Genomic DNA, 126537 nt, shown 5'->3' on the forward strand with positions numbered 1-126537 from the left:
AGGACTAAAACAGGACTCACTGTAGGGACGGGCTCGAAGGTGACCGCAGGAGAAAGGACCGGCTTTGCTCCGCACCTCACGGAGGTAAGAGCGGCTGTCGCCCGATCGCTCTTTATGGACCCTGCTGCGCGGGCTCACGGTCCTGATTTCAGCAACTATTTGCGGGTACAAGACCCGGTGCAAAACTCTGCTACAGCACGTAACTTCTACCTTCCTTCAACGTGTCCAGAAGTCCAACTTTTTGTGCGATGGTTTGCATCTTCCTCTGTCTTTTGGGTGTGAGCGCAGGAGACTTTGTCGGTGCAGAACGTTTCGTCGACGTTGTGGATTTTGTCGGAGAGAAAACTTGCAGACATACAGCACTTCAGAAGCACACTGCTACAGATTGAACATTTATTTAAATTTGGCAGCTGAACATATTCTGTACTGTACTGTACAGGAGACAGGAGTCCCTTAGCCGATCAGGACACAGCGGGAGGAACGCAATACGTGTTCATACACTAAAAACAAAAGGCATGCAAAATTGCACACAAAAAAAATTCTAAAAATCAGCGAAACAGCGAGACCGCGAAAAGTGAATCGCGTTAGAGCGAGGGACGACTGTAAGCCAGGTCTAAACCAGAAGTGACCCAGGTCTAAACCAGGTCTAAACAGCGTAGAGTTCTGGGTCGGTCCTTTCACCCGCGGTTAACTGAAGGTCTGTCCGGCCGCGTCTGCGGCCTTTCACCGCTGCTGATTTCACGGTGATTTTAGCGAATTTCTATGAAGAAAAACCCACCACTTCAATCCAGGTTAAAAAAGCATTGTAATGCGCGTTACTCACATTTGTACCGAGTAAATATTACAATTTTCCCCCCTGTAATGCCTTACATTACTGCCTTACAGCAAAAATCAACGCATTACTGTAATACATTACTTTTATAATACATTACTCCCAACACTGATTAGGAGGCCCTAGTTACAGAATGATAATTCTCAAGGGGAAGGGGAAACAGTAAAGACATAATAAGAAACTGATGAAGCTATGCATAGTATAAACACATAAAACACGATTAACAATCAGGAGGTGCCTTAGGTCAGACACCATCATAACTCTTGCATGTGTGACAGTGGGAGTTGGCTTCATGTGAGGAATCATCTCGAGGTTCACTAGAGTGATAGGTCACTGCACACAGTTGTCAAACACAAAGAGGTTATTCATTTTCATACAAGTGATTGGTACATTATAAATCAAAGAATTGTAGTACATAAATGGTTAACTCATAGGCATAGAATATCACACAAGTATTTAGCAAATATGGGATAATAAGATCATCAAAAACCTGCCTGGAGTTTTGTTTAGTTTCATTCATAGTGAGTTGAGTTCTCATCTCAAGCAGAAAGCACTGTACTTGAGACACACACCTTGTGGTGCGATGTGGTAATACAGGAAGCGCTCCACTTTGTTTTTAAACTCCACACACCTTCACTAGAATCATTTGGATGATTTCAGCTCTAGAATTGCCAGTCTCTGAACTACTGAACTAAAGGTAACATGAAAACTACTGCGTCATGACATACATGCAAATGCACATTTCTGGACATTCTGCCACCTTTTGGTCTTCATGGAGATGTTATTTCTTTGGCAGGAATGTTCCAGATTATAGCATTAAACTTACCGGTTTACATGGAGACCAAGTTTCATGCCAGAGGCCAAGCTACAGGTTAGATCTGTGGAGCGGTCACCCTCTTCACAGTAACATTGTTTGTAATGGTATTTCTGAACAATAAAAACCCTTAATGAAATAAATGTAAGATGGATAAAGTTCATTCCAGGCAAAGCAATAACATCTCCATGGAGACAAGCAGATGATGAACCTCTGGAAAAGTTACTTAATGCACCTCTAACTAAAAAAAATAGGTAAACAGAAATCAAGTTAAATGTCTTAAAAACCAAATGGTGTACCTAACCATTTTGTCTCACCTCAGTGCACAATTCTAACAAATATTAACCAGCTGTTTGCTGGCTATGAGTGGAATGTGTCTGAATGTCTTTGAGGGACTGCCCTTACCTGCGGGGCGTGTCTCACTTTTCTCCTACCAGCACCTGTATAAGAACATACAGAGCCATATATTACATTCAAACATAATTTACCTGAAAAACATCTGCTTTCCAATATGGAGCTTATATAGGCTTACCACAACTTCTAGTAAACACTGGCCTTTCTAAGCAGCTTATCCCATAATGATAACTACACTATAAATACTCCAATGGCCAGTACTGGGTAGACTTTAAATATCCAACAGATTTTGAAGGGATTACATGTCTAGGAATGAGTGGTATGTCTCACAATGACAGACAGCTCCAACCCACTCCCAAAGAAAACCCTCTGGTCATGAAAAAAATAAAGGGAAAAAAATCATTATAGGAACAGGAGTCATACACAAGTCCGGAAAAGAGCATTATAAAAGTCCAACAGGAAATTTGTCCCCACAGAAATGAAATATTGAGGGTGGAGTCGTGCCAGGATGGTTTCAAAGTTATTATTTTGACTGGCTGTGACTAGAATTGGAATATGAAACTGAATGTTTATTTGCATATTTTAAAAGATAGCAACCGAGTCAATTTTTCAAAATTCACAGCTCACGGTGGTCTAGTAATTTTGTTATTTATTTGCAATCATTATGCTTGGCTCTTACTTGGTCACTACCACAGTTTATTATTTGGAGTCATGTGTTTGTGCCACGTTATTTCTATCTCAGCTAGTCACAAGGTATTTTGCCCAAAGACACAACTACAATATTAGGCATCATGCATCACCGCATATTACATAAAATTTTATCTCTTATTTGAATCTGTGCAATTATCAATGTTGATTTATGATTTAGAGAATGTTATTATCTATTTGGAACCCAGGAAGAACAGCCTTTAATAGAGATCCAATAAATAAATAACAATTATTATACAGTATAATCTACAAACATGCTCTGAAATGCATGGGGAATCACAATTTGATTGATTGATTTATTTCATTATATGCAGAGGTTTGTGGTAATCTGACTACTGCCCCCAGAGAGAAAGGAAAAGTTCAAGATTAGATTATATCATAGCTGAATGTGTACTGGCAGCAAGGATTGGATTCACAGACTGTAGCTATTAAGAAGTGGACTAAGGGAGTGTGACGTCACCCATAGCCAGTCAAATGAAGCTCACTGAGGGTGGCAGTTATGGGGTGAATTTAGAGTTCCATATTAGGAATAGGAATTTATTTGCTGAGAAAATAGCAAACTAAAAACACCAGGACAGTACAGAGGGATTAATACGAACATTTTAAAACTAAATTGACGGAGCTCTCAGCAGCAGCTACAGAGAGAGGGGCAACGTTTTTTTTCAATAAAGTGAACTGGAGCTGGAGTTGATGGAGCCGAAAATGCCACCATGCTCACTTCCTACTTGGAAAGCGGCAGCTACTGGGTTAGCTATGCCCATTTATATATACAGTCTATGGTTGGATTACAGTTTTGGAGCTAACATGCAGAATTATGCCACAGTTATAATTTTTCTGTCAAACTATTCTCTTTACTCATTTACATATGTTGCTGGAAAATACTACGTAATTTAATAGGCTATTTGGAACCTACTTTTGATATTCTTTCATAGATTTGGGAAGTGACTCACTAAACATAGCCTTAAGTCTGCCATGAAGTACTTTCCATAACAACTTTTATTTCATCACTAATTTGTTCAAAGGGTTTAATCTATTGCTGCAATTTGACATTAATCCTCGCTTTTCGCTGCTGGCTTATCTTCACTTTTTGGTGCATATTCCTCCCTGCTAATAAATATTTCAGTTATTTTGACTACGGGCGAGTATATTGGGGCTCTTACTACAGTGTGATTCAGGGAGGCTCATGATAAAATCACTTTTAACTTCCTTGGAGGAAATCCTGCGGGGGCCACGGGCGCGCGCACTGAAGCAAGTCTTTGAATGAGAGAGAGAAAGAGAAAGAGAGAGAGAAAGAGAGAGAGAGAGAGAGAGAGAGAGAGAGAGAGAGGAGGGGCTGTACCGTGAAGGGAGGGGGGGTCACCTTTGTGCAAATATATCAAACCAAGAGGAGGACTTGCCACTAGCGTCAGATTTCTAGTGTGTGTGTGCGTGAGTGCAGAGACGGAGCTAGAGGGGGAGAGGTTCGCGCAGGTTTAGGAGCTTTGAAAAGAAGAAAGACATAAACCTGCTACTACCGCTGCTGCTGCTGCTGCTGCTACTACCACCCGACCGCATTTCACTTTCTCCCAGCACTCTCACTTGTTCTGCGGGTAAAAAAAAGTTGGGAACGAAGCCATGGACGCCGGGATAACATTCGGACGCGCGGTTCTCTCGTGCACCTTGCTGCTTTTGGCACTGCAAGGTAAGTCACCGCTTTTCATTCTTGCAAAGACGCCACACATCGCCTTGGTTACTCTTCACTGTGGTTAAACGCTTTTGGACCGGGTTTGGGGTAGTTTTATATGGCTCCGGGCTACAGTTTTTGCACTTTAAGAGGTCCCGCTACTTACACGGACCTGTTCAAACTCGTCGCACAACCTCCAGCGACCGACTTCACGCACGCACTTTACCTTACGTTCCTCGCTGCCTTTTTTGCCTGCACGGTCCTGCTGCTCTGAGCAACCTGTTAGTTTCCCATTCAAAGCAATACTTACTCGGGAAAAGTTATCAATTTTAGTTTAAATCTTCACGTGTCAAGTGACAGTAAGTTAGATCTGCGTGTTTCATTTTTCAGTGAACGTGTTTGTATGGCACGGAAGTTCCCAATTTTATTTTTGCCCGCGAATGACTCAAAACTCCGCTTAATATGAATCCAAATACTGTTCATATGCACATGTTTCAATAATTGGGCTACTTCTTCATGTACCAAGTTGCTCATTAGACAGAACTGCACTATAGGCATCTTTGAAGTCTACCCCTAACCAACCAAGCCAGAAGTGTTTGTCAGATTTTTTTTTTTTTTTTCCATTTTGCTATAATTTTATGTTTTACTTTTTAAGATGACCTGTTCACATATCCACTATACTCTAACAGCTTAATTAACATTCAGTAATTTTGCTCACAACCCCTCCTTTTTTCAATCCCAAAAGTCCCATCTTACTTACACAAATATAAGTCACAGATCCATGCCTCGCCTACAGCGAATTCTATTATTTGTGTGGAATATTTGATTTAGTGTATCACAGCTCCCTGTTAAGTGTGCCTGTGTGTGACTGAGGCAGCAGGAGCCTCGGGGTGGGGTTGGGTCCCGGGCTACACCCTCATATCCCCCTCTGCTTTTTCAGTCCCCATCCACTGGCTACAGCACTACTCTTCTTTGTACCAGTGACTCTGGGGCAGTTGTTGTGATGTCTGCCCTTATGAAGCTGTCCAACAGGTGCCAAAATACTGATGTGTAATTGATATAGATGAGTCGGAACTTGGACGCCACACATTGCTTTGTACAGACAGCTGTGGGGTGCTGCATTCTCAACTAGAGTGTTAGAAAGTATTGGAAGTGGTATGGGCATTCTCGAAGCACTGCACTCTGTTTTAACTACACTTAATTAGGCTTAAAGGTGCACTGTGTTACTTGTCCGGTGGAGGGTCCGTCACCTACTTGTCTCCAGGAGATGTGCCTAGAATTTTCCACAGTATAGCCATAAACTTAAGAGTCTCCATGGAGACTTACAAATAAACAAATTACAAGTTAGATTTGCTAGTTAGACAGATTAGGTTAATACCATACTGTGGACACTTGAAACCAAAGCATTACCATCTCCATGGAGACGAGCAGACGACAGACCCTCCACCAGAAATGTTACGCAATGCACCTTTAAAGCATGAACAAAGACTTAATACATAACAGAAAATAGTTTATTAAGAATGATTGAGGCTTGTTAATTATTAGGTTCAGGAGTTAGTGTGTAGGTGTTAATTAAGTAGTCTAGTTACTAAGCCTGGAACATTCTTAATAAAAATATTTGTGGATTACAGATTAAGTCTTTCTTCCTGCTTTATTAAGACCAATTAGTTACTTGGCATGTAACGATATCCAAGTTTCACAATACGATATCGTCATGGTATGAGCCTCACGGTGCAATATTTATTGTGATGTCATGGAAAACTCATGATATGGTGGGAGGGCTCACATTTTGGGATGTAACAATATCCAAATCTCTTGGTATGATATTTTCACGATATACATATCACAGTACGATATTTATTGCAATATTTTGTGGAGGCTAACAAAACTGTGAATATGCTACTTTTTCCTCTTAAAATTAGATTTAATCCAAAGAACTAAGACTTAAAAGTACTTAGAACTGTTATTTCTACATTGAAACGGAGCAAAGGATCATGGTCTATGTAGTTCCCTTTGTCTTTTTTTAGCTGTTGCTGCACCATAACTCTTAATTTAAGCTAAGAGACTTGTAATTCTTTATATTGTGATGGTCCACGATATTATTGTGAGAAGTTTGACGATACGATATCCCGATATTTTGTTTATTGTTACATCACCATTAATTACCATTAATAAAAGTTACAGAAAATTCTCAGGCATGTGTTGAGCAGTGAGTTAAGAGCCAATTCATTTGTATGGTGGCCAAAATAAATAATGAGTTTCAGCTTTGCATTTTGTTCCGCCATAGAAATAAATTGCACTTGTGGGAGTTGCAAGTGGGGACAAGTCAAGGAGCTTCCTCAGACTTAAGGTTGCAAGAAAGGACCAGTGCCTTTGCAGAGTTTTATGCCACTAGTTCTTGAAAACCTGTTATCTTTTAATTTAAATTTTTAATACACATTTCACTCATGCTTTCTTAAAAAAACTCAACCCTTCATATGGTAAAACTATAGCTACCCTTATCAGCTGGGAATTACTTGCACTTAGAATACTTCCATCCAAAATCTTAGGGAAGGAATTTTCTTTTCTCCTGGGACAATAAACATAAAAGTCACTCTATTCCCCAGTGTTTAAGAGTTGGAATCTTCTTGCTCTTAAGCATTCTTGAGCCTAAGAATAGCCATCTCAGCGGGATTTCTTTGACGCAGGTCCACATACTCATATAACTGGCTGCATGCTTGTAACTTGCATCTCTGTCAACATGGCCCTAAAGACTACATGTGTTAATGCGCTTCATCCTTCTCAATTCACTGTATATTAGTCAAGTGTTTTGACATGTAGCACCATAGCAACCAATCCCAACGGCCGGAGGGGACTTGGCCTGCCAGTGCCCGCTGACCTGTTGACCCACTCACCCAGACATGTGGGTTAATGTTTCTAGTAGTACACTCCTGGGATGCCATTGCTGCTTTGTCTAATCAAGAGAGGAAGCAAATTATGAGCTTGGTTTTATGGCTGTTTGCAAAAGAAGGACTAGGTGGAGACAGGTAGTAAATCTAAAATTGTCAATTAAAAGTCCTAAATGACACAAACTTGATTCTTGTGAGCTTTAAGTTATGTTTTCATGTTGTTTCTTTTTCAGAAACATAAATGGAGTTGTGTTTTTTTCATTCATAGATGCTTGTTTGAGTAATTCTTTAGTTTGTCTTATCAAAATTCTTTAAAGTTAACAGCTACCTTTTACATTTTGTTCAGTAATGATTGAATATTGCAGGGCTGAATTCATCCAAATGATTCTAGTGAAGGTGTATGGAGTTTAAAAAACAATGGAGCACTTCCTGTATTACCATAACATCACAAGGTGGGACAGTGTTTTCTGTTTGAGAGTGAAATTTGCCTAAATATGCAGGATTTATTCTTGAGCTTATGTAAATGAAACAAAACACAACTCCAGGTATGTTTTTGACAAGGAAACATCATTATAACAGATAGATCAGAAAATATCGTAATACAGGCCCTTTTAAAGTACTGGAGACGTTTATCTTGACTCTACGACCAACTAGCCATTGCCCAAGGCGTGTCCCACCCCAGGCCCATAGTTCAGATTAGCATCAGCCCCTAAAGCACAAGTGTTAGAAAGTGAATGTAAGTTTATTGTACTCAAAGAATGCTCGCTATTTACATCACTGACAGGACATCATCAAAACATCGTAAAGCAATCTTGTTGTATTTATGTCGGACTGAGGGTGAATTAATGCTGCTGTTGCTCTTGACTCCATCTAGTGGTTAAATGTGATACAGCAGTTTGACATAGTGTTTGCTTTGAAAGTTGGCACATCTTAATTAAACCAGATGCATAAAAAACATGACACCATTTATCCAGGCTTGGGTCTTACAAACTGGGTCATGTATTTGAATTAGAACAGTACAACTACAATCTAAATGCTAAATCATAATTAAAGATGGACTATGTAACTTTTGAGATAGGGAGTCTGCTGCCTGCTTGTCTGACTGTATGGAGATGTATTGCTTTCTTTGTTATGTTATCAGTATGGCATTAAACATGTCTAGTTTCAGCTTATTCAATTACAGGTTTTTTGGGGGGGGTAAAAAAAAAAAACATCTGGAAAACATACATTCTTACTGTACCTCACCACAGATCTGACCTGGAACTTGATCTGGTAATGTCTCCGCGGAGAGTGATGAGAGATAACTTTCTGTGGAACATTTAAGGCAAATCAATAACATCTTCATAGAGATAAGCAGGTAACAGATTCACCAGAAACTCTGCGTAATGCATCTTTGAGGTTACTCTGACCGTCGCTGACAGCTTTGCAAAATCAACCATGAAATTTAACCGTAACATGAAGACTTGCCAACAATCAAAGTATTCTAAATGAACTAAACAGAATCACAGTGACAAGCATTAGCTGAGTTCAAGGTGCCGTCTCCTAACACACACTGTCAGCTTCATTGTCTACCTTCACCTTAATTCCCATGGCCATTTCCTTATTTTTAATTTCTGTTCCTGTTGCTCTAGCATCAAAAGTTGCCCCCTGTGGTTCTGTGCAATTATTCTGGTATTAGGCGGCGAAAAACCCTAGTAAGCCACAAGAAGATAAAAGTCCATGGAGATTTGAAAGCAATGTTAGGGTAGCGTTGCCTTACTTGTCCCCACTTGAGTTAATAGATGTAAGTTAATATATAGACTGGCGTGTTAGTACAAGTCGAAGTTACTACTATACTTAAATGTTACAACACAGCGGAAACCTACGGAACAGTGCAGTATCGGTGATGGCGCTGGCTCCTTGTCATTTACGCCTTCAGGTTACTAGTTTTTGTCCCCCTTTGGCTATAATTACTGATGGTGGCAATTCATTCTGTTTGTTTGCCAACACACTAACTAGGAATGAGTGGTATTTTCAGGGACACGTTTTAGCCTGCTCCGAAATGTCTGTTTGTCATCACTTGAAATTCCGTGGAAAAAAAGGACCTTTCTTTTCCAGCTTTTTTTACAATCCGCCCATCACCACAAGTCACAGTTCGTAATCCCCATATAAACAAGCAGCGACAAAGAGACTGCCATCGCGCTATTAGAGGTGGCAAGTCAGGAGTGTTTTCACAGCCAAAGAGCATTCCTGTGGAGTGAGTTGGTTTCGCTCAGCTGTGTCCCCGAACGCACCAGTTAAATATTAATTGTGACGTAGTTTAATGTCATTGATTAGTGGTGGTGAAACAACTATTTAAATGTTTTGTAACTTTATAATTATAATTGTATGCCTAAAGAAATATGAAACAGAAATTGTGTAACAGTCATAAAAATGTTGGAATGATGTTGGAAGTAACAGCAGTGTAGATTAGTGATTTAATGATTGCATTTTTAACTCTTGAATTTTGAGGTTTGGAGTTCAATTCCACCACGTAGTATCTGTAAATTTAGTTATATATTGTAAGCCTCCTAGCATTATTTGCAATATAATTTTTATGTTTTTGGGAAAATGTGTATAGTCAATAAGATACCTTTGGCTGATAGGTCTAGATCATAGCCAATGAAATGTACAGTAGCAACAGAGTCTATATAGAATAAGACAAAATTGATATATTGGCGATATACTGAACAATATGTTGGATTGGGAAATCAGTTTCCAAATGTTGTTTCAGCTGATATCCTAGTTTGATATATACATTGATGTAATAAGACAATTTACTGGTTGTAGTTGGCCCAGAAAGTCTCATAATGTTTGAAGGCGAGGAGAAAATTCAGTTTGTCGACTGGACAAAAGTTAGTTTGTTTGAAGCTGTTTAGTTTCTCCAGCTACTTCACAAGAGGATGTACCAACACAGACGAGAGAGCAGCAGTGGACCTCAGTCTGCTGTACATCTCCTCTTAAAAGCCATGGGCCACTCATTTGAGGACAGCGAGGTACAGATTTTAGCCAGAGAAAAGAATTGGTTTGAGAGGGGAGTGAAAGAAACCATTTTTGTTAAGAAAGAGAATCCTTCTCTAAACAGAAATGGAAGCCTCAGACACCATCTATCTCCTATTTACAACTCCATCCTCAAACCTAAATCAAAACAAACAAGAGAACAACAGGTGTAGCCAGGTCAGGTTCAGAGGTGTGGAAGCTCCATTATGGCCATTAATTGTTATGCTAATTAGACCCCACACCCTGTACAGGTCAATAGGCCGAACTAACTACACACAGAAACTGTAAACAAGTGTGTGTTAGTTTCAGTTAGTTAGCTCCTCCCTACAGATATAAGGAAGTGTCCACCAGCATTCTGACCAGAACTGAAGAAGCAGCTTGGATGAGCTGTGGAATGTCTTCAAACAAACTAACTTTTGTCCAGTCGACAAACTGAATTTTCTCCTTGCCATGGATTCTACCTGGACGACTGAGGGATTCTTCACTCATAATGTTTGAACTTAAGTTTTTCTGTTGTTACTTCAAGGAAAAATAACAGCCACACAGGACATTTGGATCACTTGTGTCTAATTTTATTTTTGTTTCAAAAAAATAAATGCTGGTTTAGTCTCTGCACTGGTATCTGTTGATGTCAGGTACTGGCAGATCCTTAAAGACGTAATGTCAGAATCAGTATCGGAACTGAAAAAGCTGGACCTGTGCATCTTAATTCATATCTTTCCCCCAAGATCTCGACTTCAGCTTTGAAACAGCTTAGCTCTGGCTGCACGCTACCTTTCACACTGCATACAAAATGTGTGACTGCGGATTACCTTGTCTAACCTCACCTGTCAGTGTTTATCCGTATACCTCTCCGTTTTTTGTTTTTTGGGGGGAGGGGAAATTCACATTTAGACCTGCTTTACCTTAGCTACAAAGCACTATAGTAGGGGTACAAAATAAAAAAAAAAAATAAAAAAACTGGGTCATCCCTGTTTTTTTTCTTGGTGGCTGGTAATAATAAAATTGTGAAACGAGTGCACAATTAAGGAAAACTGTTATGCAGAGACCATTCATGACGAACATGTGATATAATATAGACACATTATCTTTGTGTTTTGGTCATTTCAAGCAGCTTTTCTGTATTTTACCTAAACCAATGACAGTTTATGCCTCTCTTTACTGTATCAAACTGGTCAAAAATAGGGATACCTGGGACATTTCTTGTATAAAACTGGGACAAATCACTAGTTTTGTATAAATCTGCTGAGACAGGGGACACAGGGCTCAAAACTGAGACTGTCCCAGGTAAATAGGGACATCTGGTCACCCCACACTATAGGAAAGATATAGGAAGAATGCCAGCTGTTTACTTTTACCCCATCCTTGAGTTAGCGCAAAGACGATTTACGGCCACAATTGGGGTTTTAAATATGAATGCCTGTCCTCCTCACATGATGCAGAGCTTAAATGCAAATAGCGCAACTAGGCTATTCTCTTTTGAGCCAGCATGTACTGCACTATTGAGCTTGCTCTGTTGTATTTAGCCTTTGTTAAGATGAGAAAAGAAGCTACATGTAATTTAGCTTGTTTTGTTATGCTAAATGCTAATAGAATCAAGCCAATAAATGTTTTGAAACCGTAATTTCTTATTGAACAAATGCAGGATTTGCAAAAAGTGAAATTTATTTGCAATTTTACCTCTTTATTAGGGGATGTAGTGATACCCGTATTTCTTGGTTCGATATTTTCATTATATGCATCTCACATTGCGATATTTTGTGGAGGCTAACCAAATTGTGATTTTTTTTTTTTTTCTTTTAAAATGCCTTTACAAGCCTTAGGTTCTGTCATCATCCAAAGAATTAAGATTTGAAATGCCTATACAACATTATTTATTCATGTTGTCTGCACTGAAATGGAGCAAAGGATCATGGTTTATGTAGTTTCCTTACCATGATAATGAATTTAAGACTTAAGACTTAGAGACCTGTAATTCGATATTGTGACAGACCATAACTTTGATGATAGATTATCACCATGTTACTGTTATCGTTACATCCCTGGAAAGTGTATAGTATTTTCAGATATTAACATGACTTTGAATATCAATGTTAGAAAAGTTATTGTTACTTTATTGTAAATTTTTTGACTAAATTCAGTACTTGTGGTCTGAGACCAAACCATATTATATTTCATGCATTCAAAGTTACAAAGTTACTAGAGGAAAAAAGCAGCATTGTCAGTCTTTTGTTGACAGTTCTTTACAAGTAACTGCATTTGTCCTTTGAAAATCCACAGTGCAAATTAGTAACACTGTGCATAACTAGTATGGAGTCTTAGGTTTGGAGCTAAGGGGTGTCTTTGCTGTCTTGTCATTAGTGGGTGTTGTAAGGAGGGAAGGAAGGAAGCTGAGTAAAAAGAACAGACCAGCAGATCAAGGGCTGGGATAAGACATGATTACAGCTAACTATTGTATTGCCTTGATGCCTTCTAGTCTCCAGAGAGGACATATAACCAAGGGGTAATTTCATATTTGGCCTTGAAATTAGCTTCTCCCTCTTCTCTTCCGTATGTACAATATGTCCTTGTGTGTATTAGTGCAGTTTACGGCGGACGAAGAGATGGGGGTCGGAAAATTGAAAAATTCACAAAGCACTTTTACTAAGCGGGGTTAAGTGCGGCCAGTCCATTTTGTTGAATTAAAGAGCTGAAGCGAGAGACAGCCAGAGAGCGGTCACTTCATTTCATTCTATTTTATTTATATAGATTTTTCCTCATGTGATCTATTGAAGTTGTGTATGCAGTTTCCAGACTTGATTATATAATTCATTCTCATTCATTTTTGAAGAAACTTATGCTAATTGATAAGTATGTAAAATAAAAATAAAAATACATGTTTTCTGAAAATGGTTTTGACATGGCGTAACAGTTACCAAATCAATGTTATGATTAATAATTTGCATTGTTATGGTTAATTCCAGTTGCGCTAATGTCTGTGTGTATGATGTGTGCATAAGTGTGTAATGTCTAAGGCTCACTTTGTTAGTTTGTCCTATTCTAAATTCTGTTGCAAGAATACATTGACACCCATAGTCAAACACAGGACTGTCAACAGTTTTAAAACTAGATTCTCATTTGAACAAGTATCAAAATCTAAAAGAATACATAAATAGGACAAAACAGATCCTTTTCCTAATAGTTGTAGATTTGTATTCATCTGTATCAGAACTAGCGCAACACCACATTGGGATATTAGATTGCCAGGTTGGCGCCACCTAGTGCCTCCACTCAATTACATTTCTCTCCAGCAACTAGGTCAGGAATCAGAATACACTAGACGGTTCGCAAAAACCCCGGAAGTGCAAGTTCAGGCACCAGCCAATCAGCGAAGAGCCATACATTCTGTGTTGGCAATGATTCCTGAGATCGAGGATTTAAAGCCGGAATAAAGAGAATGTTTGGTGAATTTTATCAAGGGGAAAGACCTTATTGCCCTTGCTATGGGATTTGGGAAAAGTTTAATATACCAGTTCACCCCGTTAGCGGCGGATTCCCTACGTCACGACCAAATAGCAGCGATTAGTTAAATAAAAAAAGTACCTGCCTACCGTCAAGCGAACAAATTCCAACACTGCGATGTCAGACAGTTCCTACGAAGTGAAACGAAGTGAAACCGGCTGATGAGTCGGGCTAGATATTAGAGGTCTTGTACAAGATTTTGTTTTCATATATTTGAACAAAATTTGTCTTGCCCCATTACAGATATATTCTATAAGCAGCTCTTAGGAAGCATTTTATTGTCCAATAATCAGGAAGTGTGTTAGCAAACAAAACCATTTTCATCACGGTATTAAAAATGTGTATATATTATTGAGTCTTTCCCTTAGAATCAAAGTCAAATATGAAATTTTAGGATTGTGGCCACACTATAACCAATAGAGCTTTACACACCAGTATGCCCAATCCTCCCTCCTTCTGTCTTCACCAGTTGGCTTGATCAATCAGAACGCATGCAAAACAAAAAAGAGACCACAGCCTATTACAAACTGGGAATCTCAGAGAAATCCCTACATCTGTGGCCAAGGAGATTATATTCCTGACAGTGGAGAAGAAATCCTAACCCCACACCCACTCGAACCCTAAACCCTCCCATCTGACAGGCAGGCGGTCGGAGGGTCCTGGGGGAGCGAACAAGCTGTTGCCCCAAAGACGTGAACAGTTGCCCCATGAGCAGTTGTTGGAGGCAAGTCTTTCAGAAATCTCCACACATAAGGGTTTGTGTTCGTACAACCGCGGGGTGCTTCCACTGGACTGGCGGGCTGTGGTGGGGAAGGGCGAGGAGTTGTAGTGTAGTTCTTCTCATTCACTGAGGAAGTTGTGCAGTGTTTAGAGATAGATTTTGATTATTGTGGTTTAAGTGGCAGTTTTGCATCAACTTGATTTTGATTATTTTCTCAGACATGAATGAAAAAATATGTATAAACTCAATTCCAGAATAGTAAAGTAGTGTTTGCATTATTTAAGTGTCATCAGAAAATATGATCTAATAAAACTGGTCACTATACTAGAGGAAAGGTGGTCTATTTAACATGAAAGAAATTAAGTTTTTTTTTTTTTTACTGTTATTGTTCCTGTTATCAGTAATTGAATGATTGTAAAATTTATTATTTATTTATTATTTATTTGATATTGAGATGTATATCAGCAAGAGAAACTCACTGCACTTTAAAATTTTGCAGACGCAGTGTTGGGAAGTAACTGAATACATGTCCTGAGAAAACGTATTTTGATTACTAATTTTGATTACCTATACTTTCACAGCTGTTCTTTCATTTGGTTGTATTGAGATTACAGTTACTTTCTTTAATTAAAAGTAATACATGGCAGTACTTCATCATGTAATTCTGACTTTGAACTCTGAAAAAGAAAACAGCTCTTGCATGTGTGATATTTCATTCAAATAATGCAACAAAAATAAACCTGTTTGTAATTGCAGATCATGTTTTTAACTCAGTCAACTCAGTGTAAAAGTATTCAGAGTATTCAGAATACAGTACTCTGACTGGCCCGTGTACCATTACAAAATACATTTTAATTTAGATATTCAGTATTTTGTAACTAGGTACATTTTCAAAGTATTCTTCCCATTACTGGCCACATGCTAAGCTATACTGTATTATAACTTAAAGATGAAGACTTATGTGGCAATAAATGTAAAAAAGAATAAAATGTATAAATGATGTCACAGTACAACAAAGAAAAAAGCATGTTATTGCATTAAATTTTTCTTTATATTGCACAAGTTGGCATCCTCTGCTCCTATATTTTCCCCAAACGCTTACAGCACACCATATTGTCCTAGTTGTTTATCCAAGCACCGCTCATAAAACAGCTTAAATACTCCTCTGACAATAAAAAGCTGGTGTGTTCCAATTGGGTCACCTCCAAACAGCGCACTTGAACCTAGACTTCCTCAGATGTGCCACAGTGGTCCTGGGACATTCCTCCTCTTTATCGCTCTCCCATCACAATAACATGAGGGGAGAGGGTGACTTGGAGTTCACTAGGCTACAGAATTTGTTTACATCCAGGCCGGTGAGCAAATTTACCCAACCCCGACTGCCGCTAAAGTCTATACCCACAGCGTTTAGTTATTTGGTTTTCAAAATGCAGTCTCCGTGTCCACAGAGCCATTCCATCTGTCAGGAGACATTCCAGCATGCGCCCTCCTGACTTTAATCTAGTTAATGGTTAAGCAGCGGTGGTTAACCTCCCCGGGGATTCTGGTCACTGTTTGACAATGAGATCTTATTGCTTAAAATGGTCCGCTGGGAGTTGGTGTAAGAGAATTAATCTTACAGTGAAGAGTGATAGACCCTCATATGCATTTTAGTTAGGTTAGGTGTATTTCTTTGATGTTTGTAGATAAAAATGCAAGAGAAAACACGCAAAGAGATCAAAGGTCTGACATTGCTATTGCACTTGAGCCTGTAACCCTGCAGTATATTAGCCACTGTTTTTCTTGAAATGCATTTTATGATCTTGTTGAACTGATTTCTGATCTATGTTAATGTCTAATGTTGTTTCCTCATCAAAATCATACATAGAGTTTTGTTTCATTTCATTGACATGTTTGACAGAAAACACTGTTCAACTTTGTCATGTGGTATTACAGGAGGTGCTCCTCTGTGTTTTTAAACTCCATAGACTCCTCTAGAATCAATTTGATCATTTCAGCCCTGCATTTCTCCACTGAACTGAAAGTAAACTTGTAAACTTCATGACACTTTGGAGATATAGACAGCCTAATAATCCAGGAATGAAACAAAACACAACTCCAGGTATGTTTTTGAGGAGGTAACAGCATTATAATATGGTTTAAAGCTCACAGGAATCAATGTTGGGTAATATAGGACCTTTAAATCTGCTCAGTATGGTGACTTGAGGACATTGAAAGGTGCCTGGAAATAAAATGTACTAGAAAACATATTAAAGTGGACCATAAAACAGAAACCAACCACATAAACAAAGGGCACACAAGGACACTAAAGTATCAAACATATTAACACTGTAAAATAAAACTGAGTTGTTAAAAATACTTATGATAAGGCGCTAGATCAAAGTTCAAAGTACAGATGAACCTGTGGGAAAAAAGGGAGCCATGCTGTTATATCCACAACTAAGAATGTTTTTGCCAGCATTGTTTTTTTCATTTATGTTATGTCTATTAGCAATATAACTCATAAAGTAATGTATGAGCTTTATCTACAGAAACGATTAGAAGTGGACCAAATAAGGACACGTTTCACTGTGTATGATTGACTGCAAGATATGACCCATTCCCTCCATTCCATACTCTGTAGTTTTTGTGAATTCCATACAAATGTTTTATGAATCAGAGGTTAATCATTGTTGTTGTGCTATGGATCCTTTTTAACATTGCAGGTTAGGGTGAATGTTTGAATTATTTTTATTAAGTTTGTTAGAATTTAACTTTATATTGCATTAACTTCATGTGATCATCAACCTGTATTGTATGGTAGTAGTAGTACGAGTAGTAGTAGGAGTAGTATTAATAGGAGTAATAAGAATAGTAGGAGTAGTAGTACTAGTAGGAGTAGTAGTAGTAGTTGTAAGAGTAGTAGGAATAGGAATTGTATAGCAGTAGTAGGAGTAGTAGTAGTAGGAGTAGTAGTAGTAGTAGGAGGAGGAGTATTAGTAGCAGTAATAGGAATAATAGGAGTAGTAGTAGGAGGAGTAGTAGGAGTAGTAGTAGTAGTAATAGTAGTAAGAGTAGTAGTAGTAGTAGTAGTAGTAGTAGTAGTAGTAGTAGTAAGAGTAGTAGTAGTAGGAATAGGAATTGTGTAGTAGTAGTAGTAGTAGTACCAGTACCAGTAGGAGTAGTAGGAATAGGAATAGTAGCAGTTGTAGGAGTTGTAGTAGGAGTAGGAGTAGGAGTAGTAGGAGTAGTATTAGTAGAAGTAATAGGAATAGTAGGAGTAGTAGGAATAGGAATAGTAGCAGTAGTAGGAGTAGTAGGAGTAGGAGTAGTAGTAGTAGTAGTAGTAGTAGTAGTAGTAGTAGTAGTAGTAGTAGTAGTAGTAGTAAGAGTAGTAGGAATAGGAATTGTATAGCAGTAGTAGGAGTAGTAGTACCATTAGGAGTAGTAGGAATAGGAATAGTAGGAGTTGTAGTAGTAGTAGTAGTAGCAGGCATAGCAGTAGTAGTAGGAGTAGTATTAGTAGGAGTAATTGGAGTAGTAGGAATAGGAATAGTAGGAGTAGTAGGAGTAGTAGGAATAAGAATAGCAGTAGTAGGAGTAGGAGTAGGAATAGTAATAGTAGTAGGAGTAGTAATAGGAGTAGTAGTAGGAATAATAGTAATAGGTATCTGTTACCATTCCCAAACTATTGTTTTCAAGATAATAAAATTTCAGCCTCGATTTTGATTTTAAGGAGTTCACTCGGTATGGATTACAATACCATTATGTTCAAAAAAGTATTTCAGTATTAGTTGTAGTATCAATTAATATCAGGTTAGCGATACTTTTGACAACCTTACTATAAACTATAACATCATTTACTGTTGCAAGATAAGTTCATGGTGTTTGCTTGGAGGTCTGTGATACAACTTCGTCTTGTTTACAGTACATTCAACAATTGCAGTTAAGCCATGTTCAAAGTTTGTGATCTCATAACAAAGACTCCACACTGCCTGGATCTTGTGCGGTGCTTTGACTGTATGACTTCACGTCTGTGGGAAAAGGGGGCTCCCCGTGTCACCTGAGCAGGAGGAAGGGGCTGCATCACAGGGAAAATGCCAGGGTCACATTTCAGGATTTTCTGCACCAGGTAACCGCCCAAAGCACCTTTCTGGCCTTTGTTTTATCACGGTTTCACTTACAAGAGCTCTCATGAAACAACAACTACAGCCTTACAGTCCCTTCCCGCTTGAGAGAGCTTGACTTCGAAAATGCTCACTGATAAAGTTTATATCTGTTTATATCTGCGCAAGTCATATCCTGTTTAAATATTTGCTTACCAGTGGTTTAAAGCTTAAAGCATGAGTGGATGTAGCTACACTGGCATCGTGGGTTTTCCGGATGTTTCTTCCCTCTCTTACCCCCATTTCGCACAATAGCTGGCCTGTGCAATAAAGCCTCAGAGTCAGAAAACCCAGATAATTAGAATATCTTGACTAGGGATGGGTATTATTAAGAATTTGCCAATACGATACATATCTCGATACAGTGTACTTTGTTTTCGATATGATATATTTCAAATCGATTTGTTACGGTTCAATAAAAAATAATGGCTAAATGATGGCTGTGATGCGAAAAGTCTTTGATAAACTTCTTCTTGTGCAAATTGAATATGAAACACGCCCATTTTTCTCATAAAACAGTGAAAATATCAATCCCAATATCAATACTATATCATCACATTAAACAATACGATAAATCGATATTTTGATATTTTTGCACACACCTAATCCTGACAATCACAGCTAAATTGGTTTTATATCTATCATGGCATTGCTTTTCACTGAATAACTCAATGATTATTATTTCTTTGTAAATTAATCCAGAATATGTTGATTTCTGTGTGGTTTGATGACTTTTAAATTGCATTAAAGGTGCACATTCTAGTGGAGGGTTTGCCACGTGCTTGTTTCTGTAGAAATGTTATTGCTTTGTCTGGAGTGTTCAGCAATATGGCATTAAACTTAGAGACTACGGAGACAAGCAGATGATACCACGAGGCAAAGTTACAGATCAGATCTATGGAGAGGCGACCCCACTCAAATCCATGTGTTTCAAAGTATTTTTATCAGTTAAAAAGCATCTATAATTGAATAAATGCATAATAGGTAGTTTAATGCCATACTGTGAAACATTCAAGGCAAGTTTGACACTCCACCAGAAGAGTTACATAATGCAGCATTAAATAGTTCATTGGCTTTATCCTATGGAAAACTCAAATCAAAGGGGCTATGGTCTTTCTTGTAACATAAAAAGGAATATACAGTATAGATTGCCAATCCAAACAGCCTCTTGGAATGTCTCCTATGCTGATGAATGATGACATACTGACGATACATTTGCAATATACACACAGCGCAATCCGCATCTATCAGTATAGGAAGTGCTGGGCCAAATGTTGCCGTTATGAAAATACTGGAAATTATTGCTAGTGCAGATAGAGCTTGGGATGGGAGTTACTGAACCCTGGTGATCCCCGAATAAAATGGTCGATATTTTTCACGCTAACATGCGCAATTACTCCGTGCAAGTATATTTATGAAGTTGCATCAGGGTGGCGCTGCAAAAGTAGAAAGCTCTTAAGGCTAGCTCATTTCTCAAACCTGTTTTGCTCTGCTGGATCACGTCACTTCCCATATTATGCAAAAATGCCTCTTGTGAACTTGAACCGGCACCTAATCAAATTGATACCTGGAGTTGTGTTTTGTTTCATTCATACATGTTTGAGTAATCCTTATTATTTGTCTGTCTGTATCTGAAAAGCTCCAAATGCTGTGTTCCACCTTGTGATGTCATGTAGTGGTAGTTTTCAAGTTAACAGCTAACTTTTACTTTTAGTTTGGTAGAGATTGGCAAATCCAGAACTGAAATCGTCCAAATGATTCTGGTGTATGTGTATGGAGTTTAAAAACACAGTGGAGCACTTCCTGTATTACCACATGACATCACAAGGTGGAACAGAGTGTTTTTTATTTGAGAGAACTCAGCCGAAACAAAACACAACCCCAGGTATGTTTGTAATGAGGAAACAAAAACATTGATCAGAAAATAGCGTAAAATGGGCCCTTTAATATTGCGTCCATATTCCAGTAACTCTAAAAGTCTCCAGTTTCATAGTTTTGTTTTGAGTAACTGGAAAAAAACCTCCCAGTGAGTATGAATATTTAATCCCAAATCAATACTGCTCCATTGGGTTATGACTCCATATGGCTAGAAGATAAATTTCCTTCAAGCGACATGTCTCTTCATTTAGCTAAACGGCGGCCATGATGGATAGTTATTGTAGCGTAATGTTTGAATTACAAAGTGGGGTAACCGATTTAGCTTCTTGTTATCTGGAGCTAAAGTGATTATAGGGTCCAGTGTTGTGCCTGAAGAGCATCCTGCACTCTGGTCTTCTGTATTTAGTTTCTTGGTTCACCAGGATCATTGCAGAGAATTCAGTTTTTTGAGAACAGTAAAGGTGCATTGTGTAACTTTTCTGGTGGGGGGTTCGTCAAATGCTTTTCTTCATGGAGATGTTATTGCATTGTTGCGTTGGAACATTTCACAGTATGGCATTAGACCTTTCCACCTTCATTGAGACAAAACCAGACCAAGTTCCAGGTCAGGTCTGTGGAGAGGCGACCCCGCTCACAGTCAGAATGCCTGTTTTTCTGGGTATTTTTGAGCAGTAAAACCACCTGTAATTGAATACATGTTACCTAGAGCTGTTTAAAGTCATACAGTGGAACATTCCAGGCAGAGTAATGACATATCCAAAGAAACAAGCAGGTGACGGACCCCTAACCAAAAAGTTACATAGTGCACTTTTAAGTAGAGTGTGGAATTTTCACTAGTTAATGCATAGGCAATTTTAGGGTTTTTAATCATAATTGTGTTCATATTGTTAAAAATCCAAAACAATATGTAGGCCTCTAGTGTCATAGATTTACCAGATGCGCTTTTATACGTGACGCTTTTTAAAAACGTTTATTTCATGTACCTGTTTCATATTTGAAGGTCCTATATAACGCAAAATGGACTCTTGTGAGCTTTAAGCCATGTTATAATGTTGTTACTTCCTAAAAAACATACTTAGAATAGTGTTTTCAACTTTTTTTTCATTCACACATGTTTGAGTAGTAACCCTTTATTATTTGTCTGTCTACATCTCCAAAGCTCAAAATGCTCTGTTCCACCTTGTGATGTCAAGAAACGGTAGTTTTCAAGTACAGACTGGCAAAACACAACTTCAGGTATGTTTGTGATTAGAAAACATTTCAACAGATCAGAATAAAGCATAAATATAAAAAGGCAGATTAGCATTTTTCCTCATAAACAATATTTATAGCTTCAAACAACAGTACATCTTTTGGCAATGCAAATCACTATAGCTATTTCACCAGATCAAACAGAAAGCGTCAAGTTCATCCTGTAAAAAAGTGTTGAACGTACATTTTCAACAGGCCCATTGGCCAAAATGACCCCTCGGTATTAGTCTTATTTAGTAAATGATAAAAGATGGGCCCTACTCTCAAAGTAATTTAGCTGCTCCATTTGGGGTCTAAAAGGGTGGGCTGGGTAATGATGAGAGGACAGAGGACACATGTTCAATAATAAGAGCTGGCAGAGGAGGAGGGGCGGATTAAAGGAGACGTACTGCTGATTTTCATTATCTTTGCCGATGAATTATGACTGGAAATCAATACTGCATTATGGGAAAGTTTTATCCCAATTTCGTTCCAATATGGCAAGTGAATAAAAATAATCTAAATGCACCCATGCGTAAAACCCCCACTAGTGTTTTTCAATATGTGGGACTTTCATTTAGAGCAAGTGAATGAATCTAAAATATCCATTATTCACAGCTTCAGAAATATTGTTTTGTGGAGTGTTGTTAATTTACTCAGTTTAGGATACCTTGTATAAGTTTATAGGCTATCCAAGGGTCTATTTCTTAAAAAAAAAAATGCTTTAAATTATATGTCATACATCTTTTTATGAATTAAGTTAAAGTTAGTTAATGATTTAGTGTTTTATTTTGTTCTGTATTTTTTTGTTTGTTTCTTTTTTTTTAATCTTTTTTGCCTTGATTATCAAACACTAATTTCAATGGCCCAAATCAGTTACTCTAAAAAAAATTCTGCCACCTGGTTATCTCAGTTGTGTTGCTTTTTTTAGAATGTTCCACAGTATGGCATTAAACTCCCTCCTATACATGGAGACAAGTAGGTGATATGCCATCAAGCCAAGTTACAGATAAGATCTGTGAAGAGGCAAGCCCAGTCACAGGAAGACTGCATGTTTTTGAGGTATTTTTAGCTATTTAATATAGTATAATGTATAATCCAAGTTAATGCATTTCTTGCTATACTGTGGAATATTTCAGGTAAAGCAATAACATCTCCATGGAAACAAACAAGACTTTCCACAACAAAAGTTAGACAGTGTAGCTTTAATGCGATCCAATGAGTGTGTTCTATGTGGAACTGCCATCTTCAAAAATATAGGTGCATCTCTGCCATTTTTGTAGTGTTCACTGAGGAGTTAAGTGGTATACTCTCAGTCTAAGTGTGGCTCTTACAGATTGGCCCCAAGTGTTAAGAGCTGCTGTCAAAAACGCACGTAGCATCTTACATGTATCACATTCACATGATACATTCAGCAGTATAAGTCTTATCAGTGCGTTCGTATTGTGGGGGTGTTTTTCAGTCTGATCTCTCCCTACTCTTTACCTGAACAAGGCCACATTGTTAAGAACATTCCTGGAGGCTGTTGGAATGCAGGTATTAATACTAGCCTGATTACACTCGGGCTGGGGTCGGAGTAGACGAGAGAGGGAGGAGAGGAGGTGTGGAGTGAACGGAATGGTGGAAATATGGTAGGACATAAACATATGCCTGTCCATCTGGTATTGTAATAATTGAATTTGTTGAAAAATAGTGTCGCTACAAAATCCGAAAAAAACTATGAATACAAATGACCAAAAGCATACAAATATCAGATTTTGTGAGATTTTAATATGTATAGCACTATTTATTATTTATTTGTAGCACTAGGGATGCACAGATCCATCTTTTTCAGTTACAATACCGATTCCGATACTATGGCTTCAAGTATCTGCCGATATAAACCGATATCAGCACAGAGACTGAAAACAGCATTTATTTCCTTGAAACAAAAATAAAATAAGACAGAATTAATCCAAAAATGTTATGTCACTGTTATGTATCCCACAAGTGATGACAAAACAACTTTGTACAAATTAAAATTCAAACATTATGAGACTTTCTTGCCCCATTTTGACTATATAATTAGTCTTGTACATCAATCCATATGTCCACCCAGGACATCGACTGAACCGATATTTGGGAGCCGATATCTGGCCCATCTTATTTTTCAGTATCAGCGCCAGAATCAGATTAGTACATTTATATAGCACAATTCATACTAATTCAAAGTTAATAATACCTTACATTACTAAATACGTGAAGACATCAACACAGTACGAATGAAAATAAGCTTTAAAGGTACACTGTGTAACTTGTCTGGTGGCAGGTCAGTCGCCTGCTTGTCGCCATGGGGATGTTATTGTTTTGTCTGGAATGTCCCACTAGGGCAATAAACATATCCATCTTGCATTTACTTAATAACATGGGTTGTTATTGACCTAAAAACTTGTATTCTTACTATGATTGGTCTCGCCTCTTCAGATATGACATGTAACTTGGCCCTGCTGTCACTATAGAGATACCAGAAAAAATACACAGTGCACCTTTAACTTGACTAATGAATTGAGGTTATAGTGAAATAGTCTATAATCTCCCTGTGTGGGCATGGCGAGCCTGTGTGTGGGCATGTGTCTGAGCAGTGAGGCCTGGAGAACATGTGAACTTTACCGCAGCCTCGGCGTGAACTGGACTTAAGCATGAGTATAAATAGGTCTCCATGAGTGTGTCCAGACTACAATGGCCGTACCAGGCTGAGATCAGCCCTCATGCAGACAGGTTAAGAACACTGTGTGATAAGGCGCTTACATGGCAACTATTCTCAGGCCTTGTGTTGTTCAGATTTCATTTGTGTGTGAAATGATCCTAGGCTAGTGCAGCATTGATTTAGGGCAATTTGGATACAATTCTACATATCTCCAAGTAGAAGTTAGTTTGGTAGTTTGAGTATTTCACATACATCACCAATGAATCAAAAGTACTAATTAAAAAAAAAGAAGAAAGAACTTATGATCTATCAAACAATACAATAGAAAGATAGAACTAAAAGTGTATATTGTGACTTTTCTGATGGAAAGTAGCCTATGCCTTGCCTGATTCATCAGCCGGTTTCACTTCGTAGAAACCATCTGACCTTGCAACATTAGAATTCGTTCGCTTGACGGTAGGTGGATACTTTTTTTCATTTAACCAGTCACTGCTATTTAGTCATGACATATGTAATGCACCGCTAATGGGGCTAACTGGTATATTAAGCTTTTCCCAAATCCCGTAGGAAGAAGGACAATAACGTCTTTCCCCTTGATAAAATTCACCAAACATTCTCTTTGTTCCAGTCGTTGCCAACTCAGAATGTATGGCTCGTCACTGATTGGATGGTGCCCTGACTCACACTTCCGGGGTTCTTGTAGACTGTCTAGTGTATTCTGATTCCTGACCTAGTCGCTGGAGAGAAATGAAATTGAGTGGAGGCACTAGGTGGTGCCAGCCTGGCTCAGCCTAGGTCACCTGCTAGCCCAAATAGATTACTTTGCTTGAAATGTTCTATAGTTAAATTTATCCATCTCCCATTTTGAATTTATTCAATTACAGATGATTGTGAGGCTAAACTACTGTATTCTTAGGGTCAGTGTTGTCACCTCTCCACAGATCTGACCTGTAACTTGTATCCATGGATATAGATAAGATGAATGCCATGCTGCGGGACATTTCAGTTAAAACCATAACATCTCCATGGAACCTATACCAGAAAAGTGACATAGTGAATCTTTAACATAACAAAAGCCTTTTAGCATGTTAATGATTGCAAATACATTTCTCTTTACTATAACAGCCCAAATTATACTCTGTTTTGACAGTATTGCTTACTCTTCATACATAAATCCAGCCACAATTCAATCATAAAAACACTTGCAGTATTAGTTTAGTGTTGTCTATCTTCTACCACACAATATTTTACCTCATCTTCCCCCATTTTGCTTTATGTCATATGGCTCTGCACCATGCTTGGACCTCCTGAACGCCAGCTGGTGACACTTGATCCAAGCCGCCATCGTAAGAGCCTGCTCCCTTTTGGCGAGGAAGTCGGTACAGAGCTCGCCAAAAACCTGAGCACCCCACCTCCATCTCCTCCGCAGTCCCTCGTCCACCCACACATATGTCCCATCTGTTTGTAAAGGCGGTTATTGGCACTGGTTTTGGGGGGGGACAGTTGGAGCAGTTCACCAGAGCAAAGCCAGCCCCCACCATCGGTATGACAGAGGAGACAGTCTGAAGAGAAAGCGACGGTGACCTCCAGCTAACGTCATCTCAATTATTTGAAATGCTTCTTGATTTACGAAATTGTCTGTATTTATAGAAGCCATTTAATTTGGACAGCAGTAAGGGAGTGACCTTGAGAAATTTAATTGTTCCTCCCATTGTTTCCTGTTATGCTACTATTGGTTATGGTTGTTAAAATATCAAACCCCAGAAACTAACTGATACTAAAATCTGTATTGAACACAAAATTTGGCTTTTCCTGAATAGTCTTTCTTATAGCTAGCAAAAAACTAAAATGATTTGATGCTGCTTATTGTGTTTTATTAATGTTTTTATTGTATGTATTAAAGTCTGTAGTGAGCCTTTCTTTCAGTATTGGGGGTACTTACCAGGGGGTATTTAGAATGGTTTCTGTTATTAAAAGAAGATGAAATTGAATAGGATTTGAATACCAAATGTAGCATTAAGAATGGACATCAGTATCATTAAAACTAAATTAGCAATGATTGATAATACAGTGGTATAGCAAGTACAGTAATTTGCCTGGTACTTGAGACTGGGAGTACTTGTCGTAGGAGACAAAGCTTACATGGTACTTGAGACAAAAAAGGTTAGAAACTAGGCTCGTCACGAACATATTTTGAAGCACGATATATATCTTTATATAAATATACTGTGAAAAATACGATAATATTGAAAGTACTTTATCCCACTAACAAGCAAGATAATCAGTTAAAAAAATTTAAGTAGGCAGTACCATTAAAATTGAGCTGCAACAAATAAATTGCAAAATAAACTAATAATTACATAACAACATAAGTTATTTATCTACCCTATGTAGCTCAAAACTTACCTTATAACATAAAAATCACAAAAACCTGCCCTCCCTCTCATTTATTCAGTAATACAACAAATAGCACTGTCATTTCTAAATTCTTCACACTCACAAAGATGGATACTTTGAGCACACGAGGAGCACATGCTTGGATGACCTGCCGAACAATGCCCCCCTTGTCTCCCAGCAACGCCCCACCTGTTCTGTCCTCCCTCGCCTCGGCTGTCTCCAAGTTTCAGAACAGCGCCCGCTGTCCCTGCTCCTTACACTCATGCTACTCTGAGCTTTAGTTTTTGTCATTCTTTGGCCTTCTCCCATGGGCAGGCCGGGTGGGTTTAACAGACCAGAAGAGAGAGCTGCAGAGGCCCGGGCAGCGGTGTGACAGCTGGACATCTATAGACACCAGATCATGTTGCATGTTTTCACTTACAACACCGTCTGTGCCTGCTTTTGCTCATGCATTTCCCTTCACACAGCACAATAATTGACTATTTTGAAGTTGTCTATTTCAGTGCTAACTTTGCTCAACTAGATATACTTCATTGATTGATTTCCTGAACATTTTGGCAGATGCTACATTTCTTAACTTGCTGTGCTGACAATTCTTCCTTGATGTCCTATTACTAGTTGGTTGTCACAATACAAAAATTTCGAACTCAATTTTGATTCTAAGGGAAATGCTGGACACACATTATAATTTTCAATACATTTTTAGTCAATATAACCTTGTTTTTAATGCGAAAAGTTTGTTTAATGGGGATGGGACAAAATCTTGTGCCACATGAGAAAAAAATCTCTTGAGCTGATGAAGTGTTCACATTTGGATTGGACTGAATCATAAAATTTATTTATTAGGAATTATTTTAAAATCTCATTGTTTCTTTCTTGTGGACCCTATCTCATGTTTCATCAAGGTCATTCTAAAGGTATTAAGGAAAGAGACAACTTTTCTTACTGATGGTATTTTGTCAGTTTTTTTTTTCATCAGTAATTTTAGCATTGACTAGTACCTGTGTATGGATGATTTGACTGCCCTATATAGTACAATGCGGTATTATACATTTAACTATGCCCTTTTCGTATTCCCTTTTGTTGCCTTTGTGTTTGCACACTGTTGAACCCCAATAGTGAATCACCGTTCAGTTGACTCGGAAAGGGCAGCCAAACTCACCGTACAAACATGGAACAATCACCCAGATGATTGGCTGCTCCATGTCGGACCGTGGAAACCGGCTCTTATATCACTCTGGGACAGACCTGGTGCGTGGTCTGCCTCACGAAACACATTTTAGCCAATGACGCTAGCCCACTGTAGCACCTCTGTTTGTACTGCGCTAATCCAATACGGAATTCATTATCAGATAAACACAGAAACATCCACCATTTGTTTTCATGTGAAGAAGAAATGATTTGCGCGTGGGTGGTCAGAACTGTTAAAGTAAACAGTCATTTTTCAAAGTTTTATTCTTACTTTATTTTTAGCAGTGGTGGTATTTAATAATTAGTTTTAGTACAAATAGTAAAGTATTGTACTTAAGTATATATTTTAGGTATTTGTATAGTGGATACTTGTTACCTTTACTTTACTCCATCTGAGTGCAGGTATCTGTACATTTAATGCAAAAAAAAAAAATTATTGGACTAAAAAGCAAATTTTTTTTTATTATTGTCAAGAAAAAAGGCTGCTGAAAAGGCTGAGGGCTTTATTTTTGAACATGTTCATAGTCTGAGAACAAAACTATTAAATTGTTTTCACTGAACAAAATGTTTTACTTACTTACTATCAAAGTTAATACATTTTAAGCTTTATACAAATTCAAAATCAGTGTGAAACTTTTACTTTTTACTCTTAAGTACAATTTTATACAGGTACTTTAACACTTTTACTTGAGTAGATTTTTTTGTGTAATAATTTGACTTGAATTTGCTCCTGTATCTGTACTTCTACTTATGTAACAAAATCTTCTTCCACTACTGACTTTTAGCCATGGTCTTGGAAGAAAAGTCAGATTGCTTCTAATTATTAAAACATTCTCAAGAGTAATACACTGATAAAAAACCTACACTTACATATAAAAGCCTCCCCAGCACATTGGTATAGCTCCCATATGCCAGCACTTTGCTTTTGTTTACCTTAGGGATATGCACTGAATTAAACAGCTAGTTGGTCTGATTTATGGTAGCAGAAGACTCAGGGCATCTGGGTACTGCTGTGGTCTATGTATAGGATGTACCTCTAAATACAGAGAACACATTTTGTCAATATTCTTCTGAATATTTGGAGCCCATCTGCCTGTACTTTGCTGAAACCTAATCTGGAGAGTAGTGCCCTAATCCCCCAGATACTATTTTGGATTACATGATTTCAGGTCATGTTGTGATTTACAAATTGGCTAATTTTATTTACCCCAAGTTATTTAATAATTCATATCAGAAATTTCTGAAGTGGAAGATAAAGAATTTAAAATGTTGGGTCGTCCTTGTTATGTTTGTCAATCCAAAATAATGAGCTCAATACAGTTATCTACAACTACCAAAAGTCAACAACAAGTGACTTTTGGTAGTTTGAACAGTTGAATAGTCAGACCTAGAGTTGGGCTGTATGACTAAAATATTCACACTTTTTTTTTTGCATACTGATCTCAATTTTCAATTCAGTGGGGTTTCATTATTGATTTAATTCCCATTAACATAAAACTAGTAAGATTTCACCTCCATACTCTACCCTCTGCTCTAAACACATGCTTTGTAGACAACTAGACATGACTCAACCTTAATTAAAATTGTATTAATTGCTAAGCCGTGGTAAGATTGTCAAATTGTGCAACAGAGTCTTTTTGAACTCTCCCTCCCTTATGAAATACCTCTTGGTCTAAGGCAACAGTTGAAACTACTGTGTGCTCTGGCTGTACTAGCCTATGCCTCCAGTTCCCCTGTGCCTCATAGTGCTTGTGAATCGCAGCTCATTATAGAGACAGAGCTGGCTTATCTACCCCCCAGCTACCTCTGTGCTGTGGAGAGGAGAGGGATGGAGTCATGGAAAATTTACACTGTTGATGGACAGCTTCCACATCATCTCAAGTTTGGCTTTAGCTTCTCTACTTCCTGCATTCCTTCCAGTTTGCACCTCTTAGGAAGATCTCACCTCTTCCCAGGTTTGATGGATGTTCCCTCCCCCTTTTCGAGTCCCCCCTCCCAGCCCATTGTCTATATATCCAAGCTACACGAGTACCTGTGCGGACAGGCTTTGACCTGCCTTTTCAAACCTCAACCAAACGTATACTTATCTAATCCACAGTAAATGTCAGGGAAGTCCTCAAGGGTGCTTGAAACCAACCCAACATCGGTAATTGTAACTTCCAACTTGAAGGAACACTCAACTTTGATGACATTTATGGATAGAACAGTTTTCAATTTGATGTACTTTTTTATACAACAAGGTCCAGATAGAAGCATCCAGTTTCATAAGGAATCTGTCTGAACCAGTTTCAGTTACTAAGCATATTGCAATTTCAGTCAGTCAAAGTAGGTGTCAAACTATTTTCATCCACCCATCCATTTTCTTCCGCTTATCCGGTCGCTGGGGCAGTAATCAAAGCAATGACTCCCTCACTTCCTTCACTCTGGACCCTTCCTCCAGCACCTCCAGGGGGACCCGAAGGTGAGCCCAGGCCAGCTTGATTGAACGGTAAATTGAGAGCTTTGCCTTTCGGCTCAGCGCCCTCTTTACCCCAACGGTCCGATACAGTGACCGCATCACTGCTGACACTGCACCAATCTGCCTGTCAATCTCACATTCCATCCTTCCATCACTCCTGAACAACACACCGAGATACTTGAATTATTTTTTTAGTGCAATCTGTTTCACTGATAATGTATTATCAGAACCTTATTCCAGAAGTTGCCGTGGATGCTGCCATTGTCATTGTCGTGTTGAATTATTTTGCATGGGGCTGCCGATCCTGACAGCAGATAAGTTGTATACAGACTACTAAGACAGTCAGTGCATAGTTGAGTTGTTGGTGGACATGAACATTAAAGGGCCTATATTACATGATTTATCACTGTGCAGTAATGTTGTTTCCTCATCCAAAACATACCTGGAGTTGTGTTGTGTTTCATATTTAAGCTGAGTTCTTGTCTCAAACTGAAAACACTCTATTCCACCTTGTGATGGCATGTACAGGAAGTGTCCCTCTGTATTTTTCAACTCCATACACCTTTCTTACCCAATATTGCCCATTTCTACTGCAAAAGTAAAAGATATCTGTTAACTTCAAAGCTCCCACATCGTGACATCACAAGGTGGAACAGAACATTTTGAGCTTTGGAGTCTAATAATCCAGAATTACTCAAATATATGAGAATTAAACAAAACACAACTCCTGGTTTGTTTTTAATGAGGTCACAGTATTATAACATGGCTTAAATCTCTCATAAGTTAATTTCATATATTATAGGACCTTTTTGCACAAATTCACTTACTTTATATCATATTTTAATGGCAAAACCTTTCCCAAACTCTCCATAGATATAAATAGGATTCCCTCTTTAATGGAAGTTCCACCACAAAAAAGTGCAAATAAGAGCTTTGTGATTTTACACCAAAATACTAGACTCTACAACCACATGGCCCAACTTCAATACGGCCAAAACCAGCATGCGGTACATGTCCACCTTTTATCTGTTTTCATTTCCTTTGCTTTCTCCATCTGCACATTTCTTTCATAAAGCAGCACAAAGCCACGGTTGGCTTGCAGATGCCCAGAAAAGTATGGGATATGTTTCATTTCAACTTTTTTATCAACCAGCCCGCAAATATGTGTACAGCGAGCTATCTCCATTCCCTTTATCTCACTCACATTGGTTTTCAGCACAGTAGAGCACGTCCAATCCTTCTCCGCTTGCCTCCATGTATCTTCGCTGCATGCTCTGGTGTTTCTGTATTAGTACCAGATGCTTAGGTACTGAGGAGGAGGTGGAGATGGTGCCAGGCCAGAGGAGCTGCTGATTGCTAAGCTTCAACACCCAGGCAAACCTTCACAAGCCTGTACTTTCCATACAGATATGCTACAATATACGCACCGCCATTTTGCTTGGCTCCTACAATTTCTGTGTTATTATCTAAAATCTGCAATACACCCACCGGGGCCATCTGCTCTGTGTAACACTGAAAAGCACTACTTATACTGTTTGTCAAGCTTACAGAAGAATTCACTGGAAAGGCCATTTAAGGCAGGTTTAATTATGTGTTCAAATACCTGTGCTATCAGATACTGGTTTATGGATATTATGAGACTTGAAGATAAAATGGCATGAAACAACTGAATACGATTGTTTTCTATGTAGATATGTTATATCTATGCATATTGTATGGTATGACGTCCACACAAGCTAGACAAATAATTAATTCATACAAAGATGATAAGGCTATATATCACACCGTACATAACAGAGATTGAATGAGATACAATTTTCATCCATGTGGTACAGCATTGGTCTCCAACCTGTAGCTCAGGAGCTACCAGTAGCTCTCCACTCTCTTCCAAGTAGGTCGCCAAAGGATTTCAGAATTAAAACGTATTGTGCTGAATAAGTAAAATTTGATAAATTCAGTGCCTATTACCATTGTACATGTGTCATTTTGATGCCTAACTTTGTACACTACTAAGTGGATAATGGTCTATGTTTTGTAGGCATTTAAACTGTAATTCCACTAAGGTTCGCCCTGGCTCTTATATATACTAAATTTCTTGTGGCTGCTAAAATTATTAGCTCTCGGGCATTTTTGTTTTGTAAAAGCAGCTCATGGAAGAAAAAAAAAACAGATGGGGACCCCTGTGGTACAGTTTCAAATTTAGGTTTTCATGTACCTGAATCAATATATTTGTTACTTCTTTTTTCACACTACTTTTTGGACCTATAGCTTCTCAAGAAATGTAACTCACCAGAGGTTAAACCCTTTTTTGTCCAATACAAAAGTAGACACAAGGAGAAAAGCTAAAAGATAGCAAGGTAATTTTTTCTTGTCCCAGTTTTGTCTCGCAAGATCTTGTGGCACGAGATCTTGTCCCATATCTAAAACTAAATATTTGATCTTGTTGCCAAACTAGTTAGTTTGCTTGACTTCAGACCATACTGAAGTTCAGTGTAGTTTAGTTGAACTGTTTACTGTAGGGAAAAACCCAACAAGGGACACGAGTTGAGAATTATACACACTGTAGGCATTGCATCAGCAGCATGTTCAGCTTGTGACTATGTATGACTGTATTGTCCCTGTCAAATAAATAAATAAAACTAATGAATTTTCCATTTAAAGTGACAGTGGCCCAACTGTAACATCAGATAGATTCAACATGGTGCAATGCCCTGTGTAAAAGGCCTACGTTCCAGTGGTTTCTCTAACAACTTTCTGAGGCTTGACACTTAGTTAACATTACAACTGAAGTTGTATCATATTCACAGACTGACAAATTAGAAGTATCTTATGTTACACCCGGACATAATCTCAATACAACTGCATTGAGGTATGTCAGTTGTTTGCAAAGTCATGCTGGTTTGACCACATTGGCATGACAATTATACACAATGGCGTATCAATGTCTGCTATCTCAGTAATCTCGCCTTGATAAGTTTCTATTCTCTTTGATAACCACTTTGAAGAATTAATCTGCCTCGACAGCTGGAGATGACGTATGTTTCTGAAGACTTTCCAACACGTGGCAAACTATATGTTATCAGTACATCTTTTTGTTATCGCTTCTTCTTCAGAGGTTCAAAGTAAGCGAAGATTAAACCAAAGATGATTCTTTTATGGTTACTGTGGTCACAAACAAACAAATCTGTTACATAAGACTACACAAACAAGTTTTGCACACGCTGCACAAGCCCATTTTATGAAATTATAGTTTGTCCATCATTGTTTTTTGTCTTTTTTTTTTAGCAATATCACTCGAGAAGTAATTTTTAATTGAAAGCAAGCCACAGTATTTACCACAAATTTGACAAAAACAAAGCTTGTTTCATTCATTTATTTATTTCATTTCGTTTGTGTTTACTGCTCTGAAATACGTGCGTCCTTAACCGCAGCGGGCTTGCTGCTCCACAAACCTGACTTTTATTTGACCGTGAAGAATGTTCTGTATGTTTATTTTTCAGGTGTTTATGCAGGTGACAATCCACCTTCGGACGTTACATACTGTACCTTTAGATATAATTTTCAATATAAATCATTAAAGAGCAAGAAGATTTTTTGGTTAATCTAAAACCAGAATAGTGCACATTGTTTACACATATTTCCCCAAAAAGTTGTTCCCATAAAAATTCATGTGGCATAGAAATAAAGTTTCACACATGATAACGTTTCCTTATAACACAAAAAGCAAAAGCATTAGAAAGAGTATCAAATAGTGCGGCATCAGTCTCTATCCGCCAGATGCACTATGTGTTAAAATGGATTAAACACCATCTAAATTAGCATCTATGTGTGTGAATATGCTAACACAAGGGAAAACTGTAACCCATGAGGTCCTCTGTCCATCTGTTGCTAGTGCTGGTGGGAGGCTCACCCTGTCGCCGCATGACTCTGCAGGTGCACTTGAGAGACAGGTGAGGAGGTAGGAGCATTCCGGTCATTGTATGTTTTTGCCAGAAAGCTTTGACGTGGGTGCGATCTGCATAGTTGAGTCACACTGTTATCTCTAAGCTTGCCGCAAACCGTGGAGTTTTAAAATGCAGAACGTGGGTGGTATTTTGCATTCTAACTTACACAGAGTATGTATGTTCTATAGGGATGCACTGATCCAGCTTTTCAGTTACAATACCAATTCTGATACTATAGCTGTAAGGATCTGCTGATATCAACCAATACCAGTGCAGAGTCTGAAAACAAATACAATACAAATGTGGTATGTCGCTGTGCTTTGTTTTTTTTTTCTTTTCTTTTTTTCTCTCAAGTAACTACAGCTTTGTGAATATAAAAATTCAAGTGTGATGCGACTTTTGGGGCCAACTAAGACCAGTAAATAGTCTTATTACATCAATTTATATGTCCAGCCTTAATATGGGCTGAACCACAGACTGTATATATTACTGGACAAAGCTAAACCTGCTAGCCACCGCGTTCCAAATAGGAAATGACCATGGGGGTGTTGAAATCACTGTTCTTTCTGTAACTGCTGCAATGAGCCTCATCATTTTGGTCTTAAAATGTTTGTAATAATCCGCTCAACATGATCTTGGTGTTTATATTTCTCTGTTTTGTACATTTTGTAAATGAATTCCTATTTCTAATATGGAACTCAACTCCAAATTTGCTCTTATAACTAGGGCTGGGTATCATTAAGAAGTTGCTGATACAATACATACCTCGATACATAGGCCATGACACGATACATATCTCGATACAGGGTACTTGATTCAATACAATATATTTCAAATCGATTTGATACAGTTCAATAAAAATAATGTCTAAATCATGGCTGTGATATTAGAAGTATTTGTTAAACCACTTCTTGTGCAAAGTTCATATGAAACACGCCCATTTTAATCATCAAAACTGTGAAAATGTCAAATGATGCATAAACGAGTTTCCTTCCACTAAACAAGCAACAAAACTGTAGCACTGTAACAAAATAATTGAGTAAAATATACCAAAAATTACTCTTGTTGATATATCGATACATCAGCCCACGATATTGATACTTATAACTGCTATCATGAACCGAAATTTAAGGTTAGATTAATGCTACACTTTCCTTAGTCCTTATCTTTATACAGTTTATGGTCTGGTCCGATATTTGAAAGCCGATATCTGATCCAATAAAAGTATCGACGCTGATATCTGGTATTAGTATCGTATCAGCGCATCCTTAGTATCTTCTTCCTTGTCATCACTGAAGCGTCCAGAAGTTTTCACCTATAGGACACCTTCATTGTTCCTTCCGTCCCTTTATCTCCCATCATTTACGAGCGCATGTTCGCACACGTCTAGACTTGTGTTGTTTTGTCTCTCTCAGATTTCACACATACCAGATATTATCACCAGGGCCCAGGCTCGGTTGGCTCAAGCTTCGCCGTGATAGCCATCTCGACAAGCTAGTCAATCACACAGTCAGACAGTGATGGATGCTAGTCTATTAGTCAGGCCCGATGGACTCAGATGAAAGGCCTCTGTCTCTAGCTACGTCAGACACATGTCCCATCCCGATCTCCTCGCTCAACTGCTCTCCTCTGTCACTTATAATATCCACACAGCTAAACCAATGTCTGTGGATCAGCGAAGATTAATATGCATGCTTAATATTTAAATCGGATTCATTCCCCAAATTATTCTGTCTATTGTCTCCCATTACTTTTCTAATCACCTCATCATCCAGGCTATGAATAATAATTTAATGAACAATTACCGAATGGGAAAAACGTATTGCGTGGCCCATTTGAATTGTATGAGGATAGGAATAATAGACTCCTCAGCGATTCTCTAGCGGGTTTTGATGTGTAAATAGGCGCCGTATTTGGGTTCGTTCATGGAGAAAAAGTCCAATTTAAACGACAAGTGTATAAAATATTGGCGCTTTCAGTTGAAATTTACCACGGTTGACATTTCCTCTCATTTCATTGCGTCGGCTTCATTTTCCGAGCTGTCTCTTTTACAAGTTTTTTATCAGGTGGCAGGTGGAGATGGCGTTCTTATTGTGTATAAATCGAGGCGTGCTTTATGCGTCTGTCCACGTCTAATCTCGCCTCAAGCTGCTGCTGTCCCCTGCAGGCTCAATGTCAGCCCTGTTACTTTGATGTCAAGGCAAAGCGTATGGTTCAGTCTGCTCCGTCTCCCCCCGCTGTCCACGTAATGCCGTACAATCAATATTACCGTGACCCACCTCTCTCTGCCCTCGCCCACCGCCTCAGTTATTTGCCCCCCGGACTGCTAACCCCGGCCCCCTGAATCCTAACCTATTGTGCCCTCTCCGTTCTTACCAATAATCCCTGACAAACTATGACAATAACCTCTCTGTCTGTTGCCGTAGTAACGCGACCCCCTAAAGTAAAAGTGAAAGGAAACATTCACTCGGCTCAAAAAGTTTGGCCCCTTTCAAAGCTGGAAGGAAGATGTAGCTCCTTTCTATTAAAATAACAAGGCTTATCCATTCAACTCAAGTATACCTATTTGTACATGATGCAATTACAATTATTTTGAATGCATGCCTGTACCTGCTAGTTAAGGAAAACGCTGAGACTGTAAAATAAAACCTGTTCATTTTACATGGAATTTTCTCAGGTTATAACTAGTACAGAAGCTACACCTTTTTACTTAAGATTCATAGGAAACCAACTGCCTGGCACTATCTCAGACACTTGATTTTGTGTCATGGTGCATTTTCAAGAACTGCAAAAAAAAAAAGCAAATAGTAGCCAGAGATTTGAAAACTACAAGGAAATACCAGTATGACTCTATCCTATGTCATATCTGTGTCATGATGCAAAGTGGGTGGGGCTAAAAGTTTAAACTCACTTGTGATTTGGAAGGCCATTTAACCCATATCAACATTTCCACCAGTTGAAAAAAAATCTTTAAAACTTTCATCTCTGAAAAATGGAATGCAGGTGCTCTTCCATGATACAGATTTGTGGAAAATCCTTGAGGCACTATGATAGCTGATATTTGCTTCTTCCGGGCCTGGATTCCTTTGGGGTGATGCTGAAAAATGGTGTGAATAACAAATGATATTCTTGCCAATTTTGCTATGTGCACTTGTGCTGTCCATACGCTCAATATTATTTGAAAAATGCCTATGGGTGTGTATGCGTGTGTGCGCGTGTGTGTGTGTGTGTGTGTGTGTGCGTGTGTGCGTGTGTGCATACCGCAGGGCCTCCAAACTCCTTGCCCTCCCCATGTATGGTGGAGAGGAGCTGCTTTCTGTCTCCTTGTCTACAGCTTATCTGCTGGCCTGTCTTAAAGTGCTTGCAGAAAATAGAAACTACGTTGTGGGAATGCATTGTTGTATGGGCCAAACAACACAGAAGACAACATAGATAAACAGGCTATTGTGAGCAACAATACAGCATGTTTTAACTATTTATCACCAGAGCTGTATCTCGTTATCTGCATGGAAACGGTGCGAGAATACAAATGAGCGTGAAGTTACAGTAGCCAGGGGCAGATGGAATGGAGTGTACAGTACTGAAGTGGGTCACAGGCTGGTTCATTAGTATGTATTACTGCAATATACTATAACAAGGTTTTTATAAGAATTAAAAAAAAATCAACAACAACATAGTTACTTAATTGGTTTCTTGGGTGCATGACTAAGTACTTCACTGCAGTTAAATACAGCTAGCAGTTTCTTGCAGTTTATGGTAGAAAAGATTTCAAACGTGGTCATCTGGACACTATTTTTGAACGTTTTGACCACTTTTAGATGAGGGATACACAGTCTCATTTCTTTGCAGTGTTAGATTTACTCTCCAGTTATATTAGCTGACATCAAGATATTGTAAAATTACTATTAAAATAATTAAAGTTATCAATTATCATCAACTTTTAGGCCTATATCAAACTACACAAAGTCCAATTGCTCTATCACTATTGGTCACCATACTTTTCTATCTATTCCTCCTTGTTAGTTGGTCAAGGCCTTTACTGACTTTACTTTATGAATAGTTTATATGTATTGAACATGGTGCAGTGGTCTCCCATCTCTGTCAGTCAGTCAGCCTTGTGCTGTCTCTCTCTCTCCACTCTGCTCCAAAGTCCAAATCCAACCTCAAACATCCAAACCTCCATGTGATACTATTATTGTCAGCTGTTTCCAAGACCTGTACGTTTGTGTGTTGGGATATTTACCTCTCATTGTTTGGCCTGTTGTGTTAATTAGTATATTGACTTATCATTCAATATATGAAAGCTGGAACAATATATTTTGGGGTCAGTATTTATTGTGTGTGTATTTTCTTTGCACTATTGGGAAAATGTTGTTTGGCTTTATGATATGAATGAAACCGTAGAAAGTTGAATCACTACCTTCTGTGACTCATTACAGATGCAGGCTAAGTACTAATTCTATTTATTTATTGCAGCTCATGATTTTTTAACAATATTTTACATTTAGGATAGTTTCATGCTTTAAATTTGCTCTTGGGTTTTTGTGTCAGTGGCATAAATTTGTTTCAGTATCACCGTTTATTGTAGGGCCCCACTGATATGGATTTTTTTTGTGGCTGACATGATACCGATAAAATAGGAGTTGAAGGTGCCGATAACTGATATAAAAGCCGATATGTGTATATATATATATATATATATATATATATATATATATATATATATATATATATATATATATATATATATATATATATATATATATTTAGTGATGTAAAAATTCACTCTAAATCTTCATTTGATTTTAAAACTTAGTTTCTATTGGATTTTAAATTGAGTTTGTTTATTGTTATTTTGTCTCTGTAAAGTTATTTTAAAAACAGTAGGTAAGCCTAATTACATTTTTGCATGACATTCTAGTCAGTAAAGAAAGTAAATGAATTACCGCTATCAGCCTTTAGCTGTGTGCCCAGCGGTAATTAATTATATGTGTAAATGTGAATCATTCACACCTCAATTCACAGCCAATTTACATATCAATGGAGGTCCAGTAACATGTACAGCCACTGTAGTCACTTTACACTAGGCCAATGTAAGAGAAAACAGGCTGTTTACAGCTTACAGCAGCTGAGCCTAACCAATGTCAAAGAACCAAAAGTACCTTCAAAACCATCACATTTGCAACACTCACCGCTCACACAGGAAACTCTCAGATCACAAGTCTTTAATAATAAGTTTGATAAAAACAAGCAGTAGTTTTGTTGCTGGACCGAACTGAGCTCAAGTTCACTTTTATTTATAGTCAGTATCGTGGATCAGACCACAAGAGCATTTAAAGCCAGCGCTTCAGTGCTGTGCACATGGATCTTGTAAACAAGCACATGTGATGTGAGTGACTAGACTCTGGGGGTGCGTTCAGGGGCAGTATGGCATCACAGACACAGACAAATTACTCTGCAGATAAATATTGATGTAGCATCAAATATTAGGTCATTTATGTATCTGTAAATTTGATTAAGTAGACATAATATAGTGAGTCTTAGCTTTATAATGAGGTGCAACATGTCCACGTGCACTGTCAGCCCATATTGGCAAGACTTTAGGCTGATAGCCGATATGTCTCCAAGTGCCCATATCGGACGATAATATTGGCCAACCGATATATCGTTCGGGCCCCAGTATTGTCTTTATTTACTTAAAGGTGCACTATGTAACATTTGGCAGAGGGTCCGTCACCTACTTGTTTTCATGGGTGTGTCATTGCTCTGCTTGGAATGCTCCACAGTATGACTTTAAACAGGTCTACTTTAAATTGATTCAATTACAGGTGGTTTTATAGCTCAAAAATGCCCAGCAAAACAGGCATTCTTAGTGTGAGTGGAGTTGCCTTTCCACAGAACTTACCTGTAACTTGCTCTGGTTTAGTATACTTATAGACAAAAAGGTTTAATACCATACTGTGAAACATTCCAGACAAAGCGATAACATCTCCATGGAGAAAAGTATTTGACAGATCCTCCGCCAGAAAAGTTACACAATGCACATTTAAGCAATATATCATACTTTAAAATGTGTTAGCGTGACAGGCCTACTGATTGTAGTCAGCTGAGACAGGGTAGTGCAAAACCCTGCCAAAGCTGCATTGAAACAGCAGGAGTAATCAAATAGCGGTTGTACAGTAAGCAGTAAAAGGCAGCCAAAATAATGCAAAAAGGGATTTTCGAATGGATTTACTGGTATAGACGAGAAATTGGAGAAATCTAATTAACTCTGATTAATTCTATCTCGCAGGGATCGTGGGATTAACAGCAGATTTAACCAGAATTGCGCACGTTTTTTTTTTTTTTCGATTTGCAGCCTGTATGCTAATGTTTGTTTGCATTGACAGCAAACGACTCCCCAAATTCAAAAAGTGTGCGTGTGTGCCAGCGGGCTTGTGACCATGTTTCCTGCCAGCAAGAAACCGTGCCCATTGATGTGTGACTCTGTGCCCCCCACTTACCCAAGTCCATCCAAGCATCAGAAGCTAATCCTGCGTAATAGGCCAAGAGACAGAAAGTGAAGGAGAAAAGGAGCTGGGCATCAAAGGTAGAGCGTGTGTTGCCTTTTTGTGCGGCACAGTCTGGTGTCTGCGAGGTATGCCAGGCAGAAGACTTAGCAGATTTAAGGGGAGAGACGGAGCAGAGAGACAGAGGCTTACGCTGCATGCTGTGTTTTGGGACATTGGGTGTTGAGAGGAGATGTAGACAGGCAGCTCATGTCATTTACTTGAAATCATGCCCCCAGCTGGCCTCTTTTATCACCAAAAAACGTGAATGGGAATGGCATCATCTTGTTTTGTTAGGGGTGAATTAAAGCTTGGCTGATATATTGGCTGGTTATTCATAGGCGGAGCAACGGAAAAAATGAATGGTTGAGATAAATGGTATATTGTTGACGGAATTACTTGTGAAAACAGATCACCAAAGTTTTCCAAATGGCTGTAGGAACACAAAATTTTAACTTAGTATATTTTTTAAGTAGTCTTACATTGTTAACTATGCCTATTTGATTATTTGTGATCTGCATTTAACCCATCTGTCAGCCATTGCCACTGAAAACACCTGTCAGAAGAAGTCTTGTATCTGGGTTGTACCAAGTAATTAGGGGTGGGTGAGACAGCAAGATGAGATAAGAGATTGGGTCCACAAGAATGAGATGAGGTTTTGACAAAAAGGTGCGATTCATAGTCCAATGAGGTTAATTTGGTCTTCCGACAATTTTATCCAATTAGGTTCTTTTTTCAGACCAAGAGTTTGTTTTCATACCTGATAATTTCGACTGCTCACTAGCGGTCTTCCTCAGAGTGGTCACGTGATGTTGCTGTGACGTGTCCGTTCAACTGATTTAAACAGCTCCATCTGCAGTCTGACTTCCTCAGGACAGTATCCCAGGTGTGTGAGAGTAAAAAAGCCCCCTTGTCCTGGTTCAGAGTCCCGTGGGCATGTTTCCCATTTTGATTGCCTCTTTAATCCAGCAATGGTGTTTGTTTTCCTCTGTCCCAATGAAGTTTGCCCCATCCCAGTCTATAATGTGCTTCTCTCTTTTACAGTAGTCAGAGATGGCTGATTTGATTTGTTTCTGTTGTGCTTTTTGTTTTGTTGCCCATGTGCACGCCTTTCCTTCTCACATTCTCTTCTGTGCGTGCGATTCAGTTGACGATTTTGCCCTTACACATTTTCAATGTATTTTTATTTTACATTTTTGCAGTCGTTGTAGCGCAGCTTATTGGCCTCTCAAAGTAATGCAACTCATCAGCTCTTAATCCATTTTTGTTCATGCCAAATATAAATGCAGAAAAAAATCCATGATAAATACTTAATACTTCAAAATGATCTGTACCACACACAAACTTTTTTTTCCTTGAACAATGTAATTTAATTTTCAAGATTCACTGGGTGGTCCTTACTTATCCATTGGACTAAATTATGAAACACTTTGCACCAATAGTTAAATCATCTGAGGAAATGTGAAGCAAAGGACTCTTACATTTGTCAAAAGTGACTGATTATGAAGAGGAGGAAAGAAAAAGTGGAATAATATAGAGGTCGACATGGTGATAAATTAACAAAGCTTATGAAGGAAGTAGGCTAAGTATGCAGTCAATCTTCTGCGTGGAGTAAGTTTAGTTACATATTCTCCAGCAGATAATGGAAGGAGTTATCTTAGCCTCCAGCCAGACTGCCCTATCTGCCCACCTCCCACCTAGTGTTGCCACTGTCAACACTGAGTTAGCTTGGAGTGTTTAGGGAGGAGGGGATGTGGAAGTGAAGGGGAAAAGGGGGGAGGGTTACAGGGCAGGTGGCTGGGGGGTGCAGGATGGCTCAACTCGTGGTGTCTGAAAGCACTGACCCATACTGTACACAACGACCCGCTACGTTTGTCTTCATCCCTCTTTTAAAGTGAGAGTGCTCCCTTTGACTACAGCTCGAGCCCACCAAAGAAGCTACATGCCAACTTGTAGAATGTATTTTTTCACACACCTAAATCATGCAAACAGTGCCTGTAAGGGTGTACTATGTAACTGGAGATGTTATGGGAATGCCTGAAATGTTCCACTATATGGCATTGCACCTTTATATCTTGTGTTTTGGGATGCATCGATCCAGCTTTTTCAGTTCTGATAACGATCCTGAAACTATGGCTTTAAGCATCTGCTGATACCTGATATCAGCCAATAACAGTGCAGGCACTAAAAGTAGACTTTATTTTCTTAAAAACAAAAAGAAAAAATATGACAAAATGTGTGATGTAGCTCTTATTGGATGTACAAACAACTTTGTATTAAAAGCTCAAATGTTATAAGAATTTCTTGGCCGACTATAACCAATAAATAGTCTTATTACATCAGTTTATATGTCCATCCAGGGTATCAGCAGAATTGATATTTTAGAGTCGATACCTGATCCAGCTAATTGTCATGAATCAGTACCAATATTCAATACCATCATCAGTGCATCCCTACTTGCAGTCATTCAGTTACATTGCAGAAAAGTTTTATTACACAAAATTGCTCTGTGAAGTGTCTTTGTGACATATGTATATGAAAAGTGCTATATAAGTTTGTTTTTTTTAAAGTAAAAAAATACTGATAAATAAAACCTATCTTGGAAAATCATGCATTCTTATTGTGAAGCAGGGTCACCTCTCCACTGATCTGACATGTAACTTGGCCTTTTGCTTGTCTCGATGATGATAAGTTTATTGTCTCTGCTCAGTCTTATTACATGAATTACTTTGCCCGACCAGAATATTGACTGAATCGATATTTGGAAGCCTATATCTGATCCAGTAAATTTTTCAATTAAAGCCATGAAATTGCCATGTAGTCAAGCAGGTGGCTGATCTCCCACCAGAAAAGTTACATGTTACCCCTTTAAAGTTGATTATAGCCCACTTTTGCTGGAATTAATCATTTGCTAACCTATTTTCTCTCTCTCTTCCCCCATGTGATCCTCCTTCGCCGATGCCTCTTCAACAGGTAATACCATTTCTGGTTTTTATTCAATCTCACACTATCTTTCCCAACACACTGCCCCTTCTTTCTTCATCCCCCTATCTCCATCTTCCACTCTCCTCCTTACCTCCTCACCCCGTTGATCAGCACAAGTCAGCTATTTTAAAAACATGAACCATTGCAAGGATAAGAAAAGCACCAATAGGATAAGCAAAAAAGGGAAGAAGAAGAAAAGACGCGTGATTCAAAGTGGACTCTAGTGGCCTGTTATCTCATTACAACGGTACGGGCTTGTCACGCTCGGCTGACTAGTCCCCAAAGGAGCACCCATGCCCCCTCATAAGACCCCCTTTATTCGGAGGGCGCTCTCGTATTTCAGGGAAGACACAAAGAAGGGGGATTCTCTGTGGTTTTCCCATCCTGTCTATGGTAGATTTGTGTACCGTTTCCTGGCCAAGCATTCAAACATTCAACAAAGAAGAAGAATTAGAGATGCCTTGATAATTGGTAGTATCACTGTAAATACACAAAACAGTTATGTCAACGCAAATTATTTCAGTGTCTTTCATTGAATTGTTGTATAAACAGAAAATAAGGTCTTGTAGGAAGTAAATATTGAAAACTTGTGCATGTTTCATTTGATATTTTAGCAAATACATTAGACTAAACTTTAATGATCCACAAGGGAATTTATTTGGATGCAGTGGCTCACACATCACAATATATTAAAATAACAAAGAGCAAAAATATAAATGGTAATAATACATTCAAAATAAGTAACAAAAAATACAAGAGACTGGTGTCAAATGAGGCATAATTATATAAATGTACTTATATGTACAAGTAAAAATAAAAATGACCTAATGACCTAAATAGGAAAAGTCAAGTATTATGTAATTGTTACCTTTTCTATTTTGACACAATTGGACCTCAATGAGCAGAAACGTTTGTACATCATTATATAAGTAAAATTCACTGTTTGGTTTTACAGTGTATTAAATCATACTTGTGAATGTTACTGCGATGACTAGACATCCATTTTTCCCAGTATTTGCCCAGTATCCTATTCTTGTTGTCATGTGTGAAAGTTTGAGGAAAGAACTCGGTTGAAGAAGCATAAATGCACCTCCTCTCTGCCAGTCCGAAGGCTCATTAGAAGTGAAGGGAGGTCTGTTATTAAATGAGAATCAGCACTCCCACAGAGAGGAGGATGGAGCGGGAGAGAGACTGCAGACAGCAACATGCTAAATCCACAATATTAACATTTATCTTCACCCATTGTAATTGTTTGCAGTTCCTATCTTTATAACTAAAGGCTTTCTAGCAGTGTTCTCATCGGACAGATACATACTTTAAAGAAGACACATTTTGCTTTTATAATGTGTAGGATTAAACAAAATAGTAATAGAAACAGGTCCACTGACTTTCTATTCAAAACTGCAGAACTGAGCCATGGTAGTGTTCATCATAGTGGTATTACATCATAGCAAGCAATTTTAAAGAGGGTTTTTATTGTTTAAAAATGACTACATGACATTTTTAACCCTACATGTTAGGAATGTAACAATAACCGAAATATCGTGATATCGTATCGTAAGTTCTCACAATAATATTGTGGACCATCACAATATATTAAATTAAGAGTTATGGTGCCACAATAGCTTAAAAAAAACAGAGGGAACTACATAGACCATGATCTTTTGCTCCATTTCAGTGTAGACGACATGAAGAAATAACAGTTCTAAGCACTTTTAAGTCTTAATTCTTTGGATTAAGTCTTGTCAAGGCATTTTAAGAGGAAAAAGTAGCACACTAACAGTTTTAGCCATTTAGCCTTCACAAAATATCGCAATAAATATTGTACCGTGAGATGTATATTGTGAAACTATCGTACTGAGAGATTTGGATATTGTTACATCCCTAATCGTGAGCCTCCCCACCATCTCATGAGCTCTCCCAAAATATTGCAATAAATATCGTACCCTGACCATATTGTTACACTCCTACTTCATGTATGACCTGGAGTTTGTTCTTCTTTTTGAATAATTGCAAGTAAGCACAGATCAATGGGTGAGGATTGGGGGTAGGTAAAAACAGAAATTTCCTGAGCACTCAAGTCTTGTAGGACAGTACAGGATAGCTCCAACATGCAATCAGAATACACGTTTGAGTTAATGATGAGGAAACACCATAAAACTCACTGCAATTTGTACATACAGTATGTCCCCTTTAAATTGTATTAGCATAGCAAACCTTCAGATTTATACCTGACCAACTACTTGAAATGTTTTATCTCCTTAGTTATGGTGACATTTACCTTTATTCCTCTTGCACTTTCTAAAGGTCAGGAGAGTGAAGCAAGATTTATACATCATTGGATAGATATTAAACCCAACGGTGCATAGTAACAGTATCTAGTTGGTTTTATTGCTTACGGATCACTGTTTACACCTGCTTATAATCTAATGCATGCATGAAATCAACCATCAACTAAGCTCTATAGTGTTTTGTCTTTGATACAGCTATAACAAGCTTGTCAAATTGCACGGTGTTTCTGAATGGAGGTGCTGAGATATAAAGGCCGAGCAGATGTGTTTGTATATATAACTGTCGCCATACTGCAAATAACCTACTGTAAATAGAAGCCATTTTCAAATATACACCGCTTGGCAAGACAGGCTGGCTACTGGAGGCAGATATTTGAACCGTGGTACCCTTATCATCACCTCAAAGTTATCTCCAATCGGATTTCCGCTTTGCAACTAAAGTGCTTCCATCTTAATCAAACAGTTTTTTTTCTTCTCTGTTTTCCAAAACATGAACTCCTGCGGGACCTTTAATGCCGTAAATGGGCCTGCTTTGGTATTTGCTTGGAAATTGGACGTTGAGAACGAATTGATTTAGGGATACAGGCGGAAATGGAAGGGAAAGAGAAAGTGAGGGAGAGGAGCACTTTGTCCCAACCCTTTTAGGGAGATTAGTCGTAGTCCTGGTGTCTACTCCGCTTTTATTTATTTTCTGAGTCAGCCTCTCTGTCACGGGACTTCCTGGCGGGAAAAGACAGCAGCGGCGTCAATATATTTGCATTGGAATAATTAGATGCACAGAAGGAATCAAGTCACCTCTACAAGCAGGAAAGATTATAACTAAATTGTATTTGCACTCCTAGTATCTGGTGATGCCATCAACCGTGCAGAAAATAGTTAAGTGTATGGTAGAGATCGACTGATATGTTTTTTTTTCATGGCAGATGCTGAATACCAGAACAAAGATGGCTGATAAGATCTGCCGATATTTTTGGCCCGATATGTAGGGCGGATTTTGATTATTTTCCTCAAATCATGTCATTTAAATTTACTCCAAACTCTCCCACAGCCCTTTTTACCACAAATCTTTTGAGAGCTGTGTAGTCACATTTTGTGCCATTATTTCTTCCCACCAAAATGTTTGTGTGTATTTCTAGGCAGCAGATAGACCAAAACAAAATATTAGGCTGTGCTGGAGATTTAAGGCCAATACCTGATCGGCTAAAACGTCCAAATTGTCCATATTGTGTGTTACAATCAGAATGGCATTCAAAAGAAATATAAGTGTATTTGGTATTGAGTAAATGTTATTTCTGTAAAGTTGCGTTTTTGCATTATTGTTATATTATTTCTGCCCCTTTCAATCCTTGTCTCGAATACACACAAAAGGCAGGCCACATGGGGGAACTTGGTGACTCCTAATTGCCCGTGAAGTCAATGAATACAAGTATATGCATGTAATGTATAACCTTTACATTACATGGCAACTGTCCAAAGTGCACTGTGTCACTTGTATTACATTTAACATTCAGCTGCTAACCTGAGACGGCCCATACAGTAATGTCAGAACAATAGAACTCATTCCAAATACACAAAAGATGTACCTGTATGGATTTGGGGAATAACTTGGCTTTTTTTTTTTTTTTTTTTACTGGAATCTTTTACTTTTCCCATAACCAACTACAGGATGTATTCCCATCTCTCCATGCGTCCATTTTGTCTTGATTGAATTGGTCATATTTACTGTATTTCTCTCCATGTATAACCCTCATTAACTAAAAAAGCTATTATGGACACCACATGGAAGCACTGTACCTCTGCCAAGCACTTCCTTTACTGCATCCCATTAAATCAAGTCATTTGCCTGAGAAATAAGTAGAGGGCCAGTGGCATTGGAAAGGGCACTACGGGAGCTTTCTTTTCTCACTTGATCTTAATTTTCTCCTTATCACACGTGAGTAGTTATTCATATTACAAAACTGAATTCAATTTACACATAATGTTAAATAATCCATAGCACTAACTTGCTTACAAATAGCTTTAGCAAATACTACCTCTATCCGTATTATATTATACAGATCCCCAGAAACTAACCCTTTCCAAGTTTAAAAGTGAATTGTGTATTTTTTCCTGGAGAGTCCGCCTTGTCTCAATGAAGATATTACAGTTTTGCCTTGATTATACTACAGTATGGAAATAATCTTGGTAATCAGAATGGAGACAGGTTAATGGTCAAATCGATGGAGAAACAAGCCCGCACATGGTAAGAATTTGGCTATAAAACACCTGTAGTTGAACAGATGCAAGGGAGGTATGTTTAATGCTCTACTGTGGAACAATCCAGGCAAAGAAATAACATCTCCATGGACACTAGTAACAGACCCTCCATGTTAGGAATTACATAGAAACCTCTTAGAAAGCTCCAACATTGCCAAATTGGAAAAAGGAGTTGAGAAATATGATTGAAATATGAAAATATTTCAGGTGTTCCAAAAATTCTAGTAAATACTGGATTTAAATTTGGATTGTGCTGCTCATAAGACCAGTACCCTGTAATTCCAACCAGTGTGCCTCTTTGTCATGACTACTCCATCTCAATTTCCACACTCAAGCATTTCTTCCATTGCTACCTTTTTCATGTTTCTAAATTTTACTTTTTGGCTCGAAGCTGTGTTGCTAGATTGGAAGAAACCCCCCTCCCCTCTACAAAGCGGGGGTAGAGAGAGGACAGGGTGTATTAATTGGAATGCATTCCTCAGACTGGCTCAAAGATGGGACAGACCCGCTCTCCTACGCCCTCTGGAACATTAAATATTAACACTTTTTTTCCTCATCTTTGGCCTTTTTGTGACATGCTCTGATTGGGTTGACTCCAGTTGATCCGAATTCAGTTCTGTAAAATGAAAGGCATCCTGGGAGAGACGCTGCTACATAATTGGACGACCTTCAATGCTGCGTGGCCTTTTGATTTGAACTGTAATGAAATTCTACTTGATATTTCTATCCTGTCTTGCTATGCACTGGTTTAGCTGTTCTTTCATTGGTATTCTCGCCCGATTTTGAGCTTTTACAGGGACAATAAGGCGGAAATTGTGAAAACTGACTTCTAATAGCGTTCCCTATAATGGCTTCAGATTGTGTCAGCTCAATGATATTACTTTTCTAAATGGGTTTGATATTGTTCGTGAGAGATTAGTTCTATTTTGCGCTGGCTAATGGGCAAGGGCACTCAGAGAACTCTTCCATTTGTCGACCACTCTATTTATCAAAGTGAAGTTATTTTGCCGAAGCTCTGACGCAGCACTAAAACTTGTGTATTCATGAGTCTATTTATCATAATCTCCAAAGGACGCTCAATATAAGGGATAGGCCCATTGTGAGTTTTAGGCGAAAACAACATAAAGACGCAGAAAATGTTATGTTCTTTAAGGTACTAAGCTCTCATGCAATTTTAATGTTTTGAATTCCACAGTTATGACTACTGTATTGTAAAATGTATTGTATTAACATTTCCTCCTCTAAAACAAGCCTGAAGATGTTAAGATGTCATCTGTTCAGGTTTGAGTCTCTCCTGGGCCCTATTCAGCCCACAAGCTTATGTCAACCATGCTCCCACACAGCAATATTCCATAAATATACATGATACAAAACAATATACTACAACTTCACAAACCTGATGTGATATGCAGTTGTTTCATTTGTGAAATACAAACAAATTGTGTGTGATAGCGCTGTGATGAATATAGTATTTTTAGAACAATAAAAGGTAACATTATATAAATGTTGTATTAGCAGATAATGTCCCATAGAAATGCAATAGCCCTACTTAAATCTACTGGCTTATGTTTATCACATAGACCGTATATCTGAGAGGACATAGCTAATGCGCTGGCCACCGGGTGTCAAATAGGAAGTTCACCAGGAGGCTCTTCCGGCTCCTTCTGACCCTGGCTCAAATTCACTTTGCCCCTGTAGCAGTGAGCATCGCGAGCCTCATTTGAGCGGTGCTGAACGCTATGGGTGACGTCACACTCACTTAGTCCACTTCTTGTACACAGTCTATGGTTTATCACAAAGAGCTAAAATTTGCCATGCTTAAGGCTAAAGTTCTAAATTTTCAAAATAATTTACAGATTTTTTTAATATCTACTTTTCATTGATCAGCACTTATCACTTTTCTGGTTATTGAACTTGTACTGGTATCACAAAGTACTCTTTCATACTTAACAATGTCTGAGTTAGGGATACACCAATCCAGCCTTTTCCGTTCCAATATCAATATCGATACTTATCTGTCAATTCTCGATATCAACTGATAACAGTGTAGGGATGGAAAATAGCACATATTTCCTTAAAACACAGTTAACTTAGTTACATAACACAATTGGATCTCTTGTGTAATGTTATTTATCCTTCAAATCCAAAATCACTTTCTTATTACATCCAATTAAAGACCCAACCAGGATATCGACTAAACCGATATCATGGAATTAACCCCCGATCCAGCTGATTTTTCAGTAATGGTGACAATATTTGATACCAGTATTGGTGCTTTACTATTTCAAAACCTCACCCCTCCTTCTGTCCATTCTGTCCTTGTAGATGATGATATTGGCACTTCCAGCCAACTCAATTTAGATTCCTAGGCTGGACTTGAATTTGTTTAAAGGGACAGACAAAGGACAGTGCTAAAAAGGAAGGTCACTTAAGGTCTGCTGTTCCCAGATCCACTCAGTGTTGATGAAATGTAGCTGAGTCAAGCAAGAGGCTATTAGCCGGTAGTAAGGATACACATCAGTCTTGTGTAATGCCATAAAACTTTGCATTGGTCGCGTCGGGGAATCATAAATATTGCTAACACACAGATTTCTCTAGAGGCTATTGGCAGCTTGGGTCATGAGACAGGCAAAATAGATCCTTGGACATCTAATCACATTTAATTTACTATCTATCAAGTCTACAATGTCTATAGCATTTCCAAACAAGTATTGCTTGCCAAGTTGAATTTATCAGTTTGTTGGTCACTATGTATTCAGGATTGAACATCATAAATATAATATTAGAAAATTCCACCATCCTTGTTGCTATAAGGAAAAATGTTCAGAGACATGCATTAGCTAAAAGCAATACAAAAACGTAAACAAAGAATCCCATTGGGTCATTAGCTACCTGTAATACTTTTGCTTCTTCATTGAGTTAAAGCTATAGTATGTAATTACATATATAATATAGAAGATGGGCATCCTTACTGTGAGTGGGCTTGCATCTCCACAAACCTGACTCTTACCTGACTTTTTGTTTCCATGGAAATGTTGTTTGTTTGGCTATAATCTTCCACACTATGGCATAAAACTGATCTGTCTCCATGGAGAATGTTCCGAAGTATGATTTTGTCTTTCCATGGAATCATACAGTTGACATTCCACCTCCAGTAGGTTACACACTATCACTTTAATTCAGCATTCCAACACAATTCCAATCTATAACAGAAACCTTGGGAGCTACAAATGTTACATAATGACATTGTGTCTTTCGGCAAGACATTTCATCCACCACTCAGGAATCGCCCCACCATCCCACAGATAAATCACAGCTTTACGAGTGTGTGTGTTGTCATTTGATAGAAGTTTAAAAGGTCTAGACAAACAGTGTGAAGTGGCCTACATGGCTGGGCACTCACAGAGCCCTTTGTCCGCCGCATACATTCCCATTTACCAGACTGGTCGCCCTGGCAACGGGGTGAGAAGTCAAGCCCATTCAAACAACAAGAGTGTGTGGATTACCAAATGTTTGTGGGACGTCCTGATGAGATGGAAGTGGGTGTGTTCGCCCACTCCGAACATTAGTCGGGACAAATGAGGACGAGGATGGAGGGGACTACAGAACAGCGCATGATGGGAATATGAATCTAGTGAACTGACATTGCTGAACGGCAAGGTCATGAAGCTTGGAGAATGTATTTCAAACTGTGGCACAGGTGGTACTTGTAATTTGCTGGGAGTTTTTTGATTATTGCTTCAAGGTTTAATCACAGTTAAGTCCTGATTAAGTTCGTGGTTGGTGTTAAGTTTCAGTCCTGGTGTTTTATTTTATTTTTTATTTTTTTGCAGTCAGCACAGATATTGCATGGATACTGGGGTCGCCAGCACCATGGTTCTACCTAAAGGCTTTTCCATAGCTTTTCATAGACTTATAGACTAATAATGGACATGGCGGGTATTCATTTAAGAAGTGAACTATCAAAATCACCTAAAACTGGTTTAAAGTGAGTATTTGGTCAGTTACCGGTGTGTTACCAGGTCTACCCTAATTCTCATAATTTCATCTTTGCACCATTTCTCCTTATGACCTCTTGTGTATAGTTGAGATATATTTGTATTTCTGTATTTTATTTTTTACTTGTATCAGGTTTTATCATGGTTTACTAGTAGTTTCTCTCTTTTTTTTAATTTGACTATACATTTTATTTATTTTTGTCCCATTTAGTTGTAGAAGAATACAGTTATAGCTCACAGTTTTGTCTGTATATACATCAAAGATTTACAATGGCCCAAAATACTTCTGGTGATGTGGATCTACTTTTTTTGGAAATTGTGAGAATCATTGCTTTAGACAAGAATCCCTCCTCAAAATTCACTCTGAATTATATCACAGCTCTAACCTTTCCCCTGTTCCCCTTTGTCTTTACTACCTTCAACACAACAAAACCTCACCTCCAGGCTTCGTCTTCTGCAAACTCCCATACCTCCTGCTTCAGTTAGCATTAGCTCTTAGCCTCGGGGCTGCAGGTGTGTTTGCTAGCTCTTCTCAGGTGGTACATCTGTGCAAGCCTGGACACAGCAATCATCCCTCTAGATCCCTCTATATTCCTCCATATCCTGTAATTGAGGTTTAGCATTCGGCGTCTTCACATCCGGGATCAGACTATCTCTACCTTTAATCGAGAACCGCCTGCAACGCTTTGCACAGTTCACACACTGCCCTCATCAAACACAAGGAAGATCCTTTAAAAAAACAACCCAGTAACACAGAACACGAAGCCGGGAGATGTTATTGTGCAGAGGTCTAATTATCTGTGGAGTGTAATAAAGCTTTGTTATCAGGGTAAATGTACGGTGGTTAGGGTTTGAATAGGTGGGAATGGTCAGATGAGATATGCAGGTAGATGGGTGATTCATGGTTTGTAATAATGGCTTGTTCTCAGGGGTGCATTACTTTTTAGCTGCTGTTTTTGTCCAGTTTTGTTTTATTGAGTTTTAGGTTCCGGGAAAATGGATTGGTTTCTATATGAAACTTACATTTATAATTCACTTTAAAAAGCTAATGTTCTATCATTTCTGGATATACAGATGCTTTATGGATTAGAAATAGTTTTGTTTGTCATATTCATTTTATTAATTTTTTAATTAAATGTCTAAGCGGTTGTAGAGAATACTTTTGTTGACATCTATAACTGTTATTTTTTTGGCAGGTAAATATCCCAATTGGCAGTCTTGCTTATAGAGTTAACTACAATTTTGTCTTTTAGCGACATCAAAATACAAATAATTTTAAAGTATAGTATTCTAAATTAGAACTGGGAAATTGATCAAGTTTTAATCGGGATTCCACCATGTTTGATCAAAAGTGAGATGATTTTTGAACGATAAGGAAAATTTGTCAATTTTTATTAAATGACTAAATCTCTCATGATCATGCTTGTGAAATCAATATTGGAAGCCAATTTATTTATTTTTTTATTTTTTCAAAAGAATAATAACGTAACTTAAAATTGAGCTTGATCAATATAAAGAAAAAAATCATTACTCACTCTCTTGTGTTTGTGCTAAAACTTAATAATAAATGTATTATTATTATTTTATAGCTACTCTTAAAAGCCAACTGTTTTGATTCATTTTCCAGTAGCCCCAGTATATTGCATCACTCCTGCTCGATCTTCCCCACTTACTGTCTCTCTATTACCCATTACCGATCATTTCCTTGTTTTGCATTCATTTCCTCTCCCCATTACAGTAAATAATAATGTGATTTGATTTCATAACTGTTTGAGATACATCAGATCTGCATTTAGCTCTGGCACCATCAGAAAAGACATGGCAATACCCAGTCTGCTATGTTGGGCTTTCATTGGATCACATGCATTAGACAGACAATGGCATCACTTCTATTTATGTTCAGTCTATGTGTGCCATCTCTTCATGGTTAGAGTTTTGGAATGCCAGGATTAATGGAGTTTATAATTAATTGAGATTATTGATGTCATGGGTAATTGTACCAATTGTAGAAGCACCAAGTTTTGATTTTAATCTAAAACAGTAAAATTGTATTGGTTAGGCCATATAGCGGAAGACAACATCGATTTAAATGAGGAAGTATTATTTATAAGTGCATTAGTTTAGTTTAGAAGTTTATTTGGCCATTTGCAGCATTACAAGGACACAGACTGCAACCCCATTTGGATCATGACATGACTGAAATGGTTTAGGCTGATGTAAAAAGTACTTATAATGTGTAACCCTGTTAAAAAATGACAAAATTCCAAGAAAGAAAGGAGTGTTTGCAAGTTTGTGTTTACTGTATCACCTAGGACGTACTATATATATAAGAGAGAAATTAAATAAATAAAGAAAAAACAAAAAACAAACTACATTGAATGCATGCATTGTTTAGCTTTTCTGGTGGGTCTGTTACCTTCTTTTCTCTATGAAGAATACTTTGCCAGGAGCATTTCAGGGTATGGCATTAAAACATATCGTGCATTCATTCAGTTGCCTGAATGTGTTTTATTGTTTAAAAAGTAACTGAAAAACATGCATTCTTGAGTGGAATTGCCTCTTCACAGATCTGACCTGTAGCTCAACCTCGCTTGTTTTCATGGAGATAGATACGTTAATGCCAAACAGTCCAACATTCGAGGCATCTCCATGGAAACAAGCAGATTGCGGATGCGGGACCCTCCACCTTACACAGTGCCCCTTTAATGAATGGAGTTAGTCACAATATTCACTTTTACAATGTTAATATTCACTTGTGCAGTTCTATTAACTAATATCAGAGACAATTTTAAATCAATCAAAATCTCAACATTTCCTTACACAAGAATCTTGTTATGTCATAGGTAAATATCCAGACTTCTCCCACGCAGTTTTTAACCCCCTAAGTCATCACAGCTCTGCAGTGTTTTCCAGGTGTAAAACATAATTTCAAGTTAGAAAATGTGAGATAATAAACAATATCTGACATTTTATTTCTAATATTTCCTCTCATAAGAATCACCAAATACTATGTTTAACTTTAGATTCCATTTCCTCTTGTGTTTTTTGCTTCATGCCCTCTTCTCTCTCTCTCACGTCTCATGTCTAAGTGTCCCCATTGTGTGAAGTGTGTGTTTTGGTGCAGTTGGCAGTGGTTCCAGTGCAGCACCTGCCCCTGTCTCATCACCCGCCGCTGACAGACAGGAGGCAGGCCTGACATGGGACCTGCCTGGTACTGCACTGTAACACATCCCAACACAACCCCATCACACACTCTGAGCATATATCAGAAACATACACCCACTAGGCCACATGGAGAGAGCTTATGTAACAGACAAGGTTACAGTGACCTAAATGCAGGACATATAGTTAAGTTGTGGTATATGGTTATAGTGCTAATGCAGATGTTGAAAAGAGATGGTAGGTGATCTCACTGTATGTACAAAAGTTAAATATACAACATATACACAAGAAATGTTCAGTTTATTTATTTATTAGGATCCACATTGGCTATACCTGACTGCCAGCTAGTCTTCCTGGGATCCTGTACAGTTTTAATTCCATAAAGACATGTCTCAAAAATGCTATAAATAGTATAGTATGAAATAATAAACATATATATCATTAAATAATAACATCTTAAATAGTCAGTGGGCAATTCAAGATTACATAAAAATATATTTCATAATTTCATCTCAATTTCAAGTAAACTTAACCAGGGTTACCACGATCATGGAAATCCTGGAAAAGTCATGGAAATTGAAAATATCTCTTTCATGCAACTACAGCATTCTGTTAAATTATCATTAGGTTATTATGATTATTTCCAAACGTATGCAGCTTTTGTTTAAAAGAGATGACAATAAATGCAGTGACAGTATTTTGAATATTAAAAAAACTATAATACCAAACCATAAGGTGAGTGGAAAGATTAATATTTCATATTTCGCTCTAAAAATATGCTCAATTCTACAAATGTAGGGTTTTGTAAAGTCATGGAAAATTCACTTTAGGTCATGAAAAAGTCATGGAAAAGTTTAGAAATTTTGTCAGTGAAAAACAGTGGGAACCCTGCTTAATGGACATTTCATATCCATAATTATAAACAAGACATGCAAGAGATAATGGGAGGAGAGCAAAGAGAATTTCATTTGTAATCATGTTCTTTATTATTGGTGGAATAGTTTTTGGGAAAAAATTGTTTAATCAATGCCATTGGTTGGATTGGTTAAGAACTTGTTTTGAACTTAGCCACACACAAAAATAAGTATCACATTTTTTGCAACATTGTAACTGCTCAGAACGTTCTGTTCAACCCGGTGATGTCATATAGTGGTAGTTTTTCTAGTTAAAAGCCACCGTTTACCTTTTGCTCAGTGGAGATTGTCAATTCTAGAGCTGAAACCATTCAAATTATTCTATTGAAAGTGTATGGAGTTTAAAAACACAGTGGAGCACTTCCTGTATTACCACATGACATCACATGTTGGAAGTGAGTGTTTTCTTTTTGAGAGAAGAATGCAGCCTAAATAACCAGGGTTTGTGTGTTAAACGTGTCCATGAAACAAAGCACAACTCTAGATATGTTTTGATGAGGTAACAACATAATAACATAGATCACAGGTGTCAAACATAAGGCCCGGGGGTCAGATCCGGCCCCCCAAGACCTTTAATGTGGCCCTTGGGTGATTTTCTACTAAAATATTTTAATTATATTTTCTATTAAAATATTGGTAATTTTCTGCAGTGCTTAGCATAGCAGCGTCTCCAGCGTCTCTGTACGTGGCCCCTCCCACCAGAGCAGCACAAATGAAGACTTGTCTCTTTCCAAACGCTCTTAAAGGACGATCGTTTTGACTGTTGACCGTGACACCCTCATCTGCAAAATGTCAAAAATGAGAGAAGTGGACACAGAGTGCAGGATTTTCCAAGAAAAATTTACTTATTCCTATTTGCATACACGTTCATGTTAAAACATTGTGTTGAAATTGAATTTTTCTTAAAGTTTCAGATTGTTCATAATATTATAATATTATAATAAGAAAGAGTTCATCAATTAAAAAAGATTTGTGTAATAGATTTGCGTTTCTCTGCACAAATATTTGAACTTATTGTTATTTTTGGGGTTTATATGCCATGAGTTTTCTGATCCGGCCCCTTTGGGATCAAAGTAGGTTGGATACGGCCCCTGGACCAAAATGAGTTTGACACTCCTGACATAGATCGTAAAATTGTTTAATAGGAGCTCTTTAAATGTACTTCAGTATAAAGCACAGTATCAATTAGCCACATAGGTTAATTCCATCAAAGCAAGGTAATTGGTAAAAGGCTAATACAAGTGTTACCTCGCTATAGATCACTGTTTACTTTTTTTAATATCCAAACACCATATTTCCACTGTGCAGAATCTCTAATATTATCTTTCCTAAACCCTCTCCCACAGGGTACATTTTCTAAACAGATTGCATTTGTTCGGCCAAATCTAAAGTAATGGGACTATCCTAAAGACTGTCCCGGGCCCTGGGTGACAAATGTTCAGCCTGAGTGGATCTGAAAGCCCTGTAAACACTGTATCCGCCTGCTAATGTTGTGCTATGGAACTGAGCACCCGCCACCACACCCTGCTGCCAAAACTGTACCCGTATATCCTCCTTCATAGTGGGCATACCAGAGTAGCGTTCAAGCAAAGTGACACTACAGTTTATAATAGGGCACTCGCAAAGACATATCAAGTAGTTGGTGGATTAATTACTCAATGATAGCATAAGAGTAGAAAGAGGCTGTGGGCTATCTAAGTATAGTGTAATTGCATATAGTCTAATACTTTACGATAAGAGGGGAGCTACCATAAGAGCAATGATTTCTAAGGAGATGACTTTGAGATGCATTACCCATGGAGAATAATAATGAAGTAAAGGCACTCTAACTGATTTTTATTGTCTGAATTTTTTAGAATATAGAACAGAACTAGTTCATTTTAAACAGTTTGCAGTGGTCCAAAGTTATTCCTCACTTATATTATGCATTCAGAGCATCCTAATTATTCACCACAATGGGTTTATAAGTGCTTTTCACTAGTTTCAGAGATCAGTGGGGAGTATTGCCGTGACACTAAAGGTAACAACAACTAGCATGCTAATTATTGGACAATGCCTTCTAATTAGATGCAGACAGCACACAGCAGACTTATGTTGACCTCATGAGCTGCTTATCTATAGCCTGATTCATCAGTCGGTTTCACTTTGTGGAAAATCGTCTGACCTCGCAGCATTAGGATTCGTTCGCTCAACAGTAGGCAGGTACTTTTTTATTTAACCAATCGCTGCTATTTGTTCGTGACGAATGTAAAAAGTCTCGTAGGAAGAAGGGCAATAACGTCTTTCCCCTTGATAAAATTCACCAAACATTCTCTTTGTCTCGGCTTTAAATCCTTGATCTTGGGAATCGTTGCCAACACAGAATGTACGGCTTTGTCTACATCCATCTCAATCACTTTTTTTTACTGTTGTGCTGTACCACAAAAGGGACCAAGACGGGTGTTTGAGTTTGACGTCATGACTTCATAACTCTTCACTGATTGGCCAGTGCGTGATCTACAACTTGCAAACCGTCTAGTGTATTCCGATTCCTGACTTAGTCGCTGGAGAGAATTGAAATTGAGCGGAGGCACTAGGTGGTGCCAGCCTGCCAAGCATATTTGTACTGGGCAAGACATCTTTTGTTCAAAAACACTGAAGAAATTGGGTACAGAAATTGACTTGGCAACATTGTAAAATTGCACATTACTGAACATCATTGCCAATATTTATGCTTTTTAAATTAAGACACTTTTCTGTTTTTTGGCAGCTTTCCTTCAGTTTTAACCAATTTAAGAGGATAAGGCAAGGGTATATGTCAAATAAATAATGTTTATGTGCTGTCCTATTGCTAAGATTCTCATTTCTTATCTGGCATTGAATGCATTGTACGAGTATCGTGTTTATCAATGTACACTTTAGACCTAAAGCCTTGGTAGGGGTCTGCACACTCAATTTTGACGGATAACTCCTTTTTGTAATACAGAAAAGGCTGCACCAGAGTAAATGTAGGGGAACCAATATGAAATGCTAGATGGAAGGTTATGTGTCCGTGTGACTTTGAGATGAAGGTTTTTCTGTAGGACGCTGTTTGCTTTGCCAACAAACGCACACACTGACACACGCACACAGGCACACACTAATCCGGTTATAGGGTTCAAGGATGTTTTGGGCTACACATAAATACAGGTACACTTATTGGGTTTCCATGCTTTTTGGGGATATTACATTGACTTTAATTTGACATAAATTTTCTGGAGCCTGATCTTAACCTTAGTCATATATACTTGCCTAACCTTAAAGAACAAATATGATTTAAAATGTACTCTTTTTTTTTTTTTTTTTTTAGCTTTTAACAATGTTATATTGTTGTCCCCTCATCAAAACATACCCGAAGTTGCATTTTGCCTCATTCACAATTGTTCCATTAATGCATGAATCTAATTTAAACCTCAAGCCATCACACAATTTGTTCTGAAGTGTTTTCCAAATGTAGATATTATTTGAAGTTAGAAAATATGAAATACTAATCTCAAGGTGTCAAAAAGCATGTTTAAAAGGGAATCCAAGCCACAAGAATACATATATACAGTAAGCCCATAAATCAATATCAAACAATGTAATTTACGTAATATAATAATAAAGGATTTACATCATGAAAACTTCATTTTTGTCCCCATAGCTAAAGCTGTTCCCCATAATGTGAGTGTTTGTACAGATTTTAGCCCCCACAGTGTGATAAATACGCGCTCCCTGTCTCTCCTATAGATCCGTTTACATTTACTCTGACATTGGTTTACCTTCACTGCACGCCCCCAGCACCACTATCCAGGTGTATAAATACAAACAGACGCTCCTATCTATAGAAGCTTATGTTGAGGTTGGTCAGGACAAGCTGGTCCCAATAGACAAAAGTTAAAGTGTCCTCATAAAGAGTTTGAAATACTCTGGGTGACGCTTATAGACACTAGGAATTAATAGACCGCGGAATCAGGAATGACATGGACTCTTATGTGGAGCTGACAGCTGGCTCCGTCATGGCTGGAGCTAGTCTCATATAATAACACCTATTGTTAGTAGTTGAATTTTTTGTTGCCATATTTTTGATAGCCTTATTATTTTTCAGGCAACCTGCAAAACATTTGAAATTTCCTTAGTCTGCTATGGATTATTATTCCAGACCATTATTCCATGGTCTACTATGTCATTTTCTATTGTCAAAGGTTTCAATGTTTTGCCATAGGTAAAGTTGTACTATTTATTCCTGGGGGAGTGTTTGTCCTTCTTGTCTCTATGGAGATGCTATTGCTTTGCTTGGAATGTTCCTCGGCATTGCATTAAACTTATCTATCACCATGGAGACAAATAGGTGGTGCTACCAGGACAAGTTACTGATCATATCTTGGCAGAGGTGATCCCACTCACATTTATTATAATAAATGCATGAAAGTTTAATGCCATACTGTGGAACATTCCAGGCAAAACAATAACATCTCCATGGTGATCAATCAATTGTACCACATTTTGAGTGTTAGTATTAGCCACCAAAAATTAACTGCTGTTAAATGTTTGTCACATTCTTTAACAAAGCTAATTGTCAAATTTATATTCTTTGCTCTTAAGTAGTAATTTGGTCTTATTGGCCAATTTTTTATCCAAACAAAGCAGGCAGCTCACGATGTCATTGACAAAGTGGAGTTTGCGTGCATCGTTAAGCCAATTAATTGCGCCTATACCAATGATTAACTTAGCATTTTTCATTTGTTTGTATTCTTATCTTACGGCCAGCTTCACACAGCATAGACTATTTTATCAACCCTTTTCCATTTCACATCTTCATATTCACTTGCAGACCATTTGTGCTCGGCTTGTTCAAGAATGCTCTTTGAGAATAGAAGAAAAGGAGTGGAAAAGGCTGCTGGTTTGATGTCCAGAATACAACAGTAGGTGCAGGAGGGGTCCCAAAGCTTGAGGGGAGAGGGGAGCTTTCCCATAATGAGAGACAGTAACAGACCCCACAGAATTCTGACTGGATATTAACTTTTTAGCAGACGTGGGACTGACACAGCTCTATGCACTTTTGAGCTCATGGTTCAGATCCTGTGGTATATTGTGGCTCTTGTGGTTGCTTTATAAATAAGACATGTATTATAGATATGGGGTAAGAGAGGGCTTTTGGTCACAGTCTTGAGCTCATCTGTCTCTGCTGTGTCAAACTCAAATCCACTGAATCAAATTAAGTGTCAGTGCTCTGGTTATGGCAGATGCTTCAGCTTGTCAGTTTATTTTATTATTATTTTTTCCCTTTTGTTTAGACTCAGCAGAGAATAAAACAACTCATGGGAGAAGAACAGACAGATAGGAAAAACAAGGCTTTGACATGGTGTAATGAGTAGAATAACCTGATGATTACTTGTGCTTGGATTCAAAACAATAAAATCAACAATTCACTGATATGTATTCATGAAAGATACTGTCATATAGTTTATAATATTTTATAATACATAATAGTGTTGACATGATACTAGAATGTAAACTCAATTTTGATACTAAGTAATAGAGTTGATACTCAATACAGATTCCGATACCCCACAGTGATAATTAAAAATACTCTTTAGACACTTCAGGCAATAGAATGTAATTTTCAGTACCTGTGACCTTATATCTGTGTAATCCCTCAGTTGTCCAGGTTTTCTAGTGTAGATAATTACCTCAGATGAGTATCTAGTTTCCGTATTAGTTTTGGTATCTGATTTTCAATACTTTAACAACCCTAATGTATAATGTAAACAAAAGTGGTGGGCTAGTCTGAAGATAATGTAATCCCAAGTAAATCATTTTAATTCATTCCTTGACATGTTGGGTGGATTAAATACACAGTAATGTTGTTGTAAATCACTGTGAGAATTGGGAGACTAACATGTTAGTGCTCAATTTAATACTGATAAATAGGAACTCAAACGTATTTTCACATTTTAGTTGTCAAGTCTTCCAATTTTACAAAAAAAAAAGGAAAAAAAAAAATCTTTTTGTCGCTTCAATTACTTTGTTGTCTACTTCCTAGACCATGTGACAGTCTGAATCTGAATATCAATGAAACACTTGGTTAAAAAAACAAAAAAAAAGACTATCCCAAATTGATTTTTCTGTAACTCACATGTTTACCATTTTTGGCTTGCTCTTTTTTGGAGGGGGTAACTAGTCACAGCTCACCACAGCAGCCCAGCTCTGGCACTTTCACTAAATCGGATTATACGCTGTGCGTCAGCTAACGAGACCCCCCTGCAGCAGAGGGCCCCTACCCAAGACCACCTCCACCCCCCTACACAACACATACACACGCTTGAAGTTTACATGATCTGTGGGGACATGACATTGACCTACAAACATTTCACTAGTATCGTCACAATATAAACATTTGAAACTCTATTTCAGTACTAACACATAGACTTGATACTCAATACACATTATGATACTACAGTGATAATTAAAAATGCATTATTTTAAACAATAGACTGCCATTTTTAAAACAAACTAATCATACTTTCTTCATTATACCATGTCTTAACTAGTTCTGAGTTTACTATGTTCAAAATCATTCTAAAACTGTTCAGAAAAGGTACAATTTTGTCCTATTTATGTCACATTTTTCAGTGTCGACTTTCTAGTAGTTTCGATACTCATTTACTATTCATATCTGAGTACTTTTGACAACCTTATTCCTGACCTATACCTACTACTTCCCTAACCTTAGCCTAAACCCTAGTTTAGCCCACACCCTAACTTCTAACCATGATCTAATATTGAAGCATTTTACCACACAGGCACTAAATCTTTCAGAGCAATAAGTCCCTACAAAATGAATGTATACAGACTTCATTCCCCACACTGTGACAAATATCCGCCCGTATACTTGAACCTGAAACCATACACAGAAACAATCGCCCATACAGTAGTAACCAGAGGGCTCCATAATTACCCTTTAATTGCCTGTGTCTGTCTGTCCAGCTGCTACATCACAGAGAGGCAGCACCATTGATCAGCCTGGACATGAGCATATTGTGAGTGACACTTGAACATGTGTGTGTGCTAAATAATAGGGAGGCGACCCAGGCACAGAATGGAATAGAATTAAATGAAAAAAAAAAAAAAAAAAAGTTTCAACAGGAAGTGAGTCAGGGTCATGGACATGTGCTGCAGATGGTTCACTGTTAAACAAACACAGTCTCCGCCACACTCAGGAAAGTAAATATTGGGAGCTGTTATTAAAATAAATGATACCGTAGATGCTTTCAAGTGCCATAAAGCGTAATCTAGTACAGTATTGTCATAAAAGTGGACAAATCTGTGCTTAAAGGTGCACTATGTAACTTTTTGATTGGGTACTCATCACCTAAATAAGTAAAGAAAAACAGGCATTCTGACTGTGAGCGGGTTTACCTCTCCGCAGATCTGACCTGTAACTTGGTCTGGTTTGGTCTCCATGAAGATAGAAAGGTTTAATACCATACTGTGAAAGTTTCCAGACAAAGCATCTCCATGGAGAAAAGCATTTGACACACCCACTGCCAGAAAAGTTACATAATGCACCTTTAAAGCTAGTACAATATTTATTTAATTGGAAAGAAAATAATCTTTTTTTTTTTCTCAAATTTTAGGTACAGTTTATTTATGTTATTTTTTGGTTTAGTTCTGTCTGCCAAGATAATTTATCAGAAGGTTGGCAATTTGATTTCCTTTGCATAATGTCCTTGGGCAACACACTTTACTCTCGCCTTTGATATACAGCATGTTCAAGGTGCAGAATTTCTAAATAATGTTCAAACTTGATACTAAGGCATGATACTCCATACCAATTTTGATATTACAATAAGTAAAACGTCACTCATTTTAGACTGGAAAACACAAAATAATTGTATTTTAATCACCACATGGTCTTCCAGTCCTATAAGTTAAATATATAGACTAAACATTGTAAACTACTCTAAAGTAATCTGATATCTGATAAGATCTGCAGATTTTTTGGGGTGATATATAACACTGATTTGGAATATTTTCCTCAAATGAAGTAATTTAAATTGACTACAAACTCAATGCACTGCCCTTTTTTAAACCACGAATCTATAAAAAAGCAGTGTCGTCAAATATTTTCAGTTTTCAGTTAGTTTTGTGCATAAGCAGATGATTGACCAAAACTAAATATTGTGCAGAAAACAAAAAGTACAAATATCGACCATATATCTCGACCAACCAGTATATCGATCTATCTCTAATTTGTAAAATGATTTTTCTTGACAAACCTACTTCCAAATCTGTGCCAAAAAAAAGTTGGCATCTTACACTCAAGAAAAAAAAAAAAAAATCTGTGCAAAGACTGAAAAATTACATAGCTCAGCAGAGTATTATATAGTCTTAACATGCTAAAACCTAACTCAGCATGCAATAAAATCCCTGTCTAATGATAGCAGCAGCTTTGGCAGTACAATTTCTCATCTTGTTACTGGGAGTGTTTTCAAAGTACCAGGTAACCCGGTTAGGGCCTGTCTGCCTTGCTTAATTCACTGTGGTGTGTGTGTCTGACTGTGTATTTTTCCCATGTCAAATTTACCGCACTCCAAAAAATCTTTAGTTTACTCACACATTCTGGTCCGTTTGCTCATCTGGATGGTTGTTTGTGTTGGCACGACAACAGAGAGAGATTCTCTTTTGGGCGCAGTCCCTCCAACAAACTGGGCACATGCGAGTGGATTTGTACCAGTGAATGTTAGTTCATTCAGAGCACAGAGAGGATACATGTTGACAAGATGGAACAAGGGAGACAAATTGGAAGTCTAGACAGGCCTGTGGGATCTAACGCGCTAACAATGATGAATTAGTCTGAGCTGTGTTGAGTCAAGTTTCATATCTAAGGCGAGACAAATGAATAGTGAAAATGCTGAAAGAAAAAAATGGATTGACAGGCAATAATTATAACCACAAGGCATCATAATTTCTCCTTTTTTTTTTTTTTTTTCAACATCTCAAGCCATAACAAAGGTGCACTATATAAATTTATGGTGATGTGTACATCAACTGCTTGTCTCCATGGAGATGATAGTACTTTGTCTGGAATGTTTCACAGTGTGGCAACATACTTTTTATCTTGCATTTATTCAGTTTATGTGTTTATATTGCTCTAAATACAAAATCTGAAATTTTATTGTCAACATCATTACCTCTCCACAGATCTGACCTGTAACTTGGACTGGTGGACCTGTCTGTATTCATGGAGATGTTTAGGTTTAATGACATATTGTGTAACATTGCTGGGGGAAAAAAATTTAATATTCATGGAGACAATCTGTTGATAAGACCTTTCACTAGAAAAATTAACATAGTGCTTCAAAAACATACACTGATTACTGTGATTGGACTCGCCTCTCCACAGATCTCACCTCTAACTTGGCTTAGTGTGACGCCTGCATGTTTCTATGGCACTAGACAAGCTTAAAGCCAGTGTGGATCATTTCTGACGAAGCAATCAAATTTCCATAGAGACAAGCAACTAGTACTTTCCCCTGCAATAGAAAAGTTACATAGTGCATTTGGTTGGGGGTCCATCGCCTGCTTGTTTCTGTGGATATGCCATTGCTTTGCTGGTATGTTCCACAGCATGACATTAAACATTAAATTACACATGGTTTTATAGCACAAAAATACCTTGAAAAACAGGCATTTTGACTGTGAGCATTTAATCCTCAGATTTAACCTGTAACTTGACCTGGTTTCGTCCCCATAAAGATAGCAAGGTTTACTATCATACTGTGAAACATTCCAGTCAAAGCAATAACATCTCCATGGAGAGAAGCATTTGACAGAACCTCCACCAGAGCATCAATGCACTGAGATTGTAGCTCTGAAATGATCCCTTGATAGCCTTGTATCTCTACCAACACTATTATTATATGACCAGTGTGTTCTGTGATGTTTTCCAATGGCTCCAAATGGCTGCAATTGGCTAACATTTTGACCTATATCACCCTAGTTGTCATATTACAGTTTTCAAACCATCATACAGTTTTGACATCGGCCCTAATTATCTCTTCTGTATGTCTTGTTTGCCATGTCATTTCCTCCCAGCCGCTACTGCTTGCGTACTGTACAGTGATAACAAGGTGTCCATCTGCTCCTCTTCATAAAATCCCACCACCGCTCTTTCATCTCTGCAGTTCGCTGGTCTCTCATTAAAACCTCTACGCTAAGCTAAGTCTGTCTTTCCACTGCTGCAAGCATATAAACACATCTAAATTATTTAAAGACAAGATTCGTAGTCCAGAAATCGATCGCATGGTTAATTTATGGAATCATATTTGGGGCTGTGGTCTTCATTAGCAATCCAAATGTCCCAAATGTTAGTAAAATTGGAATGTATTAAGTTTAAGGTTGCTGAATTTTCAGCATAGATATAGTTTGGGGATTAAGAGAGAAGACGATGCATCTATTATTAACACTGTACTGACGTCTCTTTCTGCAAAGGTGTGTGTCTTGAAAAATATGACTAAAGTTGTTAAAATTGCCATGAGACGGTGTAATCCTTCATTCGTCCAAGTGTGATTCAGTGTAGAGAAGGTTTCATCTGGACTCTATTTTTTCAATATATGTATATATTTTTTTAACCATGGTCTTGACAAATAAATGTATTTCAATTAGGTATAGGTATAGTTTACTTTTTTTTCACATCATTATGGTAAAAAATAGTTTAATTTGCATCTAGACTGACCCCATGTGGCTGGAGTTAGCATTGTTTTGTCAATTAGTACTGATTTGGTGACTCAGTCAAAACTGATCATTTGTTAACCCATCCAGAATGAATCTTGCTAATATATTTATTTATTTCCAACTTAGAAGTCTCTATGTCATAGCAGAAGAATAACGAAACAAATCAGACAACACATAACACTGCAATGTGGTGAACAACATTTCTAGACATTTATAACACCCATTTCAAGTTGATTCAAATCAGATAGTGCAAATCTTGAGAACATGTTTTCCTTATGTTGTCCAGCTCTTATTGCGTTTCTATTTAAATTAGCTTATGTAAGTGAGGTTGCCCTTAGACTTTCTTGTCCCACTGGACCCTCTATTGTCTCAGTGCTTAGATCTGGGACACATTGTGCATCCTAATGTCTGGTCTGAAAAGAAGCTATGCTCTGTTTTAGTCAGCTGGCTCTTCCCTCTGTCCTCTGGGCCACTTCACACTTTTACTGCTGCTCGGGGATTCTCCTGTGGGCTCATAAACAACCTGGTAACAAGTCTGTAGCCAAACTAGAAGAAATGGATCTAATCTGCAACCTGTAACTAACTGAGTTCTTAGTGGACATTGTTAGCTAGATTTAAAATAATAGAAAGTAATGAGTAAGTAAATTTTCTTTGGTTTTGTTGTGAAACATAGTGCAGAACAGAATACTAACATTACTAACCATATTTTTACTGCTTTATATTTTATTCAAAGTCTGATGCTTTTCATTATTTACAGTACTTTTTTTGAGAAATCTGAGAACAGATTTGCACCTAAAATATGATATAAAGCAGACTTATTTATTATTTGTCTGGGAGGATTTAAAAGTTCATATCGAACCTATTTGCTATTAAGATTGGCAGCCCCATACAAAATAATACAACCCAAATGACAACGGCGGCACCCACGACAACTTGTAGAATAAGGTCACTACAAAATTGTTGCACTATTTTTGTTTATTCAAAAAACTGATAAAAGACAAAAGACAAACAATACACACCATATTGTACACCTTTAAACATTAAAAATGTAAGTATCTATGTAATCTTTTAGTCTCTATTTATCTCCATAAGTATTTATCATACTTATCCTATGTTGCTTTCAAGGTTATTTCTGTAAACATGTGCGGTCCATGTTCCGTTCCCTGAGGCACACCTCTTTTATCACCTGTCGTCTCTAAAGCCTAATATCTGCCTGTATGTTTGCTTTATTGTCCCTGTGTGGGTGTATACAGTATATGTTTCAAGTCAAGGAGCTGCTCAGTGTAATCACAGGGCGCTGCAGTGTTTAAAGTGTGTGTATGTGTGTGTAGGTGTATGTAACAGCCCAGGGCGTTTGAGGAAAGGCGTGCTGGGTGTGCTGATAAAGTCCTGTCCCCACAGCTTGTAACACCCCGCTTAACTGCCGGAAACCCCAAGGACAGTTGACAAACATGGCAGCCTTCAGTACAGTAACAGAGGGGACACGCTACAGTCATTCTGATTTCATGGTGTCCGTCCCCCAACCCTTTAATGTAATGACGCGAGGCAAGAAGTGAAGTGGGTTTAGCCAAATGAAAATGCATATTACACATACTATTATTATTTTTGGTTGCCAATGTTATAATGAAAAGAAGAAAATACATTAATGGTTGTGTTTTCAAATGAGTATTCACCTAAAGAAGAATTATTTTTTGATAAAAGACTCCCATGCATTTCAGAATATGTTTACTATGGGTGTAATTTACAAGGTTAGCAGGTTGTGTACATAATAAAACTAATAAGATTGTATCTTAAGTGATTTAAAATTTGCAAACGTTAAATTTATAATTTAGTTCATAGGCTAATTGTGATTTTTCTGACAAGCATTGCAATTGTGGATAGATTTGCAATTTATGTTTTGATAATAGAATTTTGTTTAAAGTTCACATTTAAAATGTCTCATGAAGAACTGACAACGAGACTGAAATATAAAGGATATGCAAGAATCATATCTCAGAACATGTTTGTACAGATCTAAACTAGAGAGTTAGCAGGTTTTTTTATGCAGAATAAAAGAGGATATTTTGTTGTTTGTGGAAGAAATTATGGGGCTTAAATTGCAGCCTTACCGATTTGCTAATGGCGTCTATTCAAATTATAATTTCTATTTAATTGTAATTAGTTTTAGCCCATAGCCCTAGTGCACACTATGCACACTGACACATCCTTTGGCAACTTTTCTGCCCTTGACTTTCTCATTCTTCCAACCCCAGGCTTTCTACCAAATTAACTTTGTCATCATCTCACTGCTCATATGAATCATATTAATAACCTTGTGTTTTGTGTTTTTTATAGTTTGCAGTGGAGCCGTGATTGTCAAAGTGACTCCCACAATAGAAGTGATCAAAGGAGAAACGGCCCAACTGCCCTGCACCCACACTGTCACCCCATCGGCAGCCAGCTCCATCGTAGTCGAGTGGTACATTGTAAGTGAAAGTATTTATTTTATATTATATTTATTAATTTTTTTATGTACGTATGCAGGGCAGTAGGCGGGGGGTAAAAAGAGGTTTGTTGTCCCGGGCCCCAAGGTTTTAGGGGACTTGTTTCTTAAGTACAGATACCAGAGCAAAAAAAAAAAAAAAAAGTTTAAGTCAAAGTATCACATGAAAAAATCTACCAATTAAAAAAAATACTTAAAGAGTAAAAAGTTAAAGTATTTTGCACACATTTTGAAATATTATAAGACTTCAAATGTGGGGGTGTGGGGTGGGGGGTAGGGGGGGTCTGTTTTCCATTCTATAATCTACTTAAGTAAAATACAGATGCCTAAAACATTTACTTAAGTATAGAACTTTACTACTTTTACTTCGTTCCCTTCCACCACTGCATTTTAATAATCTGATAACTCCAGAAAACAATGATTTAATTGATGTGTGCATGTAAACACAGTCACTGTGAACACAACTCATTCCTAATTCTAACCACAGATATATATTATTTGCTTTCTCGTAGGAGGACCTGGATGCGAACAGGAAGCGGGTTGCATTCAGTCAGGGGGGTCAAAGCAAAACCGATGGGGACACCCCTCTGTCTAGTCGTAGCTCGATTGGGGAGGACTTCACCTTGACCATCACATCTGTGCAGCCCTCGGACGAATACAAATTCTACTGCCAGGTTACCGCGGGACCAGCTGGCGTGAATGAGGCTGCTACGGAGCTCAAAGTATTCTGTGAGTGTGACCTCTGACTGTTGGCATGGCCTTTACCTGACCTTTTCAAACCATATATGTGATTTATGATTGAACTGTCACTTGCACTAAATGTCTTTGAGCTATGTGTTTGTTCATGCATATATTTCTTAAGGGTTTTGTACAGGGAATGTGACAATATTGACAAAGAAATTATTATCATTATTATAAAATTATATCTATAATCTCATGGACTTTTGTGGACATTATATTATGTATATATTTAAACTGAAAAATCATGTATTTGTATTTGAGTGGTGTTTTGTTTTATTCATTCATGTATGAGTAATCCTTTATTATTAGTCTGTCTACATCTCCAAAGCTCAAAATGCTCTGTTCCACCTTGTGATGTCATGAAATAGAAGGTTTCAAGTTTTACCTTTTATCTTTTGTTCAGTGCTTAAAGACAGATTGAGAGAAATATTACAATATCACAATGACATCTGAATTATTTTGATGATTTTGAAGACTTTATCATATTTTTACACTTGGGGGTAACTCATTTTTTCCCTAGAGGTCAATTAACCCCTCTTTAATTACTCTTACTGATAGTTCAATCTCATCTGTCATGTATGGTTCATGTCACCATAATAAAAAACGAAAATATATCACTGAGGAGCCTTGAGTTTAGCTTGGTGCAAACTGGCAGGCAGCTCTTTAATCCTACCTTAAGCACACGCCTGTCTAGACTGCACCGCTTTAACTTTCTATCTGATTTTACATTCTAAGGAGAGTTAAGAAAGGAAGTATTATTGACATTTATTCCCCCCAAGCTCTGACTTTAAAGTGATAAAATGGGCTTTTCAGTCTGAGACACTGTGTAAAGTGGTGTTTGAGAAAAGCTCTGTATAGAACACTGATTAGCAATAGGAGAAAACCAGCTGCTTTCACAAAAGCTGTTCAAGACTAGTTAGATGCAAGATGTGAATGTGCCAGATGTTACACTGTTACACAAAAAAACACACTTTATTTTAGCTTATCCAGAGCATGTGTGAGCTGTGGTATTTCCCATGTACTAGTATTTCAGCAAAAACCTTCCCCAGCACAGATATGTTTTATAAGCAGATCTTGAGGTAAAATTAAGTCAGATGCTTACAGTCTGCAAGCCTGCAAACGTTTAACTATCCGAAAATCAGGAAGTGCACGGTCAGCATGGTAGTTGTTGTTAGCGTTACTGTGACAGTAAACTCTGCTCTGGCCTCTGAAAGAAAGTTGTGAAAAGCACTTATAAACTGAATAAGCAAGTAATAATTTTGGACCACTGCAAACCCTTTAAAATGAACTAGTTCTACAAAGTACAAAGCCTTTAAATTAACTCAGTGCTAGTATAGAACCATAGTAGAACCATCATTTTTCTCAAGTCATCGTAAACACAGCATCATTTAAACATAAAACCTTTATAAACTGTAAAAGATTAGCCTTAAGATGCCTGCTAGATAGCACAATAAAATGAAGAATGAAAAACACCGGATAGACACAGGACCATTTGCTTATCTGTCGTTAATATCATATTACCTAAACAACTATATACTTTGTAAGCAGCTAATTGCGAGCATTCTAATTGCCATTCACAAATGTACTATTTATCTTAAACATATAATTGCGGCTGTGATATGAAAATCTCTCCCAAAACCTATTCAATGAAGCAAAATAGACTTAGACACATTTTATTGATCCACAAGGGAAATTATTTGGATGCAGTACCTCACTCATCACAATACGTATAATATAATAACAAATAGAGCAAATATAAATTATAATAGAGATTCAAAATAAGTGTCAAAAGTAGTAAGATTGGTGTCAAATATGACATAATAACTGCACAGTGGTACAAAATATATCTGGGCTATATACAAGAGGTGAAAAGTGAAACAGTGAAAAGATGAAATAGTGATTGACATTACAGAACGGTCCAGCTAAGTCTTGTTTCAAATCCCTATGCTACACCCCAGAGGCGGAAAGCTGCTGCAGGTAGTAAACGTCTGACCTTGCATTTGAACAAGTGGAAGAAAAACAACTGGACACTTGGTGGAGCTTGTGTGTGATCCTGTGGGCTAGGGAGGAGTGTTTTTGTGACTTGACCCTTACCAGCTCCAGGAGAACAGGTCATGCAGGGAGGCAGGATATTTCCCCCCCAGTTTAATTAATAAGGTCACACAGCTGGAGCTTTATGTGATGAACTGTGGGTTTTGAAAATAAAAGAATCTCCTTAACAACACTTCCTTTTTCTCTTATAGTTGCCCCTGAGAAACCGGAACTGACCAAACCCTCCAGCCAAGCCATTTATGTGGACCAGGCCTCAAGCTCCGAGGTCAGAATAATATTGTTATATAATTTGCTAAATTTAATTAGACATGTAAAATCTATTAAAGTATAGATTCTTTTGTCTATTTTATCCTCTTTTCGGGACTGCATTTTTATTTTTACACCTAAATTCTAACCATTTCTAAAGATTTATGCCAGAAAATCACCAAAAATCATTACAGAAAAAACTGTGCACTTACAGACATCACTTCACACCACAGTCCCATAACCAGTATTTCCATCTTTCAACTAAATATGACCAAATATTTTTTTAACAGTTTTAATATTTTAAGAATATTTGACGCAGTAACTTTGATTCACATTGTCTAATAAATCCCCATTTCCCTAGTATGTGACTAGCTTCATAAGATCAAGTGAATGATGACATTTATTTTGTGATTTTCCCACATTGTGACCTGAATAATCATGACAAACGATTAAGCGCATCATCTTGATAACCTCAACTGGGTCAAATGCAGTGGGCAAATACCCCTACGAGGACAATGTACCAAAGTGTCGCCTTAGCAACCAGCAAACTCAGTAATTATGTACAGTCAGTGTTGGGAAGTAACTGAATATATTTACTGAGAATACTATTTTTGAGTAATTGTATTCTGGTACAGTTACTTTTTCATTTGATGGCATTCGGAATACAGTTATTTTACTAAAATCAAAGGCATACATTAGTATTTGATCATCTAATTTAGGCTTCAAACTGCACAGTATTAGTGAGTAAGGGCATGTGTGATTTTTTTCATCTTCAGTGTGCGATAGGAAATGCTTTAAAAACTGTGAAACAAACATAAAGCTGTTTTAATACTGTTTTTTCAAATGAATGAATCAAAAACAAGTATTATATATTTAAATATGTTATTTTTTCTGACCTTACAGATTGGAAGATGTGTAACCAGGAACGGCCACCCTCAGCCCAGGATTATCTGGTTCAAAGATGACCAGCCACTTCCAGAGGTCAAAGACAGAGAGCAAAGTATGTCTTGATCCATCTCTCTGAATCAAATCTAAATAAAATAATTATTCGTTTTTATCTAACCTGAGTTCTGGTGGCCTACAGAGACCTACATGGTTCCCTCTGTGGTGAAGGAGTCATCAGGGCTGTTCACGCTCCACAGTAAGCTCTACATGAACCCCACAAAAGCAGACAAAGACTCAGAGTTCTACTGCATAGTGGAGTACAAGATGCCAGGAGGACAGGTCAAACAGAAGAAGTCTGACAGCACCAAAATCAACCTTAACTGTAAGTCACATTTCTTATATGTATCTACCGCATGCAATTAGAGTTTTAGAGTAGTAAAATGTGTGTATAATTTGTATATAATGTGTATTTCATTCAAATCTTTTGTATTGACTAGCTCACATAGTAGTTAGCAACATCAACAGCAAGGTCTATTAGATTAGATTATTCAGTTAACAAAATTATGATTATTCAGGTCACAATATAATCAATCATAAAGACTGAAAATTATAATTGTGACAATTCTAACTGATTCCTAACTGGACGACTGAGGAATTTCACAAACATTTATTATTATACCTTATCTTATTTCATAATTCATAACTTGATATAATTTCCATCCTTGTGTTACCAGATCCTTCAGAGAGCGCCACCTTCAGTCTCGTCAACACAGCTCCAGTCAAAGAGGGAGACACTGTCACTATGAAATGTGAGACAGATGGTAACCCACAGCCCGAGTTTGAGTTCACCAAAGATGTACGTCAGTATATACAAAATCATGATTACTGTATTTTTCTATAAGCTAGCATTATTCTTTTTTTTTTTTTTTTTTTTTTACATTGTCTTTTATCTCATTTAGGGTAAGTCTATCCCAGGAGAAAGCGGAATGCTGGTCCTGAAGTCTGTTAAGCGCACAGATGCTGGAGAATACCTCTGTACCGCTACAGACTTTGACAACTTGGAGGCTGACCTTAGTGGAAAAATCAGCCTGGCTGTTGCCTGTGAGTTACTTTAAATCTTGATAAGTTAAAGGTGTATTATATAACTTTTCTGATAGAGTTTACACCACCTGTTGTCACTATAGAGATGAATGTTCAACTGTATGACATTGTACTCATGCATTTAATGTCGCATTTATTTAATTACAGATGATTTCAATGCAAGTAGATACAAAAATAGGTGCTTTTACTGTGGGTGTTGTTACATCTCCACAGATCTGACCTGTAAAGGCCTTGTGGCAAACCTGATTGTCTTCATGGAGATATTCTAAATCTATTTAAAGGTCCTATATTACACAAAATTGATTCTTGTAACTGTTGTCTAGCAACATTCTAACATGGTCTAAAGCTCACCTTATCAAAAACATACCCATTTTGTTTCATTCACACATGTTCTGTTGGGATCATTTGTCTAGATCCCAAACCTCAAAATGCTCCTCCACCTTGTGATGTCATGAAGTGCTGGTTTTTCAAGCTAATCCCAAATTCAATGGAAACTGGCAATACCAGGGTTGAAATTATCCAAATGATTCTAGTGAAGGTGTGTGGAGTTTAAAAACACAGTTGAGCACTTCATGTATTACTACATGGCATCACAAGGTGGAACACAGTGTTTTCTGTTTGAGAGAAGAACTCTGTAGGGTTTTTGGGTTAAACATGTGTGAATAAAATAAAACGTAACTCCAGATATGTTTGTGATGAGGAAACAACATTATTACAGATCAAAAAATAGGATAATATAGGCCCTTTAAATCTTGATACTTGATACATTAAAGGTGTATTATGTAACTTTTCTGGCAAAGGGTACACCTCCTTCTGGTCACCATAGAGATAAATGTTCCACTGTATGACCTTATACTCATGCATTTATTTTATTGCATCGATTTAATTACAGACTATTTTAATGCAAATATATAAAAAAAATAATAAATAAAATTACTGTTAATGTAGTCACATTTCCACATATCTGATGCTGAACTTGGCCTGGTCACATCACCTACTTGCGTCCATGGAGATACATTACATTTTATATAACACTGTGGAACATTCCAGGCCAAGGCCAATAACATCTCCATGGATACTAGCGGGTTATGCTCCTTTTACTAGAAAAGTTTCACATTGTACTTGTAAAAACATGCTCTACCACAACAGAACAGTCTTCAGCTCCATGTCATTTATCAGAATAGAAAGAAGTCTGTTTTAATGGATTCCATGCAGCTGAGAGATATCCACTTCAATTTTGCACAGTCCATCTGTTTCTTTAATGTTATCCCAACTCCACTCCCTAATTTGATCATATCATTCAAATTAGGAGGGGAAAGAAATAGTGGAGAAAAAGCTTAGGAATCCAAATGAGCTTAACTTTACCCTGGGCTTAGTTGGAACATTCTGTCTCCCAAAACTTCAAATCCTCTTTTCTGTAGCGTCATACACCACATGCTATGACAGTATTACTTATCACATTTTCTTCTTTTGACAGACATCGACCCAGTTAGCGTGACCCCAACCGAACCCCAAGTGGTGATGTTCGGAGACAAAGTGGAATGGCAGTGCAAGACTAAAGGATCTGCCCCACACACAGTTCAATGGAAGAAGGTACAGCATGCTTTTCTTACCTCCATATGACCTTTTCCATATAAAGTCACAAAATACACAAAGAAGACATACTATAGCTACTGCTTTTACCATTTTTTTTAAAAAATGGTTCACCTCATCTCACTTTTGCATAGTTGGACATGACATATTCATAAGTCAACTTCAGAATTACATTTTGACTGTAGCTCAACTACAGTACCTAAACCAGTTTTCAGGCTAAAAACAATGCTGCCATAACAAATATATTCAGGTTGCAACTGTGAGGAGAATTGGCCTAAGAGAAGTAATAGAATATTTCATGGGGAAGAAAATTGAATTTTTATACAATGTGCACTATGCTGCTGCCAGAGCGAACTGATTTCCCAAATGGTGCAAAATCAATGTATTATTAAGAGTCCACTGAAAGGAAGATGCATTTTTAGTATATTTTATTTATTTATTATTCATTAATTACTTAATCATAAATATTGCATTTAGAGGCACAGTTAAAACATGTTATTTGTATGTGTATTCTTCTTGTTAGCATATAAATAGCTGCACATTATACAGTGAAGAGTTTGCATCCAGCTCAGACCAAGTTCTGTTGTTGTGTCTTTAGGCAAGAAACTTCACCTGCCTGAATGTGGTGTGTGTGTTTGAATGATTGGTGGTGGTCATAGGGACGGATGGGGCATATTGGCAGCCTTGCTTTCATTAGTCTAGCCCACTGCAGCTATGGTTACAGAAGTAGTTTAAATGTAATAATATGCCACCAGGTTATAGGTCAGATCTTTGGAGGGGCAATCCCACTCACAGTATGGGATGCACATTTTGTAAGGTACTTTTGAGCCATGAAACCACACTACACTGACAAGTTCTGTGCAAGACCGTGGAACGCATAAGTAAACCTGCCCATTTGTACAGAGCCTATTTTACAGTGTTGTGTTGTCTTACATGACTCTTGCAGACTTGTGTTGTTACGATGTTGTTGCCTCAGTTTGTGTATCTACAGTAGTGCAATGTCTCCCAAGCCTTGTGCACAGACAGCTGTTTGCTCTGAGAAAGAGATCATTCCTGTGAGAAGCAGAGGAGGAGAATAGGGAGAGACAGTTTATCATGTTGGACAGACTTTGATTTGTTTTCTTGGCAGTTTGGGAATAAGGAGTGAGAGCAAGTGTTGTTTTTATTTTCATTTCAGCTTTCCACCATTCCACAATTGAATAATTATTTGAATACTTCTACAGTGTGTTGAAATAAAAATCAGACTTGCTTGTAAAAACATTTTTCAACTGATTAAATGTAATATTTACATTTCCGCATCAGCTTTCTTTTTTCTCTGTCCAGGGCTCCGAGGTGCTCTCTCAGGATGGCACTCTGTCCATCCAGGAGGTTTCTTATGAAAAAGCAGGACAGTACATGTGTGTGGGAGCTGTGCCCTCTGTCCCTGGACTGGAGAGCCATGCTACTGTCAACCTCACTGTCAAAGGTACTAAAACAACTGCCCAGTCTATTTTACTTAGGTTGCACTCATGATAATACCAAAATATTTGAGAATTGTATTATTTTAGATAGAGTCTATGTAACTCTGTGAGGGCTAACAGTTTTTTACGGTGACCAGACATCCCTGGGACAGACCCAGTTTTGAGTCCTGTGTCCCCTGTCCCATCAGATTTATACAAAACCAGTGATTTGTCCCCTGATTTCTTTTATACAAGCAATGTCCCAGGTGTCCCTATTGTTTGTTTTTTTTTTACCAATTTTATCTAAACCAGGTCTAAACCAGAACTAAACTAAGATTAAACCAGGACTACATCAACTCTAAACCAGGACTAAACCAGGACTATCACAATTTTTTGACTAATCTGATGAGGAGCATAAATTGTCATTTGTTTTGCCAAAATACAGAAATCTGTGTTTGCGAATGAAAATAAAGCAAAAAATGCAGCGTCGTAAGTCCCTCAGATTATGACTAATGCGAAAATGCACAATGTTACACTCTCTTTGACAATTTTATTTATACTAACCATCCCAACCCGGGTGTGATCCAGTTTATAAGTCTGAAAATCTTAAAGCTGTCAGTCACTTTTATTAAACATAAAATAAACAATGTATTAAAATTCGAATTAATTAAAATAATGACTACCCAGTTGTTTTTATATACAGAATGCTTCAGTTTGTTTGTCAGGCATTGTTTATGCTTCATTTATTATGCCTCAAAATTAGCATTAGCGTTAGCATTGATACACAAACATCTCTAGGCTGAAGTATTAATTTTACTTGTGTAGTTTTTAACATATTGTCAGTGACATCTACCCACAGGTCCCTGTCACTGCCTTATCTTTAAATATTTATTCATTTTAGCATGACTCTGCAAAAATCCTATAGAGATAAAATTGGACAGAAAGTAGTGATGCTAACAGTGAAGCTGCAGGAACTCATTGTGCACAGAGCATATAGCATCGCTCCTCAAAATGTGGTACGTGTACATTTGGTGGTACACAAATTGCATCAGGGGGTGGTATACCTGTGAGAGTTTGCCTCTTCATTTTGACTATTTATTTATTTTAGACAGATATCTGTTTAACATTTTAGTTCATTTTGGGGGGCTAATTATTGTTTAGCACTACCTCATGCATGGTTAAATTTTAATCTTGGTTCAGTGTAATTTCAGACTTTTACAAACATTCTGTAAGGTAGTACTTTGCATGAAAAGTTTGAGAACAGCTGCTTTATAGAGGGGAACAATTATCATATTCATTATTTAAAAACTTATTCCAGTTTTTGGTTCATGCAAATAGAACGAGCTTACAGAAATACTAACCACAAACTGGGTCAAAACATTTTAGCATTTATAAGATTGTACCATTATTCTAGCCTGAATTCCCACTTCAGTTTTGAGAAAGGGACAGTTTATAGTCTTTGGAGGTCACATGAACCCAACCTATATGGGCGTGTTAGACCATAGGAAGGAAGTTTTATAGTTGGTGGAAGCGTCTGTTAGCTGCTGCTGCTTCCTAGATTATTGACTCCACAACACAATGAAGATTTTTTCCTAAACTTTATTTGATCTCCAGGAAAGCCAATGATTGAGACACCCGGCATTGGAGAGGTTGCTAAGGAAGGAGACATGGTGACTCTTAAGTGTGCTTCCTACGGCTTTCCAGCACCGCAGTTCACCTGGAAGCCTGCAGGAAAAGAGGTACGCCCAATGGAAATGTTGGAAATCTCAGCAGGACGAAACTCCTAATTTCCTCCAACAATCACACTGCAAATAGAACTACTAAACTAGGAAGTGCCTGAAGGACTAAAGAAAATAGTAAGGATAGTGAAAGGGAAGTGTGATTGATTTACCAAGTATCCATACTTCAAACTCTGTCCCTTCAGCCAGATGTTTGAGAAGTTGTATCGTCCAGTGAAGGCAGCTCGCACTCAGCTTTTGACTTTTTTTAAACACATTCACGTGTTTTAGGATTGCTTTGTGTTTTGGGAAAGTCCTGCTATCTGCTAAGATTTATTTTTTACTTTTTTACTAAACTATATAATGTATCTCTTTGCAGTCTGTAATGGTGGAAGGCAACAAAGTGGTGAGCTCCGTGACACTGAAGGCCACTCCCGAAATCATGAAGTCCGGCGTTTCCTGCGAAGTCAATAATGAACATGGCAAAGATCAAAAGATGATCGCAGTAGCCCTAAAAAGAGGTAACTGCGTAACGTGACTAACTTTCTCTTCCTCCTCCTTTTCTTCCTCCTATTACTTTTCTAATCCTTTCTTCCTCTAAAACCACCTCTCCTCCTTTCTTCTCTTGCAGCAGCTAACAACAACGCCGACAGAGGTAGAGCCTTCTCCCTCCTCCTCCTCTCCTCCCTCCTTATCTCAGGACTTTTTATTGCACAGTCCCTGTAAATTAGACCCCCCCTCCCACCATTACAAGGCCCCACACACACACACAACACACACACAACACACATGCATACACACATTTACTTACATGTACACGCAAACACTCCCCAGCTGTACTGTATTCTTGTATATTTGCCCTCTTGCTACCGAACACTGTGGATATTGTATATTGTTATTCTTTTCTCTTGTCACCTTTGTATGATGTCTGTCTGATATTTTGTGGATGCTACTAAAATTTTTGTGGCCCCGCGGGGACAATAAAAATTCTATTCTATTCTATAACCCTCTTTTTCCTCTCTGTGCTTCTTTACTTGGTCAGTGCGGTTACATGCAAAACCAAAAAAATAGTCCTTGTTTCATTGTTGTCCATTGAATTATGTTTTAGCACTGAAGAAGGGAATTATAGGGACATACCTCAGTATTGCTAATTTAGTTAATAAAATTATCTGCTACAATTTTTTTGACTGAAGACATATAAAGGCCTATGGTGTTATAGCTAAGTTATTATGCATTTTTAAATACATTTTTCTTGTTTTTATGTAAAATAATAATAATAAAAAAAAAAAAAACACCTTAAAACTTAATGTATGTCAGTTAATCAAGACAAGCTTTTGTGGCTAGGTTTAGACTCAGATTCTTAATAATTATCTGTGCATGTAAGCTCTGGAAAAGTGAAATTATTATTATTACGTAATTTTTTTTCAATTTTAGCAGCATAGGCTAATTGCATGTAAGCGCTCTGACTGCCTCCTATCATGTCACTTCTGTACCTTGTTTTATGTTGTTTCACTGCTTTGTTGTGTGTTCGGTTTTATGTGCATTCACTTGTGGAATTGGCTGTGCGTGTATGTTGGCCTACGTGTGTAACCATGGCTTTGTGATGCTTTGGGACTGAGAAACTCTCTTTTTCTTTATAAGTGCTGCTCTCTGGAAACCCTGTGCTTAAGTCAGGTCTGTATGGCTAACCCTTTGTTTTGGTGTAAACTAGTTTGTGTGTGCGTGTGTGTGTAGAGATGTCCGCGTCACACACACATAGGTCAGTGCATTTGTGTTTACAGAGCTAGCGTGTGCCAAAGCTTGTATTACCGTAGCTATGAGGACAGGCCGAATACTGTTCAATTACATTAGATGATCATAGTTCAACCTTTAGGTTTATTTCACATTGCCTTATTCATTCACTTTTGAATCTTTCGAGGAGGTGTCTTGCCCAAGAGCATACCAACTGTATGACCGGTTCAGAGCGAGATTTAAACCAACAACTTTGTGGAGATAAGATCAACACGTTTCGCTGCTGGCCCCTGAACATTTTTGATAAATTGCATGCTAAAATTTACCTTATCTTTTAAGGTAAATTTTTGAAACACAAAAAGTGAAATGTGAAGGAAACATTTTATTTCTATGTTTAGCAACACGACATTTCCAAAATTAAAAGAACATAATATAATAATGTATTTTATAGTTTGCCCCTAATGATGGCCTGTTCACATAAGTACAGTAATACGAGCACAGGTGGGCGGTGAGTATGTCTTGTTCTCTAGCTTGTTCTTAGCGCTGTTTTGTATGTTACTATGCTATGGTGTAGGCCCTCTTCCTGGGTCCCATCGCATTTCAAGTCATTGCATTAAAGTAGACTAACCCTGCATCCCAACCCCTGCCCTCTTGCCCCTCCTCCTCCTCCTTCCAACCCTGCTTTTTACCTCCGCCTCATTTTTACCCCCCAACCAATCAAATCATCCCATGACTTCCTTTTCCAATTTTACACCAATCAACCCCCCCACATGATGATTACTCTCAATCCGAATCCACTTCACCTCCCTCCCCGTACCTCCTCTCGATGATCACCCCCCCCACCATGGCTCCTTCCGCCCTCCTCCTTCTCCCTCCTCCCTTCCTCCCATGTGTCCACCCATCCATTATGTGGCGCTGTAGCCGACGCGCAGCAGGGAGGCTCCAGCTCGGTGGTGATCGCGGTGGTGGTGTGTGTCCTGCTGCTGCTGCTGCTCGTGGCCCTCATCTACTTCCTCAACAAGAAGGACAAGCTCCCCTGTGGCAAGAAGGACAAGAAGGAAATGTGAGTAGAGATAGTTTATAAAGATGTGGTACCTTCATGTCAAAATACAACTAGACTGCAGCCCTGTGCCCATTGACCGCAGCAATGATACAGATTTAATAGGGATGTAACAATATCCAAATCTCTCAGTATGATATTTTCATGATATGCAACTGACAGTATGATATTTACTGCGATATTTTGGAGAGGCTGATATAATTGTAGATAGGACACTTTTTTGCTTTTAAAATACCCTGACAAGAATTTGGTGTGAGTTATTACTGTCATAATCTTAAGAATTCAAGTAAAAAAACATATCTCTTCATGTTGTCTGCACTGAAATGAATCATGGGATATGTAGTTCCTGATATTTATTAGCTATTGCTACTATAAAAAAATGCATTTAAGCAAAGGAACTTGAAATTCGATATATTGTAACAGCCCACGGAATTACTGTGAGATGTTTGACGATGCGATATCAATATTTCGGTTATTGTTACATCGCCAAAATATTTAACTATCATTGTCCCCATTTTAAGTTATGATCATGCATTTCTTATTTAAACATTCATGCAAGCAATTTCTTAAGATTATTATTATTCAGTTATTATGGCTACTTTACAGCTGAAATATTGTAGTTCGTACGTATGTGTTGTTATCAATGACTTAGCTTTAATTAAAGGCGCTGTACATTATTTTTACTGTCTCTAAAATGTGCAAATAGAACTAGATCATTTTAAATGGTTTGCAGTGCTTACCTTACCTTTCCAAATGGCATAATGCACTACAAGTGTTTTTCACATGACCTGCAAACAACTAGCTTACTAACTTTCACTTCCTGATCTTTGGATGATAAAACGCTTTCTAATCAGATGCACACAGCACTCATTGGACATATTTTGAATTCAATAGCTGCTTATACAATATTTTTGTACTGGGCAAGACACATTTTGCTCAAATATATAAGAAAAATTGTCCTTTAAGCGATTGCATCAATATTTCACACTGTGTTACAATCTGCAGTCAATTTTCTATTAATTCATCGGTGAAAAGTCATCCATACATATTATGCATGCATTTATCTGGTTCTGAAATAATTATATGAGATTTTATGCATAACCAAACCAATCTCAGAAGACTCAATACTGAATCAACATTTGCGTTAAGAAAAATAACATGAGGTCAAAGTGCATATTGTATTTCTGTGATTTTCTAATTCAGTTTTATATTTATTGCAATGAATGTCTTTTCTCATGCACCGCTCTTGTAATTATTTATGTATGAATCATTACTACGGGTGGTTCTACTTGTGGTTCCATATTTAATTTATTCCACTGAGTGTAGTCAAGAAAAGCTGACCACTGACTCTAAGTATTATTTAATATTCAACATAAACATTGTAAACACTGTAACATCCATTTGTGGTAATTTTTCTCTCACTGGGCTCTGTATCCTTGGAGCAGAGAGAGGGCCAGACTCCACACTGATAAATATTTGATAGAGTCTTTGTTCATGCTGTATTATCCCCTGCTGTTTGTAGGGCCAGTGGAGAGGTCAACAATGACATCGTAGTGGAGATGAAGACAGAGAAGGCCAATGAAGAGTCAGGTCTACTCAAAAAGAGACCGTCCACTGAGCAGGTATGAGTGGGGGTCAGCTCCTGTATGATGATGTTGTATTTTCAAATGGGCGAAAGAGGCACGCATGTTTTGAGTCATCTTAATTTTCCTGTATTCAAGAATCGGCACCTAATATCTCATTGGGGGTTTGTCAGTTTTCCAGCCAAGAAGTCAGCAAACTTGTTTCTTTTCTTAAATCACTTCAATCAGTATTGTGATTTAAAAATAACATAATGAAAAACTAGATTATAACTATATATAGAGAGATTACAACTATGTAGCAGACAAACACAATATAGGCCTATAGAATGTCATGTCATCTGAAAATCAGCAATTAACGATAAGATCTATCCATTCACACCTTTATTATGTTCATTTTCTGTTTGACTTTGAACACGTCAAGGCTAGTCTGTGTGTCGGAAATTGCTTTCTGAAAATATATTGCAGTAATCATGGGCTTACTAAGAATGACTGGCAAGAAATAGTGTCTGTTCATTGCTCTTATTAAAACAAGAAGCTTTTAATCACAGCTGTCTCAAGAATGTCCAAAAATCAAGAAGTTGGCAGCAAATCAAGAAAGCATTTAAAGCTACCATCTGTATTTAGATTGGCCAACCTGTCCCTGTTGCATTCTCACGTAACACAACTAGACACTATCTAGGCTATTGCTGGGAACAGGCTTCACATTGGCCATCCACTGGTAAAAAAAAAATTATTACTATTAAGTTACAGATGGTAGCTTTAAAGGTCCTAAATTATGCAAAATTGATTCTTACGAGCTTTAAGCCATGTTAGAACATTGTTTTCTCCTCCAAGCTCAAAATGCTCTGTTTCACCTTGTGATGTCATGAAGCAGTAGTTTTCAAGTTCACAGCTACTTTTACCTTTAGTTCTGCAGAGATGGGCAATTCCTGGACTGAAATTGTCCAAATGATTCTAATGAAGGTGTACTGACTTTAAAAACACAGTGGAGCACTTCCTGACATCACAAGTGTTTTCCTTTTAAGAGTCTAAATATGCAGGATTTGTGTGTTAAACATGTGTGAATGAAACAAAACACAACTCCAGGTATGTTTTTGATGAGGAAACAACATTACAACATACGGTTATATCAAAAAATTGCGTAATATGGGACATTTAAGATGAGTAATAGTAACAGAGACCACTTTTTTCAGCTTGAAGCAGACACAATTGTTTCCAAGTGTTTTATTGAATGCAAAAGTGAGAGACCTGAAGAGTAAATATAGTTTGAGAAGACCTGATGATGTATAAACAGCACACAAAGAAATATCCAGGGACCACCCTAGTTGTTTCTATGATTTGTGGATGCTCTCTAGCATTAACAAGCATTAAACCAGATGTTATATTAATCCACATTCCACCCAGTACAGTTAAAGACATATAAAAATGGTTTAGTTGTAGTGTGTGTCTTCTTTTACTTTTTGAGCAATGGTCATGTCGACATTTTCAGGTCAAACATAAATCACACAGCTTCTTCAAAGACACCAGTTCTCTTTCTGAGTTTGCACTGAGCTCTTAGTTCAAAGTGAGAAGCAGAAGAGACTAGTCAGAAATGCTATGGTATAACTCACTATGTTTTTGACACGCACATGAAAGACTGAGTGTAAGAGAGGCTTGTTTTGTGTGATTTGTGATTCTTCTGTCAGCGTTCTGTGACATTGCAGTCTATGTATATGTATTTCTTCTTTGATATAGATGTAACAAGAAGTGTAGATGTCATTTTGTGTTTGTTGTTGTTCCTCTGAAGTCAGTCGTTATCAAAATACATACATTTTATAGTTATAAGAAAATAATGTTTAGTGTAAAGTAAAGGTAAAAAACAAACTTTGTTGAGCAATGGCCTTTTCACAATGGAAAAGATGTAGTACTCAGATTTGGTATTTAAAGTTACTACATTGAAGTTCAAGGTTAAATAGCTTGATGAGTTTTGTGGCTATGGTTTTGGCATCCTATCCTACAATGATAAAAATAAGTACATAAATAAATAAATTAAATTAAATATTCTTGGAGACATTACGGCACTTTGAATTTAATCCACAAAATAATGCATACAATTTTTATCTCCAAATGCCTTAATCTGACTAAACCACAAACATTTTTTTATTTTTTTTGTACAAGTTCTGGTCTTACCTCAGTCTAGAATGTAAAAAGTTACACATTATTACACATCATTATTTCCATTTTGTCAATATGAAACACTAAAACCCAGTCTCCACTTTCTCTCAAACAGTGATGAATTGGGACATTGAACGTGACTAGCAGAGGGATGAAGGGAACGCGGAGACAGCTACGAAGAGGCGATTTTTTTTTTCACTCGAGGAGAACCAGGGGATGGCAAAAGGTGGAACACTGGACCAGACTACTTTTTGCTCATACAAACTTTGGAACTTTCACGATATAGTTTGCATAGTATGCGTCAAACCTGGACTAGATCTGCTAAATGGATTTTTTTTTACTTTCCTTTTCCAAAATTCTAATCTACTCCAGGTTTGAGAAGATAGTGCAGCCACACGGATCATAACCACTGCTTTGTTTTGATTTGAGAGATGACTGAATGTTTATCACTTATGCTTCTATGGAATCTGCACTTACTGTAAAATGTCTGTTCTGTACATACACAAGGCATGTTTTAGGGAGAAAAATCACTGGTTGCCTTTTTGTTTAATGTCCAAAAACAAACATAATCTAATTTCCAAATGCTTGACATCTGTGTTTTTTCCCCTAGTTTTTATTTACCATTTTCCCATCCTTAACTCCATTGTTGTTCCTTCCAAAATGTCCCACATTGAAAGCACAGCCAAAAATTGAACTAGCTACAAGTTGTACATGATTTTTTTTTTGCCATTTTGTATATTGTGTTACATTGTTTGTCAAATTAATATGGTCCTTCTTATTGAACACTGTGCATGACTCAAGGCCCATTTGCATTTGGTATGTTTCAAATTGGGTTGACACAAATTGGTAACCACAACATTTTTTTTTTCATAATAATGTGTACCTTTCTTAGCAGTGTTCTTCATTTAGGGCTACTACTACTATGTATCATTGTCAAATTGGTTATATCAAGGCCCATCCATAGACTTAAGTGGCTCACTAGCTGTCTTCTAAATAGGAAGTAAGCACTGACACATATAACTGCAAACTCGATGAGCTTCATTTGACTGGAACCAAATTCTATGGTTGATGTCCCACTCCCTTAACCCGCTTTTTACACAGTCTGTGGGCCTGTTCAGTAAGTACTGGCTTACATAAAACCAGGCTCTTTTAAGACTAATTTGAATTTAATATAGAGAGATCGACGTCTTTTGTGCGTGTCTCCTGCAGAAAGAGCCACCGTCCTGTCTTGTACCATGCCAGTGTCTTGTAGGATTTCAACATTTTCTGGCTCTCCCAGGGGGCAGGGCTAGTTGTATCGATCAGATATGAGTGGATGTTCAGCTACTGAAGTTTGAGCCACTTTTCACTTACGCACTCAGCTCCTTTTAACACATATGGGTCATTAAGACAAATCTAACTCACTAATGTTAGTTTAGCACCATAACCATAGACTGTATAAAAGAAGTAGACTAAGCAAGTGTGACGTCACCCATAGTGTTCAGCACCGCTCAAATGAGGCGAACGGTTACAGGAGCAAATCAGGAGCCAGGCTTTATGTTATGATTAAGATTTTTTTGACGGACAAAATAGCAAAAAAAAAACAAAACTCAAGATCATGTAGAGTGGGTTAATACGAACATTTTAAACCAAAATGACAATTCTCACAGCAGCAATTACAGAGAGAGGGGCCAAAAGATCCTAATGTAAGTCAAGTCCTGTTGAACTTCCTATTTGGCATGCGGCGGCTAGCGTGTTAGCTATGTCCACTCATATATACGCTCTATGATCAGAACTTATTTTATCACATGGTGATAAAGGTTTTAGTGCGCTGACAACATCGCTAGCTAGCGTTGCAACTTTATGGTAACCGCGCAGAGAGCGGTTTCTGCTCTCAGGTTGCACTTGTGTTGATAAATAAATAATCCGTCTGTTGACAAAATGTAAAAGAATTTTGCATTTTGTGTGTAGCTTGTAGCATTAGAAACCATTCCATACCAACCCAATTTGTATCACTCCAATCGCAAAATGTTTTTTGGTCACTCAAGCTCGGACTGTATACGGGATACTGTTTCTGCCATTACTGTTACAAGCACAGCACAAGAGAATCCAATTATTGATCATTTTACAAATCATTGCTTTTTGATTAGTTTTAGAGCCAGGCAACAGTGTATGCATTTTGTAATTGGTTTGTAATAAGAGAGTTACAACATGATGGTACGTATGTTTTTCTACACTGTTAACAGGCCAGTGGGTATGTTCAAGTGAATGTGGCCTTTAAATTATGTTGTACACTGGAACGTATTTTTTATTATTAAACTTCTCTCTTCCGAAATTGTGTATTGCTGCCATAATGACTGTTAGTAAACCTGTGAAAATTAGCAGGTGACAATAGAAATTTATGTTTTGTATATGATATTGTGGTTTGTCATTTTTTCTAGAAAGGGGATTAATCATTTTGGAACTACTGACATTTTAATTTTTCATTTTTTTCCAGAGGATTTTGATGGTAAATTTCGGTTTCTTCTTTTGTATGCGATATCCTCAGTGCTTTCCTTCTGTTTTTACTGGATGCTGTACATTTTGTGGTACTTTGTTGTGACCTCTGGTGTCTTGATGTATCTTTATCATGTTTTTGTTCCAACTGTGTAGAATTTATAATGAAAAACCCAAGAAAACCAATCACACACTAAAACGCATTGTGTCTTATTAAGTTCAAAGTTCACTAGAATTGTATAAACTATTATTTTCCTGCATTTTTTAGTTGTGAACAGTTGCCTATGCGTTTTAGATTACCTCACAAACTATTAAATGGTTACCTTTTAGAATTCATGCCCAAGGGTATGGCAGTATGTATTTTCTCTGGGATTATAGGGCCAATACCTGATTTTGAACCATGAGTCCAAGGGCGTAGGTTTGGTCTCAGCTTTGGTGGGGACATTATCAGCAACCCAAGACAGGTGAAAATAAGTGACAGGTAGTTTCATTTTTCAGTTCTCAAAATGTACAGTTTGTGTCCATTGCCCTTCTAAGATCATTCCTTACCGGATAACCGCGATGTAGAAGTTTGTTGCAGATTTCCCTTTGCTTGTTGGTGATGAGATATTTGTGAGGTAATGTCCAAAAATGTTTCCATGGAATATTGTCACTAGAGTCGGGCTGCTAACGAGTACGAGTAGGACTCCGTTTGAGAGGTTCCCTTGTGGCGATAGTCACTCTTTTTGCGCGGCGACTCATTATAAGGCAAGTTTACTTGCAGATGAAGCCAAGTAAGTTCCTTTTGAAAAGTTTTTCAAAGTTTGGTGCAGCATCTTCACTCACACCTGCTCAAGTCCCCATCGTCGGGTGCTGGCCCTGTCCTGACACTTCCTCAGTTTAGGCTCATGTCACCACTAATGACATCACTCTGTTGCAGCCAATGAAAAGGCCATGGGTGATGTGTAATAAACAAAATGTGAACAAAAACGTGTTAAATTAATACTACTGAGTTTGGGAAAATATATTTATATTATTTTTATACTTTATATTTTTGTTTATTAAAATAAAATGGCAAATATTGGTAGGGACTATTTTGTATTCTCCAGATATTGGCTGTGACATGTCCCCACCATCTCTATGCAAACCTACGCCCTTGCATGAGTCAGGAACATGTTTTAATTTGAAGTGTTAAATAGCCTACATTGTTTTCGGCGAATATTGCATTTTTGAAACAGTAAGAGGTAACATCTAAATGGTCATTTGATAGAAGTGCACTGCTTTATTTATTTATTTGTGTGTTTGTTTGTTTGTTCAGTTTTAAAATTCATAAAGTAGAGGGCTTAGTTGGAGAGAAAAAATGATTTTATAAGCAGGGGTTCAAAATTGCACCGTTTTGCAAGTAAACACAATTATCTTTCTCTTCTTTATTTATACAGTGTTTTTCCACCTGGAGCGAAATTTCACAAACCAGTCTAAACTCATTCCCTGATTGCTAAAATAATGTTTTGGTATCACATGAATATTTAAATCCAGTGTACATTTGAAAAAGGATCTTCCAGATTTCATCAAAAGTGAAATAACATCTCTCATCGCTTTCTTTATTTTCCCCCACACATTCACAGCAATGACATCTGAATTGATTAGCCTATTGGTTTAATCTCTGATGTGATATAAATGGCTCAATGTAAATGATGGCTGGGGCTGATTGATGCTGTGATTGGCTGTGACAGAAATATAGAGGAAGCTGGCGTTTTGCATCAATAAGAGCTTATAAAGGACCGTGAGGCACTATCCTGTCTGCTGGCTTTCATGTTTACAGATGAAGCTGTCAATCATGAGCTAGTGTGTGTCTCTCTGCATACATTAGCAGGCATTTCCCCTGCAGCCTCCCTCACTGTGATTGGCTTATTACCGTACGGTCTATATCAGAAAGAACTGACCTGGACTCCAAGGAAATCTGCAAATTCAAATCAGTAAATGAGTTTTACATAAGTAATGGAAGTGATTTTGTAGAACTATATGTGTACATTTACATTGTGGTTAAAGGGAGAGATTGTATGGGGGCATAAGGTTACGGTGGGTTAGGTTTAGGCACAGTTAATTAAACAGTTAATACAATCAGCATGCAATCAGTCAGGTTATGGTTACGGTGGGTTAGGTTCAGTGTTGGGGAGTAACAGATTACTTGTACTGGGATTACGTAATCAGAGTACAAATGATGAGTAACTGTATTCAGTTACAGTTACTGTTTCAGTGAGTGGTAATTAGATTACAGTTACTTTGTTGAAATAAATGGATTACAGGGTGGTATTTTCCTGTTTTCACATTTTGGGCTAAACCAGGACTAAAACTAGGACTAAACCAGGTCTAAACCAGGACTAAACCAGGTCTAAAAGCAGGACTAAAGCAGGACTAATCTAAGACTAAACTAGGACTAAAACCAGGACTAAACCAAGACTAAAAGCAGGACTAAACCAGGTCTAAAAGCAGGACTAAAGCAGGACTAAACTAGGACTAAAACCAGGTCTAAAAGCAGGACTAAACTAGGACTAAAACCAGGACTAAACCAGGTCTAAAAGCAGGACTAAAGCAGGACTAATCTAAGACTAAACTAGGACTAAAACCAGGACTAAACCAAGACTAAAAGCAGGACTAAACCAGGTCTAAAAGCAGGACTAAAGCAGGACTAAACTAGGACTAAAACCAGGACGACTAAAACCAAGTCTAAAACTAGATCTAAAACCAAGACTAAACCAGGTCTAAAACCAGGTCTAAAACCAGGATTAAATGAGGACTAAAAGCAGGACTAAAGCAGGACTAATCTAAGATTAAACCAGGATTAAACCAGGACTAAACAATATGACACTAACAGTAGGTGGACATAATTGAAGGCAGCAGTGATCTCATATAAAAATCATTTCTCTATCAGGATGTGTTTGCTACATTCATGTCGTTTTAAAAAGCATGACAATATCAAGTAATCCAAAGTATTCAGATTACATTACTCACTTTAAGTAATTTAATGGATTACGTTACAAACTACATTTTGGGGTATGTAATCTGTAATCTGCAGGGGAATACATTTTAAAAGGAACCTTCCCAACACTGGTTAGGTTTAGGAAGTTAATGTGGCAGAACTGTATTGGCCATTGGGGGGAAAAAATAACACATATTGAAAATTGATAATGGTTTGGGGGAAATATCAAATTTTCCAGACTTCCATTGTAATTTGATTTGCAATGTATGTTTTCATAATATGATTCTGTTCGAAGTTCATTTTAAACACACCCAAAAGAGTTAGAAAAAAGACTGAAATATGAACTGAAAAACTACATACAAGAATCACATTTCAGAACATGTTTGTATAGACCTAAGCTACAGTGTTAGCAGTTTCTATGCAGAATAATACTTTTGTGGTTTGTAGAGAAAATTATGGTACTTCAAAAACTGTAGCCTCTGTGATTTGCTAATAGCGTTCATTTAATGCAATTTAGATTCAATTGCAATTCATTTTGCAGCCCTATTGATAATTAGTCATTGCTTATTATGCATTATAGTAGCCCCAAAGACCTGATAAATTAAAATATGTTCACAAAGGAAGCAAGTTGTAACTGTTGTGTTCTAACGAAAAATTGTATGATCCGACTCTTCAATACTGTTCCCCCAGACACCTATACAGAAAGTCAGCAAATCACCAAAAATGCCTGTCTTAAATTAACTTTGTTACTGTTATACAATATAGTTTTCTTTCGACAGATGCTGCCTTTTTCCAAGACAATAAGGTAAGATGTTTTATTTATATTTTTCAGCATCAATTTCTCCTACTCCATTGTCCGTGGCTCGTTTTTCTTTCCTCACTTCCTTCTCCGAGAGTCCTCTCCTCGATTCTCCAATTTAAGTGGTGTCTCAACGGTTTCGAGGAGACAGGAAACCACGAAGGAAACATGACGGGAAAGTTCAGGACGCAGCCATCAGATCAAATAATCAAACTTTATTTGTCTCATTTAGGAGTACGTTCAGGGACAGCAGCAAAGAAGTTTGACATCTTACGTAATCTGGAATTTGACATTAAAAGTAATACAAAAACATAGCCGAAAGCGGCAATGATCAGCCCTAGCTCATGACTGTGCCTTGCCCACGCCACACTGCATCCCAGCCACACTGCGCCCTATAAATGCACCTTACCCCTTGCCCTAACTCCTAAATTAACCTTAACCCCTTACACTAACTCCTAACCTTACCTGAATTCCCAACCTTAGCCCTAACTGTAACACCAACTCTAGCCCCCACCCTAGCCCTATCTATATTATCTCAAGTTTTGCATGTGTTGAGTTTTTGGCAATGGCGAGCTTCCGGTTTGGGAGCAGGCATGGTCACAATATACTTTTTTGTTCCTATTCCCACGGTAAATCTGTGTACCAAATTTGGTTTGGGTATGCCAAAGATTTTGTCGGGATGTTCCATTGGCAAGGACAGATTTTTGGCCTGTTGCCATAATAACACAATGGAAGATGATGTGTGGGAGTCACTGACTTTTTTCATCAAGATCAGGTCACGAATGTATGCACCAAATTTTGTACAGCCACAAAAAAGTAAAATGTTATTGTTCCTTACAATATCCCTAGGGGGCGCTATTGCATCCATTTTAGATTTTATTATGTAACTTTTATTACATAATGGAGTGTTCACCAACGATTAAAGTTTCAGTGAAATCACTTTAAGTTTGTGCAAATTATTACATGTCAAAGTCTGATGGCAAGCTGCAAAAACAAACCTGAATTTTGCACTGCTGCCATGGCAACGCTGTTTGATCTTTTAAAAAGCTTTTAACAACTTTTAATGTCCCACTTATCTAGATGATACAGAACGATCCAAAACGGGTCCTGGGAGGATCCACGTGATACGTAGTGGCACCTGAAACAGCACTGCCCAGATAGCAAAAAGTATTTACGTCGCAGAATGGATCCGCAACTAATTTGCCATGTGGAGATGCAGTGGATTAGTTGCTCCTCTGCTCCTTTCTCTTCCCCTCCTCTGCTCCTCTCTCTACTCCTCCTCTGCTTCTCTCTTCTCCTCTTCTCCTCTATCCTCTGCTCCTCTCTCCTCCCTGTGTCTCCTCTGTGAGTGGGACTTGAACACCCATTTCCTGCAAAATCAAGGAGGGGAAATTAAAAGAAGGAAGTCGCCTACAGAGGTTTCAACCAATCACAGCCCTCGTCTTGGCACACGCCCCTTCCCCGCCCGTAGCGCCCATTAGTAAATTAAAGCCTCTCATCAAAGTGACCTGCTCCCATCGATCTGTGCTCCAACTACAAAGCAGGACTAAAGACAGCCAGAGCAATGCATTGTGGGTACACAGACACTATTTATGGGGAATGTAAATAACAGTGTCAGTGTCACGACAACACACCCGAGCTAGCTTCCAAAACATTTAAGAAAGGATTTTAAAGATTAGACAGAGATCTTTTCAAAATCTTGGCACGAGTATTTAAAAGCTCTGTAGTACCTGATTTTTTCTGTCTTAAAAAACAGGACTAGCTCATTTTAAACCGTTTATGGTACAAGGTTATTACTGTTAATGGCCAGAGCAGAGTGTGTCACTGTAATGCTAAAAACAACTAGGATGCTCAAGTAAAATCAAAAGTATCACATTCAAAATCTACTTAAGTAAAAGTATTAAAGTATCCATTTAAAATGTAAAGAGTAAAAAGTAAAATTATTTTGTGCAGATTTTGGGATCTAATACAGCTTCAAATGTAATGATTTTGATAAAGACTTGTGTTGAATTTTGTTCAACAGAAAGAACTGACTTGATGGTTTTATTCTAGCAGTTTTTATTTGTATATTTTTGTTTGCTCAATCTTAGAACCCCTCAGCTTTTTCAGAAGGCCTCACACAATAATAAATAATAATAAAAAAGTCCTGTTCAAAAACGTAGTGGAGTAGAAAGTACAGATACCTTCTCTCAAATGTAGTGAAGTAAACGTACAGATACCTAAAGTTTGTACTGAAGTGCCGTATTTTACTACTTTTCCTTTGTTGCGTTCTGCCATTGTCGGACAATAAAATGCTTTGTAGTTAGATGCAGACTGTACACAGCTGACTTATTTTGATCTCAAGAGCTGCTTATCCAATATAACTGTACAGTGGCAAGACAGATTTAGCTGAAATACATGGGAACAGGCTTTTAAATAATCTTGTAAACAGTGTTCTAATCTGAATCTCTTACTGGGGTTTTGGAAATGGCGTTCTCTATAGAAACTCTTTTTGGCAGCAAGTAGCAAGGAGGAGTGCTGTTAAAGGGATATTAATCTTCATCTATGACAAATTTGTTTATGTATAGCTCATATTGGGGATTTTGCCTAAGAGTTCTTTTACCCTATGATCCATCAAACACTAGTGCGCGTTTATTTAACTCCAAAAGTCATCTAAGGAGCTTTACAAGGGTCATTTACTCAAAACGTAAACATTTCTAATCTAGACACCTGGAGCTAGATTAGTTAGTATTTATAATAAAACATAGGTGCGTCAAAAACAAAAGACTTTTTTAAGGACGAGAAACAAATGAATCAGCCGAGTGACATTTTGGACAAATTTTGTAACAATTAAGTGACGTTTTGGGGTAACTTTGTTGTTTTTATTATTTATTTGGTGTGCTCTATCTAATTTTGCTGCCAAAATTTTACTAAAATATTCACAATAAATGTTACTGATTAAATGTGCTATATTATGTAAAATTAGCATGTTAGAATGCTGTTACCTCCTCAAACACACCTAGACTGTTTTGTTTCATTTACACAGCTCCTTTTACCTTTAGTTCAGTAGATAGTGGTAATTCCAGGGCTGAAATTATTCAAATGATTCTAGTGAAGATGTATGGAGTTTAAAAACACAGTGGCGTACTTCCTGTATTACCACATGACATCACAAGATGGAACACAGTGTTTTCTGTTTGAGTGAAGACCTCAGCCTAAATATGCAGGATTTTTGAGTTAAACATGTGTGAATGTAACAAAACACAACTCTAGGTATGTTTGTGATGAGGAAACAGTATTATAACATAGATCAGAAAATAGCATAGTATGGTACCTTAAAGACTTATTTCTTTACAATCAATGCAAGCACTTACTTCCACAGGAAATGTTCAAAATGTTCATTATGTAATTGTGTAAACAAAAATATGTAAAGAAAATTTTCATTCATAACCACTTCATTAAACTACAGAAAGAAGAAAATGTTTTGTCTTTCCTGTTGCCTGAACATTTTAATGCCAATATGTTTTTTTTGTTGTTTGTTTTTCAGTTTATTGCACTCTGCTTTTATTCTGCCAGGCAAAGAAACTTCACTTCTTCTCCCTGCCGGCTCCACAGTGATAAGAATCAGACCTCAGTAGCTTATGCGCCTCCATGTGTTTCTGTATTGTCTGAGACCACTGTGTTTACCATGGAAAGACGGGATCAGGCCTTCTCTGAGCTGCTCACAATGACCAGGATTACACTCAACCTTCCCCTCCTCTTCCTCCTCCTCTTCCTTCTCCTTCTCCTCTTCCCCCTCCTCTCTTCTCTGGCTTTGGTTACAGTGGGTTTAAACTGATTTAGCCGTTTGCTGTCAGCTTGCAGAGGGATGTTCGACAGGCGCAGTGTGTGTGTGTGCGTGTGTGTGTGCGTGTGTGTGTGTGTGGGTTTGGGTGTGTGTGTGTGTGTGTGCGTGCGTGTGTGTGTGGGTTTGGGTGTGGGTTTGGGTGTGTGTGTATGGACTGGGGACTTGGAGACACTCTGAGCTCGTCTTGTCTTGAGTATTCAGACTGAGGCAGTTCTTTATGCAGAATGGCTCTGCTGTAGACACAGTGTACTCCATCACTGTCAGGCACTGGCAGGGGTAAGGTTTTCTCAGGACAATGTGAAGTGGTATAATAGTAATAGAAATGTCTGCAACCAGCAAATGTACCCCTCGGACACCAACACTGTGACTGCCAATTAAGCTTTTAAGTCAAATGCCCTTCTTCTTGCAATCCTTAGCTAATTTATTGAATTTGTGATGTTATATGACATTTCATAAAGTGATAATATAAAAGTATTACTTCAGACAGTGACATTTAAGCAGATTGGCAGTTCAGACTCCATGTATTGTCTTGTTGTGTCTCTGGGCAAGACATTTTGTCTTTGTCACCCATTGTCTTCTGCATCCCCAGTATGTGGCTGGTTATGCCAGGAGAGGCATCTGGTGTCAGAGGGCAGCTGGTGAGTTAAGCCTGAGGAACAGCCGATGAAAAGTAGCCTATTGTCTAATTCATGTATGTTTATATATATTTTAATGTTGTTGTTTTTTTATTTTATGTAAATGTACACTGTCCCACTGAAAATAACTTTTAAAAAGCAGGCTTGTAACAGTAACCAATTCTGAAGCATGATATATTTCTAGAAATATACTGAGATAAACAATAAAACTGAAATTACTTTATGCCACTGGCACAATAACAATAAAGCTGGATAACCCCAGTAAAGAAATTAAATAGACAGTACCATTCAAAATGCTGAAATAAATACATACAGTAACAGAATGTAATTAGCCATAGAAGTCACTTATTCAACCTTTTACAGCTCAAATCTTATTATATTAAAACAAATCCCACTTTTACAAAGGAATTACACACACAATAAATGCTGAGCCCCAAAATATATTGTTGCTTTTATATATTGAACGATAAATCAATATAGTAATTATCATGACAGGACTATTTAAAAATGTTAATAAAAATAATCCAGTAAATTTGTAAGGGAAAGTTAGCTCAGTGTAGTGTGTATTATTTATGAGCTATTAGCTAAATGCAGCCCATTCATTAACATTGAACTTCATTAACATTGAAGCCACATGCCAGTTTGACATCTGCTAACACTAAAGCGAATATAAATTATGGATGCATCGTTCATACCATGTATCCATAAATCAAATGTGTCATCGTCTTTATGGATTGCCCACAATGCCTCATGTTCTTAAAGACATCCCTTCATGACCATTTGCCATACCCACAATGTTAACTCTTAAAGGGCCCATACTTATGTTGTTTCCACCTTGAAAATACTTGGAGTTGTTGTTTTTTTCATTCACACATGTTTAACACACAAATCCTGCATATTTAGAGTTCTTCTCTCAAACAGAACATCCACCTTGTGATGTCATGTGTTAACACAGGAAGTACTCCCGTGTTTTTAAACTCCATACACCTTCACTAGAATCATTTAGATCATTTCATCTCTGGACTAGCCCATACGTATCTACTGAACAAAAGGTAAAAGTTAGCTGTAACTCGAATTACTCAAACAGGTGTGAATGAAACAAAACACAACTCCAGGTATGATTGCGATGAGGTAACAACATTATAACGTGATTTAAAATTCACGATAACGTAATACAGGACCTTTAATGTGTGACTATCAGAGCGTATAGCTGCTGCAGACAGTAGACAGTGAGTGAGTGAGTGTGTGTTTCCCATTGTCCCTGTTCTGATTTCATTTCCTGTGTCCTCATTTTGTTTACCACACACACGCGCTGATATGTGTGATTGCATAGATTGTATCGGTGTCATAAACACTTGTGTAATGTACAGCTTTGGGTTTTCATTCTTGTTCTTAAGCCCATGTCACTCAAAGTTCCAAACAAAACACTGCTACTATGGTGGGCTATTAAAGCGTCAATCTTATTTTGAATTTAAAAGATAGTACTGACTAAATAATACAAGAGGAAGTGTGATTTCCTCTTGTTTTGTTAAGTGAGAGAATAGCATGATTTTTTCTCTTTCCCATTACACCAGAGCAGCAAATTTATCTTAATTGAATCAAAATTGCAATGTGAATGGCTGCAATTAGCAAATCACAAAAGCTGCAATTAAGGGGGAATGCTGTAACCTGCCGGTCTCCATGGAGATGCTATTGCTTTACCTGGAATGTTCCAGTTTTATGGCATCTTATCTTTACTTTTATTTAATTGTTTGTTCAGTTGTTTTATTGCTGGAAGAATACTTCGAAAAACATGCATTTTATATCTGTACTGGAGCAAAACACTTTTGCTCAAAACACACAAAATTGGATACAGGGCCTTTATAGGTTTTTGAAAATGCCTTTTAAAAAATATTGCCTAACAGTAAAGCTAAATCCTTATAATTCTTCTAGCCCCTATATAGTATGATGTACCACTCAGTCCCGGTTTAGACCTGGTCCAGTGTTGGTGTAGTCGTGATCCAGTCCTGATGTAGTCCTCCTGGTGATTGACTGTGCTGTTATAGCGTATATATATATTTATAATCCGCTAATGACACCCTGTAGTTTCAGTCCTGGTTTAGTCCTGGTGTAGTCCTGATGATTAGTTCTGCGAACTGTGGTGTGTATTTATAATCTGCTTATAGGGCATAGGTTCAGTCCTGGTTCATTCCTGGTTGGTTCAGTCCTGGTGTAGTCCTCCTGGTGATCGGCTCTGCTGTTGCTGCGTGTATATATTTATAATCTGCTAATGACACAGGGTAGTTTCAGTCCTGGTTTAGTCCTGGTTCAGTCCTAGTTCAGTCCTGGTTTAGTCCTGGCCCAGTCCTGGTGTAGTCCTGGCGATCAGCTCTGCAGCTGTGGTGTGTACTTATAATCCACTAATAGGGCGTAGGTTCAGTCCTGGTTCGGTCCTGGTCCAGTCCTGGTGTAGTCCTGGTTCAGTCCTGGCTGGTTCAGTCCTGGTCCAGTCCTGGTGTAGTCCTGGTTCAGTCCTGGCTGGTTCAATCCTGGTCTAGTCCTGGTACAGTCCTGGTGTAGTCCTGGTATAGTCTGCCTGGCAATCGGCTCTGCTGTGGCTGCGTGTATATATTTATAATCCACTAATGGCACAACGTAGGTTTATTCCTGGTTTAGTCCTGGCTGGTTCAGACCTGGTCCAGTCCTGGTATAGTCCTGGTGTAGTCCTCCTGGCGATCGTCTCTGCGGTTGCTGTGTGCATATATTTATAATCTGCTAATGACACAGCATATGTTTATTCCTGGTTTTGTCCTGGTCCAGGTCTCGTATAGTCCTGGTGTAGTCCTGGTGTAGTCCTGGTCCAGTCCTGGTGTAGTCCTGGTTCAGTCCTGGCTGGTTCAATCCTGGTCTAGTCCTGGTACAGTCCTGGTGTAGTCTTGGCGATTGGCTCAGCAGCTGCGGTATGTATATGCCTATAATCTGCTAATGACACTGCATAGATTGTCTTGTTCTGGTGTTTGTGGCTCCCGCCCCGGTGTGGCTTCCAACCACGCTCCAAATTCACAAATGGTTTATCATCAGCACGTTACAAGTCATCCATGCATCTCTATTGTGTGGGGTCGGACTACTGGGCTTTCGGACCAATGGGTTGACCCCGTAGGGATGTTTACAAATTGGCTAAAACGTCAGAACAATTTAGTTAAAACATGGGAACGAATTAGCTAAAATGTGGGAATGAAATTACATATTGTGGGAACGAAATAGTGATTTGAGGCCACGGTTTAGTATCTTTTATCACAAACGGAAGGATGCCACTGTTCAAAATTTGATCTAATATGATTTGAAGGAAAACAGTATATTTTATCTGTTATACCAACTCACTGTAAAACCTTCATTACCATCTGGCTCGATTTCTCATGTATACATTCCATTGTTGTTTTTTTTTTGTTTTTTTTCTATTTGCCTTAAGCACACATTGTGTTTTATAACCTTGGATTTAAAGCGTTGCCAAAAGCCAAAACAAAACCCCTAGTGACTGCAGAGAGAGCGACGGATGTAACGAAAGAAAACCAATGCCCTAAAAAAAAAACAGATATAAACAAGACAGGCCCTCAGGAAGTAATGAGCAGATGTTCACTACTCCTCCTATGAGAACTTCACAGTACTCTAACCACTAACGCTACTACAATGCACAATACATTTGACCTCCGAAATGGGAAATACTTACAGAAACATACGTTGAGTGGGTAGCACCTGGAAGCGTGTTCGGCTCTGTAACGCTAATGAAAGGGTATAGCTATATAATGCATTCTTGCCGTTTGACCCGGTTGCTCAATATTTTAGAATGCGTTTGACCTAGGTGCTCAATATGTCGGGTGGAATACACTGCACACCATGACGCATCAATGCCCCAGGAAACAGAGTACAGATCTAAACAGAAAAAGAATAGGCTTGCATTGATGTCGTCCAATGTTATGGCAAGTTATGTGTGGCTAACTTTGATTTGATGAAAATATAACGCACCAGTGGAGTGAGATAACGGTTGTCTGTGCAAGTTTGCTGGGGGCCCGATGTGTGTACTCCAAAACAAATCAAAATAAATGAGTAACTCTATTTCTTTTTGTCATTTGTTTGGGTAATGGAGTTATCAAAAAGGCTGTGTATAGGTGTACACAGTGGCATAGTTGGTACATTTTTCATTCAGTGGCTGGTTTCATCTTAATTCTTTTGTTTTTCATCTGAAGTGTTTTTTGGCATTTCATTCTAGGGGTTGCTACTTACAATTGGGGAGCTAAGGGCTATGCTTAAAATTGTAAGTGGTATAAAAAGTCCTATATTATACAAAATGGATTCTGTGAGCTTGAAGTCATGTTATAATGCTACTTAGAGTTGTGCTGTTCGAGTAATCCTTTATTATTATTAGTCTATCTACATCTCCAAAACTCAAAATGTTCTGTTCTATCTTGTGATGTCATGCAGTGGTAGTTTTAAAGTTAATAGCTACTTATTACCTTTAGTTCAGTAGAGACTGGCAATGTGAGGACAGAAATCATCCAAATGATTCTAGTGAAGGTGTATGGAGTTTAAAAACACAGTGGAGCACTTCTTGTATTAATATATGACAGCACAAGGAGGAGTGGAGAGAAAAACTCAACCTTAATGTGCAGGGTGTGTGTGAATGAAACAAAAACTCCAAACGGATCAGAAGACAAGTATGAAAATAAATGCATTTTTCTTTCTTTTTTTCCCACCATTGTGCAATTACTATAATATTTACATATCCAAAGTGTAATTTAAACTTTCTATTTCCGTGGAATCATACAGGAGAGAAAGTTACGCTCTGTATTTTAAATTAAACCAAATGTCACCTTTTCACCTGTATTCTCTTAGGCTTCAATCACTTGTTTAGAGTGTAAATTATAACTTCACTTTCACATCTTACTCCCACCTTGATGGAGCTTAATGTCCCTCCTGTGCTCCACACATCAGTATGCAGAGTGGTGAGTCCTCCCCTGTGTACTGCAGTGATAGCCCTGACAGTACTGGTCTCTGGGGTGCCCTTGATAATTACTGTCATCTGCTCTACTGCTTCTCTAATGAGGGACTCCTATTAGATCCCATAGAGCAGATTTTACTCACTGCACGCTGACACTCACTGTAAACAACATCTACTGTACGAAGCTTGTCCTACTATTTTTTACACATCCACGGGAAAAACTGAAGTGGTCCCTCGTTTATCACGGGGGTTACGTTCTAAAAATAACCTGCTATAGGTGAAATCCGCAAAGTAGTCAACTTTATATTTTACAATTGTTAAATGAAATGTTAAATGTTTTAAGGCTGTAAAACCCCTCACCACACACTTTATACACTTTTCTCAGACAGGACAGTTACAACACTTTTTGCATACTTTCTTAAAACTTATAGATGCTGTTGTACTTATGTTATTTTCCTCCTTCTTTATGTAACAAACCGAAGATTCATTTATTCCATAATGGAGCTCTATAGCACAGAGTCTTGCATAGGTCCATTTTTGGAGACTCGCACCCGGGCAGTACAGCACCACATCTGCCCTTTAACCCAAGATTATATCAAACTTTTGCTCTGCCTACGCCACGGACTGAACCCAGACTAAACCAGGACTAACCCAGGACTAACCCAGGACTGACCTAGGACTGATTCCAGGACTGAAGAGGATGACTAAACCAGGACTAAACCAGAACTAAACCAGAACTAAACCAGAACTAAACCAGAACTGAACCAGGACTCATTGTCGTGAGGCTTGAGGGTGACCACAGGAGAAAGGACTGGTGTTCCAGCACAGAGGTCTACCTGGCACTACCCAGCACTACCCGCCCACATACCTGCCTGTAAAATTCCAGAATGTTAAAACCCGCCCGTTTCAGCAACTAATTGCCCGTGCAAGACCCGGTGCAGGACTCTTCCACAGCCACATAACTTCTCCCTTCCTTCAGCGTGTCCAGAAGTCCAACTTTTTGTACAATGGTTACATCTCTCTCTGCCTTTTGGGTGAGACTGCAGGAGCCTTTGCTCGTGCAGTACGTTTCATCGACATTGTGGGTTTTGTCAGGGAGAAAACTTCTCCAGAATCTCACGGCAAAAGATCGAACATTTATCTAAATTTGGCAGGTGAATGCATTCTGTACTGTATAGGATTCTGTAAAGCACTTTGAATTACTTTGTGTACGAATTGTGCTACAAATAAACTTGCCTTGCCTTGCCAGGAGACAAGGCACAGAGGAGATTGATTGACAGTGGTCTACAGTCCTTTGGCCAATCAGGACGCAGGGAGAGGAATGCACTGCACGTTCATACACTGTATAAAAAAAGCATGCAAAATTGCACAAAAAGAAATCTGTGAAATAGCGAGACCTCGAAAGGTGAACCGCAATATAGTGAGGGATGACTGTAATTCAGAATTTTGAATTTAGTATTAAAGGGCTCATTATGCTATTTGCTGATCTATGTTTTAATGTTGTTTCCTCATCACAAACAGACCTGGAGTTCTGTTTTCTTCCATTCACACATGTTTAACACACAAACCCTATATATTTAAGTGTTCTTCTCTCAAACAGAAAACACTCTGTTCCACCTTGTGATGTCATGTAGTAATACAGGAAGTACTCCGCTGTGTTTTTAAACTCCATTTACCTTCAAAATCATTTGGATAATTTCAGCCCTGGAATTGCCAATCTACTGAACAATAAAAGTTGTAATGGTAAAAGTTGTGAGTCAGCGAATGTATTATCGTCATTCTGGATAAGCATTTCGTCAGAATATCCTGTCCTCAGGGCCAGTATTTCTATACTTATTCATTTCACTGTTACATATATGTGTGAATTAGGATTTTCTGTGCTCACAAAAATGAAGACAAAGCACAGAAACAGACTGAATGCTTTGCCTGATCTGCGTGTTGCGCTCTCCTCGTGCAGCCCAGACTGGAACGGGCTCATTATTATGTTATCTCATTAGAAATGTTGAAATGTTAAGACATGCTTTGTATAATTCCTAATCTTTTTGCAATCATTTTATTGACTATTTTGTTCCAATGTTGCTTGTTCAACTACATGTAAAAAGATTTTATTTTATTTTTTTAAATTTAATGTCCAAATAGGCAACTTACACCTTTTGTTGCTAGTTCAAATACTGTTTTTCATTGATTAAAACTTGAGTACCGTTAAGACTAATTGTTCAGAGAGACACGATCACTCAGTCAACAATAAAATATCCTCATTAATGTTCAATAATGGTCAAATCCACCTTTATTTTGTGATTTATGAATAATGTCTATTGACTTGGGTCGCAAACGTTTGTGACTTAAAATATGGGTCCCCTGAAAGTACTTTTTGGAAACACTGGAACAGAGCATTTTGAGTTTTGGAGATATAAACAGACTATAATAAAGGATTACTCAGACAACTGCATGGCGTAACAACATTATAACAGGACCTAAATTTTGAGTCTTTTTTGCATAACATGGGACCTTTAAACTATATCCTACGTAGATCCTTATCTTACATTTTGTTCATTGTAAATTGTTGCAATATTGATTTAAAACAACAAGTTTGATGACTTCAAAACTAAAGAAGTTATAGGCATGTTTTTGTCTTTATGAGTCTTTATTTTTGTAATAATCTCAAGTGAGTACAGTGAAGTGGGCGGGGGTAGGTGGCAGGTGAAAACATACTTTTTCAGAACACTGAAGCTTTGAATGCAGGACAATACATGATTACTCAATAAATATACAACTCTGTGTAAATTAATGTAGCAGGATAACATTAAAAGCTTATAAAAGTTGAGTTTACATAATGTGTCCCCTTTAAGTCAATGGTACAAAAAGACTATCGATCATGTGTTCTGACTGGCTGTATTTTTTGGTCCTGGACTTTCTCTCCTCGCGGTTTCCTTATCAGCACATATCAGGGCAGCTCCACAGGTCAGACAGGCTCACTTAAACTCCTGTCTGAGAAATGGTGCAAGATAGGGAAGTGAGTTTGAGATAGTAGAGCTATAATTGTTTACTTCCCAAACCTTCAGACAACAACAGTGATTTGGTGCTACCTGATCCGCACCACGCACTAGCTAACTTCATAGCATTGTGTTTATTTCTTTATGGCTCGAGTATTGTGCTATAAAGATGTAATCCACTCGAAATTGTACTTACTTTAATGGATGTCTGAGTTATGTTTACTCTCCTGCATTCAAGACTACACTAAATCGAGTATGATGTATGTGGGTAGAGGGTAGAAATGAATGCCACAGTTTTTCTACCTGCCACCAAAGTTGTTTTCTTTACTAAGACATTTTAGACAAGTATTGCAATTTACTAGTGCACCATGTAACTTTTTGGCTGGGGGTCTGTTACCTGCTTGTTTCTATAGATATGTCATTGTTCTGCCTGGAATGTCCCACAGTATGACATTAAACAGCTCTACCTTAAAGTTATTTAAAGGGACGGTTTGGAATTTTGGACATAGGGCCTCATTTCCTAGTTAGCCAGAGTGTTGGAGACATGTGGAGACACTTTTTAAAAAATTCCATCCAGTCCTTGTATTTGCAGAGGTCGCTGGTGCTAGGCTAGTGCATGTCAATAGGCATAGTTAGCCTGCCACTAAAAACAGTCTTACCCGATCGACAAAGCAACCAAAGTAAATCCATTATAACACCAGACTGTCGATGTGAATGTCTGTGTTGACTGAATAATTTTAGAAGCAAAACCAACCTTGCATTTGAAGGATTTATGTCTGAGCAGCAGCAGCAAGTTGTACTTCCTGATAGAAAGCTTGGCAGCGGCGGACTGATATATGAGAAAATAGTCCCTCAACATGTGATGATTCATGCGATGCAAGGTTAGTTTTATTTCCAACATTATTCTATCAACACAGACATTTACATCGATAGTCTGGCGTAATAACTGATTTGTTTCAGGTGTTTTGTGGAGTGGGTAAGACTGTTTTTTAGTTTCAGGATAACTATGCCCATTGACATGCACTAGCCTAGCACCAGTGACCTCTGTAAATACAAGGACTGGATGGAATATTTTAAAAAGTGTCTCCACACGTCTCCTACACTCTGGCTCACTAGGAAATGAGGAACTCTGTCCAAAATTTCAAACTGTCCCTTTAATTACAGGTTGTTTTACTGCTCAAAAATATCTAGAAAAACATGCATTCTGACTGTTGCTTCTCCACAGATCAGACCTGTAACTTGGTCTAGTTCGGTCTCCATGAAGAAGGAAACATTTACTGTAATGTCATACTGTGAAACATTCCAGACAAAGGAATAACATCTCCATGGAGACAAGCAATTGACATCCCTCCACTAGAAAAGTTTCACACCTTTAAAATGCACAAAATAAGATTGAATAAATATGTTTAATGGCATATTGTGGAACATTCTAGTCGAAACAACGGAGATAAGTAGGCAGCAGACTCTCTCACCAGAAAGGTTACATATTGTATTGTTAAATTTAAACTACTGCAGACCATATATAGGGCTTTAGAGTGTTAAATGCAGAAGTAGATTTTTTTTCCTTCTCCTTTTTTAACTGTCCTTTTCTATCCTGGCTTAGCTGTTTATATATATATATATATATATATATATATATATATATATATATATATATGTATATATATCATCATCATAACATTCATTTGAGAATTACAATATACTTGATCCTATTATGTTCTATGCTCAATCAAATTAGTTCCTAAAATCTGTATTATTGTCTCCAGTCTTTTTTGCTTACACTACACACACAAAATTTGCACTGTAGTTTTAAATCCCATTACCACTGCTTTCCCCTGTTTTGTTTTGACACTTGGTACTATGACCTTTGACCTCTGTATGAATTCCTTCCTACTTCTTTTTTCCTCCTAAACCCCTTTATATTCAATCAGACAGTTGGCTCCAGCTGTTAGTGGCCCGTTCTGTAAGTAAGGTCGCACACTTTTGTTCTTTTCACTCACTTCGGGGTAAAAATGTTAAAGTGGGTGGGGTCATGGGGGCAGAAGTGGGCGGGGTCAAAGGCTAGAGCACATTCCTGACTAATTGTGTGTTACCCCATACCTAACCTTTAGCAATGTAATAGCGCTATGGTGGCATACATCTCTTTATACCTTCCATGTTTTAACTTGTTTCGTAAAAAAATCGAGATAACAAAATGTTAAAAGTTGCCCATATGAAATTGTATGGGTTGGTTCTTGTTTGTTTTATAGTAGGGCTCAAAGAATATAAATGAAAGTTGGTGTAATTGTAGTGCTTAGTGAATGTTTTGGGTGCTTTGTGAAATTGCAGTGTACACATGTGGGTAGATGGTCAGAATTATAGGTGTTACGCTCCAAAATGATGAGTCTTGTTGAGGTCGATGGAACAGGGTCGTGCACCTGTCTCCATTGTTTTGCAGGAGCTTATTTTCTCTGTTTTCAAAAATTACAAATCTCTGACAAAATACTAAAATCACAACTGTGCTTTTTGTCCCACTGGAGGAGGCATTAAAGTCAGAATTAGGTATTGGGTACTTTTAAAATAAGTACATTTGAGAAAAGTGCATTCATCAAAGGTTAGTGCAATTCAGCGTGTTAGCTTCTTGACTCACGTGGACATTTGACATGAAGTTTGACATTATTTTTACAGAGGTGGGTAGAGTTAACCTTACACAGCAAGATGGATTCTTACGATATTTGTGAATTTACAAACTCACAAGAATCCTTGGCATCCACCCACTGTAAACTTAATCAGCCAGGTGGACCAATCATGTCACAGCATTGAGGTTTGTGTGGAAGTCAAAGGCGAAGCGCCTAAACAAACCAAAACAAACATGGCGAAGCCAACAGATGTTCTTCAGCCTGTTTTAGCATCAATACAAGCAATTTTGTTTGTGAAGAACGTGCGGCGCTAAGAGCTTTGTGCATTTGTGGACAAGAAAGATGTCTGGGCTTTTCTCTCAACTGGATTTAACAAACGTTTAATTTTTCAGCTTGTTCAGCTGTTTATATGCTTCGACCAATCAGACTCAAATAGTCATGATGTTCCTTGTTTTCTGATCCAAGCCATCCCAGATTGATAATGTGTTAGAGTGCTACACATAACAATCTGGTGTGAGCTAGGTTTAATGTCGAATAGAAAATGATTGTACACAGTGGATAGAAGTAAAACGTAGTTGTGGAACCTGTTTTTTCTTCCAGAAAATCCCAAACCTCAGTAATATAAGTAAAATCAAATAAAAGGGACCATCTGGTGGTCTGACATGTAACTTGATGGGGCAGTCAGTGTCAGTGCTTTCTGAAACCTATCTTGAATACTTGAATCTTCTTATAAAGTCACAGTCGATAGCATGTTTTTACTATGTCATCCAATAAAGTTTAAATATTTTGCTGCTATTTTTTCTGTCAGCATCAGGGAAATTCCATGTCTATAGTCATATGAATGAACTGTCTCCCTCTCTCTCTCCCTCAGGGTCATGGACGAGTAGTGGCTCAGCTCTGGAGATGCTCACGACTTACCTGCACGGCTCTCTCAGCTTAAGCTCAGGTAAAAGTTTTAAGTATAGTGTGGTCTGTAGCCCCTGTGCAGTTGGGGGCTGGTTGGAAGTTGTTTTTGTGTCTCTAATGTTAACAGAGCCCTCAGGTAAAGTATTCCGGCTACATTCCACAAGAGTATAGTCAAATAAGCGCGAGGAGAGACATGTCCAGGTATGTGTCAGAAATGTGAAAGATGCATGAGGAAAGAAGAGCGAGTCGCAAGAGACAATTTTGAAAAACATTTGTTCCGGGGGAGAGATTAGAAATTAAATGGAAAATATATGAATGGCAGCTTGTATGTAAATCCACATTTTCATCTGAAAACATGTGTGCAGATGTTATATTTCCATGCTTTGTGGGAACATTACAAACTGACTTTCATTTTTTCTACTTCCCTAATGTTAACTTAAACCCCATAACCTTAACCATGTACCTTGAACTTTTTCTGTTATTGAAAATGGGACTTGATTTTATATGTGACATTTTGAGGGCCCATTCAAAAGATACAACATTTTCTTTTTAATTGTTTAGCTCTATGGCAACTCCTAATTTTTCATCATATTGGATCCATGGATACAGATTTCAGTCGGCTTTCAAACTCACTATAGAAAGGCATATCTTCATTTTAGTCCTGTTAAATTAGCAATACTTTACTGCAAGGTTAATGTTTTTGTATAGCAACCATTTTTTCCCATTATTTTTTACACAAGTACACATTTAGCTACTTGAGTTCTTACGAAAGTTGATTCAAGATTAGCAGAACGCAATAGCAAGGCCTCTTTTATTTGATAGTTCTATTATAGTCATCCATTCAAAAAATTTACAATAAAGTATAATATAGCCTTTGTTAACACAGATCAATGCTATTAAGTGATCACACATTCTCTTCGAATTCAATAAAAGAATACCAGTTAAGGAATCCATACCAGTTCCATATAGAGAAAAATGAACATAAGTATGAGGGAGGGGTAAAGCATACGCGTTTCCATGGCGACGGCCTTACTCTCCAGTGTTTTTATAAAAGTATGTGATGATGATAATGGGGAGGCAAATGGATTCCCTGTGGGGGTTACTTCTTTGTTGGCGGGGCCCCTTTTGGAGGGTCCATTACTGCAAATGTACATGCTTTTCTGAGAGGTACAGACTGAGAGTATCCTGTGTGTGCGTGTGTGTGTGTGCGTGTGTGTGTGTGTGTGTGTGTAATGTGTGTTGAAGGGATGGGGGAGGTCCATCAAAATAATGGCTTTTATAGCAAGTATACATCTGTGATCTTTTTACTTGTTATTGATATTAGAACACAAGTCAGTCTGTTTTTCAGCTTTAATTATGCACATACATAGAGTAAAATATACTGCAGGATGTCATGGCAACAAATTTTATTGTTATGGCTATTGTTTGAAGAAATATCATGATTTTTTACAGTAATTTGCAGTTATTGACCAAACATTATGAAATTCTTAATACATCTGTGTTCACACTCTATAATAAATGACCATTCCTCTAATGTTACCAGCTTTATGAGATCACACTGTATATGTTTTATTGATCATTTTGACCTGAATAATCATGATTATTGATAAAACAGATCATATTGGCAATACTGTATATATTTGTGAGTTAAAATGTATTATACATAGCAACTTATTATAATAATAAAATGTACACTTCTAATAAGGTAAGGTGCACAAAGTTGTAAATTTTTTTTAGTTATTAAATCCATACTGGATGGAGACAGACACAGTTGTCCTGCCAACAGAAACAAGGCAGCCAATATGCGCTTTCAGCCACTCAGACCACAACCAATAACTCACGCACATATTTCCTAGATAGGTAAGTGTCTTACCCAAGGACACAACAACCTGGAATCAAACCTCAGAATTTAAAGTTGTTGGGTAAATGCTGTAAATCAGACACATGCAAACAATATAGCCCTCGGACCATTTTTTCTAGCCCTCAGTATTCCAGGTGAATTGGCTCAAATTAAATTAAACACTACTTTTTATAGCATTTTTTGAAAATCTACCTAAATATTAATTATTTAGTGTTAACTTTTGAGGATCTAAGCTTGAGTAAAGCTCTTAAAAGTAAACATATTTCAGTTATTGTTTTGACCTGTACTGTATTGACCAGTGATCGCCCCTCTGTTTTGTCTGTGTTTTGATAAGTGGCACTTGATGAAAAAAGTTTGGACATGCCTGCTCTAAAACACTACCCTTTACCTGATTTTAACTTAACTTGTAATGTGATGTAATAATAAGAATACATTTCCATGAGTGAGGCTTTATCTAATCTAATCTAACAGTGGAGCATCTTTTTAGTACCTTAATTGATTGAATATGTTACTATGGTTAGAGAGAGTCAATAAAAATGAATGCACTTGTTTGCCATCATTAATTCTTTATGGCTATACTTAATGTAATGCGACAGTGTTTCGCATTATGTTTAAAGGGCCCATATTACATTATATTCTGATCTATGTTATAATATTTCCTTGTCACAAACATACCCGGAGTTGTGTTTTGGATGGACATTGTTAAAAGCTCACAAGAGTCAATTTTATGTAATATAGGACCTTTAAGTCAATGTTAAGTATAGTTGCATTTGCAGCTGAAGACTGTGCTATTATTATGCATCAGACAGAAGCAGTTTAAGTTTTGCATACTGAGTGCACCTACACGATGCAGAGCACTAAGTGCATATGAACTCTGTCGCTATTAAAAACAATTTGGTATAAAGTGCACATCGTATTGTATTTTTTCCAATTCTCACTTCTCCTCGGTCTGTCAGACCCTTGCACACTCATACAGGAAGCTCTCAGACCTGCGTTTCATAAGTGTGTCAAATGTCAGTCTACCGCTACTCTTGTTTTATGTAAGACCATCTGCAACTCTCAATATGCAAAATTAGTCAGATTCTCAAAACCCTTTATGAATATCAGTTTTAATTTTTCATTACATTTAGCATTAACCTGGTGAGTGCTTTTATTGTGAAAACTCTTCAAAGTGCACACTGTAAACTCTAATACTAATCCTTACAAGAAAGTGTAAGTTTACTGAAAGGTCATTAAAATGGGCTGTTTACTCAACATTGTAAAATAATATGGTGTTTTTTGAACAAAAAATAACATTACAAGACTGAATGATGTTACTTAAGTGTTGCTACAACTTTCCTCTAATTTAGACAGTAACACTACCAGAGTAAACTTAATAAGTTTACTTATAATGCTCCAGTAGGCATTCACCAGGAGTAGACTAGGACTAAACCAGGGCTAGACCAGAGCTAGACCAGGACTAGATGAGGGCTCAACATGGACTGAACGAGAACAATAGTTAAGAATAAAAAGAACAATTATTGAAAGTCACATTTTCTTTCTTCATGATGTTTAAAGGTACACAAACGTAACTTTTTAGTGAAGGTTTCACTACCTGCTTATCAACATGGAAATTGTTATCCATTTGTTTACCAGGAAAGCTTCACAGTTTGCCATCAAATTTATCTGTCTCCATGGTGACAGGCAGGTGACACCTCCTGGCCAAGCTACATGTCAGATCTGTTAGAAGGCAACCCCACTCACAATAAGAATATATGTTTTTCAAACTACGAGCAATAAAAACACATGGAATGTCACATAGATAAGTTTAATGAACCCTCTCCATAGACCCAAGCAAGTAGAGGTGCCCCAAAGTTAGTGTGCCTTTATTATAACAATGCATGCATGTATGTGTGTGTATATATATATATATATATATATATATATATATATATATATATATATATATATATATATATATATATATATATATATATATATATATATATACTATATATATATATATATAAGGTTCAGAAAGATAGTGGGATTATTTAGGATTCCTTAGCTTCTGTACCAACCCCAGAAAAGCACAGAGTCTTCCCGAGAGAAGGCATTTCCTCTTCTGGACCATTGCTCATTATAATTCACTCATTTATCTGCTGATTTACTGGGGGATATGTGCTTATAGTAATGGGAGCAGAGCGAGGAGGAGACAGGAGGAGGAGGAAGAGGACGGTGGGGGTTAATAATTGTACATGATTCACTTTGACAAAGAGCTCAAAAGTTTGTCTGGTGGATGCAATAATGTTTATATCCTATAGTGTTCTACGGGAACCCATAAATACATACACTAGATTTATGTTAGTAACTAGCTTTTTGTAGTAGTTTTCGTACAGTGTACTTTTTCTCCAACCTGAGAAATGTATTTTGTGTAACAGTAATAGTAGTAAGTAAAATACTTGTTTACTTTCACTGTCAGTAAGTACACAGAGACAAAAGCTTGAATTATTTTTGCCCTTCTCCTTATATATATATATATATATATATATATATATATATATATATATATATATATACATAGTAGGTGAAACCAATGGTGCAGATTGGCAGATTGGTCTGCCCCAGAGCAATTGTGGCTACAGTAGTAAGCCCCCCCCCCCAAAAAATAAATGTATGTATGTATGTATATATGTGTATATATATATATACTATACTACTAAGTATGTATGTATGTATGTATGTATGTATGTATGTGTATATATATATACTATACTACTGTAGCCACAACTGCTCTGGGGCAGACCAATCTGCCAATCTGCACCATTGGTCTTTCCACCTACCAATCATTCACACACCCAGTGGCAATGTTGGGTGAAGTGTCTTACCTAAGAACACAACAACAGAACTTGGACTAAAATGGGAATCGATGCTCTGACTGTGTGGGGGACCACACAGTTCTAACCATTGAGCCACTATCTACCCAAGTATCATATTCTTTTCATTATTTAATGCTTTGTCAGTCCATCAACTCAAATGTTACATCCAGACAGTTGCTCTTACAATTAATCACTGATAGTTTCCCCAGATACTTTTTTACTCTTACTTGAGTCGTTTCTTAAAACACTACTTTGTATTTATACTCAATTAAGTACAATTTTTGCTAATCTTCCACCTAAAACAACAGACTGAACAAGTTGATTGATCGCAGTAGTGTTATATCTCAGTTGTTTCAAATACACTGTGCATGTGTTCATTTGTATGTATGTATGTATTGTGTATAATGACTAACTAGTTTATAATGTGTGGTTCTGTTACAGTGAAAGAATGCAGACAGGAGCAGTTTAGAGGGAGTCACAGTTTATACGAGAGCATAAAAGTCTGAGAGCACCAAGGCCGTCTTATCTTTAGCACTGCTGATTATCCAGCTCGGTTAAACTGGAGCCATGAAAGATGAGTTTGACCTGAACACAAGCCTCATTGTAATAATAAGAGCATTTACTCCCTCAAACTGTAACTTTTGTAAGGCTATTTTGTACTTTCCTAACTGCCTGAAATCTGTAAAAGTAGCGTTCTTTGCTGGTATAGTTTGATCCTGAACTCACCCGTGTTATAATCTGTTATATTGGCTGCTTGGAGATGATTGAGCTATAATTAAGACTGAGACCTTTCTGTGGCAGCTGTGCTCTTTGGCAAGACACTTCAACCACCTGTGTACTTGTGGTTGGAGGTGGAAATTTTTTGTGCGATGCAACCACAAAACTGGATACAAAAAAATGAATGCCAAGATAGTAGCTTTTCATTTGAACAAATAGGACCTTTGAGTAGTTTTAAATGATTTTGATCTATAGCAGAACTAAATATAAGATTACAAGAAATATAAACAGATACTTTATGTTTAAAATTTCAATCTACTGTTAAAAAAGTAAGAGTGAGTTCTGAAATTAAGTTCAAAATGTTGTACCATGATAATTAAAACAAGCCCAAAGCTTTAAACTAACTATAATCTCTTCCAAAAATGCCCATGAAAAGACTAATTCACAAATTAAACAAAAGTGTATGAAATAACAGACAGTGATCTACAGAGCGCAAATGTGAACTTGAACTATGAAACTAGTGAGCAGATCCAATTACCTTGTTTAAAAGAAAAAAATGAAAAGTCAATTTGCATTTGAACATTGCTCTGGATGAACAAGTGTTTGCTGTAGCCATGATGAGAGCTTTGGAACAGCCAGTGGGATCAGAACAGATAAAGAATGATTTTGACAGTTATTACCACAGATCTTCTGTATTTATAAAGCAAAGAAATGTCATACACTGCACGCATTTCACCATTAGCAACGGGAAGAGATGATGCTTGTTTTTGATGGTAGTAGTATTATACAGTGGGAGTAGTAGTGCAATAATAGCTCCTTTAGCCAATATTATGCAGTAATGCCAGTTCTGTACTTCACATTCTGCACTCTTGTCCTGACAGTACATCTAAATACTAACTTAAACATATTTACACTAAGTATAATTTAGAAAAAGCACTCTTTCATCAAATGCAAAAACTTTAAAGGGCTCATATTATGTGATTTTCTGATCTATGTTATAAAGTTATTTCCTCATCACAAACTTACCTGGAGTTGTGTTTAGTTTTATTCACACGTTTAACACGGAAACTCTTCATCAGTGTTGTGCAAGTTCACACTTTTCATGAACTAGTTCAAAGTTCAGTTCACACTTGTTCAAAGTGAATAGTTCACGTTCATAGTTCACAATTTTAATTTTGAACTAGTTCAAAGTTCAGTTCATTTTATATTTAGGTGAGATCTGTAAATGAAAGGCTGCATTTATTTTTCAAACTGACTTCTAGTTTACAACAACTTTACAAGATCCACTGTTGGACAAGTGACTTTAAAACTGTAATGTGTTATTTATGACTTGTTACTGTCATTTCTAAGTCATTTGTTACATTACAATATTACTGTATTTAAAATGTAAAACATTACATGACTATTGCAGCACTTTTAATTTACTCTCACCAAAAGAACTGTTAAGATGCTGAACTTTTGCGCCGTATATGGACTGAACCAGGACTAAACCAGGACTGAACCAGGTCTAAACCAGGACTAAACCAGGACTAAACCAGAACTGAACCAGGTCTAAACCAGAACTGAACCAGGTCCAAATCAGGACTAAACCAGGTCTAAACCAGGACTAAACCAGAACTGAACCAGGTCTAAACCAGGAATAAAAAGGTCTATACCAGAACTGAACCAACCAGGTTAAACCAGACTAAACCAGGTCTAACCAGAACTGAACCAGGACTAAACCAGGAACCAGGTCTAAACCAGGACTAAACCAGGTCTAAACAGGACTAAACCAGGTCTAAACCAGGACTAAACCAGAACTGAACCAGGTCCAAATCAGGACTAAACCAGGTCTAAACCAGGACTAAACCAGAACTGAACCAGGTCTAAACCAGGACTAAATCAGGTCTATACCAGAACTGAACCAGGACTAAACCAGGTGTAAACCAGGACTAAACCAGGTCTATACCAGAACTGAACCAGGACTAAACCAGAACTGAACCAGGTCTAAACCAGGACTAAACCAGGTCTAAATCAGGACTAAACCAGGTCTAAACCAGGACTAAACCAGAACTGAACCAGGTCCAAATCAGGACTAAACCAGGTCTAAACCAGGACTAAACCAGAACTGAACCAGGTCTAAACCAGGACTAAACCAGGTCTATACCAGAACTGAACCAGGACTAAACCAGGTCTAAACCAGAACGGAACAGGACTGAACCAGGTCTAAACCAGGAATAAACCAAGACTAAACCAGGACTGAGCCAGAATTGAACCAGGTCTAAACCAGGATTGAACCAGGACTGAACCAGGTCTAAACCAGAACTGAACCAGGACTAAACCAAGACTAAACCAGGACCAAACCAGGACTAATCCTGGACTAGAACTTGGAATCTAGGACCGCCCCTGAGAGAACCCCGAGTGCGATCGGGCGTCAGCTGCGTTTATCTCGGTGGAGCGCGGACTTCTGCGTCGGTCCTTTCGCTCAGGATCACGGTCTACGCGGTTTCACCGCTGCTGATATCGCGGTGATTTTAGCAAATTTGTATGAAGAAAAACGAAAAACCCACCATTTCAATCCAGGTTAAAAAAGCATTGTGACGCGCGTTACTGACATATGTACCAAGTAAAATAATACGCGGGTGGAGCAGCACGTCCTGTGCGTGTAGATTTCAGAAAATAGGATCCATCCTATTTTTTGACGCTCTACACGAGTGTAGGTGCGTATCCCCGTCAAAATACACAGAGAGCATGTATCTATTGTTGTATTTGTGCATTTACCATCAACACATTGTGCTCCCTGGGCAGTTGTGTATCATGTGAAAGAGCCCAGATCCACATAGACTGTTAATTAGTGCTTTGAAATTTACTTTTGAAATCCTTGCGTTTGCCGTGGTCAGCCTGTACAGAAGGTAAATACAAGCAGCTAAACGCGCCCAGTCAAGTTTGATTGACTTCCCATTGAGAGACACAAGAGACACAAGAGCCTCCACCGGCAGCTCGCCTTCGCGTTGACACGCGGCTGTGGTTTCGCGAGGTGAAGTGCGAGCAGATCGTCACTCGTCAGGTGAAAACAAATTCCGACGTTTAACTGAACCCCAACAGTGACGTACGTCGTTCATCACACATAATTTGAACAAATTCACGTTCAAGTTCTTGATTTACAAAAGTGTTGCGTTCAGTTCAAAGTTCACTGAAAAATGAACGTGTTCAATGAACGCGTTCTTTTGAACTCGTTCATGCACAACACTGCTCTTCATATTTAGGTTGAGTTCTTCCCTCAAACTGAAAACACTCTTTTCCTCCTTGTGATGTCATATGGTAATACAGGAAGTGCTCCACTGTGTTTTTAAACCCCACCACCTTCACTAGAATCATTTGGATCATTTCAGCCCTGGAATTGCCCATTCCTACTGAACAAAAGGTGAACGGAGCTGTTATCTTGAAAACTACCACTTCACGACATCACAGGGTGGAACAGAACATTTTGAATTTTGGAGAAGTAGGCTGCGTAATAATCTAGGATTACTCAGACATGTGTGAATGAAACAAAATACAACTCCAGGTATGGTTTTGATGAAAAAACAACACTATAATATTGGTAAACGCTCACAAGAGTCACATTTGCATAATATAGGACCTTTAAAATGAAAAGTAATTTAAAGTTTCCTTTGGGGACATCATGGAGAAGAGAGTGAATGAAACTCCTGATCGTGAGACAGGCAGCAGATGGTGTGGAGTGGTCCTTGCGTCCCTGTGGCTCTGTGATTATGGACACAGCTGTCACTCACGCACACGCACGCTGGCTATACGTCACTGTGCGTGTCGATAATATGTGTGTGCCAATGCTAAAACTTTAGATTTCACCCATCTTTGTTCCTTGTGTCTCCGTAATGTCGCAGCTGAGAAGTGTTTATGGCGACACGTTGGTGCGTCTTTAGCGGTGCAGATCAGAGGGCAAAGATCGGGCTCGTGTTCAAACCCGTGAAGAATGTCAGATTTGTAGTGCACGCTGTCGTTCACTTCTGCAGAGGATTCAGTCACTGTTCTTTGCTTGTGCGTTTTCCCCATCTAGTGGTGTTAATTGTGAATGCAGCTGGAAATGATGTCATTGCAAACTGAAAACGACGAGGGACTCCAAATGTTACTGTCACTTCGACTGTTCGACTGCACTGAAGGTGAAAAACTGCCAGTGATGGATGAAGCTGCTACTAAAACTACACAGTTAATTTCCCAATTCAAAAAGTCCATAGTAAAAGACTATATACTTTAAGACTATGTACTACAAAGGTTAGAGTGATTCTCCCTCTGGTGTCCTTAAAAAACAATATGTTCCCTGGGCAGCTGGAGCGAGGTCTATGACATGGACATCTTGAGGAGCGTTCTCAGTTGCTATCATCTCTGGCCTCCCCAACATGACTGACTACTCCATCTCCCGTGACTCTCTACCACTGCTGGACCCCCAAAGGTAATACCAGTCCCGGGATAAACCAAAATAAATAATGCAAGCATCCAAAAACATGCTGATGTTGATGAGTAAATGAGCAATAGTAAAGATGGATTGACCAGCCTTTTGCGAACCAGGGGTCAGCGTCTAGATCCCTGCTGGGACTGTGTTTTCTACAGAAATGCAACAGGGTATATCAATTTTTTTCAACAAAAAATATACAAGTATAAATATTTTAGACACAAAGCTTGTAACTGAATAAAAGCAAGATAGACAATTGTAATGCTATACAATGAACTACCTGGTTCAAAGCAAAACATCTCTATGGAGACAAGAAGCGTATAAGTGTAAGAAGTATAAGAAGCGTAAGATAGTGCACCTTCAAATGAATATACTATTTTTCTTCAAATGTTATTTATTTTTTGTGATAAACCTGTGTGAATGAAACAAAACACAATTCTGGGTATGTTTGGGACGGTGAAACATGAATGTTTTTAAAATCAGTGTTTTCTATGCGCTAATTTAAAGCAATGGAGTGGTGAAAGGAGATGGGGTGGTGTCAAAAGGCGTGTAGCGGTCCATGACTTCGTTGATCCATTTGTTGTACATGCACAGTTTGGTGTACACAGAGGGGTCGGAGGGGTCATAGCAGCCGTGATCAAACCACTGGACCCCCTGCAGCTGTCCATTGCACTCCAGCACTGCCCCACCATCACCCTGCACACAGGAGGTGGGTGTTTTACATTCACACACAGTTCACAGAAAAAAGATGGGTACAACATTAATGATGCTCATTCACACACCCACAACGGCAAAACGTTAACAAAGTAGTAGTTGGAAAAAAAAAAAAAAAATTCTGTTGTTTCTGTTGAACAAATACTCAAATACTTTTACTTTTTACTCTTCAAGCTTCTTCCCTGCTTAGACTGCTGCCCACACGACCTGGCCCCGGATAAGAGGAAGAAAATGGATGGATGGACTCTTCATGTACATTTTGAACAGGCACTTTAATGCTTTTACAGTACATGACACATTGTCACAAAGAGTCTTGTATTGATATTGCGTTATCAGTTCCAAATTCACTTGCTGTTATAAATAACCTGACCTAGATTTTCAGTTTACAACTGTGTTTTATAATGGCAGTAAATAAATACATGCAGTTTTATCGATTTGGAAATCAACTTTTTGGAAATGTGACGATAACGCAATCTCATGTTGTTTGAATATAAAAAAATATCAAATTATTTTTCAGTATCTGATTAAAATGAATGTCTTCTTGTTTGCTTAAGTTTTGGCACAGGTAAAACAGCTTTGCTTTAGTTTAGTGAAGTAAAAAAAGGAACTTGCATATTGGTATAGTAGCATAACGTTCTTACCAGGCAATTGTCCGTGGTGGCACTGCCAGCACACACCATTCCCAGGCTCCAGTAGATGAACTCAGGGAATGTGCTCTCACAGAAGCGGTCGTCCACAATAGGGACTCTCAGACACTTGAGCAGCCCTGGAGACTCATCTGAAAAACAGGGCTAAGCATTATTACATTCAGTTTAGAACAAAGGAAACCTCTAACCTTGCACGCCAAGATGGATTCGAGTGATAGTGATGAGTTCACAAACTAGAACTCAGCTGTTATGTGAGAGTCCTTCACATAATAATCTGGTGCGAGCCAGGTTAAGAAACCTTAGGACTTTAGGAATACTACTCTGCCGATGTTCATTTGTCATATGGTTAAGGTACACTTTACTGTCCCTGTAGGGAAATTTGTCCTCTGCATTTGACCCATCGTTGCCTCTGGAGCACCTCCTCAGGAGCAGTGGGCATGCATCTACATGGACTTGTTGGCCTTAACTAGAGGATTTTACCAGTGGTGCTTGTTTTGGGGTGATGGGAAAACCAGAGCGCCCAGAGGAAACCCACCCAGACACAGGGAGAACATGCAAAGTCGACCCAGGGATCTAACCTGGAACCTTCTTGCTGTGAAGAGTAAGTGCTAGCCACTCAACATTTTTAATAGGGTATACAGTTTGAAATAATAATTATTAAACTTTCTGTCCACTATGTAAGTTCTGGTTACGCCCCTCTCCTATCGCCACTTTCTTTTACTATCTTTGCAGTCCTGCCTCTCCACAGATCTGACCCAGTGCTGTCCTTTGATTTTCTCCATGGAGATATGTAAGTTTAATATCATACTGTGAAAAAGTAATACATGTGGCAAGTGGTGGGCCCTCCATCAGAAATGTTTCATGGTGCACCTTTAAACAAGTCAACTGAAAAACACAACCCATGTAGTTTAAATGCAAAACCAGCTTCGTTAACATTACGCCAGTTTGGGCTGTACTGACAAACTAACAACTGTAAACATTAGCATTAAAACCCGCTTACATTGATTTGGGACAGTGGAGCCCCATCCACTGACGGAGCAGATGTCCCCTGGCCGAGGGCACTGACTGGGCAGGGGGATGGGCTTGACGTACTGGTTGATTTGGGCGGGGCGAGAGAGGCGTAACATAGAGAGACTGTGGAGAGGCGAGCGGTACGGACTGTGATGGATAACCTCAGCTATGGAGATGTGCTGCTCTGTGCCCTCCTCTGTACCCAGGTCGTGTTCACCCAGAGATGCTGTGGTGCCGGTAGACCTGGAAGTATGATGGAAGTGAATAAATAATTAATAAATAGGGATTTATTTATTATTATAATTTTTTTGGGCATTTTTAGACATTAAAAAAAGACATTATTTTAAAATCCAAATTACTGTTTTAAACTTATGGTATGCTGTTGCTAATATTACTTGGTATTAGTGTTTTTATACTAAATTTCAAACTTAATTTTGATACTAAGGAACAGACTCGATACACAATACCAATTCTGATACCATGATGACAATTTAAGAAAACACTTGACAATACAATGTAATTTTCAACATTACTTTCTACTAGTACTCTCAGGGTTGGGACAATTTGAATTCTTTATTTTGAATTTTTTTCAATTATCACAATGGAATCTGGCAATTCCACAATCCTAAAATAAAATTTGTCAGTATCTAATAAAATCTAATAAATTCTCTTGTTGGCCCAAAAAAGCACACTGTGCCTTTGTGGTGACTAACCACACATTTTAAATGAAATTAATGTCAGACTTCCAAACTCTGCAATGAACACAAAGCATGCGTTTAAAGCTACACTAGGTAACTTTTTAATCTAAGTCACAATAAAATTATAATATATATATATATATATATATATATATATATATATATATATATATATATATATATATATATATATATATATATATATATATATATATATATATATATATATATATATATACATATTTTTTGTTCCATTGTGAGTGGGCTTCCATTTCCACAAACCTGACTCTTATTTTGCCTAGAGGAGGGTCTCCTTCTGCCTGTTCCATGGTAATGTTTCACTGACTAAAATCTTCCACAATATTGCATAAATCCTATCTTTCCCCTAGGGGTGTATCAAAAAAACAATTCTGTGATATATATCGCAATACTTCATCGCACAGTTCTCAAAATGATGCAAAATTCATCTAGTGTATTAGTTACATTCACTGTTCTCATGATTTAACAAATGTAATAAATTATATTATACTTTTGTTCTTGTGAAGGAGTACTTTATTATTAGAAAGTAATTATTGATAAATCACAATATATCATCGTTTGTTTTAGTATCGGAATATATTATGATATAGCATATTGTGACATGTATATCATGATACATATTGTATCTTCAAACTCATGGCAGTGCACACCCCGACCATCTCCATGAAAAATGTTCTGATGTTCTGAAGTATAGTTTTAACCTTCTACTTCCATGGAATCATGTAATGATTAAATATTGCAGCAACAAAGGCAACATCTGCTGTTTTTCTATCAATATCAAGTGTCTCTAACAGTGACAACAGGCAAACAGCTCAAGTGTAATTGTGAAAATACATCTGTGTACAAAAGGCTCAGTCCCATATGTGCAATGAACAGGAAATGGATGTTAATGACATATCTGCAGACACTTGTGTGAATCAAACGCCCTGATACAGACTGTGCTGCAGTTATAGGAGCAACAGCTGATAGCACATTAAATACATCCATGAATCAAGTCTGTCTGAGCAACAGCAATTATTCACATTTATGACATGATAGAGATGTGTGGAAGTCAGTGGTGACAGATTAGTCAATTAAATACCATATAGTTTGACATTCTTTCTGACATCATTTTTGTGTTGTTTTATTTTCATTTACTTGACTTTATCAAGATCCCAGGGGTGACTGGGGACATGGAGTCCAAGTGGACCATGTTCTCCACCTTCATTGTCAATGCTGCCACTCATAGCTGTGGTCGCAAGGTCTCTGGTGCCTGTCGGGGGCGGTAACATTGCATGGGGGTCAGGGACCGCACCTCTGGACTTGGCAGACTGGTGTGGTGGTCCCTCTGTATAAGAAGGGAAATTGGAACACACCAGAGGGTGTGTTCCAATTACAGGGGAATCACACTCCTCAGCCTCCCCGGTAAGGTCTATGCCAGGGTACTAGAGAGGAGAATCTGGCCGAGAGTCGAGTCTTGGAGTCAGGAGGAGCACTCCAAGGGGTGCTCAAGGGTTCATGGGAGTTTGCCCAACCCGCTCATATGGGCTTTGTGGATCTGGAGAAGGCATTCGACCGTGCCCCTCGTGGTGTCCTGTGGGGGGTGCTCTGGTGTATGGGATCTGGGGCCCTTTGCTAAGGGTTGTCCGGTCCCTGTATGACCGGAGCAGGGGCTGTGTTCACATTGCTGGCAGTAAGTCAGACCTGTTCCCGATGCATGTTGGACTCAGCCAGGCCTGCCCTTTGTCACCAGTTCTGTTCATTGTTTATATGGACAGAATTTCTAGGTGCAGTCTGGGGCCGGAGGGGGTCCGGGTTCGGAACCACAGGATCTCATCTCTGCTGGTCGCAGATGATGTTGTCCTGATGGCTTCATCAAACCAGGACCTCCAACATGCAAGTGTGTGTGGAGAGGGAATTCTGGTACTCTTTGCACAGACTGCTGACTCAGCAACCCGGATAAAGAGGAAGAAAATGGCTGGATGGATACTTGCCTTTATATGGTTTTATTATGTTCAACAACAATACAGCATTATTTTTCTATTTGCAATTTTGACTTTAAACCTTCAGAGGTGGGTAGAGTAGACACAAATTGTAACAGTAAGCATACTGTAACTTCATGTAACTTATTGTAGGCTAGTACTCAAGTAAAAGTACAAAGTAATGGAAAGAAAATACTTACTCATTCTCAAGGAAGAGTGATTAAATCATGAGCAGTGCAAGAAAAACAAATGTTCGAATCAGTTACACATCACATAAAGCTTTTGTCACTTATACACTTACTCATAAAGGGAAGAGTAGCCAAAACCTTTACTCAAGTAAGAGTACTCTTACACTGTTAAATATAGAGTAAGAAGAATGGTGACGAATAAGAAGGACATTTTTATGAAAGGTTATTAGAGAAAATATTCTAGGGTAATTGTGCCTTTACCCACATTTATATATTAATTATTTGAATTCACATTTTGCTTTGTCTATCTACCGCAGGCTGACTTGGGACTATTTTTCAGTGTATTATGTCCATGAAATCCAAACCTACATAGGGGCGCACATGAACGACGTGACGATCCACCATTCACTGATGAGGGCACCACTGCAGATCTGAGACCCTCCGTTGTGTAAACGGGCCTGCCATGGCCTGGAGTGAGGGAGGCACTCCCTGCTATCCCCCGACCACACAGAACCTGCAAAACAGCAAGGAACCATCAACAAGGAAAATTCACAGTATGTTTTCTGGTGTCAACTCTAAGCATATGGCATAATATAGGACTGTATACTTCTGCCCACTTATGAATTATTAATGTGGGAAATTCAATAGTTGAAATACAATTTTTTTTTTCATGGATCCCCTCTAGACATAACTTTATTATTATATCAATAAATAAATAAATAAATTAATTAATTAATTAATTAATTAAAGACCAATGGATGCTGCCATGCTGTCATGACCATTTAGTGATCAGTTTATTTGTCAGTTAATATTCATCAATCATTGTTTGAGGATTTAGCTGTGAAAAAAGTGCACTGCCTTTCCTAGGGCATTCTCTCATAAATAGTCTGTGTGATTTGATAACTGCATCCACTGAAAATGTGATCATGATTTGATGAATTAATAATGAATAAAAGATGATATAACATCAGAAATAGATGGGATACAGATTAAAAGAATAAACAAAACAATATTTTTAGGAGTCATGATTGATGAAGGTCTGAACTGGAGGTCTTATATAAATTACACTAAAGGCAAAATTTCTAAAGCAATTGCTGTACTGCATAAAGTAAAGTTCTCACTAAATAGTGAAGCATTAGTCATCTTGTATAAGTCTATAATTGCACCACATCTGATGTACTGTGCTGTGTGGAAATTTGGGGGTCAACATGTAAAACTTACCTATAACCTTTATTTATTTTGTAGAAAGGGGCCTTGAGAATTATCATCAACAGTCATTATAGAGAACCAGCCAACCCATTATTTGTAAAACTTATAGTGTTGAAAATGTATGATATTGTTGACTTAAGTATCCTCCAAGTAATGTATAAAGTGCAATGTATTACCTGCAATATTCAAAGACTGTTTGAGATGAGAACAAGCCCCTACAATTTAAAAGGAACTTACATGTTTAAAAAACCCAGATTCAGAACCAAAGTTATGGAGCGAAGCATCACTGTGAAAGGAGTTCACTTATGGAATAGTCTTGGCAAAGACATCAAACTATCAAGCACAATAATGGCACTTACAAAATACATAAAATCCAGTGCAATATGTATGTATGATAAGGAAAACTAAGTAGTTACGCTTAAAGGTGAAGATTTATGTTTGCAATTGTTTATCATTTGTGACTGAAATGAAATGTATTGATTTTAAATGTTTTAAAGTAACACTCAGTGTTAATGTATTGACTGGAAAAGGGAAAAGGGGGAGATACGTAACATAAGACTACTCTTCTTTCTGCTCCTTTTCATTCATTTCTTGTATGTATTTTTAATATTAGGACACTGTCAATGTATTTTTAGATATAACATATACATAAATAAATACATTTAGTTAACTATATTGTTGATACAACAGTATAACTAGTGTATAACCCTGCATCTCTTAATCATATTGTACAGATCTACTCTGTGTATGTAGCCATTAGCACTAACTGTACTTTAGAAGTAAATGCAGTACTTACCAACAAGCCCCAGAGCAGCCAGAGTCAAGAGAAGCTTCATTGTAGTGTGTAGTCAGTAAAGATCAGTGATCTCCTCTGCTGTCTCTTATATTTGAGACAGTGGGTGGGTTTTATTACTCACCTGCATCATTTCCCATCCAACTTTATCAGGACACTTTATCATTTTTTTCATTTCAACATCTTCAGCTAAAAATATTACTTCTGCGAAGGTAAAATCTTTCTTGTTGTTAACTTGTGATTTCAAGAAACGAGTCATATTTACACTGGTTTAGTGTTTCTTCAGAGGTAGGCCTACACAACGACACATTTTACTTTCTGAATGGTCGGTGTGTACTACATATTATTTTCTTGGCCACAACCCATATATGACGGTCAGTGTGTAAAATGTGCACGTAACAAGTTAATATTTCACCACTATCACATTTGGCTAGAACTATGGAACTTTGAGGACAGGTTAGAACAGGAGTGGGCAAACGTTTTGACTCGTGGGCCGCAAAGGGTTCTAAAATTTGACTGAAGGCCAGACCAGGAGCAGATTGGATGGAGTTTTTTGGTAATCCACTTCATAAGAGAGAGAGAAAAAAAAGGGATATGAAGAAAATATATCCCATGTTACTTGAAATATCAAAAATCATTACAAAGCATTAAAACACTAATTATTATTATTATTATTATTATTATTATTCAAGTTTGTCGGGCTGGACTAAAAAGATTGAAGGGCCGCATATGGTCCTCGGGCCATGGGTTTGCCCACCCCTGGGTTAGTTACTGAGCCAAATTAGAAAAAGAGTAGGCCTAAGCAAAGTGCCTTGCAGACTATACAAGCATTAAGCATGTGATTGGAGTAGGTTTTCTTTTCAGGGTTTAGGTGAATAGAATACTTCTTCTTTTTTTCTTTTTTTTACCTTTACTTTTACCTTTACTTTTTTTTTTCTTTTTACCTTTAATGTTGCACAACTTTTCCCAAATGACTACACTGTAGCTAACACAGGCATAGAATGCTACACCCCTGCAGAAATCCAGCAGCACTGATTAGATGAGAGGTTATAGAATTGTACTAAATAGAAAAGCCTTTTATGCATATACCCTAACAAGTATCAT

The 126537-nt window shown here is 37.8% G+C and overlaps 2 protein-coding genes across 4 annotated transcripts; one reads left to right on the forward strand and one right to left on the reverse strand.

Moving 5' to 3' along the window:
- Nucleotides 1–4098: 4098 nt before the first annotated feature.
- Nucleotides 4099–88418, forward strand: bcam (basal cell adhesion molecule (Lutheran blood group)). 3 transcript variants are annotated; one of them, XM_020940415.2, is made up of 16 exons: nucleotides 4099–4389; nucleotides 69654–69784; nucleotides 70314–70530; nucleotides 72786–72859; nucleotides 73744–73840; nucleotides 73925–74107; nucleotides 74460–74581; nucleotides 74685–74826; nucleotides 76304–76419; nucleotides 77743–77884; nucleotides 79473–79597; nucleotides 79956–80097; nucleotides 80208–80231; nucleotides 82229–82370; nucleotides 83890–83989; nucleotides 86220–88418. In XM_020940415.2, exons 1-16 carry the CDS (start codon nucleotides 4323–4325, stop codon nucleotides 86220–86222), a joined length of 1827 nt encoding a protein of 608 aa, XP_020796074.1. In that variant the 5' UTR covers nucleotides 4099–4322; the 3' UTR covers nucleotides 86223–88418. The 3 variants fall into 3 exon arrangements, with proteins under 3 accessions (XP_020796074.1, XP_055019982.1, XP_020796075.1); XM_055164007.1 differs by having other exon boundaries at nucleotides 80211–80231; XM_020940416.2 differs by lacking the exon at nucleotides 80208–80231.
- A 30199-nt stretch (nucleotides 88419–118617) lies between these two features.
- Nucleotides 118618–125502, reverse strand: LOC110174388 (trypsinogen-like protein 3). Its single transcript, XM_020940491.2, has 5 exons — nucleotides 125437–125502; nucleotides 123801–123945; nucleotides 120535–120788; nucleotides 119529–119665; nucleotides 118618–118869 (listed from the first exon to the last, which is right to left on the reverse strand). The coding sequence occupies exons 1-5, from the start codon at nucleotides 125474–125476 to the stop codon at nucleotides 118675–118677; spliced, it is 771 nt and encodes a 256-aa protein (XP_020796150.1). The 5' UTR covers nucleotides 125477–125502; the 3' UTR covers nucleotides 118618–118674.
- Nucleotides 125503–126537: the final 1035 nt, after the last annotated feature.

This window comes from Boleophthalmus pectinirostris, unplaced genomic scaffold (assembly GCF_026225935.1).
Source record: "Boleophthalmus pectinirostris isolate CB_2022bp ecotype Guang Dong unplaced genomic scaffold, ASM2622593v1 HiC_scaffold_6, whole genome shotgun sequence".
Classification (NCBI taxonomy): domain Eukaryota; kingdom Metazoa; phylum Chordata; class Actinopteri; order Gobiiformes; family Gobiidae; genus Boleophthalmus; species Boleophthalmus pectinirostris.

Bases quoted from the DNA above. Each gene is read 5' to 3' on its own strand.
- bcam (XM_020940415.2), top strand. From the start codon at position 4,323: ATGGACGCCGGGATAACATTCGGACGCGCGGTTCTCTCGTGCACCTTG. The intron at 70,531-72,785 runs GTGAGTGTGACC...TTTCTCTTATAG, and splicing joins TACGGAGCTCAAAGTATTCT to TTGCCCCTGAGAAACCGGAA. The intron at 76,420-77,742 runs GTACAGCATGCT...TTCTCTGTCCAG, and splicing joins ACACAGTTCAATGGAAGAAG to GGCTCCGAGGTGCTCTCTCA.
- LOC110174388 (XM_020940491.2), bottom strand. From the start codon at position 125,476: ATGAAGCTTCTCTTGACTCTGGCTGCTCTGGGGCTTGTTG. The intron at 123,946-125,436 runs GTAAGTACTGCA...GCTGTTTTGCAG, and splicing joins GGCTGCTCTGGGGCTTGTTG to GTTCTGTGTGGTCGGGGGAT. The intron at 120,789-123,800 runs GTAGGTTTGGAT...TCATACTTCCAG, and splicing joins TCGTTCATGTGCGCCCCTAT to GTCTACCGGCACCACAGCAT.